The sequence below is a fragment of the Pinus tabuliformis genome, chromosome 4_2 (assembly GCF_031772625.1).
Source record: "Pinus tabuliformis cultivar Carrire ecotype Pingquan chromosome 4_2, CPIR1, whole genome shotgun sequence".
In the NCBI taxonomy this organism is placed as follows: Eukaryota; Viridiplantae; Streptophyta; class Pinopsida; order Pinales; family Pinaceae; genus Pinus; species Pinus tabuliformis.
Window position 1 is genome coordinate 315,409,980 of NC_142304.1, and position 144,179 is coordinate 315,554,158.

Sequence of the window (144,179 nt, forward strand, 5' to 3'; positions counted from 1 at the left end):
AAACTGGAGAAGAAGAAGCGAGTGTACGCCATTTCTAGCATCAAGAACCTTGCTGTCAAGGTTGTGACATAGATAATGGTAGGGAAGGTGATGTAGAAGTTCTGCATGGATGAGGTGCCCATGCCAGTGGCTGCATTAGTAGCATAATGCACAGAAGTGATCTAGTTTAACTTGGCAAACTATCTATGCAGTGAGTTCCTTGGGAACAACCGCGAGGCATAGGAGCAGCGAAAAATTTTGCTATTCATGGCTTCTGTTGTCAATAGTACTAGTGGCATGCGAATTTCTTGAAGATAGCCAGTTCTCGACAATCACGCAGGACCTTTCAGAGGCAGTGAAGTATGCTTCGCTATGGGCAACCAGGGATGCACAAAGGATAAGGGAAAGAAAAATATTCTGGGTTCTCATGGAGATGAATATCAGAATGGGAATTAATTTCAAGCCATGGTTAGCGCCCATGGTGTACAACAGTTTGCAGATCTTTACAGAGTTCAAAGAAGACTTCCACCATGTCTTCATTAGGGCATGGAAGGACCCTACAAATACATGGCATGAGCTACCCTATTTAGCGATCGATGATGTAATTTTCATGGACCTTGAGTCTTGGCTGCCAGAGTGGCGCACTCTAGCTGGCTCCGTGGTGGAAGCAGAGAAGTACGCCGTGTAGTGGAAGAAGGAAGAGGCGAAACTATGGATGGCGCAGCTGGCAGAAAAATGCATGAAGGAGGAAGCAACAACTAAGGCCCAGGCGGGATGCAACTCTCCAAAGTTGGCAGAGGAGAAGTAGAAGGCAGCAAAGGAAGAGTGCAAAGGACATAAGTCACCTTCTCCTGAGTTGGAGGCCAATACAGAACAACATGGCGTAGACCCACAGACAACAATCATCCAGCTAAAATGTCCATAGCCAAGAGAGTAGGTAGGGCCATGAAAGAAGACGAAGGCCTCAAAAACTTCATTCGACCCGATCACCCTCACTGAGGGGGATATACATGATACTGGCGAGACAGTGAGGGACGTCACCGCGAAGGCCATCCAGTAGTTTGAGGAGAAACACCAGATGGCATTGGGGGCTCTCTGGATGCAGGTACATGAGTTGTAGGTGCGCACTCCACAGGTTGGCATTATGTCAACCAGCCTCGAAGTAGGCACATCCACGACTGAGAAAATGCTACGCACCTGAATGACCAACACAATAGTGTTACCAGATGGAGCACTCATTATAGAAAATGTGGCTGATAGGCCTATGGACTATGAGTTGAAAGGGATCGAGTTAAACATGGTTGTGCTCCCTCGGGAGATGCTCTATACTTTATAGGATGGATTCATTGCAGAGCTTCGGGCCAAGGAGAGCTGCACGATACAACCAATGAGTGAGCAGCACATCAAAATTAAGTAGTTGAGCCTACAGCGCGATGAGGTAGTACTGTAAAGCAAGCAGATAGTGGAGGTGGTGGAGGAGGCCTGCCAAATGGTCCCAGAGTTGGCCATCCCAACAGAGGAATCGGTGGAGCTGTGCGTAAGTAAGCTAGTAGTAGGGGTGCGTGATGCAAGAGAGGAAATTGCCAGGGTTCAGTTAGAGCTGAAACTTCAGATAGAAGAACTGTAGTTGAAGGCATACCCTTCAACTCTGCTAGACGTTAAGGAACAATGCATCATTGTGATCACAACAACAATGGCGACGGTTAATAGTGTGGTGAGAGACTACACAAAGTTGTTCAATTAGTCGTTCGAGGTCCTCACCACCTTGCAAGAAGACCCAAACATAGAGTGCCTAGAGACAAGGCATGCGAGTTACAACAGAGATATGATGAAATAAAAGGGACCACGTAGATGGTTACCCTTACACAGAGGCTCACCAGGATGCAAGAGATTAAAGTGCTCAAGGAGCAGGTGGATGCTACTCAACATAAGGAATCAGTTTTGAAGGCGCGCTTACAGTTGTGGATCGATGAGGATTATACCATTACAGCCTCCATTGAATTAAATCTCACGTAATTGCAAGAAACACAGGAGAGGATTCAAGGCAGCAGTTCAACCACAACAGTCACCAAACAACACGTAGAGGAAGTACAACAGGTAGCCACTCAGTGTGTTGCTGAACTTATAACGATCCAATTAGAGTTGGAAGGTCTTCGCACAAAGATCTCCACACTGACAGAGTGACTCGAGGGTAAGTCACGATGTTTGTGTTGGGGGCCTATTGGGCGTGGGATCCCCCAAGGGAAGTTTTGGGGCTTAGAGCCTCGATTTTGGTCAAAAATTGTAATTCCAATGTAATGACTCCACATTTGTGGGCGCAGAGTGTGTAGTTTGTTAAAGAGCCATAGAGTTGTCCACTCTTAATTTTTTTTATTGTAATGTCAGCTGTAGAGATCTACCCATGGTTTGCGGACAATGGGATTGTATAAATAGAGCGAGGATCTAAGTAGTTTGATAGCATAATGAAAATGAAGAACATATGATGTGTGCGAGATAGATCTGAAGTGTAAAGTCTAGTTTTGGGTTGTAGAGTAGGAGAAGGCTCTGCAACTGAGTGGGCAGAGGCCTAATAATCTGTAATTGAGTGCAAAGACTCCTCCAGCTAAGTACGCGGGGCGAATCAAGTCTGTAACAGTTGGAAATATTAATAAAGAGAAGTTTCCTATCATTTCTGTGTATTTATTCCCTGTTTTATGCATCTGTTATCATGGGATTCACTTCTAATACTTATGTGATGCGCAAATGTGTATAATTGTATTGATTAAGTGAATGCAAGATAGAATATATGTTTATGTGAAGTTAAGTAAGACCTATTAAGAAGATAAGCAAGATACGTGGTGTAGTTTGGGGAAATTGTGCGGTTCGCTGCCATAGCAGTGCGAAAGTATCTCAGTCCTTGGTTTGGGATGCGCGAAAGACGATTGTAACAGGTCACGAAGGTACTGAAGGTTTGAATAGTGCATGAAGTGACTTGCACAAAGACAGGAATAGCTGGACTAAACCAACATCAAAGACATCTCAAGGGTGAGGAAACTTGGTTTCAACATCCCCCCATACTGCTTTGGGTGAGACTTCAGTCCGTGCTCTGCAAGGTGATCCCAAAAGGGCCAGTAGTGTAGGGATTTCTTTGGCTAAATAACTCCAAACATGGGGCAGGACCCCATAAGCCAACACATAGGTTACATGATTTGTTGTGTTCTTGCGAGTGTGTCAAACGGTCATTTTGTATGTTTTATTGGTGGATATATTCATTATCTAGACAACTTGCTTATATAAATGGAAAACAAAAACGATTATCTCTTTGTTAGATGGGATTATATCAATAAAAAGATTTTGTATTGAGATTGCTTCGCTGACATGATGACTTGTTGAAATTAGTTTAAAAATTGTTAGTCATACAAATATGTCAAACATGTTTAGAAGTAAATTTATCTTAAACGGGTCAAGTGGTAAGCTCGAATTTGTGGTGGAGAAGAAGTTTTCTTTGTGAGATGCTAGAGTGGGTGGAAGTGCTAATGATGACCAAATTAGACAGAAATTAGTGTTTTTCTTTCTGGCATAAAATATCTATAATTTCTATTAATAAAAATAAAAGTCACACTATATAAACCCATATTGTGTGTATGCAACTAAGATCCAAAAAGAGGATCAATTAAAAGATCAATAAAATGAATGATTACAACTAGAGGTGTCATCATTCAATATGCCTCAAAAGAGCAAAACAAAAAAAAATGTACAAAAGGTTATGGTTGTTTAGAGAAAAGTTTTCTCTTTTCAGTTTCCATTTGTGATTTTTTTTCCAACCATCGGAATTTCGTTCAACAAGAGCCAACATCAAATCTAGTCTCTCATGTGGAGTCTTCTTGTCAGAATCTAAGCTTTCTGATACATGTGCTCTTTTGGAGTCACCAGATACATCCAATGTCATAGTTTTACGGGCCCTTTTCAACCTAATGCGCAATGCTAGTGTTCTATTATACCATGGCGCCCCCTACTTGGAAAAAATTCTACAAGTTTGTTCCACTATTTCAATCTTGTTCTTGGTGGCTTCCTTTAAGGTCTTCTTCTTCATCCTCAAAGGGGATTTTTCCATGTATTGACATTCTTTTGTTCTATTTACTGAATTTTTCTTTTTTTGGGATCCTTCTTTACCTACGGGTAGGAATTCTATAAATGTCCCATATAATAACAAATACAACACCTAAATGTCATATTTTCATAGACTAAAACTTCAGAACAGGAAATTTTTTGATGTTTCAAATTTATGTGAGTGGGAATTCCTTTTCTAAGGTCGATCTCCATACATATTCTGGAATATGTGAATATTCCATTTTTTGCTCTTTCCATATCCACTTTTTTGATATCTTCAAGAAATTTTTGATGCTAGAATAAGAGTTTAAGATTTGGGAGTATAAGTCAAACTTGCATAGTAGATACCACCACAGAGTTTACATCAAACTTAGGAAACCAAGAAGTGAAAGGCACGCCTCTTCCCCAAAACTAGGGTTGTACATTTAAACAATAATCCATGCCCTTATGTGTTTCAAACTGAACTATAATGAATCCTTTAGAGAATAAAAAAAAATTCAAAATCAGGAGTCCAAGTTGTGGCAATCCAATGAATGAGTGCTTTTGGCTTGGACAAAAATCCATTAAATCTGCAGAAGATAAATTTTATTTGTAGAAAAGAGAACAAGGACTTAAACTCTAGAAGCTTTATCTCCATTGAATGATAACTTTCCCTTTGTTCAACTATATTGGCTCAAAATTTTGTGGTTTAACAACAAGGGCATTGGTGTTCCTTTGAGTTGCTTCTTTAAAGGATATAGAATGCCTTTTGGAGGAGTGTTTAGCAGGATCCCCTCTTGACACCTTGGTGGAGTTTGCACTAGGAAACCCTCCATAGAGTTTGGACTTGAGAATAGTGGTAGCATCTTTCCAAATTCTATAATCCTTCAACCTGGAAGAATATTTTAAAACCTTTCCATTAAAATGAAGGCAATAGTAACAGGAAGGAAAGCCCCAAATAGATTCTATGGTTTGTTTTATAAAAAATATAGAGTAATATATTTTAACCATAATAAATTTTGATTCCCCATTGTAGGTTTTAATAAAAAATTCAAAGAGGGGCATCGTGTCGATGCCTGATAGAGGAATAAAAATTTCAAAGTGGGTCATGATTTGGAGAACTGCCACACTAGAACTCATTAGTGAAGACTTTGGGGACAAAGCCTCCTCTAATCTAATAAAAAGTGCATATTGATCTATGGATGGAGTTAGAAGAAAAGGGCCATAGGTCGATGATCACACGTAAAAAAAAATGGTAGTATATAAACTTCTAACCTCCATCGATCTTGAAAGAATTCCATAGAAAAATACATAGAGTATAAATGGTGCAAATATGATACCATAGCGAAAGAATCATGTTGGAATAAAGAAATTCCATAGATGCATGAAAAGGATAGGTTCTCGAAATATATTGTAATAGCATACTCCCGAGAATTCACCCACACCAAAAGGCCTTTTATTGCAACCATAGAGACATGAACAATCCCGACACGATTCCATTTCTTCATAAAATGGGGAGAAACCATGACCTTGAACCCTGTATTAGTGCCATGAGAAAAAAAAACACACATGAGAACTCTAGCCTCCAATTTGTGTATCATCCTTATGTTTTTGACATAAATCAAGGTTGTAATTTCATTATTGCCATTTGCGATTTAGTATTGTTATTTGTATTGTTAGTATTAAGGGAGGGTGTCAGAAATAATTCTTATATTGAAGATATTTTGTTACTTTCGATAGTGTTGTTGAAGATTGTTGAGATATTCTCTCAACCACAATATACTAATTTAGATATAGTTTGGAATTAACTAGAAATTACACCAAATGTTGCAAAGGAAATGTTGTAAGGCATAGATTCAAAAGCATCATGAAATATAAAAGAACATTGAAGATAAAAGTTGCTAAACAAAATGCTTAAAATAAATTTGAGAAGCATCATGATATATAAAAATCATTGAAGATAAAAAATATTAAACAAAATGTTGTTCAACTATTTTAAATCATAAGAAGCAATTTCATGTGAGCTATTAAAGCATTGAATGTGTCCATTATGAGTGGTATATCTCTAAAGTGATAATTCATTCAGTAGTGGAGAAACTCTTGGAGGTCCTTGTGACCCAACTGAAATTTGATAATCCTGACCATACCCAAAACTTTTGGGTAACAAACTATTATTGCAAAAATCACCGCATAAAATTTTGGGTCCTATCTTTTCAGGCATATAGTAACAACTTGAACCACCTAAAATTTGAGAATTATATTATGTTTTATCTAGAGCATAACCATACCAATTTCGACCATACCAAAACTGAGAATCCCGATTTTGGCGACTAGCTAAGGTATCTCCTTCCCAAACATTGTGAAAAGAAATTTCGGGTATACCTAGACCGACACCACAGTTATAAGCCAATGTCTTACATGCAAAATATTTTGGTTGTGTTGGCTCCAACGCTGAGGTCACCCTGAGAAATTCAATCATCTGTGAGAGATCCTTATCATCATGACCACTATTAATTTGACTTGAATCACTGGCCTCAGGTATAATGTTGAAAACGCCAGTAAATGTGCCACTCCTAAAGTAAGTAAATTGTTGACTCTTTGAGAGACTTGTGAATTTATTACCATTTGAAAAGGGAGTAAACAATGTTGAAGGCATAGTACTGGGAGTTAGTGAAGAGGACAAATGAAAAGAAAAAAGTGAAGAAGTATAAAGGGCTTCATCTACGTTCAATGAGTGTTCCGTTTGCTAGGAAAATGGGTAGTTGTCATCAGTAATAGAGCTCAGACAATTTCCCAAAATATGGTTTTCAGGAATGATAGGGAAAATATCTAAATTATTCTGAAAACCTTTTATTTGTTCACTTTTTGGAATCAACTTGTTATTCTCCAGCAAATAACATGTAGGTTGGTAGGAAAAGGATTGTAGGGATTAAAGACCATCGTCAAATAATGAATAGGGGAGAATAAGACATGAATATGGCTATTATTCCTCCTAACATATAGTCAACTATTGTTTCTCTAGACTATCAATGTAAATAAAATCGTCAAACAAAAAGGATGAGAAATCACAATTTTTGGATTGTTTTTATGTATATAATTTGATGAATCAGAAAATGCTAAGTTCACACGAGCACATTTAACAAAGATACAAATAATTAGTTGAAAATCAGTTAACTGTTAATTGTGGGACCTAACCACCTAGTCACAGCTGTCACAGTGGGTGCTAGTCAAATCAGTGGGTAATTATAACCCAATCAACTAAAAAAAGATCCAATGGCATAAATTAGGAAAGGAAGGAAGTTATAATATCTTATCACAATTTTCATATTTTGATAAAGAAGAATAAAATGACACACAGAGGTTAGAGGAAGTCCACTTACAAATCCCCATTATTTTTTGGTAAATTCTCCACCCACAATTGTAAATCCATAGTGCTTGGATAAAAATAATTTAATATAGGGAAGCTCATCCAAAATTGCCACTACACCTCCTTTGTTTTGTCCCAAAGAAAATGCCTTAGCATAGCTCTTAGGTGAATCAAAGGAACTAATATGGATTTCACTATATTGAACTCTTTTGATAGATAGTTTCTAACGAAAGATCCTTTTTGATATCCTATTGGTGAATTACTTCTTATTAAGTCAACAATTCCTTGAATCTTTGGTGAAAGCTGCTCCATAGTCAGAATTGCTGATAGATTTTGGTAGTTCCCTATAATACTAGTGATTCCCCCATTACTATTATCATTGTAGCCCTTATTGTTATTATTGTGCCCCTATTGTCCCCATATTGTTATTAGTGTACCCCATAGAAGCCCACTATTGTTATTTTTGTGCCCTTATATTATTATTGTTATATTTGCTTTGATTATATTGTGACCCCTTAGACTCCTATACATAGAAAGGAGGTTTAGTCATTTGTGTCATCCAAGAATTGTTCATTTGTGTAATGTAAATGAGGTTTCCCCCTCAAATAGGCTAATTTCTAAGGCATTGATGTATCTTTTCTATCTTTTTGTGAGTTGGTTACATAACATTTGGTATAAGAGGTTTGGATTTTAGGGTTTTGCTGCTCCAAACAGGTCATCATGGAATTTTCGCTATAACATATTTTTTGCGACATTTCAGAAGCTAAAAAAAACCATTTGAGCTGAAATCTTGATGATCCTCATGCCTGAATTTCAAATGTTGTCTCACTATATTTTCGAAGATATGATCTAATACATTTAGGGTTTTGAAGGCTCCCAAATTAAATCCCAAATATGTGGCCTTGGGAAAATTGTCATAACTTTCTCTCTAAGTATCAGATTGAAATTTCGTACAAAGTCATAGAAAGAGGACAGATTGTTTTTTTTTTGTGCATCATTTTTAGGTCATAACATTGAAATTGTGACATGTGGAACTTCACAAAAGTCGGTCTACTTAAAAGGTGTATAATGAGGTCATCTTGGGAAATTAGGGATAATTCTTTCTCATAGGATCCAATTTCAATCAGACTAGTGGCATTTGAAAGAGAACTCAAAGGGCTACCCTAGTTCCAAATGTCAGACCTTGGAGACTTGGAATTGAATAGATACATTAGATTTAACATCGAGCTCCTAGAAACCGAAAAAAGGTCTCTAGTTTTTTTTAATTTTGCATAAGTTTGGCTTGAAAAATTAGTTTGAAGGAATTAAAAGGGCATAGTGAAGCATAATTATCATTAATTGATGCCTCGAAGAAAGAAAATGGAAAAACCTAGTAAGAAACCTAAAATCTCTAGCATGACTCATCAAGAAGAGGAAGAAATGCAACATGATATATCATAATTACGAGACCAAGTGAAACAAAATTCACTCTCACAAAAAGTAATAGAAGCTAAGATGGACGATTTAAAGAAAGGCGTGGAAGCTAAGATGGGTGGTGTGGAAGATAAGATGGATGGTTTAAAGAAAGGCATGTAAGCTAAGATGAATGACGTGGAAGCTAAGATGAATGATGTGGAAGCTAAGATGCAAGTCAAAATGGAAGATTTGAAGACATATTTAACAAACTTTCTACAAGAAATGTTTAGTAATGGTAAAAGGTTAGTAAGGAAAACTCACGATGAGAACAAAATAAATGTTAATCATGGTGTCATAGAGTCTAAAATTGGATTGAAGACCCACCATGTTCCAAATATCGATATGAGGAAGTTTGATGGTAATGATACTATAGATGGAGCAATATTTCGATCTCCATAATGTGCAAAACACACAAAAGGTACACATTGCAAATTTATATTTGGAACCAAATAAGTTTTTATGGCATTGATGGATTTTCTCTCCTAAACAACTTGTCACTTGGGCAATCTTTACGGAATAAATGATAACACATTATGAGGATACAAAAAACAATACCTTTTTTAGCCAATTGATAAATCTCAAACAAAAGTGTTCAATGATGGAGCACATTGAGGACTTCCAAAAATTGAATATAAGGGTAAAATGTATTCCAGAGGTAGGATTGATGTGTTCATAGGGACTTTAACGGATAATCCAACATGAGTTTCACCTTTGGGAACTTGATTCATTGGAGAAGGCATCAAGTTTGCAAGAAAAATGGAAAGAAAAATTATGGAAACTAGGAAGCCTACCAGTCACAACTATAAAGATGAAAGTATTGTTTCCCCTAGCCTTCCACAACCTATAAGGTTGACAACACAAAAATTGGAAGAAAAAAGAGAAAATAGGCTTTATTAGAGTTGTGATAGAAAATACACTATATCTCATAAGTGTGTTGAGAAGAAATTATTTTACATAGATTTTGAAGAGGAGGAAGAAAAGGAACAAGAAACATCAAAATAAGAGGATATACACCAGGAAAAAACCCTAGAGAAAGAAGAAATGAATATGACCATATCTTATCATGCATTGGCTGGAATCACCACTCCTCAAATTATCAAGATAGAAGGACATATCAAGAAGAAAAAGATAATAGTGTTTGTTGATTCGGGTAGTACACATAATTTTATTCATTATAAGATAGTGAGGGAAATTAATTGCTTCCTATATCCAGCACCAGAGTGTGAAGTGATTTTTGCAAGTGGAGGAACCATAAATTTGTATGGAAAGTACCATAATATCAAGCTATCCATGGGAGAATATGTATTGAAAAGACCAATGCTTTCCATTCCAATGGGTGGTGCTAGTGTTGAATTAGGAGTCGAATGGATACAATCCTTGGGTACAATATCTTTTAATTTTTAAGAAATTTTCATGAAATTTTGTTCGGAAGGAAAGAAAGATGAATTAAGGGGTATCGTAGGGAAAGTAGGAAAGGTAATAAGCTCTAACGGAATGATAAAACTTCTAAAGAGATAACAACGAGGTGTAATTCCACGATTATGTTTGGTAGAGGTTCCCACATCGAATCGTCTATTTCTCCAGATCTCCAAAAAATCTTGGATAATCATTCCAAGGTATTTGAGGCTCCTAGGCCTACCACCTATTTGTGATCATGATCATGTTATTCTTTTGATTCCAGGAAGTGTTCCTCCAAACATTAAGCCTTACAGATATCCCTATGCCCAAAAGAGGGAAATTGAACGTATGGTTGCATAAATGCTAGAGGCTGGTATAGTTCAACCTAGTCAAAGTTCTTTCTTTGCTCCAGTAGTATTGGTGCACATGAAGGATGGATCATGGCGCATGTGTCTATATTATAGGGAGCTAAACCATCTCAATATTAAAAATATATTTCCCATTCTTGTCATTGATGAATTATTGGATGAATTGCATGGATCAATTTACTTCAACAAGTTGGATATTTGTTCAGGATAATATCAAATCATAATGAAGACTGAAGACATTCCGAAAACAACATTTAGAACTCATGAGGGTCATTATGACTTTTTGGTAAGCAAGGTTTGATGAATTCCATTTTCAAACTCTTCCTTAGAAAAATTGTGTTAGAATGTTTGATAATATACTAATCTACCACAAGTCTTGGAAGGATTGTGTTCAACATGTTGTCAGGGTGCTCAAATTATTGGAGGATAAATAATTATATGCAAAAGGCTCCAAATGTTTCTTTGGAGTACAAGAGGTGGAATATCTAGGTCATATTGTATCTCATGAAGGTGTTAAGGTAGACCCTAGAAAAATTAATTCCATTAAGTAGTGGAAAATCCCCACATCCATAAAGCATCTGCGAGTATTTCTCGGGTTGACAGATCACAAGTTTGTTAAGAATTATGGGAGAATATTAGAACCTCTAACAACATTATTGAAGAAATATGCATTTTCATGGACTCCAAAAGAAAAAAACACCTTTGAGCATCTTAAAGAGGTAATGTGCCAAGCACCATCTTAGCTACATCGAACTTCACAAAAACGTTTATTATGGAATGTGATGCTTCATGAAATGGAACTGGTGTTGTTTTAATGCAAGGAGAAATACCCATTTCTTTCGAAATTCATCCAACCAAAGGAAACTATTCACAAAAAGCTATTTATGAGAAGGAAATGTTGGAAATACTACATGCACTTAATAAAGAGTAGCAAAAATGGGTCACAAAGATGTTGGGTTATGACTTTGAAATCATGTACAAAAAAGGGAAGCAAAATGTTGGTGCAGATGCACTCTCAACAAAGCATTTCTTTCTGCCATTTCCATTATCCAACTAGATTGGATAAACAAAGCAAGGGATGAATGGAAGAATGATGAAGAAGTGTGGGCACTCATTCAAAACTTACAACAAGATCCTAGTACATCTGATACAAATATCGCTTACACCTATGTAATAATTCCCAACACAAACAAAAGATTATTATGGAATTGCACACTTCTCCCCTAGGAGGGAACTCAAGATTTTTAAAAACTTACAATAGGGTTAAGAAGGATTTTTTTGGGATGGACTTAAATCGGACATCCAAATTTTTTTGGTGGAATGTTTGGTTTTACAAAAAAATAAAGTTGAAACAAATAAGACCCCAGGTATATTACAACCTTTATCCATTCCAATCCATCGTTGGGAGGAGGTTTCAATGGATTTTATCACATGTTTAACCAAGTCCGAAGGAAAGAGTGTCATCATGGTGGTAATTGATAGACATACCAAGTATGCATACTTTTGTGTATTATATCATCCATTTAAAGGCAATATAGTTTCTACTACATTTATGGAATAATTCAAAAGCTACATGGAAACCCAAAGACTATTGTAGGTGACAGAGATCCCATTTTCACAGGAAGTTTTTCGAAAAAATTATTTCCTTGCCTTAGTACACAGTTAGCTCATAGCTCATCTTATTATCTTCAATATAATGGGAAAACTAAGATAATAAACAAATGTTTGGAGGGAGATATTTGTTTCTTTGTCTCTGATAAAAATACACAATGGGTCAAATGATTGCCTCTTGCTAAATGGTGGTATCACACTTCCTTCCATACTACAGCAAACATGATTCCATTTATGGCACTTTATGGATATCATCCACCATCCACCACATCATATTTAAGAGAAAAGTCTCAGGTTCAAGCAATCGAAGATCCCATCGAGCATCAACAACAAGTTGTCTAACTCTTAAAGGATAACCTCACTTTGGTGCATAATAGAATGAAACAACAAGAAGATCAACATCGCAATGAAATAAGTTTTGATGTAGGTGATTGGGTATTCCTATGGCTACAACCATATAAAAAAATCTCCCTCAAGCAAGCTAAGAAGAATAATAAATTATCACCAAAGTATTATGGTCCATACAAGGTGTTGCAATAGATTGGTACTATGGCATACAAATTGGAGCTTCTTGTAACTTCCCGACTGCACCCAGTTTTCCATGTTTCATGTTTAAATAATGTTATAGGTGAAAAGATCCCAGTTAAAACAATATTGCCACAACTTGATGAGGAAGGGAAAATCATATTGGAACTTGAAGTAGTCACAGAAACAAGAACTCGACAGCTGTGAAATTGATCAATTTCGGAGTATCTCATTAAGTGGAATAACTTACCCACTAAATATTCCACATGGGAGGATGCGAATTTTATAAAGAAGCATCCATAACTACTCAAGTGTTGAGGACAACACTTTTATGAAGCAGAGGGGCATGTTAGGCCCTTATAATACTAGTGATTGTCCCATTACTATTTTCATTGTATCCCTTAGTTTTATTATTGTTTCCTTATTGTCCCCATATTGGTATTAGTGTGAACCATACAAGCCCTCTTAGACTCCTTTATTATATTGTGACCCCTTAGCCTCCTATATATAGAAAGTAGGTTTAGTCATTTGTATAATCCAAGAATTATTCATTTGTGTAATGTAAGGGAGGTTTCCCCTCGAAGAGGCTGATTTATAAGGTGTTGATATATCTTTTCTATCTTTTTTTGAGTTGGTTTCATAACAGATTTTTTGTGTAAGTTGAATTAATTATTAAGATCACAAATAACAATACGGTAAGCATTGCTCATCCAAGCATGCTCACAATGTCCCCTGCATCAATGCCATATTTATCTGCATCATATCGGATTTCTTTTTCAAAAACTAATTTACACAACTTACATTAGACACATGCATGAATTTATTTTGGCAAGTTCCTTTCTCTTATATTAAACCTAGTGAAGCTTCACCATATTGGTAAGGTACATATTTGATAAATACCTTTCCAAATTCCATTATATTAGATCTAGTGAAGTTTCATCATCTTGGTAAGATTCATATATTTTAAGCCGATTAATCCCATCGAAGTATAAAGCAAGCAATGTAACATAAAGAATGAGAATAAATATTTCTCACCATGTGGAAAGAACATTGTAGAGAAAGAAAACCTGAATGAAACAATATTACATTTTGGTAAGGTAAGTCATTCATATTTTCCATGTAAAAATACTATTTCAAACATAGCTATAACATATTTGATCAACTCTTTCTACACATGGTATATCATGTTGTTTGACTGAATGAGATTCCCAATTTCCATTGCATTTAGAAGCATGTTTTACAATAAGGTTTATTCTACAATGAATTAATCTGTATGGTTTTAAGAACCTTGTATATCACTAGATTATGTTTTGTGAAAGGACATTATTCTTGCGTTATTCAAATTAAAAACTTCATGGAAAATAAAACATAATACAATTAGCACAAATTAAATCTTGAATACCTGGGATTTGCAAATTTTGTCCTAGTGGGATAAATTATTACATATTATAATCCAAAGGTTCAATTTCTCCCAACACTGGTAATATAATATATATATACCATTGAATCTTAATCATATCAAGTGAACAATCACAAACAAGAAATCAAATTACAGTTACATAAAGCTACATAGCTACACATACAATAGAACATTACAAAATTGCTCCTTTGGATGCCCTTGAAACTCTTAGTTACTTTTGTGTTCTAGAATCCATACAAAAACTCTTATGCTTAGGAAAAAGGCACCAGTCGTACACCACATATCTACTTTAAATGGATGTAGGAAAGCTGATGCATTGGAATGTATTTGTATAATAGGGACTACCACAACTAGACCTGATTCGAAATAAGTTTGGGTGAAGTCTACAATTTTCCACTGTTTTGCCACAATTGCAACATCTCCTATCACTGCATCAAACTTCTACATGAGTTCAGCTATGAATAACTTCGCTGAAGTAGTATGCATATATTTTTTTCCAAACTACATGATATCCAAGAGTGTGTAAGACTATTTGTGAGCTAACCCCCAACGAAACACTTATTAGGTTACCAACCAATTAAGGATTCATTAAAATTTAACACATACCAACTTGTAAAGACACCTTATTTACGAGATCATCATAATTGGTTGGAGGATTTCCATTTCCGTAGGGTTTAAATTTGTACTTAATCTTATAAGGAAGTAATTTCAGTGCTGCAATAAACAAATCAACACAAAATATTATCACCATGTCACTACCATTTGCTGCTACAAATTCCTTGAAGATTGTCTTTCTAGGAACACCAATCACAAATTGATTTCCATGCACCCAACCCTATGGAAATGTTTTTCTTTCACCAAGCCATATAATATCAGAGAAGTTTGGCTTTAGATAAGATTCTGTATCATTGATCACAACTGTATTTGATGGAAGGGTAACTGATAAGCCTATTTAATGTGACTAGTAACCAACACCATGAAGCCTGTACTAGCTACATTTATAATATTGAAAGTAGAACCCATCAAGTTCCTTCATTTATCTAACTCTAGAGGACCTATAACACCATTAAAATTAGTTTGTAGTATTGTCTTTCGTAATTGTGCTCCTCCTTCAATGACTTTTAGTGCTGCTAGTTTCAACATGCTTCCACTTGAACTTGATAGAGTCGATCATTTTACAAAATGGATATTTCCTCCTTAGTTAAAGTATCCATTTATAGAATGAGTAATCATCAATATAATGTCATAAACATACAATACAAATGCATTGAAGGAGACATTAATGATAATGGTTGTTTGTAAATTTTCTACCTTTCTCTCAATATATGTTGTTGTATTGAATTTGGAGTATGTGGATGTAGCCTAATTAATCCTTGAAGTGATTTCATGATGTCAACTTCAACTAGACGAAAATACCAAATAGAAGATAGCCAATCCGTGGCTATCTAGACGTAGTTGGTGCTCAACATTCCAATTATCTTATCTTTAGAAATAAGTTTAAGACCAGCATTTGAATATATATGGACTATGAAAAATCGTGTGTCCATTGAAGCAAAATTGGGCAAGACATCAACCATCTCTCTTTGACTAGCTCCAGGAGTCATACATGCCTTATTGGAAATCCTAGCTCCCACAGTTGTCAGAGAATCCCCTAATGTAGAAATTCCATTGCTCCCATCATCATCATCTATATACATAACAACAACTTCTCTCCAACCACAAGAATCCACAAAAGATACAACTATTTCCCTCTCATAAACTTCACTATGGGGCATACGGATTAAATATGGGTATTCATATTGTTATCTCAAAACCAGACCTTGACAGGCTATTGATTAGGTAGACTTCAAGTAACTCTTTCAAACCTACTTTAGGCTGAGGTTTAGCCTCCTCAACCTGAGAGGGCTCTCTCACAAGATTAAAGATTTGGATAATGAATAAGATGGCTAACTCTATGAAACAAAATTAGAAAGTATCCATTGGGCTTATGGAGTCATATATGCTTCAGTAGTGACAGTAAGGTTAGATTTGCATAGAAGTCAAGGCATTCAGAATCCAACATATGTAGAACACACCAAACACATAGAAGGCTAGTACAATTTACGAATATATGAAGGAATTTAGAGCACTGTTAGTAATTTCTAAGTAATCACATATTCATAACACTGTAGATAATAAAAAAAGAAAACACAAGACATTCATCACATTGATTTCTTTATGATTCATGAGAAGCAAAGCCAATACTGTATTACTGAAAACAGAGTCTTTACATAAAGCCAAATATCAGAGCTTTTCTCAATAAATTTCCAACCCAAAGTACATTTCTCTTTCTCCTATATAGAGAATTCTTTACAAAGTTGAGATTCCTCCTCCAGCATGAGGGGAACTCGAATTCTTCTTTGTATGACACCTATTCAAACTTTGACTAACTATTAAATACAACAACTGCTAAATGGAAGTTTTAGAAACCTAAGAAAATTAGGAGTCTAACTCCACATCATGTTGATAATAGCATTTGTTACAATAAAAAAACGTTCTCTGACAAGTGGTTCCCTTCAGTTTAACTTTGATGGGTATTTAAAACTTCTTGCTGGCCCTTAATGTCTTATCTCCTTTACTGCTCCTGCAAAGTAGGAAACTGCCCTTGTTTTCCTGCTTTTGGTTTCCTCAAGGATATTTGAGACCAATAAACCATGATGCTGTTCTTTGATTACACAAAAGTATATTCGAGTACCACGTTATTGATGTGATTTAGACTCTTCCTATATACTCGTATGAAGACAAAACCTCTTCAAAGTTGTTTGGAATGTCGTGGACAATACTAGCGGTGATTAATTGTATGACAAAAACTTAGAGTTCATATATCTATTCCTCCGCTTTTTTACCCTTGCTGGTTGCTTGCACATTGAAAATGATCCTTTTCTGGAATCCCCTTTCAAAAAAGTTTCCCGTTGATTACTCAAAATTTGGTTGACTAAGCTTAATTATGCAGCTACAGCAGTTTCGTAGCGCGCTACGAAACTGCTGTGCATTATGCGTCACCTACAACAGTTTCATAGCATGCTACAAAACTGTTGTGTAATCACAAAACACAATTTTAATATCAAAATATGACTGCCTTGAGCCTCTTTTGTATTGGAATGTCCCTTTCAAATGCCTTGAAGCTATCAAAACTAAGTGGAGATGTATCATTCTTCAAGAAACTGCAACAAGGTAAATCATCAAAATTTGGAATATAACCTTACTTGCTGTGTGATTTCCTTAAGGAAATCTTACCCGCTAGCTTAGCTGCATCTTCAAATCTTCAATTTGTCTCTTCATAACCCTGATCCCAGCTCTCAATTTCGTATTAACTCTTCCGATGAATTTTGCTTCTTTTATTGTGGGAACTGACCATGTGTAGTACTGAGAATGACAGTCGACCACCTCAGGTATTTGAATTGTTTTGTCTTCCCACAGAGCCCCCATTTTGTTGAAATGAGCTTCCTTGATTGCATGTTTTCTTGAGGTTTTCTTTAGTTTAGCAATTTCCAGGTTTGCTAATTTCAATTTCTTTTTTAACTCTTCAACACTATCTTCTTCTTGAGGGATAACTTCCTTACCTTTATCTTTTCCTTCATGAGACTGTGCTATCTCCTCTATTTCACTTGTTTCGAGCAGTGTCTCTTGTACCTGTCTTGAATGCCTCATCACTGGTCTTCTTGGCTTAAAGACAAATTTAGCAACCAGATCATCGAACTTGAGCTTTTTCGAGGCCTTAATCTTTTTGGCCTTGCATTTTCCTGAATTTATCCAATCTGCTTGAACCAAGGGAGATTCTTCAATATCAATAGCTTGGAGTAAGTCATTAAGACTTCCCTTTGAAACCGGGCTTTCCTCAATAACCACCGTCTTGCCTTTTTCCTTAGCTAATTGGATCCTTGTCATTCTTCTCTGCACTACTTCACCTGTTGATGATTCATGTATACCCTCTTTGATCTGAGTTTTCTCTTTCTGGGACTGTTGGGGTGTGTCTTGGATTATCAGTGGTTTGGTAGGTTCCTTTACCTGCTGTTGTTGGGAAAAGTATCTATTGAGAACGCCCCTATCCCACTCTAAGGTGTGACAGTGCCTTAGCAACAAACAAGGAAAGCTACTTGTGTATTCTTCTTTATGAAATGTAAACGAAGAGGAAGGATAAACTAACCTGTGTCTTGCGCTAGTTTGTTGATCCAATTGCTCTCCTCTTCAACCGCTTCCAGCTCCCTGCTTCCTTACTGGCCCAGCTTCACCAAATTCCTGCAAGATCACAAGAGAGAGAAACTACACGAAGATATAGATTTACATTCACAAAAAGATCAGGATCAGATTAAGCTAAACATGCAAATATAACAAAACATCACTGATACACAAGCATGTAGAAGAAACTCAAATAGTTTTATTAATGCAATAAGAAGATCCAGGAGGAGATACAACCAAGTCAGTCCCGATCTAGCATCTACCTCCCAGCAAAGGAATCCCTTCCTCACCTCCAACAAAGCATAAATCACCCAATGCACTAATCTCAATCTCAAACCACCAGCAATTCTTTGCAAAGTACAAAATTCCAGCCTCTGGATCTCTGGGATGAGGGATCCATATATAGATGTAAGCAGAGAGGATGAGTCATCTTGTGTTTTGACTTGTGGCTTCTCTTTGTAAGTTCTTGCTTCCACTTGGAGACTGAGAGCCTCTTACTCATCACTGGTCGAATTCAGTGAGGCAAGTGTCATTGGAGAAGATTCTGGAAGCTTCCATTGTCTCTCCACCTCATTGAATGACTCTGGCACTTGTCATTTCCCGCTCAACGCACCTGGGTAGTGCATTCAAGTGCGTTGCAATGCACCTAGCCAGTGTATTTGGGTGCTTTGCAACGCAGCTAGCTAGTGGAGCATCTGAATTGATCCTGATTTGACTAGTTTTGAGCACTTTCTGGTGGAGAACTTTTGGGAGAAGCTGTCATTGGTTGACCTTGTTCCTCTAGCGGTAGGAACAACACTTTTAGGGACTTTGGATCCCTTGGATTATGGAAATTTCATGCTCAGAGCTGTAAGGCACAAAAATGTCTATAACAGTTGCCCCCTAAAGTATGAGGTCGTTTATCGGGTGAAATGCTTTATTAGGAGGATCTGAAGTTCTTTCAATGCTGGGAGGAGACCTGTAATAAGATACAATACAATACATTATTTTCATACTGTTTTCATGATCTAGCTGAGGCGGGCATTCCCATGCTCAGCTTTATAAATTCATTTTTATGTACATAGGACAGACAATCGTCTGATGGTAGACTGATGATTCTGATGAAGTCATCATCCTTTTGGTAGGATGATAATCTGTGCTGCAATGCTGTACATGTCAATGTCTTTATTTTTCCTGAATATATATCGCAGCCCGGATGGATGAAACTAGATCCGGGGTCTTCAATCTCTTCTCATCTTCACTCGAAGTACAAGTGGATCCATGTGAGAAATGTTTTGAAGTCGAACATGGAAAGACATCACTTGATTACCAGTCAATGATGTAAACTGTTAACAAGCACGAGAGGAATCACCGATAAGGATGATGACCCTCAAGGTACTGCAGTACAATTCATGTGGTGTGAATAAAGGACCTGGCATCGAACACCACGCAAAATCATTCGGTCGAAGGTCATTGATGTATACCTGTCGCCGGAAGTGAGAAACTTGCCATTGAGGCATGCAAGCTTCAAAGTACTCAATGGGGTGTTCCTAGATCAACTTCTTGGATAATGAGCTAATGTCGACAAGAAGCGATCCGTCAAAGGAGGGCCTTGATGAATCCCATATCAATGACACGGAACGGAGCAAATGATTTTGATGGAGGTGAAAACGATATGATGATACATGGTTCAGGGTGGTGGTCATGAAAGAATGAAGTATAATGTAGGGTAGTGGATGGGACACGGGTGACTTCTCTGGATGACTTCTCTTGAACATGTCGGCGACACTTATATGATGGATTGGTAGCATTTACCCCAAATGTGGATGGTATGGCGAGACCATGGTGATGTGACCGGTGAATGAAACAACCCAACCCGACTCAGGGACGGAGTGGAAGGGTCATGTTCAAGAGCGACTTGCTACCAATAAAGATTCTTTGAGTTTCTTCCCAATTTTTCCCCAGTCATTGCTGACCAGTACCTATTTATTTTTGTCAATCTTGAGGAGGATAATATATGCTTGTTCTATAATTTGCCCTTCGGGCAAACCCATCGCTATGTTTTAACGAGCCTAGCGATAGTGAAACTCGTTCTCGTCTAAAGACAAGTTTGTCGCTATTAATGTTTTTAACGAGTCTAACGACAAAGATAACTCGGTCCTTTTCATGTTTAGAGAGTCTGAAAAGGTACGTAAAGTTAAATCTAGAATTCCTTTTTCGTCATCTAATCCCTTAAGTCCGAAAAAGTATAAAACAATACAGAAGGGATGAATTTTCGATAGTTTTAACGAGCCGAACAAAACAAGCGCTCGATCTTTTTGTGCAATAATCCCTCGGGTCCAAAAAGATTAAAATCTAGAGGAGGGATAGCGCTTCCGGTCGCTTTAACGAGCTGGAAGGCCAAAACTCGGCAATCTTTTCATATTTTACGAGTCAGATGAAAAGAGCTTAAAGAAGACTCGTCTTTTGAGGAACGAGTGATAAAATGGGTAGCAGCTTATTCCAGGTAAGGTTTGGAATTTTCCAATCACGACAGTGTCACAAGGATAGCTAGTGAAATCACTCTTTGCAGCTATTCCTCAAAATGGGTAAAAAATCAAATGGAGGTGAATGATCGGCCAAATGAAAAGTGGAGGTGATGGTGCAAACACGACCAAGGATTTAATGGCTGAAAATGCTTCATTCACGGTGGTTATTTACCTGAGGATATTTCATTTTTTAACGAGCTTAAATACGGGTTGAAACATTTTCTCGATCTTATGTTTATTTTTTAACGAGCTTGAACTATGTGCTAAAAATGCTCGATAATCCAGTCATATGATAAGAATGTCTCATATAAAACGGCAACATTTAGATTTTTGCCCCACATCCTTTCTTTATGCAAGTTAGGTGACGACTAATCCTACGAGTTTAAAGGGTTAGCCTACAGGTTTAAAGGGAGGACCTAAAAATTTTAAAAAATAAATAGCCGCCCCTTGCTTGCATTTGAAAAGGTTTGCATGCCCCCAGGTATAAAACAGAGTTTCGAGGTCTCCCTCTATTCGAGCTGACAAAACATTTGTTTTATCAGGAAGGATCACCCTTTATTCGAGCTAATAAAACATTTGTTTTATCAGGAAGGGTACTACCTCTTACAGGCTACCCAAAGATTGTTCTATTTACGGTGTAAACAAAACACTTCTCTGGCGATGTTTACCGAGATAAACAAAGGTGAGTGACAACGAGCGCCAAACACATAACTTTGACAAGAGAATATTGTTCTAGAATAACCCCTCTTCCAATCACGGACGAGGTACAGACTAGTCATATTCTCCCGTAAAAATCTACCCCATACCTAAAGTTTTCCTGCCGAAGCAGACCAGGACGCATGCCCCCTGGGTTCCAGTCATATCCCTCTGAATTACTCACGCTCATCGGGAGGACGGACCATGGGTTGAGACATTTCTTGCATGAAGAGACCATTTAGGGATGGTATATAAAGTTGGCCCACGAGCTTGACCACTCTTCCTTCGTGCGGAAAACAAATTACTCTAAAGAGTGAGGAGACGATGGCTCCCATGCAATAAATATAGTCTCATCCAAGGAGTAGGTTATAATCCAAGGGTCCTTGAACGACCATTACATTCATTTGAACTGTCTTCCCTTTCAATGTTATGGGCACATTGGGGAGAATCCCTAAAGGTCGATTGGTTCCTTTATCAAAGCCTGTCATATTTCTCATTTCAGGCAAAAGTGATGGCGAACCAAGCGCTTTCCAAGCAATAGAGGAAAGGATACTCACAGAAGCCCCCTCATCAATGATGGTACCAGTCATGACCATTCTGTATATTTGAATGATAATTCGGAATGGTATGCTTGCTGGTAAACGGGGTCTGCCTAGCTAGTTCCAGTCGAAGGATACAACTAGGTTGCTTGGAGGTGGGATCGAGTAGATGGCTGGGTATGGCTCTGACGAACTTCCTTCCTGCGATAAAGGAATGGGTGGATTGCCCCCGTGTTCTTCGGAGTCTGTGTTGATGAAGAGAATTTGGACGGTGTCATCCTTATCCTCTTCAGTGACTGTATCATTCAAAGATAAAACCTCTGAGGGCAAGACCGGGTCAACTGCCGCCTCGACCTTTTGACTTTCGTCGGGTATGGATTCAGTTGGTTTATCTTCAATGATAGACGCTTCAGCCGACCACTTGAGCGGGCCAGCTGGATTCTCAACTAGTGACATACTTGGCAAGAGTTTTTTGTATCCAGGAGGAAGTCGCAACGGTGAAACCGGACGATCATCCAAAACTCTTTTAGCCTCGTCTAAGAAGGGACAACAATGGAGGGCATGGTCGCCTTCGCACAGTCTACAGGGAAATCTAGCTTTCGCTTTTTGTCCTGGGGCTTCACTTTCACTAGTTGACAGTGTACTTTCAACATGATCTCCAGAGGTTGATGACACTGGATTGTGCAAACGAGGAGACCAGTCCCTTAGTATCCGGGGGATGCAAGGAAAATCTCTGTGAAAGTGGTCTCCTCTACAAATGACACATGGCGATTTAGGCCTGGTCGGTGCTGTGTGTGGATTTTCATTAGACGACACTTGTTTTCCCTTATTTGTCTTTGGCTCCTTCTTCTTCTTCTCTTTCTTCTTCTTCTCCTTCTTCTCCTTAGGAACTTGGTTTTTAGCTTTACCAGTCCCTTCAAGCGAAGAGGAAGGAAGAGAGGAAGAATTAGAGGAAGTAGAAGGTTGGTGGGAAATTCTGGACTCATCTAACTGCTGATTCGACTGCTCAGGAATAGTTGTGTTCTGAACGACATTGGTTGAGAAGAGCCAAACTGGCAAGCCAATTGTCAGTCCTGGAAGCGACAATGTGGCCATATGGGGCGAACCAACATCTCCCCAAGAGGAGAAGGGACTAGGATTTCCACCAAGGGGAATTCCTTGGTTGGTAGGCTCCATTTTCTCAACCTAAAGATCAACGTAGAAAAAAGGGTATGAATATTCCGTTTAAAATAAATTTTAACACGCTTCGACACAACTTTTTTTTTTCAGTTTTAAAGAGTCGAGAAAAAACAAAAGATGACTCTAGTATCCTTCGATTTTTAATGAGTCTGAAGTGACAAGTGCTCAGATGGACCTTTTCCGTTAAGGAGTCTGAAAAGGAACGAAAGGGACTGCTCTGGAGATCTAGGTAGAGGGTGTGCCAAACCAATCGCAAAACCGCAGAATACTTTTTAAGGTACGGGCGGTCAATCTTCCCGAATGCTTGTAGGTTTTACAGAAATTACCTGCATAAGAATTCTTAAACAAAGAAAATAAACAATGCGAGAGCATAACCCATAAAACACATATGCACAGAGATTTTTCCCTGGATCCTATGGATAAAGGTTTTATACCTATAGGGGTCTCCCAATATATACTCGATGGTACGTGGGAGCACAATCCGTACTGGCACTTATCGTCTCACAGTGGAGGAATCACCCAACCAACAGTGAGGACAACAGTTACCAGGTTTTACGACGCCGGAACACGTCTCTAGCCTAGACCTCTATGTTGTGCGTTAAGATACAAAGCGTTGTTAAGTTCATTCAATTTATTTTAGGTTTCTCTTTTTTAGAAGTTTGCCTTTTCAGATCACCACGAGATGTAGATGTAATTCCTAAATGTATTCTAAAGATGATAAGCAAGCTTTTATTTCTTTTCAACAATGAAAATCCTAGCTACAAGGGGAAAAGAAAGACACAATCTTTTCTCAAAGAGCAAAGAGCACACTGTAAATGCACTTTTCCTAAATCAAGCCATACAAACTGTCAATATGCAAATGCACTTGTGCATGTATTTGTTTTCCTTCAGCCAATCTGGATAAATGATGAATTTATAAACCATTCTTCTATCCATTCTGCCTTCCCACTAGAAAGGGATTAGAGTTAATCCTTTTTTCTTTTAAGGATCCCGAATGAACTTCAGCATTACCATTACTTTCTTAATATTGATGCCTAAAAAGAAAGTTGTTGTACAAATTCGAATTCGATTTCAAGTGAAAAACACAAACAAGATTTTTTTTCGAAATCAAAAAGGTAGAGACGATTACGACACTTTATGATTTTGAAGTAAACACTTGTTTCGATACTAGAAATTCACAAATTCAAACCAAAAGGCAAAAGTAAAAGCACAATCAACTGTCAACAGCAAATAAACTTTCTCCTAAGATCAAAACGACACTTACGACAGATCTAGATCTAAGGGCGACAGTATGATCAGTTTGCTTTTACAATGGGAAACTGTAAATGACATAACAAATACACAAAAACAAATACAGTTTCTTTTATACAACTGAGGCAGAATTAAGGCAAAGAAAAGGGGTTTTCAGATAGGTACACACATTGATAACAGGCTGCAAAAATCAGAGGAAAAACTGGAAAAAGTGAGCAAAGAACCTCAGCTAGGCAGGGCTAGGATGATCAACCCACCTACTACAGAGAGAAACTGAATTGCAGTGCAGGTAGCCCTCTCGGGACCTGCGTTGAAATGCAAAGTCTCTTCACAGCGCCTGCGCTGAAGCAGAAACAAGAATTTTCTTTGGGTTCTGGGTCACGGTTTGCAGTTTAATCTATGGTTTTTGGCCGGATAAAAGCTATCAGTAAGGTACAATCAGAGGGATGATTTAAAGGAGGACTAAGAGCTATCACAAAGGGCAATTAGAGCATTTGTGGATCAATTTTTCAGATCATAAACAGGCCCAGTGAATGGACTAGAGTAGCAGATCTCTACTTTGCATTTGTAAATGGAAAACGCAGTTCGATTCGCCACTCCTGAGTTTATGAGATGAACAACAATAGACACACAAATAAACTAACTAGACACGATCCCCAGCGGAGTCGCTATTTTGTTGTTGGGAAAAGTATCTATTGAGAACACCCCTATCCCACTCTAAGGTGTGACAGTGCCTTAGCAACAAACAAGGAAAACTACTTGTGTATTCTTCTTTATGAAATGTAATCGAAGAGGAAGGATAAACTAACCTGTGTCTTGCGCTAGTTTGTTGATCCAATCGCTCTCCTCTTCAATCGCTTCCAGATCCCTGCTTCCTTACTGGCCCAGCTTCACCAAATTCCTGCAAGATCACAAGAGAGAGAAACTACACGAAGATATAGATTTACATTCATAAAAAGCTCAGGATCAGATTAAGCTAAACATGAAAATATAACAAAACATCACTGATACACAAGCATGTAGAAGAAACTCAAATAGTTTTATTAATGCAATAAGAAGATCCAGGAAGAGATACAACCAAGTCAGTCCCAATCCAGCATCTACCTCCCAGCAAAGGAATCCCTTCCTCACCTCCAACAAAGCATAAATCACCCAATGCACTAATCTCAATCTCAAACCAACAACAATTCTCTGCAAAGTACAAAATTCCAGCCTCTGGATCTCTGGGATGAGTGATCCATATATAGATGTAAGCAGAGAGGATGAGTCAGCTTATGTTTTGACTTGTGGCTTCTCTCTATCAGTTCTTGCTTCCACTTGGAGACTGAGAGCCTCTTACTCATCACTGGTCGAATTCAGTGAGGCAAGTGTCATTGGAGAAGATTCTGGAAGCTTCCATTGTCTCTCCACCTCGTTGAATGACTCTGCCACTTGTCATTTACCACTCAACGCACCTGGGTAGTGCATTCAAGTGCATTGCAACGCACCTAGCCAGTGTATTTGGGTGCTTTGCAACGCGGCCAACTAGTGGAGCATCTGAATTGATCCTGATTTGACTAGTTTTGAGCAGTTTCTGGTGGAGAACTTCTGGGAGAAGCTGTCATTGGTTGACCTTGTTCCTCTAGGCGTAGGAACAACACTTTTAGGGACTTTGGATCCCTTGGATTATGGAAATTTCATGCTTAGAGCTGTAAGGCACAAAAATGTGTATAACACCTCCTTCCTAGCCTTCAATTTTACAAACCTCCTGGATCTTGTTTCTGCATGATGGCTAGTTGTTTTTGGAGAGTCTTTTGTAGCTTGAGGACTGAGACTAGTCTCATTATTGAAACCCGACATAAACATGAATGTGGGCCAGTCCCTACCTACTTTCGGGAGCTCGTGCAACATGATTAATTTAACTAAGCCGTGATGAAATGGTGAGGTCTCGTAGGCTTCCTTATTTCGCTGAACCTTGTCACACATTTTGCCTAGGCTACAAAACAAATAGAAAGGTAAATCCAGAGATATCTTTCCTGTGAAATGCAGCAGAAGCTTGAAGTGATATGAATACACTTTATGATACCTCCCCTCGCACGTAAAGTACCTCTGTATGTAGGTAAGTAAGTTGGCATATGCGTCCTTGACAAAATTCCTGGGCACAGACTTATTTAAATATGAATCAATAAACGTCGTCTTCAGAAATTCTTTGCATGGGGTCATATCAAATTTGAAATTTTTAAACCATATTTCTTCTCCCCTTGAGATTTTAGTAACTGTAGATATGGACTCTGGAGTGACTGGCAATTCAAGCACCCCAACTTTTGAATTCATTCCTGTGAAATTCAAGGCAAACTCCTTGGTGATTTGCATATGGCCTCCTTGAAGCTTTTCGCAGAAATTCCAACAACCAACCTGCTTGAATGCACGTTCAACTTCTCTGTTCTTTAAGATAATGTCTAAAAGTTCAGGTTTGCTCCTCAAGCACCTGCCTGACCTATGCTCCTTTATTTTTGTATCCCTCTCCATGGGATTCCAACAGGGTGACAATTTGAAAGACTGGAACTGTTTCAATTTTCGATCGCTGCCTCTCTTGAGAGCTGCCTCGATTGAAAGCTGGCTCGCTTGAAAGTTGTCTCGTCTGATTTCCAAGAAATTCAAATTGGATGTTTGACAATTTATTCCTTACGCATGAATCCCACTACAAATTATGATTGTGAATGTTTGGCTTTTCTTGAAACATGAAATCTGAGCGTACCAAGCTACCTAACGACTCTAATGATGAAGATAAGCGGTTGGACATGATAGGCGAAGTGTATAAAATGACAATTCTGTTGGCATTATGATACAGGTGTTGTCCTTGATGGCAACTCACTCAGAGGTTGATACAGGTGATGGAAACTCAATCAGAGGACAGATCTTAGTACAGTAGGTCAAGAAAGATATATACGCAGGTTCATTGTGACAAAGCAGCGTATACACGCGGGTTGGACGTGCCGAAGTCGCGTATGCATATACACGAACTTTCACGCAAGGAAAAGCGAGTACATGTCGGAAAGCTTACTTTTGGTCCATGATAGTTAGTCCTCGGTATTTGAGCCTATGGTTTTGGACCATGGTATCTCGACAAGTGTGTTGATCCCAAGTATTGGGTTCTTGGTATTGTTTCTACATTGTTTTGGACCATGGTATTGAGAAAAGCATAAACCTATATAAGGAGAAGATCATTAGGCCAAAGGATAAGGTGTGCAGGTGATGAATATCTGATGAAGTGTGAGATCCAAATGCTGATTATGGGTTGGTGATGCCTTTCTTGATCTGAACCAAGGTTGCACTCATGTGGAGGATGATGAATGACGGAACGAAATCTCAAGGCTTGGAATGACTATCTTTATATGGTTTGAGTATGGATAGACTAGATATATTGACGCATTTTTATTGTATGAATGTTATGTTCTGGGTATGTTTTGATGTCTGAAATAGCTGCAAAGTTATAAGTTAGAATTTGCAGATTTGTACGCGTGTTGTATTTGGTAAAAGCGCGTATACACACAGGTTGGGTTCGTCCGAGTAGCATGTACAGTATGAAGTATGATATTTGAATATGGAGTTGGATCTGGTTGTTATTGCAGAGTTATGTTGTCTGGTGACTGTGTTGTGGACAAGGTTTCAGTAATGGGTGATTCAGAGATTGAAGATGTAGGTTGTATTGCAATGATGATTGTTTTACGGATCCAGTATGAAAATGTATGAAACGTGGTCCCGGGAAGATCGTAGAGTTCAGTAGGTCGGCGCCTACGTACTGGTAAACATATCAGCTAGTACAAGAGCCAGGGGGTTGTAGCTCTCTTCCAGGAACAACTGGAAAACGAGTGAAGGTTGGAGCCTTCTGTAGGCTGGCGCCTACGTACTAGTAAATGGATCGGCTAGTACAAGAGCTAAGAGGGTTGTAGCCCTCTGCAGGTTGCAGCATGTGTGCTGGTAAAGGACTGCACCAGTACATTGTAAAAGAAGTTTCTTATTAAAGGAAGATAGAAACAAATTGCAGCAGGTGGTTTTCACCCACATTGGGTTTCCACCTTATATCATGGTGTTCATGTGTGTGGCTTATGTGTGATGATTATGTTTACTGTTATTATGGTTAATAATGTTCTGATGCATTCACTGAAGATAAACCAACTGAATCATAAGATTACTGTATGTACGCTAGTTCCATTTAACACAGTCGTGTATATACGCGGATATCCTGAACTGAAGCCGCGTATATGAATCTTAAAATGGAAATGAAAAGGTTTTATTGATTTGATAATACTGATTTCCCCCCCCCCCCCCCCCCTCTCAGTATTATTTCCAACAATTGGTATCAGAGCAGGTCCTTCGGTAGAGGCTTGATCGCTTGAAGGAGATCCGTAGAACAATGGGAAAGAAAGCGCGTCAAAAGAAGAAGACAGCTCAAAGGAACAATGACAACCTGCTATTGAGTGGAAGCAAGAATTCAGATCCTGAATCACCTCAGATTGAAGATGGACAAGCAAATGAAGCATCAGATAAAATCATAGATCAACAAGATCTACCTAGCAAACGAGAGAGTGCCCTCAAAGAAGAAATTATCAGCTTAAAGGCTCAGTTGGAATGTGCCTCCAGAATATGACAAATGCTGAATGAAGAGCAAGAAAATGAGATTCTCAAACTAAGGCAACAAATGGAAGAAGGAAGAAAGTCTGAAGAAACTTTGACGAAGAAATGTCTGGAAAAGGAAGAACAACATCAAGTTGAGGTAAATATCTTGAAAGGTAAATTAGAAGAAAAGGATAAACTATTGCGATTTCAAGATAGTACTAAGATTTTGGATGATATTCTTAGTAGTCAACGATCTCCTGCTATCAAAACTGGCCTTGGTTTTTATGAATCTGTTGAAGATGAATCTAGCTCACAAGGAAAGGCAAGGAACTCTAATGAAAAATCTAAAATAATCAACAAGGATCAACAGCCAAGGAAATAAATTCTTCAAAGGAAATCTTGTACTCCTCCGATGAATAATATTGAGTGTTATGTATGTCATAATCTTGGACATGTTGCAGCCAGATGCAGAAGTAGAATGGTCCAAGACCATCAAACAAAAAGATCATCACGTTCCAGGTACTTTAAGGGATATTGTTTTGCTTGCAATATGTTTGGTCACAAAGCTACTGATTGCTACAGAAGGAATATAAAACATGTAAGATGTTATGTATGCAACAAGCTGAGACACATAGTGAAAGAATGCAGGAGAAGATTGTGGGCACCAAACCAAAAAAAGAAAACATCATCACAGTTGAAAATATGGAAGAAAAAGGAAGTACAGCCAGAAAGCTGTGGCATAACAGAGTATACAGACATGACCGATTCAGAGGAAGCTGGAAGTGTGGAACATCAGTGTTCCAAATCGCATACGCGGGTTTCATGAAGACAAGTCGCGTATATACGCGAGTTATATGCTGCACAGTCGCGTATATGATGTTCTGAAGAAAAGCAGCAGTACAGAATTCTGATATGGTTCAGTCACTATTTTGATGATGGCATGGCACAGGTTCAGGGGGAGCATATACTTCAAATAATGCATTGTTGGCATTATGGTTATAAGTCCTTGGTGATAATGCTTATTCACATATCTTGCTTGACCAAAAGAATGGATTGCAGGTTACAGACCTTGCATGTGCTCAGGGGGAGCATGGACGGATTGGTACATCTTGGCATGTACAAAGGTGGAGCTCAACCGGAGATTCCAGCAGGTACTCAGGGGGAGTATGGGCAGCAGATGGAGATCAAGAAGAGAATATCTTGGTCCGCCCTTTGCCCTTGATGTCAAAGGGGGAGAGTGACTTGGTGTGGTGGTTGCCATCAAGTCCAAAGGGGGAGATTGTTGGCATTATGATACAGGTGTTGTCCTTGATGGCAACTCACTCATAGGTTGATAGAGGTGATGGCAACTCAATCAAAGGACAGATCTTAGTACAGCAGGTCAAGAAAGATATGTACGCAGGTTCATTGTGACAAAGCAGCGTATACACGCGGGTTGGACGTGCCGAAGTCGCGTATGCGTATACACGCACTTTCACGCAAGGAAAAGCGAGTGCATGTTGGAAAGCTTACTTTTGGTCCATGATAGTTAGTCCTCAGTATTTGAACCTATGGTTTTGGACCATGGTATCTCGACAAGTGTGTTGATCCCAAGTATTGGGCTCTTGGTATTGTTTCTACATGGTTTTGGACCATGGTATTGAGAAAAGCATAAACCTATATAAGGAGAAGATCATTAGGCCAAAGGGTAAGGTGTGCAAGTGATGAATATCTGATGAAGTGTGAGATCCAGATGCTGATTATGGGTTGGTGATGCCTTGCTTGATCTGAACCAAGGTTGCACTCATGTGGAGGATGATGAACGATGGAACGGGATCTCAAGGCTTGGAATGATTATCTTTATATGGTTTGAGTATGGATAGACTAGATCTATTGACGCATGTTTATTGTATGAATGTTATGTTCTGGGTATGTTTTGATGTCTGAAATAGCTGCAAAGTTATAAGTTAGAATTTGCAGATCTGTACGCGGGTTGTATTTGGTAAAAGCGCGTATACACGCAGGTTGGGTTCGTCCGAGTAGCGTATACAGTATGAAGTATGATATTTGAATATGGAGTTGGATCTGGTTGTTATTGCAGAGTTATGTTGTCTGGTGACTGTGTTGTGGACAGGGTTTCAGTATTGGGTGATTCAGAGATTGATGATGCAGGTTGTATTGCAATGATGATTGTTTTATGGATCCAGTATGAAAATGTATGAAACGTGGTCCCGGGAAGATCGTAGAGTTCAGTAGGTCGGCGCCTACGTACTGGTAAACATATCAGCTAGTACAAGAGCCAGGGGGTTGTAGCTCCCTTCCAGGAACAGCTGGAAAATGAGTGAAGGTTGGAGCCTTCTGTAGGCTGGCGCCTACGTACTAGTAAATGGATCGGCTAGTACAAGAGCTAAGAGGGTTGTAGCCCTCTGCAGGTTGTAGCCTGCATGCTGGTAAAGGACTGCACTAGTACATTGTAAAAGAAGTTTCTTATTAAAGAAAGATAGAAACAAATTGCAACAGGTGGTTTTCACCCACATTGGGTTTCCACCTTACATCATGGTGTTCATGTGTGTGGCTTATGTGTGATGATCTGTTCTGTTATACTGCTTATGTTTACTGCTATTATGGTTAATAATGTTATGATGCATTCACTGAAGATAAACCAACTGAATCATAAGATTACTGTATTTACGCTAGTTCCATTTAACACAGTCGTGTATATACGCGGATATCCTGAACTAAAGCCGCGTATATGAATCTTAAAATGGAAATGAAAAGGTTTTATTGATTTGATAATACTGATTCACCCCCCCCCCTCTCAGTATTATTTCCAACAAATTGATGATGTAAACATAACGTATCTTGATATATATGACAGCTGAGCAAGATTTGCTACGGATCCGCACTTGTCCCCGATTTCATAGCACAACCAATGTAAAATCTAGGTTTCGCACTACGAAAACACCTAGAATTGTTTCCGCGCTACGAAAACACCTAAACTACTTTGTAACACATAAGAAACTTAAAAAAAGCTTGATACAATGAATCTATGCAGGTTGTTGGACCAGTGATGAATGAGAATGGATTATTGACCTTTATTTAACCATACCACCAAGATTCTAAAGACCTAGACACTACATTGAACATGGAAAAACTAAGCTTGGGCTAACACCTAACCTTAACAATCAAACTGATGTGAAAAATTTAGTAATCGCTTCTTAAGTGATAACACATATGATGTGAGATTTGGATCTGTCGCTGCAAAGGACAAAAGTGGTATTTGAAGTTCATTTTCTATATGAGATACAATATCAACAAGAGCAAAGAATTTTGGTCCTACTATTGCCACCACATCTTTTTCCATTAATGCCATAGCTGCATGAAAATCAATCATCACATTAAAGACATTAGAAACTATATTTTTCATGTACTAATTAAGAATACATTAAATTCTATTTGAAATCTCTAAACTAGAACATTTTTTAAAAGTTTTCCATGTTAAGTTAATTAGATCCATTGACATAGTAAAGGTTAGCTTCAACAACTGCATAGCTTGCTTGGGAAAATGTACAATGATTTATGTAGTAAAATATAGTAGATGGAATAGTTCTTCACGAAGTACTCATACCCAAGATGCATTAAATAAGTTGTCTCTCCACTTGTGAGGACACTTTTTGCAATCAAAATTTCCACTAGTGTCTCCACATTAATTTTTGTATCCTCGGGAAAAGAAAGACAATAGAGAAAAAAATATTCAATTCATCGGACAAAACATTATAAATATACCTTAGAGCCGTTGTTCAAAGATGCATCCAAATTTATACTCTCATAGAAGAAGAAAGTAGTACATGTAATGAGACTGGTGATAAATTCGTTGAAGTGTCACACCTTCACGAATTACCTGTATTTGAGCAAGAGTCCAAGATAGAAGTAGAGATGGACCACAAAATTATAAATTTTCCCTTCTCAGTAAACCCTGGTCACCAAGGTTTTTCGGGTACGAATCTATGACCGAGTGAAAATTCGACCTCACTGAACCATTCAGATTCATTTTCATCAGATATCAAAAATTCATGCAGTGAAAAAATGGGTTAAGTCAAAGTCATCCAAATCTCTTTTGCAGAAATATTTGGATACAAATTTATGAAAGAGAGAAAATTTTATATTTTGTTTCATCGAATATCAAAGACTCATGCGCAAAAGATCATGTAGTAAAAAACCAAGTTAACTCAGAGTCATGCAAATCTTTTTCAGAAACATAAGAGTTATCAATTGTGTTCACGCATTCATCCATCGGATTTCTCAGAGTCTGAAACAGATCAGGGGCTAGACGCACCAAATCACAAGTGCCTCATGGCCTTCGCAACTGTAACTAGGGATCAGAGGGAAGGAGATGGCCAACCCAAGAAAGAATTCGATGTCGAAGGGAAATAAAACAACTAAATATGATGAAGGGTAGCCCAAGCAGAATTCGGTTGACAGTTAATTATGGTATCTAACCACCCAGTTGCAACTTTCACGGTGGGAACCAATCAAATCAATGGGTAATCATAACCCAATTGCCTAACAAAAGATCCAATGGTACAAATTAGGACATGAAGGGAGCTAGCGAGTTCTTTTCAAAGGGGAATGCCTTACGACATAATTAGATCTAGTTTCAAATATATAAATGTGTCATATTTGTGATTGAAATGAATGTAATAGTTTCATTATATGGGTATTGTGACTTAAATATAAAAACTATCATTCTCTTTAATTTTAATGCTAAATTTATTATTTTTGACAATTATATTTTTAATATAATTTTTTTATAACTTTTTAGTAGAGAAGTTATTATTTCTTTTTCTCATTTAAAAAGAAATTCAAACATTATTATACCTATCATAGACATGGTATTACACATTTAATTTTTTTTATAACTATCTGTTATTTGCGCTTGACCAAAAAATATTACAAGTTGTTCATAATTTAACATTACAAATTAAATATTATTATATTTATATTATTATATTTTATTTATTTTAAACTTCATTAATTACACTCTTATTGTGTGACCATTACATATTTAAAATTGGATTTTTCACCTAGACTTCCTACATACTGATCAATTCTGCAAAGGGGGAAGTTTCCCTTCCTCATTGTACACATGGTCAACTATTCATTCGTTGGTTTTGGAATCCTACTAACAACAAAAAGTAACACAACCAACTCTCTATTACACATATTCCAAAATATTACAAAAAAAAATCCTAACTATGTAAATTCAACATATATTTTAATAGTACTTAAATCCTAAAAGAAAAATCCACTAGTTACCAACTCGATTTACGAGAGGAAAATTCCAACAAGTGGAGAATGTGAAAAAGACAAGTTTCCAACTCAATTTTGATTTTCCATCAAGATTTGGTCTGTCATGTGGCAATGGTTGGTATTACTGTATGTGGAGACTCGGAAATGGAGCACACTACTATAAAACTTGTCTTCAACTTCCAATTCATAGGGAGTATGAACATTTCAATATGAAAAAGAAGTTTCCATGGCATGGAATTGAGGTAACATGGCATGTAAACACCAACGAATATCAAAGTTGCGAAGTTTGTTAGAATAGTAATGAGAGATGTGGTTACGACATGCAGAAATTGATAACATTTCTTTGGTTTTGTACCGATGTCATTACATACCCATACATGTTCGGTGACCATGGTGATTTCATTCATATAATTTTTTCATTACTAATTATTCACTCAATTTAACTCAGTTGAGTGCAGATTCAAGCAATATGTTAGAAACAAAAGGATGTGAAGTAACTTCTCTCCATTAGATTCTAGAACCTTCTAGATTGTAGGTTTAGGGAATATTTTCAAAATCCTACAATAACTTCACTACTTTCCATTAAATTTTAAAATATTATTTAAAATTCATTATATTTTAGAATATTTTCAAAATATTTTAAACTGATTTAGTTTCTTCCTATTAAATTTGGAAATATTCACAAAATATCTTGAATCAATCCCTAATCTATCAATTTGTAAAAATATATTTAATACTCTATTTTACCTATAACAACCTCTTCCCACGTCTACCCATGTAAGCGGCCAACCGAGGTAAACATCTGAGGATAAATTACTATGATATGATTCGACATCCTAAGTCACCTTAAGGAAGTGGAACTGATATAAACACACCATACATACCTTTCACATCAACAATAGGACTCCCAGGAACCATCCAAACATCACAATTAACTAGCCCCTCAGTCCCACTGCATTTTTCGACCAATAAACCCTAGGAATCTCCCATGTTATGGGCATGATAGCATATAGAAGGCTCTGAACACTCACACAACATCATATGCCAGTGTCCAAGGACTATTTTTATGAGTGCTGTGCCAGCTTCCAAGGATTTGAGCCACTTTTTCAAGCCCAAAGCTCAGGTCACTGTCCAAAACTCAATGAGACTTTTAGAATCCACGATTTACATAATAACAAGTCTTATGACTCAAAAACTGACTCGAGGACAAGGTCTATCCATCCCTAACTAGGACTGACATTTTTTCAAACACTTGGCATCAATGCAATCTACATGAAATGAATACAAGATAGAGCATAAATGACTGATAACTCATATGCGACTTGAAAAGAAGGATCACCAACCTCTTCCCTTAACTATTTTGACACCAATTAGGCCTTGCATCCATTATCCTTCCTGTTACAAGTAAATACATCAAATAACCATGACAATAACTAGACATATAATCATGCTTATAACGAACATTAAACCATGAGAATAACAATGAGATAACAATCAATAAAGACACATATTAATAAGTACAAAATTAAGAGAATGTAGATTGTACTAAGCATAAGGAAATCTGACCAGGTTCAAGGCATCCATGTACCACCTGATTGTAGACATGGATGAAAGAAATATTTCTTTTAGCCGGTCACCGCCGTGCCATATTCGAAGAATGAATGTGGAATTTCATGGATAAAAAACTATAGAAACAACTAAGGGAATCTAGATGTTAAACCACCTCGAACCTAACCAAACTATGATCTCACCAAAACTGGCACTAAGATTACAAAATCAACTTGAGATAGGAATTCCTATGAACACCATCACTATCCTTGAGGAATTTTTCATCTCCTTGTCTCGAAGGTTTACCGCAATCCACATTGGATCGCTAGGCCCTAAATCGGGACACCAGTCTCTCAGGCTTTACCAAAATCTGCACAGGATCACTAGGCCCTAAACTGACACTCCACCATCAGGCTTTACGGTATATCCTGCCAAAACTTGTCAAGGGATTCCTGGGCCTTTAGGGTTTTCCTTAGACCACCTTCGCCCCGGATTCTGAAACCATCTGACAATTCCAAGCTCAAAAATGAGAAAGCAATCCCATCACACCATGGCTATCCAAAAAAAGGAAAGGTGAGGCTAAAACCACTAACATAACTCAGTAAAACCATGCCATGAAAGTAAGAGAACCATACACCAACATGCAAATCCATGCATGTCAAAACCAACTACGAAATAACACATGAAATATCTTTCCTCCAAGTATTCCTGCTAAAACTGCTTGATCCTGCTCCTCCTTTCCTGAACCTTATTTTGCTTCCTTTCCTTTTTCTTGCTTTTCCTTCCTTGCTCCAATGCTAGAATGCTCCAAGAAATCTTTGTGTCCATGATTGAGAAAGAGAGAGAGAGTAATGAGAGAAATTCAAAACTGAACATATAAAAGGTACCAACTAATCCTCAGAAGCTTTTTTTATCAATTAGGCCTCTATTTTCTTCATTTTCCATCATTTTCCTTCATTTTCCTCCTCACATGCAACCTGTGACCTTTCTCCTTTATTTTCTCCCAGTTTCCATTATTTTCATAAATAAATGTGCCAAAAATGCCATTTTTCTTTTTTAATGCCTTAGACATTACCTTTGTCAATTTACTTTAGCCATAAACACATCCACTAATGGCCACTAGGATATCTTTGCCCAACATTTAGCTAGGAATAAGTGTCCCTTAACATAGTCTTATTTTTCCTTTATTAACTCTTATTACATCCATATACATATGTATAGAAACCCAAACATCAACAAAACATATGCCAAACATATACCAAGCATCAAACCAAAACTACTTTGCCTCCACTGGAAAACAAAGTAGGATACACATCCCGCATTCAATCCACCATCTCCCATGTAGCTTCTATGGGCCCAATATGCTTCTGCTACACTTTCAATTGCTCTATGTATTTGTTCCAGATCATGAGATGCTTCCCCTAAAATATGAACTAAGGCTCTGACTGGAATTCTTTTCTTGCTCGACCTGCAATACAGTCCAATCAATAACATGATCAACATCCTTGATATACCACTTAAGCAATGAAACATGGAAAAAATCATGGACTTTCACTGTTGGAGGTGGTGAAAGTCAATATTCCACTCATCCAATCCTCTCAAGGATCTCAAAAGGCCTGCAATATCGTGGTGCCAACTTGGCACATGACCCAATCCTCAAAGATCTTTTCTTGTTCTTGATGTGAAAATACACATGCTCCCAAACCTAAAACTCCTTGAATTCCATGTGCTCGTCCACATAAGTCTTACATATACCTTGTTCCACCTTCATATTCTTCTTTATAGCCTACATTTCTTGTTCGATGTCTTCCAACATATCTGGTCCAATAAGTACAATGTTCACTAGATCCCTCAAGGTGATGGGAGTATTACAACTTTGCCTATATAGTGCCTCAAAAGGACTCATCCTAAATGACTCCTCATAACCATTGTTGTATGTGAAATCAACTAATGGAAGATAATCCTCCCATAATCTTTTATAGTGCGTCACGCACATCGTCAGCATATTCTCCATGATCCTGTTGACCCTCTTTGTCTTCCCATCTGTCTGGTAATGGTAAGATTTACTGAAGGAAAACCCTGTAGCCAAATGTGCAAATAGATCGTTCCAAAAATTGGAAGTGAACTTTGCATCCCAGTCTAACACAATCTTCTTCAGGACACATTGTAATATCTCTATCTCCCTTATAAAAACGTGTGCCACCTCACTAGCTAAATATGTAGTCTTCAATAGAATGAAGTGAGCTACCTTTCTCAACCTGTCAACCATGACCATAATAGAGTAATGTTGTCTACTATCCTCGAAAGACCTGTAATGAAATCCATGGAGATGACCTCCATTTCCATTCTGGAATTGGAATAGGCTATAACAGTCCACTTGCATACTTACACTTTGACTTCACCTGCTAAGAATCCAAGCACCTAGCAAAGAACTCTTCCACTTCCTTCTTCAAATTTAGCCAATAATAGAATTTATTCACCGTCTTCAACGTCTTGTGATATCTTGCGTGACTCGAGTATGGATTGATGTGAAAATCCCTTAATACAAGCTTCTTGAGGTCATTGCAATCCAGCACATGGATCCTGTCCCTAAATCTCACCAAACCATATTCCTTGAGACGATAGTCTGCATCCTTATCTCTTGCACTTGTACCTGTACTTTAACTTATAATTGTACCTATACCTACACCTGTACATGTACCTATACCCACACCTATACCTATACCTGTACTCTGCCATAACCTGTGCATAATCTCCATATACTTGCCATCCCATTGTCTTGCCTGCAATATCCTATCCCGTAACTTTGTCCCATAAGAGCTCATAGTTGCTATGTGTTTTACCTGTACCTTCCTACTAAGAGCATCTACAATTGAGTTCTCCTTTCCTTTAATATATCTAATATTGAAGTTGAACTCACTAAGGGTGGCCAACCATCTAGCTTTCTTAGCATTTATAGTCAGCTGGTCAAACAAGTATCTCAACCTATTGTGATCGCTCATAAATACAAACTTCCTTCAAGGAAGATAGTTTCTCCACATCTTCAATTCATGTATGATCATTGCCAACTCAAGATCGTGTCTCTGATAGTTCTGCTCATGCTAATTCAACTTCCATTACTCATGGCTCTAGCTACCAACTCCCAATACCCATACCAAACTAGGTATGGGCATTATGAGTTGGCTCCTCAACTTCCTTACCTTTTTCATTAGAGATATGTAATACAAATAATACAAACCTTTTATAGTGATTGCGCTTTGCCTGCATATCTATCACCATCCTAACTGATGTGGCTTTCTTCTTTCCATGTAAGAATCTTGGTTCCCCATTGTCATCCAAGCACTTAATGGCTTTGTCGAAGCATTCAACTTTGGTCCTATGATGGTACAACCAATCCATACCCAAAATCATACTATATGAACCCAATGGTAGTACATTCAAATGTGCTGCTGTAGGCATACCATTTAACTCAAATGCATAAGCTCTTACCTAATGGTGAACTTTCTTCTTTGTACCCATAGCCAATGGTACCAACCAAGATTTTTCATGCACTTATTTTCTCAAACCACACTTATCCACCAGGTTAGGATTAAAATAACTATAATTAGACCCAGGATCAATCAAAATACAAACAACTTGATCACAAATCTTACCATCCATCTCAATTATATATGCATAATGATCCACCTGCCTATTATCCATAACTACATAGGTTTGAAGAATCCTATGACTAACATCACCAATGGTATGCATCTCCTCAGCAGTTCTGGGGTATACCACCTTGATACTAAGCATAATCCCTCTTATGATGATCCTTGCCAGATATCCAACACTTAAATAGTGCTCTACCATTTCCTCTAGTCTGCTGCTCTCCATGTCCCTTCTTAGTTGTATTGAAATTCTTGTAAGTGACTACATTTTATCTCTCACTTTCATCATTACGTATTCCTTGCTTTAGTGGCCATTTTCCTTTCACTTTCTCATTTTCTTTCAAGTCGTGCTTATCCTCAACTTTCCAATTCGACTGATCATAATGATGCTTCAAATTTCAGATGGCCTTCTCCAATGATCTAGGCTCATCAAACTCGATATGGCCTCTGTATGCTACTAGAAGTCCACTAATTAGCCTTGGCATTATCCTCCTTGAGGTAAGGCACATATATCAATAGATCCAAGAACCTGCTAGTATACTCATCATCTGTCATGGAACTCATCTGCAACTCATAAAACGTCTTATCTATGTCATCATAGTACCTCTTTGACAAATACTTCTTTTTGAAGAGCCTTTTAAACTCATTCCAAGTGAATTCATCTTCCTAAATACCTTTAATATTCTTCACATCTTCCCACCAAATGTTTTCTTTACCTATGTGACTGAAAGTGGCTATCCTTGGTTTCACGTTTTATGAATAATCATGGAATCTGAAGAACTTCCTGATACTAATAAACCATGCCTCTACATCCTATGATTTCTTCATCTCTCCATCAAATGTAGGTGGCTTTTCTTTCCTAAACTCAATAGACAATCATCCCTTGTCACTCCTCCTATAAGGATCATGATGATGATGATCATAATGTCTGTCAGAACTAGAACTAGAATAATACATTTTCCTATCACCCCTCCTATCTGAAGTATATAAGGACTTTCCATCTTTGATTGTATCCTCTCCATATATCATGTACTCACCATAAGACCTATTTCCAAATTCCCCATTAGTTATGTCTTCTGACTCATGGTTGATCTGAATTGGCCTCTATCACTGCAATTCTAACAAACTTGAAAGTATCACAATATTTACCTCTCCTTGTTTCTCCTATGCCCATATGATTTTGTCATTGTCTACCTTGGAACTCATTATTTATGCCTTCAAGATTCTTAGTGTCTCTGCCAAATTAGAAGGGTGCCCAACACGATGTTGCTCATCTGATCCATGATCCTTTCCCAATTCCCTTTAGCCATAAACACATCAAGTGATGCCCACTAGGATATATTTTCCAAATATTCAACATCGAATAAGTGTCCCTTAACTGTCATCTTATTTTTCATTTATTAACTTTTATTACATGAAATTTTAACAAGGGGTTGTTACATTACCAGTATAATCTTGAATCAATTTATGTATATTATATGTTTCCCCATAAAAACATTTGATCCTTTGCGGGTATTGAAGATACATAAGATTGAAACAGGTCATTGCTTAAAATAGTTAAATAAATTTTCTTCCTATTTTGTATCTCTAATTTAACAAGAAGGTGAATTTAAATTTTCTTTCCATTAATATAAATTAATGGGGGTTGAAATACTGATATCAATATGTAATTTCCACGAGGTTACTTCCATATAAGAGTTATGGTAAAAACTATAGCAGTAGAAATAGTATTCTCAATGTATGATGCTTACAAGAAGAGCAAGCTACCTCGTCAAACATGACACAAAAATGGACATGACATAGCTAATATAGCCCTTCCCTCCTCTACGCCCAAAACTTGTGTACTTAGGTTCATCGAAAAATATTCCTCAATTGAAATTGGAGGCTAGCTTTGTACACTAGACTAGCTTTAGTAAGTACAGGTCTTCAAATTTTGTCTAATTTCTTGTAGATACCCTATGTGTGATTGCGTGAATTGGGAATAAAATTAGATAGAAGAAGCACTTAAATCCTTTCCCTATTTATTTTATATGAATTTCGTTTTGGCTCTTTCACAATCTTCAATATGGTCTTTGGAGTGGTGTTGTAGATGACTCTTCTTTCACAAAAGAGGTGAATCATACATTACATCTCACAACAATTATAATGTTGTTTTATATTTTAATAAACTAGGTAGACACCTTTAAATTGCATATGTATTTCTTTTAATCTTCATTCATGTGTGCACTTTTTTCACATGCATGTTTTGTGCATTATTATATATGTCGATTGTGGTTGTAATATTTTCATGTTTGAATGGACTCAATGATGTGAATGGGAAAAATATTTTCATATTTAAAGTGATATTTACATATTTTGGTTTTACACTAAAAGTACTTGGTGTCTAGTGGATATTTGAGATAAATTTGATAATTGTTATTATACCTACCGTAGCCATAGTATTATGCATTCCATTTTTTATTTGACTCCCTATTATTTTTCTTTGGTCGAAAGAATATTACAAGTTGTCTATAGTTTAGTATTACAAATAAATTTTATCATTTTTAAAAATTATTTAATTTATTTATTTTAACTTTGACTGGCTACAAAATTATTGTGTAACCATTACATATTTACAATTAGATTTTGAACTGGCGCTTCCTCTGGACTGATTGGCTTTGCAGAGGGGAAAGTTTCCCTTCCTCCCTGTGCATATGGTGGATTCTTCAATTATAGATGTTGGAATCCTACTAACAACAAAAAGTACGACAATGAACTTTTTGTTATCCATAGAATTCAAAAATATTCCAACAGATTGATAACTATATAAATTCAACATATTTTTTAATATTAATTTCCTAAAAGAAAAAGCTGCAAGCTACTAACTTGATTTATTGGAGGAAAAGGCCAACAATTGGAGGCTGCACAAAAGCCACAAGTTACCAACTGAATTTTTGGGAGGAAAAGGCCAACAAGTGGAGGATGTTGCAGGGAAAAATGCTTGCGTAACAACATTCACTAATTTAATAATTTATCTCTTTTTTTATAAGTAAAATTGATAAGTCGTGTAAATTTCACCGGCCCCTACAATAATTCTCTTCCATAATAATACTTTTGATTTTGAGGATGTGATTCTTACTCATTGTAAATCATGAATCATATTGAAGAGCCAACAAATAGTTGGCATCATCATTGCAAACGCCGAAAGTGTAGCCTTTTCGATCTATTCTTGTCCAAGTCATTTGGTTCTCTATATTTTCCTCCATAGCCTAGGAATATTGATCTTAGTGCATAATTTTGTTGTATATTGAGTTTCATTTTAGGTTTGGGGGCATAAATTTGAATGGTTGGTGAAATTGATTGAAGGTATCACTCTATTCACAATCAATGGGAAAAGAAGTCTGATACTTCTAAGGCACTATTATTTCTTCTTCTACTTTTGCTGGTTACATTTATCTGTATTTGGGAGCATTAAAAAAATCAAATTATTCTAGCAATGAGGTTTGCTTCATATTGTTATCCAATTTTATCCTTTGATGCAATAAATATTTTTTTGTTTTTACAATCTCTTGTGGCATGGATTATGCTAGGATAATTTGTAATTGGAAGAGGTCTTGGGAAGAACGTAAGAACATACTATTTTTTTTCTTTTATGGAAATGGTATACTCTGGAACAAAGATAATGGTCATAGAATTCTAAAATAGATAGATAATGATAATTTCTTATTTAGTTGAATTATTTTATGTAACATTAATTGATATTCGTAGATAGTTAAATGCCACATCTTCGTAGTCAATAAGAAAATTTCTTATTTGATGTATGTGTCACATTTCAACTATCCAAATATCTATCTCTGGCTAAAGATGTATATTAGTGGCCACTCTCTCTTACTACCTTTTAATACAATGTGATTTTAAATTAGCGAATCTATATCAAAAACAAAAGAGGTTTGTTTGTGCACACTAATCATTTGCAAAGGTGCTTGAAATTTATCCAAGATCTGCACAGGCACGTAATTATATTGCGTCAAACTCAACTAGCTTTTCTTCAGCCAAACTAAAGTTTTCCTGGTTGGTCTCCTAAAATTTAGGGTCTAGTTTTGTGATGTAGATATGAGTAGGGATGCACCATAATGCTTTACTTTCTATAGGATTCACATGTTCTCTATAGATAGTCCCAATATACATGTTTCCTCCTTTTCGCAATCCCACTCACCTCAGCTCCAGCTTTAACAACAGAGCATCTAGAAATGATGAATAGCCTAGGGAATCTTCCATAATTTGTATTTTGTATATGATATCACGGTTAAGATGAATACATGTTTGAGATTATTGACAATGCTATATCAACTATCAACAACAAGTGAATGATCGTCTACATGTTCACCATTGACTATTGCATCTCTTCTTTTCTATCGTTCGATGAATAAAACAAATATAAATATCAAAATAACTTTTTTGTTTTTGATGTTGTATATTTTTCTTCATGTCATGTCATTGATCATAATGTTGTACATTTGTTACATGAATAATACACCCTAGGGTATGGGTTGAGCACCCCAACAAAGCAAAGGGCATACACCAACAAGAAACAAACAAACAAGAAACCTTAATACTTAAAATAATGAAGTAGGAAGAAGAAGTATTACCCGGAGGTGCTACATTTGAGGTCATTCCCATAGGGTCCAAACCCTATGCTTCTTCGAATGATTCAAAACCTAAAACTCATTCAAGAAAAGCACATATACGAATAGTAGTTGAAAGTATGTTCATGATATAAATGTTAGATCATATAAGAATATATGTATAAAACATGAAATCATAGATTAGTTAGATTAAAACATGAATTAAAGCATTAAGATCATAACATCAAGAACCTTACATGGATTATTTATTGATTACCATAAAATAATGTGGAAGAATATAACCTAATTCGGCCACTGCTCCAAGAAAAACCTTCCTTCGGATTCATCCACCCCAAGCCTCAACAATCCTCTTTCAAACACATAGACATGGATGGCATATAAAGGAGATGGATACCACAGTGAGGAAATAGGGATTTCCTATAGTAGGGAGTGCAAGAGGTGCAAGTATAAGTTAGACTCGATCAGGGAAAAGTTCGATATAATATCAATATCCTATCTTTCTTTGTTCCTTCCACATGAGGTGTATTTATATGACCTCAAAACAATTTTTTCAGTTGGGAATTAGTTAGGTCACAGGCTCCTGTAGGTAGGCTTCTAGTGAAACCCGTAAACCATGCCCAAAAAATATGGATTTTATATTTGTTTCATATTTGAAATCCTATACGTCGGTTGGGTATAGTTGAACCCACATGTGCACGTGTTTTTTGCAGGGCAAAGTCACGTATGGAAATTAAAATAATATTTTTCATATTTGGACCAAGTATGAAGGGAAAGGGCTTCCGAAGGCCATGAATCAAAGCATAAATTATACAAAGGTGGTAAAGGATGCTATAATAGATTACCCCTAATATATGAGGTTAGAAGGGGTACATGATGACCGAAATTCATTAAGTGTATAGAAAGAATCGTGTGACCATTTGGGAGGAGATCACCAGATTCCGGCCTGCCAAACTAGTGGAAGAGATCAGAAAGAAAGCTCATGTCTGAGGTGGGCATTACCATGGTTAGAGATAGTAAATCATGTTTGCATATCAAGTCTAGATTGGATCCAATATGTATACAAGTACAAAGGAAATTTAGAAATACATAGTGGACCATATGATCATAGCTGCAAAACGACATATCAAGGCTATGTCATAACATTGCATATAGAAGAACTCATCAATGATGCGGAAGTAGATATCTGATAACTAAAGTAACATAATCAATCTTCAAAAGTACCAAGTCAAAAAATAGAATAATGGTAATACATGCAACTAGGGTACCAACATACAAGATGATGTTGTGATGAACTGCAACATATAAGGTGGATGATGTCACTGGGAGTAAATTGGAGGGACTAGCATGTGAACCATAAAACATTGATGCAACCTGAGGTCTTCACTGACCGCCATGCTACATTTCTACACTATGGGAATAAAGGAGTTGAAGTTGACCATGTGAGAAATCGTTTGATTACCTGTCATTGATGTATAACACGATACAACTCATCGATAATGATGATGAGAGTCAAGATACCCCAGTAAAATCTAACAAGTGTGAATAAATGAGATCAAGTCAAACACTTGAGAGAATGTATCAATCAGGAGACATTGATGTATTCTCGTTGACAATAGCAAAGGAGTCTACTACTGATGACTGCAAACCCTAAGGTACTGATAAAATGACTCAAGGTCTTATTCCCAGAGCAATAAGTCAAAGTTGATGAGAAAATATTTGCTAGAAGGAAGGCATCAAGGCATCCTACATCAATCCAGTGCAGGTGTAACCCGCTTGCCAATAATGTGGAAGGAATCAGACAAAGAAAGATGAAGTAACCAAACTAAAGCATGTTTCTGGCATACACAAGATGTGGCTAGCACACGATAGAATCCCTATGAACAAATGAATAATGAAAGCTCACACAAAGGGGAGGAATCCACAAATACTTTCAAATGGAAACCTGGGTACTACACGAATCCCAATGTGTGATAATGTAAGTTGACATCGAACACAACTGAAACTATTCAGTCAAAGACCCAGAATATTGATCAACGTTGAGCACAAGATCACCTATCAATGATGGAAATAGGGCAACGATGTAGCTATAGGCCTATTCTCATAGCAATGTGTCAAAGTCTATAAGAGAGGACTCGCTCACAAGAAGTCAATGAAGACATTCTCGAACCAGCATGAACAAAGGACCAAATAGTTGATGTGATACTGAACATAACTCTGATAGATTAGGTATGGTTGACTAAATATGAGTCAAGAGATACTATAGAAATTTCGACTTAGGTTTACTTCCCTTGAGCAAAAGTACAACACAACTCTGACTTTATGGAAGCATATGATAACTTTGTATAAGATTTTCATGCAGGGGGCATACACAAACTCTCTGTATAATTGAAATAGATAACCAACCGGAGGAGTACTGACTCAATAACTAGGTTATGGCTCTCCTAAGTCAAATTAAAGCCCATCCCAATGGAGTAAATACTTGCTTTGAGTGACTTTTTCAAGGGAGACTTGGCTGACTCTTGTTGCCATCAAATATGGAAGTAAAGTCTCGTTCCTGTTCTTTATTGGAATACATATATATATATATATATATATATATATATATTGTATCCTTTTCATATTTGAAAAGCCTGAAAAAAGAATAAAATAATGCCTATGGTAGAATGGAAACAACGAGTTTCGAAATACATATGCGCTATTTTCTGGGAGGGGAACATTCCTATCCTCAATGCAAGGTGAAGAAACTGGTCAATGACACTCAAAGGAATGTTCTTTCCATGGGATAAAGCTGTCAAGATGTAGAATCTAAGTGATTGCAAGGTTGATTTTGCAAAAAGTGTTGAAGTGAAGTCGAATTAACACCAAAAGGTACAAATAATCAACATGCAATGCAACATTACAACTCAATGTGTGGAAGCCACTAGGGTATAGTTCCAGAAGGATGATGAAGAAGAAGGAGAATGAAGCTTCATCGCAAAACGTCATGGTGGGAATAAAGACATCTCTCGAGCTTACACAATCTTAGCAGCATGGGCAACATATGTCAGCGAGGATCTAACTATGAAGGCCATGTAAAGGAAGGCTCTACCATCATGTCATGATTTTATAATTTGGCAAGTAAAAATGGTTTTAAGAATCATAACAAAATGGGGTCGACCCTAAGGAAACATATCGCAATATGGAGGCCAGAATTCATAATGCAATGGAAAAGTGATCTTCTGTAACGTATATGCCATTGATGAAAAATGGTACCTACCATGATGGGTCAATGATCATTGAATCAAAGCAGTAGAAAAAATCTCAAAGTCTTCAATTTAACCTGAAAGAAAACCTATCCCAACACTTCAAAGCCAAAAGGTCACAAATTTTATAAAATTATTAAAAATAAGAGATAAGCTTTGTAAATGTGGCTTTTAAAAACTTTTTCAACTTACAAGTTATAAATAGACAGTTTGGCCCAATAAACCTCATTTGTGTTTTAAACAATTGAGAGAAGGAGCTCTGGAGCAAAGACCAACAACCACAATCAAACTTATTTCTTGGCCTAAATAGCTACCAAACATCTAGGTATTCCTAAAATTTGATATTTTAATGAATTTATGTACATTTCAAACAATTGTTCAAGATGGTCATCTCTAGAACAAGATGATGGTTGAATTGGTTCTCAAGTTGGATTTCCGACAAGAGCATTCGTATCCCTACTATCATTAGGTCAATTTTCAAGTGGAAGCCATGAATAAATCCATGAAATTTATCCCGCAAATGACAATTAATAAGGCTCAATCCAATTGGAATAGCATGTTATATCCTTCCTTTTAGGCATACCAGATGTTAGTTAAGACCGCTATGAGTTTCACTCCTTTTCAACTAGTTTATGGTTTGGAATTGATCTTCCCTATGGAATGTGAAATTCCTTCACTTACATTTGTTGTAGAATGTCTTCCAGACACTTCTAGTCTTAAATAATTCCTGGTTCATTTGGAACATATTGATGAGTAGTGTCCAGATGCTGAAACAATTAACAAAGATCATAAAAGAGAGTGAAAGTCTAATATGATAAGGATGTATGTCCTAGGATTTTCTTTGAAGGTGACCTTGTCCTGCTCTATGAAAAAGACAAAGATGCATTACGGGAAGGTAAGTTTAAACCCATGTGGTACAGTCCTTTTATCATTAAAAAGCTCTTAAAATAGGAGCTTACGAATTGGTTGATTTTAATGGAAATGAGTTGTCGAAGCCCAAAAATGGCTCTATCTTAAAAATTATTATGCCTACGTTTCTACCTATCATTTTCTTTGTTGTAGATATTGTACATATTTGTGCATATCTGTCTATATGTTTCATAGTGATATCGATATTTTTCATCTGCTTTGGCAGGTATCAATGGATGATTTGGAATATCTAGGGTTCGTCGATGGTGCTAATCGACATACCGAGAATTTGGCTTTCGTGGCATGGGTGATTTACTATCCATCCGGTCGGTTGTTGGTTAAGAGAGGCATATGTATCAGCACTACTTCAAATAATGTTTTCGAACATACTATTGTGGTTAACCTATTATCAGAAGCAATATCTCTTGATATTTATTTGTTAGTAGTATACTTGGATTCTCAACTGCTAGTTTCTCAGTTAAACAACATCTATCGAGTGAGAGATCCTTCTTTATATCACCAATTTCTGAGAGTTTGTTTATTACAAATATCATTTAATTTTATCACATCTATTCATATTACACGATCAGAAACTCATTTACTCATTCCTTATCTAAGAAAGTAATAGATTGGCATATTAATCATTCATCACATAAAAAATAAAATATAATTGAACATCATCTATATATGATCATCACATCATGAAACCATCTGTATATAGATAAAAGTTTTATGTTCAAAATGTTATACAAAATCAAGACAAAATGTCCTACAAATTTAGGGCTTAGGCCCAACCATGCCTATCAAAATTAGAATATCTCTAATATATATATATATGGGTCTAGGCACGGATGTGCATCTTGGAAGAAGATTATGGCATTAGCCACGCATCAAAAGAGTCACACCCAATCTCATGGTACTCCTACTCTGCGCCTGTGCATAGCCACTGCTAGATCCTCTATTGCTGCCATAGGTACCTGGTGAGTCAACCTCTCCAAGTTCCACTGTACAGTGTGGAGGAATCTCTCATTATCAGCTATGACAATTTCCACCTCTTCCACGATGGCTATGCCTGGGTAGGCCCTCATGTCTTACTAGTCCGACATGTATATCATGTTCAAATAATTTTGTAGGAATCTTTGTCTCATCAAAAAGAATTTCTATTCATAATTTTTGAAATACAAAAAATTCAAATAACTTTAAAAACTTAAAAATATTCTTACCTATTGCACCCCATGTAGAATTTGGTGTAAGCACTATATTTGGATCCCCTCTAAAGTGCATACCTACATAGGGGTAGTCCTCGATGGAAATGACTTGTTGTTCCCACCAAAGGAAAAGCTCGTAATCAAAAGTTGTTCTAGGGACCTCACCACCCGCTCTTCTCTTCATCAAATCAGGATATCTAACTATACGTGGATCCCTTGGGTTGTTGATGGTAGAGAGAAATTTGGGTCAAACCCCTGGTATCCTCTCAAAGAAGAAAGTGCAAAGGATGGTACCATGCTCAAAATGTTTAGTGTTACTCCTTTTTATAGAAGTTAGTTTCTTTTTCGGATTGATCAAGAGGGTTCTACACCAATCAAAGACTATGGTGAGGCAATCAACTGTTATGCTCATTGTAACACATGATGGTTGATGTAATGAATCTGAACCTACTACCCTCATAATAGTAAAAAGGAAAATTCTTAGGGGTACACTCTCCAGATTATTTATTGGGACCTATGTCCCTGCCTTCTAATTATTCCCGTGGAAATATATGCAAATATAATAATCTACGTTGAGGCTCCCTCAGACCTGCCCTTATAGGCTAACTAGCTCTCCTCTTCGGGAAAGTCTAGTGATGAATTATATATCTTCTACTTCAATTTGCACGGGAATTTTATCAATCATAAAAGCATCATCTTCTAGATCACAGTAATGCACAAGCATCTCCAACAACCTTCTGTTGGGTTTCATATTAGGTATTTCGAAAAATTTCAATAATCCACACCCTCTAATTACATTAAGTGATAGTGGATGATTCATTACTTCATTTTCTACTGCACTATTTTCTCTTTCTTTCCTGTGCCTAGCATTGGACATCAAAGGAAAAAAGATGATAAAAGCTAGGGCTTGCTGGCCTGTGCGTCAGGTTCCCAACGTACAATAGAGCGTCTAGATAATTAGGAGGAAGAGGTGAAGAAGGAGTCATAGGTGACTCAGGAATCTCTTCAACCTCAACTTCATCTTCCAATAGGAAAAGGACCCTAGAAAGGACATGAGTATCCATATCCAAATCATGACTTGCACTCGGTCTACCATTCAAGAATATAGCATGATGCGGAGGATGAATCTCTGATGTGTTCACTACTACTAATTTAAAATCACCAGCAAAATTTCTCCTATGCCTTCTAGAAGAAGGCTAGATAATCATAGGTGAGAGCACACAAAGCCTCTTGTACTGACAAACTAGTCAATTGGCCACTTTTAATTATTATGAGAACTTGTAAAGAATCAAGAAATTATAAATCTATGGAAATATAGGAGAAAACAACACTCACTAAAATGTCCCTAAAGATACAACCAATCAATCTACTTTCAGGTATTTTTGCTCAGGGTGATTAGGACTGGACACAAAAATACAAGAAAGTGATAAAAGGACCTTCCAAATATAGTTTGGGATAATGACGACCCAAGTCAACCAACAAAGGTAACAGAAACAATTATTTTGACCTCCAATTAAAAGTGTTTTCCAGGGAAAGCACCCACTCTTTACAATGGCACCCTCCAAAAGTACTAACATGAGTCATACAACATCTGCCTTAGGTACCAAGGGTATTCCCCCCTGTAGTCACCTATGTGGTCCATAGGAAAAGAAACTAAGGTCACCAGTTCATATCGATAGCCGAGGGTAACAGTCTTTGGTCGGGATCCAACAAGTGAAACAGGGGGTATCTCTATTTCCTGCCTTCACTTGCACTTGTGATTAACTCCGAGAAGAGAGGAGAATTCCCAATCAACTTCACAACACTATGTTTCACAATTTTAATCAACTTCTACGTTTAAATTTAGAGTGGCCTTGGAGAGTTAACTCTCCACTCAACTATTCTGAGGCGCCAATATGACCTAGACTAGTTGATGTTACTAAGACAAATAAAAAAAATCTAGTTCATTTTAAATAAAGTGCTTGATTTTAATGGATTTTTTGACGTTAGGGGTAAAATTGAAGTGCAACTTTCTGATGTTATGGACGCAAAAGAAATCAATAGGAAACATGTTTACATGCACATGCAATTTTTTTCTTTCTTTCAATGAAAAGAGATTTCTACAAGGTTCTACGAACAAACTATGAAATAAAAAATTTCTTTTTCTTTTTCAAAAAACATGCTCACACACTCAAAATCTACAAAAATACTAAAAATACTTACAATGCAACTATCCTAATGCAAGTTATATTCTTAATGCAATATTCAAAAGACTACTCTAAAAACAAGCAAATGTGTTTATCAAAATGATCAAGAGGCCAAACTTGACAAAAGGAAGAACAAATTCAATCACAAACTCTTCCCCAAATCAAGAGAATTCAACCTAATGAAAAGACTTCCCACTTTCTCAAGATGATAAAGACACCAAAAATCTACAAAAAGACTAAAAATACTCACAATGCAACTATCCTAATGCAAGCTATATTCTTAATGCAAGATTCGAAAGAATACTCTAAAAACAAGCAAATGTGTTTATCAAAACAATGAAGAGGCCAAACTTGACAAAAGGAAGAACAAATTCAATCACAAACTCTTCCCTAAATAAAGAGAATTCAACCTAATGAAAAGACTTCAAACTTGCTCAAAATGATAAAGACATTAAAAACAAAACCAAAAAGGAAAGACAAAGGCAACAAAACAATTATTTTATATTTATCTTTTTAAGGGCAAAAAGAGTTTTTGAGAAAACAAAAAATAATAAACGCTTCAAGATCAAATTCAAACATAAGGAACCTCTAACTTCAAAAGCCACAAAGATCATAAGCATGATAAGATGTAAAATTACAAGAGGCTACAAACTCAAATAAAATTATCTGTAGAGTAGCATAGAAACTCCAACAAACAAGAAATAATTCAAGAAGACCAAGAAAAACTTTCCAATATTGCAAGAAAAACTTTCTCAAAAAATGAAGAAAAAACCAAGAACACCAACTTTTAGGAAAACAAGGAAAAGCAATGAAAAGGTTGGGTTATAAACAAATTGAAAGCAATTATTTGTTCCAAAAACATAGAACATCCAAGAACTTCCCTGATAAGCCTTGAACCCAAACACAAAAACCAACACCTTACCAAAAAGCAAACCCTAGATTGACTAGGTATTTTCACAAAGAGAGATAGGAAACTAAAAATCTACCATAAACAGGTCTTTCCAAGGCAATCAATGACTAAAAATAAGTAAGAGACATTAGGTAAAACCCTTTATTTGACTCAACATTTGAAAAATTCAAATAAAACCACGCGTGCACGATCGTAGAATGATAGACCTGTGTGTATATGTGACTGTTCTCGAGGAAACACACGTATATGCGTGTTTATTTTGGACAAACATGCTTATATATGCTATTGCGTAAACTAGAAATAACTTATATAAAAGTCAGTAAGGAAAAATATTTTTTTTTTTTTCTGATCTAGAAGATTAGACTTTTTGCCTATGTTGCAGACAAGTTAAATATACTGGAAAGACAAGAAACCAAACAAGAAGGCCTAGATCAATCAAGAAACAACCCAAACTAGGAAATTCTAGAAGTATTCCCCGGCGCTAGGGTATGGGTTGAGCACCCCAATAGAGGAGAGGGAATACACTAACAAGAAAGAAACAAACAAGGAGCCTTAATACTTAAACTACTGAAGTAGGAAGAATAAGTATTATTTGCAGGTCCTACGTTTGAGGTCGTACCCGTAGGGTCCAAACCCTCTGCTTCCTCCAATGCTTTAAAACTTGCAACTCTTTCAAGAAAATAACATATACCAGCAGTAGTTGAAAGCATGTTCATGGTGTAAATATTAGAACATATAAGAATATAAGTATAAAACATGAAGGCATACATCAGTTAGATTAAAACATGAATTAAGGCATTAAGATCATAACACTGAGAACAATACATGGCTTCTTTATTGATGAACACAAAAGAATGTGGAAGAATACAACCTGATTTGTCCATGGCTCCAAGCAAAACCTTCCTCTAGATCCGTCTAGCCCAAGCCTCAACAATCCTTTTTCAAATGCATACACATGTATACCATATAAATGAGATGGACTCCTATAGCTGGGAGTGTAGGAGGCATTGGGATAAATAAGAATTGATCAACGACAAGTTGGATATAATATCAATATCTTATCTTTCTTTTTTTCTTAGGCCTTCCGCACGAGATGTACTTATATGACCCGAAAAAAGTTTTTTAAGTTGGGAAATAGGTAGGCCACATGCTCCTATAGGTAGGCTTTTGGTGTAACCCGTAAACCCCACCCAAAAAATAGGGATTCATACTTTTTCATATTTTAAATCATATGTTGGAATTATGACATAGGTTTGGCACTATGACACAGGTTTTGTCCTTGACGGCAACTCACTCAGATGGCAGATAATAGTTCAGGCTCTCAGAATGAAAGAAAAAGAGATATACGTAGTTTCCTCTTAACTAAGGCGCGTATACATGTGGGATCATTTATAAAAAGGCACGTATGTGTATACACTCACTTTCATGCACATAAAATCACATACATGTGGGAAAACGCATTTTATAGTCCATGGTATTTGGTCCTTGGTATTTGGACCTATGGTTGTGGACCATGGTATTGCATCTGAAGTGTTGAACCCAGGTATTGGGTCCCAAGTTTTGGTTCTAAGTGGTTTTGGACTGTGGTATTATGTAAGGCCAAAGACTATAAAAGGGGAAGGAGATCATTAGGCAAAGGCATTGACTCAAGCATTGAATATCTTATGAAGAACTAGATCTGGAACACTGGTCATTGGGTTATGGTGCATAGCTGGATCTGAATCAAGGAGGAACCTAGGCGCAAGGATAAGGATAAGTTCTATTGTTGGGTCAAGATCCTAAGGCTTGAATAATAGTATCTTTGGGTGATTTTGATATGTTATATTTGGCCCATGAATTGATCTATAAATCTGATAATTTGAGTATAACTGATGTCTGAATAAGTGAAAAGGATAAATTATCTTTTATAGATCTGTACGCAGGTTCAGCAAAGAAAAAGTACATATAGACGTTGATTCAGTATTTCAAAATAATGTATACGCAGGTTGTACACATTGAAGTAGCGTATGTCTCTTGAAATATGTTTTAGCTACTTCTGTTTACTGCTGCAGTGTTCTGGGTTCAGAATTGGTGTCTGGTTATTGTTATTTTTTTCTGGGTACAACATTCAGAGAAGTGACCATTTGATTCAGTTTTGTTTGGTGCAAAGGAGGTTGGTTTATGTAAATATACTTGATGTTTGATTAATTGATCCAGTCTGAAAATTTATGAAACGTTGTCCCTGAAAGAAAAGAGAAGGTTGTAGCCTTCTGTAGGTCACCACCTACGTACTAGTACCTCAGCTAGTAAAAGAGCTAAGGGGGTTGTAGCTCCCTTCCTCGAGAAGTTGGAGAATGAGAGAAGGTTGTAGCCTTCTACAGGTAGTAGCATGCGTACAGGTATAAGACTGCACCAGTAGAGAATCATTGTAAAAATAAGTTTCTAATTAAAGGAAGATGGAGAAGAATTGCAGCAAGTGGTTTTCACCCACATTGGGTTTCCACCTTATATCTTGTGTTCTTATGTGTGACTGCCTGTTCGGGTTTACTGTTCCTGGTTCTTGTTTATATGGTTTGATGCATAGATTAATGAACAACATTTGAAGAATAATTTAAATTACAAGTCTGCTGGTTATACACTAGTTTCCTTAACTACAGTTGCATACATAAGCGGTTTTTACTAACTGAAGTAGCGTATGCAAAACTGATTGTGAAATGAAACATAATTGACCTGATAATACTAATTCACCCCCCCTCTCAATATTATTTCCAACAATTGTTGTCAGAGCAGGTCCTTCAGAAGAAGCTTGATCGCTTGAAGGAAGATCTATCATCATGAGTAACTATGAAAAGGAGGCATCTATCAGGCCACCAATCTTTGATGGAAGCAACTTCGTCTATTGGAAGGTAAGAATCACAGCCTATCTTGAATCTCTTGGTACAGAAGTTTGGGATATCGTGGAAACAGGATACACATTTCCATCAAAAAATCCTACAGATACGGCTGGTAAGAAGCAGTATGAAACAAATGCAAAGGTTGTCAATACTCTATTAGGGAGTTTATCTCAATCAGAATTTGTCAAGGTTATGCAACTCAAAACCGAAAAGGAATTATGGAACAAGATCGTTTTGAGCTATGAAGGAGATGATCAGGTAAAACGTGCAAAACTACAAACTCTTAGAACTCAATATGAAAATCTCAGAATGCACAATGATGAAAGTGTGGCTAATCATTTCTTACGTATAGATGAGATTGTTAATTGTATGAAAAACTTGGGTGAAGAGATAAAATAAGTTACTTTGGTTGAAAAGGTTCTAAGATCTTTGTCTTCTAAGCTTGAACCAAAAGTTTCGGCCATAGAAGAAAAGCATAATATTCAAAGCATTGCCATGCCAAAACTGTACAAAATCCTAACTGCTTTCAAAATGAGAAAAGGGGGACCATCATACATGAGAGAATCTGCATTCAAAGACTTAGGAAAAGGAGAGTACAATGAGTCAGGACATATGTCTGAAGGAGACGAAGAATAAAACTTTGTCAAGAACCTTCAACGGGGTTCTGGAAGATTCAGAGGTAAGCTACCTTTTAAATGCTTTGCTTGTGGAAGAGTCGGTCACTATGCAGCCAAGTGTCCTCATAAAGATAAGCTTGAAAAAGGTAAGGAAGCAATTAGATGGAACAAAAAACAGAATGTAAGTAAGAAGAGCTATTATACACATGAATACAGTGATGGATTTTCAAATAGTGATGAAGATGAACAAGGTAATGATTATAGACTTTTGATGGCTTTTGAAGATGATGATTTCTTGGATGCTATAGATGAAGAAGGTCTTTATGAAGAAATTTCTAAACTTAAAATTTGTTTAGAAGAAAATAATATGATTATAGATACTCTGAGATTCCAACTTGTTGAATGGGAAAAACATAATGAAAAGTTAGAATGTGAAATTGTGGGACTTAGAAAAGATATTAAGAAAACAAAAGCTCTTAATCTTAGATTTGCTAAAGGATGTGAAAATTTAGATGAGATTATCAAAGTGCAGTGTTCTCCTCTAATCAAGATAGCTCTTGGGTATACTAAAGAAGCATCTCAAGCACAGAAGCCATCTACCTCCAAAAGTTATCTTGAAGCATCAAGGAGAACTGAACGGGTGGACAATTGACAGTAAAGGCACAATGCAGATCACCAGGTAAATCAGGAAAAATTTACTTCAAGAATGAACAGTGATAACCAAGTAAATCGAGGGAAATCTACTTCAAGGATGAACAAAAGCTACAACCAACCACAGGTAAATCATTCTCCATTTGCCTCAAGAATGGATGTCAATGGAAACTACAATCATTTCGTCAATAGGTTTGATAATCGCATTCTTCAATGGCTAATGTTTCTCCTGTCATAACTTTGTACACAAAGCGGCTCAATGTGTTGCCTACGAGATCATCATGACTAGAGAAGCTCAAAAACAAAGGAGTATGACTGGGATCATGAAAAGGAACTACAATAAATTTTCTGCTCTTGAAAATGAAATAGAATTTTCTATTTGTAACAACTTTGGTCATGAAGATTCTGAATGCGGGAGTAGGTTTCGGCAAACAACTCAGAAGGAGCAAGCTTCATTGAGTCCCAAAACATGGAGAAAGAAAGAACCACAACTAGAAAGATGTGTTATGGCCTTATATGCAGAAGGGCAGGAAAATCAGTGGTACATCGATAATGGATGCTCGAAACATATGACAGGTGATAAAGAAAAACTTCAGTCATATAGTGCCTTAGAAAAGGAAAAGAGGGTCTCATTTGGAAATGACACCCCTGTATTCATAAAAGGTAAAGGTTCTGTCCTTTTGAAAGAAAAGGTCAAAGCTGGAAACGTTATGTATGTTGATGGCTTAAAACATAATCTATTGAGTGTCAGTCAAATGTTTGATCGAGGAAATGAGGTAATATTTCAATCAAATGGATGTATTATTTGTGAGCTTGATACATGAGAAACAATGATCAAAGGCATAAGAACTCCAAATAATTTATACATACTCAAGGGAGGACAACAACAATGCTATCTAAGCAAGAATGATGAACACTGGCTATGGCACAGAAGATTGGGGCATCTAAGCTTCTCTCAGATAAGGAAAGCATGCAAATATCAGGCGGTTTGTGATCTCCCTGACATCAGAATTCCAGACAATACAATATGTAAATCATGTCAGTTTAATAAGAAAACTAGAACTAATTTCCCTGAGAAGGAAGGATCAGCTAGTAGGCCACTTGAATTTGTCCATACTGATGTATGTGGTCCATCTAGGAAAAGGTCACCTCAAGGAGAAGAATACTTCATATTGTTCATTGACGACTTTTCCAGGATGTGTTGGATAGGACTTCTGAAGCATAAAGACGAAGCTTTCGAAAATTTCAAAGCATTCAAAGCCTTGGTTGAAAACGAATCAGATCATAGAATCAAATGCCTCAGGTCTGATCGAGGAGGGGAATTTACCTCGGATGAATTTTTCGATTTTTGTGAAGAACATGGAATAAGAAGGGAATTCTCTACTGCAAGGACTCCTCAACAAAATGGAGTAGTAGAAAGGATGAACAGAATGGTTCAACAAATGGCTCGTGCTATGCTTGATGAGTTTGGAACTCCCACAACCTTCTAGGGTGAAGCTGCATTTGCTGCCATTACTGTTGTCAAGAAGACAAATGTCTAGGCAAACAACACTCAGACTCCTCATGAACTTTGGTATGGTAAGAATCCTACGGCAAAATACTTCAAAAATTTTGGAAGCAAATGTTACATCAAAAGGGCTAATGAAAATCTTGGCAGGTTTGAACCTAGAGCAGCTGAAGGCATTCTCCTTGGTTACTCTCCCCACAATAAAGGATATAAGTGTTACAATAAAAGACTTGGAAAAATTGTTGAAAGTATTGATGTAGTGGTTGATGAAGAAGGAAATATTCCTAGGCAGGTAAAATCCGAAGATTTCGAAGATGATGACGACTATCCCTCAACATCAAATCAGACTTATGATGAAGAAGAAACCTATGAGGCACCAAAAGAACATATAAGGGTAGAAGAAAAGACTCCATCCAGGTACGTTCAGAAGAATCATCTAGAAACTCAAATTTTGGGGCAGAAAGAGGTAGGTGTACAAACAAGAAGAACTATTTCGGAAGCTTCAAGCTATCTAGCATTGCTCTCCTCCACTGAACCATGGAATGTAAGTGAAGCATGCAAAGATGAAAGTTGGGTCAAGGCCATGAATGAAGAACTTGAGTAGATTGAAAAGAATGTCACTTGGGAGTTGGTTCCTAGACCAAATGATAAGAATGTCATAGGGACAAAATGGATATTCAAAAATAAGTTGAACGAAACTGGAGATGTTATTAGAAACAAGGCCTGACTTGTTTGTAAAGGGTATGCTCAACAAAAAGGTATAGAATTTGAAGAAACTTTTGCACCAGTTGCTAGAATTGAAGCCATAAGAATCTTCCTTGCTCTTTTGAGATTTTAGAAGTTCAAAGTATTCCAAATGGATGTGAAATCTGCCTTTTTAAATGGAGACTTGGAAGAAGAAGTGTATATTGAGCAACTAGATGGATTCAAACTTGGAAATGATCCAAAACTTGTATGCAGACTTAAGAAGGCACTCTATGGTCTTAAACAGGCTCCAAGAGCTTGGTATCATCCTTTGGACAAATACCTCCATCAACAAGGTTTTTCAAAAGGATGAGCAAATAAAAATCTATATGTAAAAATTGATAATGATAAATTGCTAATACTTGTCGTGTATGTTGTGATATCATCTTTGGTAGTAATGAAGAAACCGTGAGTCAAAACTTTGCTTTTCTAATGAAAAAAGAATTCGAAATGTCCTTACTTGGTGAGCTAACATGTTTTCTTGGTTTACAATTCGAACAAAATAAGATGGTATCTTTTTATCACAAACCAAGTACCTCAAGGAGATTTTGAAGAAATATGGCATGGACGATTCGAAACTAGTATGTACCCCTATGGTAACAGGATGTAGCCTCAGTGCAAATGATGATTCAGCAGCAGTACATCAACCAGCTTATAGATCCATGATTGGTAGTCTTCCCTATCTGACAGGTACCCGACCAGACATCATGCATGCAGTGGGAATAGTTGGAAGATTCCAGGCAAATCTGAAAGAAGCACACCTTTAGGCGATTAATTTTTTTTTCAAATATCTTCAAGGGACACAAAACTATGGTTTATGGAATCCTAGAGATACAGATCTCAGACTTCATGCATATACAAATGCAGATTGGGCAAGAATCGTGGATGAAAGAAAAGCACTAGTGGTGGTGCATTCTTTATGGGTTCCAGATTAGTATCTTGGTTAAGCAAGAAGTAAAGTTCAATTGCTTTATCTACAGCTGAAGCAGAATATGTGGTTGTTGCATCTTGCTGCACACAACTCCTTTGGATGATGCAAATTTTGCAAGATTTTCAAATAACTTATAATCCACCTATCTCCATTTTATGTGATAATAAAAGTGCAATCATGATTTCAAAAAATCTGGTCGTGCATTCAAAGACCAAGCACATACCTATCAATTATCATTTTATCTGAGAACAAGTGCTTGAACAAAAGGTCAAATTGGAGTATGTTCCCTCCAAGGAACATGTTGCTGATATACTCACCAAACCACTACCGAAGGAGACATTTGAATACCTCAGACACAAGTTGGGAGTAGTTGATGCATCATCTTGCTGTTGAAACTTGTCTGTTTCAGAGAAAAGTGTTTGTATGCGAGTTTAATGAGGAGAATCCGAGTACATACGCCGGTTTATATGGATACAATAGCGTATATGTTGGTTTGAAGACAAATAGTGGGCCATGATCAAGATGAAAAGAGTCTGATATGGGTTTGACAGAGACCATCTGGCATAGGTTCAGGGGGACCATATATTCTTCTAATAATGTATTGTTGGCATTATCTTAGAAGATCTTGGTTCAATTTCACAGTTTCTTTCGTTTCAGGTGGAACAGGTGCAGAGGGAGAGCATGGCTGCTGGTTTGAATGATGATTGACAGATGCTGCTAATGATAGTTGTTGATAAATATCATATTCTTGTTGTAGATATTTCGTCTCTATGTCATGTATTTATTTTCTTATCAAGATCATATAACGACCTATTTTGGTTTCCCCACTATGCCTGGCATGGATGATGTAATGTTCTTGTTTTATCATGTGTAAATTATTGGTGTATCCCCACTTGGTTGGGTGGATAAGTCAATATTGGTATATCCCCACTTGGTTGGGATATGCATGTATATATGAGTCTTTGTTGATAGGAAGGTCATTTATAATGTATAGAGTCATGATATTTTTTTGTAGAACATCTATTTGTAGACCTTGCCTGAAGTTAGCGGGAGCATGGATAGCACAGGAAAGCAGAGATTTCAGCATGTATTTAGGGGGAGTAGAACCCTTTGCCCTTGATGCCAAAGGGGGAGAATGACTTTGAGTGACTTGGGGTTTCCATCAAGTCCAAAGGGGGAGCTTGTTGGCATTATGACATAGGTTCGGCACTATGACACAAGTTTTGTCCTTAATGGCAACTCACTCAGATGGCAGGTCATAGTTCAGGCTCTCAAAATGAAAGAAAAAGAGATATATGTAGTCTCCTCTTAACCAAGTCGCGTATACACGCGGGATCATTGATTAAAAGATGCATATGTGTATACACGCAATTTCATGCACGGAAAAGCACATACATGTGGGAAAACTCTTTTTTTAGTCCATGGTATTTGGTCCTTAGTATTTCGACCTATGCTTGTGGACCATGGTATTGCATTCGAAGTGTTGAACCCAGGTATTGGGTCCCAAGTTTTGGTTCTAAGTGGTTTTGGACCGTGGTATTGTGTAAGGCCTAAGACTATAAAAGGGGAAGGAGATCAGTAGGCAAAGGCATTGACTCAAGCATTGAATATCTTATGAAGAACTAGATGTGGAATACTGGTCATTGGGTTATGGTGCATAGCTGGATCTGAATCAAGGAGGGACCTAGGCACAAGGAGAACGATAAGTTATATTGATGGGTCAAGATCCTAAGGCTTGAATAACAGTATCTTTGTGTGATTTTGATCTGTTCTATTTGGGGCATGACTTGATCTATAAATCTAATAATCTGGGTATAACTGATGTTTGAATAAGTGAAAAGGATAAATTATCTTTTATAGATCTGTACGCAGGTTCAGTGAAGCAAAGGCGCGTATACACGTTGGTTCGGTATTTCAAAATAGCGTATACATAGGTTGGCCTTAATTTAGCAGCTTATGTACGCATGTTGTACACATTGAAGTAGCGTACGTCTCTTGAAATATGTTTAAGCTACTTCTGTTTATTGTTGCAGTGTTCAGGGTTCAGCATTCAGAGAAGTGACTATTTGATTCAGTTTTATTTGGTGCAAAGGAGGTTGGTTGATGCAGATATACTTGATGTTTGATTGATGGATCCAGTCTGAAAATTTATGAAACGTGGTCCTTGAAATAAAAGAGAAGGTTGTATCCTTCTGTAGGTCAGCACCTACGTACTAGTACCTTAGCTAGTACAAGAGCTAAGGGGGTTGTAGCTCCCTTCCAGGAGAAGCTGAAGAATGAGAGAAGGTTGTACCCTTCTGCAGGTAGTAGCCTGCATATTGGTATAAAACTGCACCAGTACAGAATCATTGTAAAAATAAGTTTCTAATTAAAGGAAGATGGAGATGAATTGCAGCGGGTGGTTTTCACCCACATTGGGTTTCCACCTTATATCTTGTGTTCTTATGTGTGACTTCCTATTCTATTTTACTGTTCCTTGTTACTGTTTATATGGTTTGATGCACAGATTAACGAACAACATCTGAAGAATAATTTAAATTACAAGTCTGCTGGTTATATGCTAGTTTCTTTAACTACAATTGCGTACATACGCGGTTTTTACTAACTGAATTAGTGTATGCAAATCTGATTGTGAAATGAAAAATATTTGACCTGATAATACTGATTCACCCCCCCTCCTCTCAGTATTATTTCCAACATCATATACACGGGTTAGGTATAGCTAAACCCACGTGTTCACACATTTTTTGCAGGGAAAAGTCGTGTATGGAATTTAAAATAATATTTTTTAATATTTAGACCAAATCTGAAACGAAAGGTTGGTCCCAAGTTGATGACTCAGAGCATAAAGTATACGAAGGTGGTAAATGCTATTATAACAACATGTTAGAACCAATTTAATATAACATAATACTAAACATTCTCCTTAATGAGGTCGAGGATTCCATGGTAGAAAGGATGCTTAACTAATCTCCATAGAAATTTCTGTCACCATTTGACTACATTAAGTTGTAATTTTTGTAAATGTATAGATTGTAGGAAGAACCTTTTCCATGTTAAGTATGGAAAGGTATTGGTCATCCCAACTCCATTTTTCTCTTCAAAATAAATCAATTATATTTAAAATAGGATGTGATTTGAGAAAAAAAAAAAAGTTGTGTTCCATATCCATTGCCTTCATTGCCACAAATACAATTGCATGCATCTCTATATCAGTGAAGTAAAAGTCCCAATGAACATTGTAGGAGACAAATGTCCGTGCAAAATAAGTTCCCTGGAATTCCATCTCATTCAATTTCTCCATATCATCTTGAATGGAACAATGCCAAAGCAATCAAGTTACATAGCTTCATTACAACAAATATGGTAGGGTGTTCACCAAAAAACACCATTTTAACACAACATGTTCACTTTCATATCATTTTTATTTTCAAGGATTTAATTGATCAACTTATAACGTGTCAGCAATGCTGATTCCAATTTAGCTACATTTAAGCTAAATGACAAGTACTAACTACTACATAACACTTGTTACAACAACTAAATCCTATAAAAAAAACTTCATAATTCATTAGACAATGCAACAAACTTCTAACAAAACTTGTAGAAATGAATTTGATTATGTTAATCACATCTTTTTGATATTCAAAAGTATGTTATTCAAATGAAACTACACTTCAAAATATAACATCAATTTTATAAAATATTTTATTTATTAATTTCTACATCTCAAAGATGAGTAGATTCGTGAGTTGCGTAGATGTACATGAGCATAAATTGTGTATACCATGAGAAGGTACATATAAATATGCAAACAAATGGAGTGGTTAAACACCTGATCTTTGCGTGCTTGTCTATTTTTAAATGCAAACATAATCAACGTGCTTTGGAAATCATTATAAGATTTTAAACTATTTATATACCAATATTTTGGATTATTTCATCATCATTTAGCGTTGGTATATTATTTAATTATTCTTTGTAATTTTTTAAATAAAATTATTAAGAATTATATGTATGTTGGTTTAGTGGGATATTATATATATATATATTTATTTTTATTAAATTTGAAAAAGTTTTAGAAAATTGCTGGAATGTTTTCGAGATGTTTTAGCGTCAAATTGTATACTTATATTATTATTACTATTCAATTGTCATTTATGTTTATTTAACTATGGTGTTTCCAATAACAATATTATAACAAAAAAATGTTTGATGTTAAGGGCAAAAAAATATTTCATATAGTTGATCTTCGTAGTTATTATTTTTTTTAGTTTTTATGTTTTATAAGGTTTTATATATTATATATGGGTTATGTTTTTTATTTAAGTACAATGATTATAAAAATTTTGACGTTAAAAATGGCCTCTTCAGAAATATTACAAAATAACAATTCAAATAATAAAGCAAGATTGATTTATCTCATCAAATTTTGGAAGGAAAAAGGAAAAACTACTTTTTCAACTCGTATTTTCAACTTATCTCACCATAAGTCTACTCAAATTTCGAGTGGGATCACTCGCTAGATACAGAATTTAATTCGTTATCCAAGGAGTACCCATGTTGTGTACTTTTGATGGACCCCACTACACAAAAAATGACAAATATAAGGAAAAACATGATCGCAATTTTGAACGGGGGCACTCATTGGATGAATAATTTAGTTTCTCATCCAAGGAGAACCCATGTTTCATACTTATGATGCACTCCGCTACATGAAAAATGAGAAATTCATGAAAAAGCGTGATTGCAATTATGCTTTTCATGTATTTCTCATTTTTTGTGTAGTGAGACCATCAAAAGTATGCAACATAGGTAATCCATGGATGAAGAATTAAATTTTGCATCTAAAGTGTGCTCCCACTTGAAAATTCAATAAAACTATGGCGAGATAAGTTGAAAAAACGAGTTGAAAAAGTAAGTTTTTAAATTTTTTTATGATTTTTTACCTTTTTACATTTTTGTTCCAAAAATGGTGAATCATCCCCCATGATTGACATCATGATCTTGAATCCTACTAGTTCTTCTAAAATTGATTTTGGTTGGATTTATTTATTTATTTTTTATGCCCATTTTTCACCTCAAAATTTCTCTCCATCATCCAAAACTCATACATCTTCAGAACAACAATTATTCATTTAAGTCCATCGATTCCACCTTCCCAACCTCAAATGTCTTTTTCTCTTTTGTTGGAAAATGGATTCACATTATATCAATAGATAAATGTATATAGAATATAGGCTAGCGATCTTTGGGGTCTTCTCCCATCAGCCATTGAAGTTTTCTACTCTTGACAAGGGAAACCAGAGAAACTTGCACGTAAAATGCAGTTCAAAACAATTACATAGCATGGGAAAGTCGAAAAGCTAAAGTTTTAGGCTATGGTGGAACAAGGCCACAAATTGAAAAAAATCAAAGAAGTAGCCACAATGCCAAAACACACTATGCTAATGAGAACCAAAGGTACCTTAATCAACTTTGTGAGGACCTATAGAGATGTTAGCTTGATGGAATTGTGCTCGACCATCTGGGAGGCTTGGTTATGACCTCTTCTTTCGAATGTTCCTCAATGATGTAGCACATGTGTGGACTGGGGTAAGGAGAGGAGAGTGAGGAAGCCATCACCTGATATGATACTAATGGAAACGTTTCTTCTATATGTCTGCGAGCAGGTGAGGAAGGTGGAGGGAGATGTTGATAGCATGGGAAAGGAGGTAGATGTCGAGGGAGAAAGAGAGAAGGGGGAGGGAATGTTGAGAGTGAAATCTATGTCTATATCACTAGAAAGGTGGTGAAGGAAAGGGGTGGAATGACCATTGAAGTTTGAAAACTCAACAATCTAAAAAGTAGCTTAGGATTTATACTTTTCCTATTACTAGATCTGGGCTTCAAGAAGGTTACAAAGTGCTTACATCATGATCTACCCATGGAATACCTCATGTGCTTCGAGTTTAGAGACTTAGCATCGAATATGAGTTGGAATGGAATTATAATTATAAATAGTGCCCATTCTACATTCTTGATAGGGGTGTTTGGCAGTCACCCTCTTCCCCTACCACAAATTGCTTTACAACCTCTTCCCCATTCATAGCTCATCATGGAGCATATGGGTTCAAAGGGCTGGGCTAGTGGCATCGAGCAATGGATGTTGGAACTAAACACTGAGCAGCTAGGGAAGAGAGATGAGGCGGTCAAGAAGGGAGCTGGAGGAAAATACTAAATGGTCAACATGGTGTGGGAAGGGGAGTAAATAGGCCTTGAGGGGTGAGCAGACAAGAAACTAAGGCAAGCATGTGAAGGCACTGCTCAAGGACAAACTTGATGATTTTAATGAGCATCATTAACTAGATATGATGTTGGTGTAGGAGCATGATGCTTGAAGGCAAAGATTTAGAATTTTATTCCAAAAATACAAAAAAGAGTTTACAAGCAAAGGAGTGGGATCCTTTAGCTGTCACTTCACAAAGCTTTCTAGATAGGATTTGAGATAGAATTCAGGGATTTGAATTATCCTGTAATTAATTCAAGTATTTAGGCTTAGTTGAGATTCTTGAGGAGAATATCATGCAGATTAGATATTATCTAGGATTAGGCAGAATCGATCCATTGATTTAGTATTTGATTGTTATATGTATAGGTACTTATGTAAGTTTTGAATTAGTAGAATGGGATTTTAGTTGAGGAGGATTGGAATGTAAAATTTGGAATCTCTCTATATCTTCGCGAATACTATGCATGAATGGTCAAATCCCGGAGGTTTTAATTCCCTTCGAAATATTTCTGAGTTTTGTTGATTTCCAGTTTGAGCCCTTTAGAATTATATTTTATATAATCTTATGTTCTCGAATCTAAATCTTCACTCACTGTGCATTGAAATAACATGGATGTATTCTAAATCACAAAATATAATTTAGAGACAGACTAAACTTAGCAGAAGTGCTACTCTTTGCGGAATGAGGAAACCCTGAAAAACTCATGAGAAGCCTAGGAGAAGATTTGAATTGTCCGATTGATAGATCTAATAGATCTAATGGTCATCACATGCCAAAAAGTGCAGACGTTAATCATAATAGAAGAGAGGTATTCGTAGGTGTAAGTAGTATCTTGCGCGGTCTCAAAGTGGTAAATGTTATTTTGCAAATTCACGTGATTAACTTGAGTGGTTGAAACGTAGCATGAGAAAACAACTTTTCTCGCGTGCTCTCGACTTGTTATCCATTGTGAAATATTTCATGCCAGATTACGCGATAGTCATTGGATCAAGCGGGATTGATCGATGGTGGATATCGACCAAGCTAGTTGGTGAGTGAGTGACATGGTAGCTATTCGATTAGACTGGTCAAATCTGAAGGCGATCACGTTGGAAGATGCTGGTGAGTTAATTTAAATTTCGAACGCGATAAGGTTATGCACTGGGGTTTTAATTCTTTTTGGTTCCAGGGTAAATTTGAAGGTTCTCCATATACCTGGCAAATTAAATAGTTCTGCTATTTTAGCAGAATAACTAAAATTGGAAGTTGATGACTGATACTCCAAAATAAAACTGAGAAGAAGTTCCACTAAAACTTGAAGGAATAGTTTCTCATTTTGAATGATTATCCTTAACACCTGCAACCAGCCAACCATTAGTGGTATCAGTGTAGCCTATTGACACTGAGCAAGATCTCAAAGATCATAAAAAGAAATCCAACATGGCTTTCAGAGTTGGAGGAAGACGTGGTGGTGGTGAAAGAAGAGGAAGACAAGTTGTAAATGCTAAAGTGTTGGAAGCTATGCAACAGATGCAAGCTAGATTAGAAGCAGTGGAAATGGGAAATCAAGGAGATGCAGGTGATGTGGATTTCAGTGAGCTTGAATTTGAAGCCATAGAAGAAGAGAAACCTACAGAAGTTACTCCTGAAATGAGATTCTTTAAGTCAGTGTTGGGATCCACATCTAACATCTAAACCCAGACTTAAGGTTTTAGTTTATAGTGGAGGTTTAAACCTTGAGGAGTTGATAGACTCAATTAATGACATGGATAAATCCTTCGATTATGAAGAAATGGAAGAAGGAAAGAGAGTGAAATTTGTTGTCACAAAATTGAAAGGACATGAAACACTTTGGTGGGATGGAGTGAGGGAAAAAACAAGGAGACTTGGTAAGCAGCCAATTAAAAATTGGAACAGGATGGTCCAAAGTTGAGAGGTAAGATTTTTTCAACTGATTATCAACTTTCAATATTTAGAAAAATGTAGAATCTTAGACATAGGTCTTTGACAGTGAAAGAATACACACATGAATTTTACAAAGTGAGCGTAAGAGCTAGACAAATTCAAGATACATATGAGAAGGTTGCAAGATATACAAATGGTCTTAGAATGGATATCTAAGATGAGATAAGTGTGATGTTCCCGAAAATAGTAGAAGAGGCTTATCATATGGTATTGAAGGCTGAAGAAAAACTCATGAGGAAGAAATCTGCGAGAAGTAGAGGTAGTTTCCGAGGAAGAGGAAGTCAAGGTTGTAGAGGAAGACCTACAACACTTAGAGATGGAGCTAGTAGTAGCTCGAATCAGCATACACCCTTAGAAGGTGATGCAGGTGGCAGAAGGAGCTTTTCTAGAGGAAGAGGAAGTAGAGGTAGAGGAAGAGAAATTAGATGTTATAGATGTAACAAGCTAGGACACAGAGCTTATGAGTGCCAAGAAAAACTTAGGGACAAATCAGAGAAATGTAGTTGTTGCTAAGAATGAAGAGGAAGCAACAAATGTGCCAGAAGAAGAAAAGGTACCAAAGAAAGGGGACTCTTTAGTAGCTAACAAAATTTTGTTAAAGCCAGCAAAGGAAGTTGTTGAACCAACCCAGAGAAAGACTTTGTTCAGGACTATGTGCAAGGTTCAAGGAAAATGATGTCAAATGATAATTGATAGGGGCAACACCAATAATTTGGTCTTTATAGAAGTGGTGAAAAAGTTGAAATTAAAGACAAAGAAAAATCCAACACCTTACAAGGTGTCATGGCTTCAAAAAGGACATCAGTTGTTAGTTAATGAACAATGTGAAGTGGAGTTGCAATTGGGTAGATACAAAGAAAAATTTTTGTGTGATGTGATGCCTATGGATGTGTGTCACATATTACTGGGAAGACCGTGGCAGTATGCAAAGAAGCTATGCATGATGGGAAAAAGAAGACATATAAATTCGGTAAAGATGGTATTAATCATGCATTGTTGCCTATGGAAGAAGAGGATGCATCAAGAAAATCTGATCCAAAGGCTCTATTGCTGAGTGGAAAAGAATACTTGTATCAGATTGAAGAGGATGATGTAAATTTTGCATTAATTTGCAAACCCAACGTAATAACTACTTCTACTAAAATTTCTGATTTGCCAACATAAATTCAAGAGATGCTGGAAAATTATTGTGATATCATTATAGATGATTTAGCTAATGAGTTACCACCCATTAGAAAAATCAGTCATCATATAGATTTGATTCTAGGGGAAAATCTGCCAAATAAATCATCTTATAGGATGACTCCAAAAGAAAATGGAGAAATCAGAAAACAGGTTTAGGAATTGTTAGATAAAGGACTGATTAGAGAGAGCTTGAGTCCTTGTGCAGTGCCAATAGTGTTGATTCCAAAGAAAGATGGAGGCTAGAGAATGTGCAGTGATTCAAGAGAAATCAACATAATAACAATTAGGTACATATTTCCTTTACCTAGAATTGAACATTTGATGGACTATTTAAGTGGAGCAAGATATTTTACAAAGCTGGATTTAAAAAATGAGTATCGTCAAATAAGGATTAGAGAAGGAGATGAATGGAAAATTGCTTTTAAAACAAATGAAGGACTGTATGAATGGATGGTAATGCCTTTTGGGTTATCAAATGCTCCTAGTACATTTATGAGGCTTATGAATTAAGTGTTGAAAGAATTTATTGGTAAAGTTGTAATAGTATATGTGGATGATATATTAGTTTACTGCAGATCTAAAGAGGAACATATGGGACATCTAAATTATGTATTACAGATGTTGCAACAAGAAAAGTTACTACTAAATTTAAAGAAATGTTCATTCATGAAGGAAGAGTTGGTATAGTTGGGCTTTGTTGTTTTTGTTGATAGATTAAAGATGGATTGAGAGAAGATAAAGGCAATCATAGAGTGGCCTTCACCGGAAAGTGTTTTTGAGGTGAGAAGTTTTCATGGTCTTGCTAATTTTTATAGAAAATTCATAAGGAATTTTAGTGAGATCAATGCTTCTATTATTGACACTATATACAAGAATAAACAACCATTTAAATGGATTGTTGACATGTAGAAAATAACTTCCAGCTGTTGAAAAGGAAGATCACTAAAAAGCCTACTTTAATTTTGCCTGATTTTAATAAACCTTTACAAGTGACATGTGATGCGAGTGGAGAAGTTATTGGCACTGTTTTAAGTCAGGAAGACAAACCTATAGCTTATTTCAATGAAAAAATTAATGAATCGAAGAAGAAATATCCTTCTTATGGTAAGGAATTTTATCTAATTGTGCAGTCATTGAAAACGTGCAGATATTACTTGATGTCTAAGGAGTTTATACTTTATGCAGACAATCATGCATTACAGTACATTATGCAACAACCAAACCTTAGTCAGAAACATGTAAAATGGGTAGACTATCTTCAAAGATTTAATTTTGTATTAAAACATATAAATGGCCAATCATATAAAGTAGTAGATGCCTTAAGCAGAAAAAGTATTTTAGTTCAAGAAAGTGAAATTCAAGTGTTGGATTTTGATTTTCTTAAAGAATTATATGACGAAGATTTAGATTTTAAAAATGCCTTTGAAGCTTGTAAAAATCCCATTTTGTTAGATACAAATAAGTCTCTGTATTTTTTCTTGCAAGAAGGATTGTTGTTTAAAAGAAATCAACTATCCATACTAAATTTGTCTATGAGAGAAAATTTAATCAAGGAGAAACATCGTGGAGGACTTGGAGGACATTTTGGTGCAGACAAGAATTATGAACAGTTGAATCGGTTTTATTTATGGCTGAAGATAAGATCAGAAGTGGACAAGTATGTGAAAAATTGTAAAGATTGTCAGTATGCAAAGGGAAGGTGCCAAAACACAGGTTTGTATGTTCCAATACCTATTCCAAATATACATTGGGATATGTTAAGTATGGATTTTGTTTTGGGTTTACCAAAAACTCAAAGAGGAAATGATTCAATTTATGTTGTGGTTGATAAAATTTCTAAAATGGTACATTTTATTCCATGTTATAAAACCAGTGACGCTACTCACATTGCTAATCTATTTTTAAGAAGATTGTAAGGTTGCATGGGTTACCTAAGAGCATTGTTTCAAACAGAGACACCAAATTTGTTGGTCATCTCTAGAGGACCTTGTGGAAGAAACTTGGTGCTAAATTGAGTTTCAGTTTAGCTTATCATCCTCAAACTGATGGACAGATTGAAGTTGTAAACAGAAGCTTGGGTAATCTTTTGAGAAGTTTTGCAGGTGAACATCCAAAACAATGGGATCAAATTTTGGCACAGGCTGAATATTCTTATAATGATTCGCCTAAAAAGAGTACAGGACATATTCCATTCCATATAGTTTATGGAATGCACCCAAGAGGAGTGTCTGAATTAAGAGACTTGGGAAAAGCTGAAATGAGAAGTTCTAAAGGAGAAGATTTTTCTTCAGAGATTTAAGAAATACATGAATAGGTAAAACAATAGTTACAGGATAGCAACATAAAGTATAAGAGCAGATTAGATTTGAAGAAGAGAGAAGTTAATTTTGAGGTTGGAGATTTCGTTTCGGCACACCTAAGGAAGAAAAGATTTCCAAAAAGGGAGTATAACAAGTTAAAATTTAAGAAAATTGGACCATGTAGAGTCTTGAGGAAATTTTATGCAAATGCATATGAAATTGAATTACCCCCTCACATTAGAATATCTCCAATTTTCAATGTTGCTGATTTATACAGGTATGAAAATAGAAATGCAGATGATACAACAGAAGATAAAGAAGAAAAAGAGGTTGATTGGATAAAATAGTTACCTACAACAAAGGCATTGTAGCCAGAAAATATTTTAGATAAGGGATTGTTTAAAAATACAAGAGGATAGGAGCATTTTTAGTATTTGATCAAGTGGAAGGATCAACCCACTGTTGATGCTACTTGGATGACATAGGCCATTCTACAAAAGTTGGGAAATTCTGTAGAAGAGCTCATGGACAGGAGCCCATGAATAATTTTGTCCTCAGGGGTATGATGCAGGAGTATGAGGCTTGAAGACAAACAATTTGAATTTATTCAAAAATACAAAAAAAAGTTTACAAGCAAAGGAGTGGGATCCTCTAGTTGTCACTTTACAAAGCTTTCTAGATAGGATTTGAGCTAGAATTCAGGGATTTGAATTATCTTGTAATTAATTCAAGTATTTAGGCTTAGTTGAGATTATCAAGGAGAATATCATGCAGATTAGATATTATCTAGGATTAGACAGATTCGATCCATTGATTTAGGATCTGATTGTTATATGTACAGGTACTTATGTAAGTTTTGAATTAGTATAATGGGATTTTAGCTGAGGAGGATTGGAATGTAAAATTTGGAATCTCTCTGTATCTTCGTGAATACTATGCATAAATGGTCAGATACTGAAGGTTTTAATTTCCTTCGAAATATTTCTGAGTTTTGTTGCTTTCCAGATTGAGCCCTTTAGAATTAGATTTTATATAATCTTGTGTTCTCGAATCTAAATCTTCACTCATTGTGCATTGAAATAAATGCGATGTATTCTAATTTACAGAATATAATTTAGAGACAAACTAAACTTGGCAGAAGTGCTAGTCTTGGCAAAATGAGGAAACCATGAAAAATTCATGAGAAACCCACGAGAAGATCTAAATTGTCTGATCGACATATCTAATAGATCTACTGGTCATCGCATGCCAACAAGCACAGATGTTAATCCGAATAGAAGAGCAGTCTTCATAGGTGTAAGTAGTATCTTGTGTGGTCTCAAAGTGGTAAATGGTATTTTGCAAATTCATGCGATTAACCTAATTGGTTGAGACGTCAAGAAAACCATTTTTCTTGCACACTCTTGACTTGTTATGCATCATGCAATATTTCATGGGAGATTACATGATAGCCGTTGGATCAAGCAGAATTGATCGACGGTGGAAATCGGCCAAGCTTGTTGGCAAGCAAGTGATGTGATAGCCATTTGATTAGATGGGTCATATTTGATAGTGATCATGTCAGAAGATGTAGGTGAGTTAATTTAAATTTTAGACGTGATAAGGTTATGCACTAGGGTTTTAATTCCTTTTGGTTCTGGGGTAAATTTGAAGGTTTGCCATATACCGAGTAAATTGAATAGCTCTACTATTTTAACAGAATAACTAAAATTGGAGGTTGATGACAAATAATCCAAAGGAAAACCGAGAAGAAGTTCCACCTGAACTTGAAGCAATAGTTTCTTGTTTTGAACTATTATCGTTAACACCTACAACCGGACCACCAATTGTGGAGGGAATGATGGTCGCCATATAAAGGGTATCGTCATTCCTCCATGGCGCAAGTGGCATGGATGGTACTGATACCTAAATTCAAAACCTATTGTTAAACATCTTTAAAACAATCAATAAAAAAATATTTTCGCATCTATATATATATATAAACATAATTACAAATTAAAAATAATTACAACTTACATTTCTTAAAACAAAACTATATAGAATCTCGCCTAACATTTTTTAATTAAATATAAATATATGAATTTTCATTTTTTTTTTTAACATGAATGTTGTTTAAATCTATATTTTAGTTATTTGAAGAAGGCGTCCCATCTTCGTCGCTCCCTTTCAAAAACTAGAAAAATATATATTCTAAATATTAAATTAAATTCAACCTAACAATAATATATATAAAATTATTGGTTGCATCTCTTGTGAGCTTGTTAGCATGGTCTTGATAATAACTTTATTTCATACTTATGTTAATTATAATTTATAATTTATAATATCTATCTATATATAATTATAATTCGTTATGTTTAAATATTTTCTATATTTTATGTCTATATAGTTAAGAAATTTTTTGATAGGAATTTGTATAGATATTTTAATAACTATTAGTTATATGCTAATAATTTTAACTTAACTAACAAAAGAAAAATAATTACTTAACTAATAAAAGAAAAATAATTATTTTAATAATGAAATTAACCTATGATAATATGTTTAATAATTTATAGTTAAAATAATTAAACAGTTAAATAAACAATTAAATAAATTTGAAATTTAGAATATTAAAGATTTATTCTTACTCTATAATACTTAAATTAATTAATTTATATATATATATATATATAATTAAAATTAAAATAAATATAGAATAGTTAATACTTTTATGTAAAGTCATTTAATAATAGTATAACTAATTATTGATTTAATAATTATTTAAATCCATAACTTTAACTTTTCTTAATTTTTAATTTTTATTAAATATAGTTTTGCCCCCCTTTTTCTTGGGTCTGGTTCAACTTGCCATTTCCTAGTTAAATATAGTTGTTGGTTAGTTAATATAGCCGTTGCTTGGTCAAAAATTATAGTCGTTGGATGCTCTTCTCTGACTATTTAACATGCAATCTAGATCTGATTCTTCAACTTGTCTTGACGATGAATCACAATGGTTGGTTCGAAACGCATCGACAAATGAAATATAATGTGATTTACGCTGTGAAATATCTCTCACAAACTTGATATGGATCATAGTAGTCTCAATTCAACAAATAAAAAATAATTTAAATAATTATTTCTTAATTAAATATTAAATTAAATATTGTGTTGTTTATATATATATATATATATATATATATATATATATATATATATATATATATATAACTAATATCACAAACATATATTTATTATAGGCATTAAAACATTTATCTCATAATATATTTGACATTATCAAAAAAAAAAAAAACTCGTAAAATATATCTAAATTAGAACTTTATTATAAATCAATAATAATTACAAAAGGAATTAATATACAAGTTTAACACGTGAACACACACACACACATATATACTTTTTATGTTAGAGATAGATCTTTAATTTCCTATGAAATTTTTTGCAATATCATGATTTATCAATATCATATAGCTAATAAATTAAAAAAATGTATTATAAATATAAAATTAACATAATAATAAATTATAAATATAAATATTGGTATGTAAAATAAATACAAAGTTATAGATTGAGCATGGTCTAGATCATATTTGTGAGGACCACGAACTGCAGAATGCGCGGATGGGTGAGTTGTGGCCACGGTGGAAGGTCACAGAAGTCACTTGGAAGAATATGTTATGAAGTTTGGACGAGTTATGTTTATATCTATTTGGGCGGTCCAAAGTGACTCGACGGATGGGCGGGCTGACGGGAGGACATGGAGCATATGGGCGGCCGACCATGGAGATGGCTGGGCCGACGGATGAATTGTGAGTAAAGCCGATGGACGTGTGGGATGGACGAGTTGGCTGGACACTTGGATGTTTTGGCGAACAAGTTTATATATGGATGGCAGATTGTGGAGAGAAGTCATTCATTCGAACTTGGACGCATATCTCTTAGATGAGCCAAGGAGAAGAGCGAAGAAATGCGATGGCGAGTTGTATGTGTCGAAGTTCAAATGGAGGTTCCGATCGTGCAGACCGTGCCCGAGTAGGTCGTCAGTGACACGATTGTGTAGAGCGCACCCGAGTAGGGCATCGGCGACCCGGTCATCCAGAGTGCGCCTGAGTAGGGTGTCTGTGACACGGTCGTGCAGCACGCGCCAAGGTTGGGTGACATAGACAAAGAGGGTGGGCACACGAGTTGGGCAGGTGACACGACGAGCCGAAAGAAGGTTGAACTGGAGGTCGTGAATGGGAGTTTTGTAGGGGGTACTACGTGCAGCCCATCGAACGAAGGGAGGTCGAAATCATGAATTGGAGCCCGGGTGAGAGGTGACACGGGTGTGTGTACACCCATCGAACAAAGGCACGATTGGGCTGAACAATAATGTCGAGTGGGGTAGCACGGTGAGGGTGTTTGTTTAACGAACGAAGGGCGAGGCGGGTGAAAAAGTGTGACGGGTTGTGAACAAAGGGGACCAATGTGCGAACGTACCGGGTAGGTGTGCACAGTGACACAGGTGGGCGACCAAGTTGGGAAAACAACATGATGAGCTGAACGAATGCATTTAGGGGTGAACGAAGAGTTGGGCAGAATGTGCAGTGATCGTTCAGGTAAGCGGACGAGCTAGGTAACCGAGTTTGTTGAAGTTGGTAATTTGGCTAAGTGTAAATTTGGGGTTTCCTCCAAGATTTAGTTTATGTTGTAAAAATTGAAGATTATATATATTGATATACAGGTAGGCTCATATTGCAGAGATTTTCCGCTCCCTTTATACTATTGTGCATTTACATGTGTTGATGATGTTTTGATGAATTTTCATCGTTTTCATCATATATAAAGGATAAACTAATACTTGGTAATGAAAAATAAACTAAGTACGAATGTTAGGCGTAGTCCACGATCATAAGTACTGGTGAAAAGAAAGTGGTCGGTGGTGCCACACCTCACTATAGTGCAGTTGGAAGAGTACTGTCAGTGTAGGGGTGTGACAATATTCCTTTATACACCAATAAGTAACACCATATGAATTATAAAACTATCCTATGTTAATAATATATATTATTTCATAATTGGTTATTTTTAATTATGGCACAATGTTCAATAAATCAGTATGAAAAATAATAATAATTTTTTAATTATTAAAAAACATCAACTAATTTAAATCATATTTTTAATTAAACTTAATATTTATGGTTGATATAAAAATAATTTTTTATATACATTTTATTGTACACCAGACAATACAAATTTACTACCAAAATTGAAGTTTATATTAAATATTAACTTATGGAAATTATATATATATATATCTATATCTATATATATATATATATATATATATATATATAGATTTGATGATACCATAAAATTTATTACAATATGATAAGCTAATATCACGATTTATCAATATTATGTAACTAATAAATTATATATATATATATATATATATATATATATATATATATGATAACATCTTTAATCAACATAGTCAAGATTATATTCTTTTATCCACCCATAAGTAACATCATATAAATTATAAAACTAACATCTGTTGTTAAAAATATATATTGTTTTATAATCAATTATCTTTAAATATGGGGTGATTTTCAGTAAATCACTATAAAAATTAATGATTATTTTTTAATTATTAAAGAATTTCAACTAATTTAAATGATATTTTTAATTAAATATTATATTTAATGTTTATTGTTGATCAAATAAAATTATATATATTTTATTGTACACGAGATGATACAAATATAAATTGACGACAAAAATTAAGGTTTATATTAAATATGGATTTAGAAGAGGGAAATAACATATTAGTTTATTGGGCATATAACTCTGAATTTTGTCATGCATTGAGATCCCATAGAAGATAACCCTTATAGCCAAAAGAACTTAGTCATTGATAGAAATAAAAACAATCTCTTTTTAAATGAATTAAAAACTAATTTTCTTCATTTATCTAGAATAGACAACATAGAAGACCTCCCTCATAATTTTACAACAACCCTTTCATATTCTATTAACATGTTCTCAATTGAAGTTTCAAGTAATAAAAGAAATAAAAAAAACCAACGCACGGTATGAAAAATATTGTAAAAGTGCGAGGAGAGAAATTAAGGAAGTTGTTGATCACTCTCTTAAAATTGGCAAGATAAAAATATACAATGCCCTAACTAAAATTAAAAAAGGCAGTATATTCGTAAGAGACAAGAGAATCTCTGACACCTGCCTAACGTAGCTCCTAAGAAATTATGGAGGCAGATTCTAACTAGGAAAACTAAAGATAATAACAAAATTGATTTACATGACTGAATTCCTATGTTAAAAAGCTTTATGAATCTCCATTGTCGTGGATAACTTTGAAACCCTGCACACAACAAAAGAAGTTTTCTCATTAGAAGATATTGATTTTGGGGTTCAACACTAGAAAATGGCAAAGCTAAGGACATTGAAGGTTACGAGGCAGAAATCTTAAAAATTGGAGGTCCTGTCTTCATTCCCCAAATCCACAAGATTTTCAATCAGGTTGTCAAGCAAGGGTTCCCTAAACCATGGACTCACAACCTCATTATCGATATTTTTAAAGGTGGGGATGCAAATAACCCCTCTAATTATTAGTCTATCAACATCAACCCTCTATTAGCCAAGTTATATGGTACTATTTTGGAAAAGAAGTTGAGCATATGGCTTCAAAGTGAAGGTAAGAGGGCTAAAGGCCAAGTGGGTTTTAGAAGGCAGCACTCAATAACAGACCCCCTCATTATGCTTAGGATCATTGTGGAGGAAAGTCGCAATGATAAATCTAATCTCTTTTATTGCTTTGTGGACTTTAGAAAGGCTTTCGATACGGTTCCTAGAAACAACCTGTGGGATAGATTAGAAGAGCTAAAGGTTCCTTTTGGGTTGAGAGTTGCTGCTATAAGTTTATCTAAGAATGTAATTTCCAAGTTAAAGAGTAATGAGGGGTGGTCGAAAGATATTAAGTGTAATATCGGAGTTAAACAAGGTTTCCCCCTCTCCCCCACCCTATTTGGAATTTACATCGATAAGTTAGAAGGTTGTTTAGAGGAAGCAGGTTGTCCTGGCACAATCTTAGCTGTGATTGTCATCATCCTTCTTCTCTATGCTAACAATATTGTTCTTCTTGCAAGCTACCCATCTAATATTGATAAGCAACTTAGACTTCTTAAGGATTTCTACTCTACGATGGGTATGACTGGTAACATTGACAAAACAAAAGTTATGATTATCGAATCCAAGAAGGATACTTATACTAATTTTATGTGTGACAATAGTACCTTGGAGGAAGTGTCTTCTTACAAGTACCTAGGAATTGATATTCATCACAAGCTCAACTAGAACTATATCATTGAGAAAAGGATTAATGGGGGGTGGAAAGCTTATTTTCGTCTTGAAAATAATTGTAAAACGACAAACCTCTTAATGTGTGATAGAAATAAGTTCCTCTTTGAAACTTTAGTCACTCATGTTATCTTATATGGATGTTAGGTTTAGGGTTGTAGCATCTGTAGAGAATCCTGGAGAAATATTGAGAAAATCCAGAAGCGTTTTATAATGTATAACCTCAAAATTAAAAGCAATACACCCTATCCTATTCTCCTTATAGAAGTGGGTCTTTCCCCTCTCAAGAGCCTAGCTATGACTAGGCTTCTATTATACAAGCACAAACTCAATTAATATATTCCAACAAGTCCTCAATCTTGTTAGGATAAACTTGAATTCATAAAAGAGTCAATTTTGTAAGGTACAAAGTGGTGGTTCCAATCATATTATCCATTGTAATGTGCATGATTTGAGAAAAATGGCTAACTTGGCCAGGCTAATTTGTTGAAAACTTCACTAAACTTCACTGCTTTTAAGTCAAGGCATGGTTGTGTTTAAGAAATAATATAAGAATAGATCTATTGTGAGCGTAATTTCTGCCAATTGGTGATTTTGGGGGTAAGTCAACATGTTCATGGTTTGTGCGTTGTTGTTACTATGTATTTATCACTTTTATGGTTATATTTTCTCTCATTGTCTTTATTTCCAACAAATGTTCCTAAATTAGGTAATAGCACTCTCATATAGAATTATTATAGCAATTCTCATCTTTGAACGAAATTTGATCTCTTCTTACAAATTTCAAAGGTTGCTGTTGAACGCTATGTGAAAAACTTTTCTAAAATCAATTATATAGTGAAAGAGAATGGTTTAGCTATTGAAGAACTCCTTCACAGTGATTCTAACCATAACAAAATGGTCCATTACTAAATGACGGCCACTAAATATAGATTATTGTTTAACTCTTTATGCATGTATTTTGAGCTATATGATCATATTTTAATTTGGTATAGATTAGAAAATATGGGGATAAACATCATGTTTTAAAATTAGATGGATTAATTTTATCCTCACTTTAAATATAGGAAAAATGAGGTTGTGAGATCAAAGTTTAGGGAATCCTTGCTTGATTACTAAATTGAAGAGATTGAATGTGTGAGCGATCTATATAATTTCATGGATATTATATTGGAAAGTTTGTTGTAACATATCTGATAATTAACTAAAATACCTACTATAAAGGCTAAATTTAATTAGTTTATATATCAATTAATTATGATTTTCTTATGCATGAACTAGATAAAATGTAGAAAATAGAAAACAACAAAATACAATCACATACGAACCATAATGAACACAAATATATGCTCTATAAAACACATTATAGGAGAAAACCCAACTAGAAGGTGAGGCTACTTTTATCTATCTTTTCTGGAATGGAAATAATATACGTATAAAGGAGAAGGAAGCCTATATGGATTCCATTAAGGCCTATGGATTCATAGGCCAATATAGAACACTAAATTCCTATGTTATGTTTTATATCTCTCTCCTATTTACAGTTGCTTCGCTCTACTGTGAAATAATACACAATTGAATAGATGGAATTCCATCACCTCCTAGTGCCCTAGCTATAGGATAATTTAATAGGAAATTGGGGCTTTGGTTCAACACCTGCAACTCTTAACTAGAGTTAGAAATTTAAATCCTCTCAATTCTTCTTCAAATTCCCCATGTGGATATCCTTGCATGCATGAGTAATGGGATTTTACTTAGAATCAAATCATGTCGTGGTGTGCAATATCAGTCACCTACAAGAGGAGGTGAAATAAACATGGGAAAAGGAGAAGAGGCTAGATGAAGGAAGTAGTACATAATAGTATTATCAACACAACATAGTATAGAGAGTGTACAAATATGAGGACAAGTTTTAACAGCAAAATATGAAAGGAGAATTTGCATATCTGTTCTCGAAGATAGGAGGGAGATGTTTAAATATGTAAGGCTTAATTGGTACCAATTTACCCAAAGCATAGGCACCTATAGCGCTTAAAATTTAATGACTAATGTACCACATTGAATAAACAAAGAGAGATTAATCTCTCGAAAAAATGGTTTCCACTCACAACAACGAGAGTTAAATTTACCATCAATTTTGTACTGAAACATAAAAATTAATAAAGGAAGTGGAACGGTAAGCACTAGGAATAAGATTAAGGTCTAAGGATTGGAATTCCATTAAACATTTCCATATTAGCAATAAGTCAAATCACATATGCATTGAGAGAATTACAAAATTGGAAAGCGAATTGAAGATTATGTTGTATATGTTTATAAAAATACCTAGAGAATAACAGTACAAGCATTTCAACCTGTAATACGATTTTAAATAAAATAGTGAAGATGTGTAAATCTCTTCAACACAATTACATAAACCATAAACTTAATGCCACAAAATAGTATAATTTGAACAACCACGAAATATCATAATTGATAATTGTGTCATCTGGTGAATGCGAAATGAACATTGAAAGGAGAAAATCCAACTCAGATTCTCAGTAGTTACTTAAAACAAACATAGTATTAAAAAAAACAAGCCACATTTCTCCATCTAAATAATAAACTAGTTTCCACTAGTAACAGTAGCGCACAATACTAATAGTGGGCATAAGAGATGAGGTAAATTGAGCTCAAGATCTGAATAAAGAATTCATATTAACCACAAAATTGAAATTAGTTGCATAGTTCCAAAATGATCAATGATACAATAATTTACACTTATAACCCTCGCATGCAACACTATCAGTGAGCATATGAGTAGGAGAGAACCACTCCAAAACCGGGAGCATAATACTAAACAATAACTTAAAATATGTTCTGTACATGGATAATATATAAACAACAAATATGTTGGGTGATAAGGCTGTCTCTACACCCTTAGACACACAAAACACTTAAACTGGAAAAAGAATCGATGATTCTAGGACTTGAAACATCAAGCATAGTCCGAGAAAAGTGTGGAAACCCCTCCATATACCTAGTGGTGGTAGAGACACTTAGGACAGGAAGTAGTGTCAAAGTTACTGACCTATAAGTGAAAATACCTATGTTAAGGTCCATCAAATGCCTAGGTGGATGTGGGTTTTGCTTTGAGAGTAAAGTCGAGAGCTTACCTGCGAAGAGGAAAAAAACGAGTAAGTGGAAAATTAACAATGTGGGAAAAATTGGCAATTGCATATAAACTTGACTGGTAATGCAAACAATATAGACATATGGGTAGGACATGGGAAGAAGAAAAACACCTTACTTGTAGAATGGTTTTCGAATGAGGGTCCCCAACGTTGACACCAACTTGAGCTTACAAAATAAAAGCATACCATAAGTTAGGGGTACCATGGAGCAGCTTGGAGAATGAAGGTGGATAAAATGTTAATCTAATGGGTGGTAGGGAATTTACTTGAGAGTAAGGTTATCTATCTAGAGCTCTCCATACCGATTTTTACCAACAATTGTAGCCAACTGTTGACACCTAATCCTTGTGATTGGGTAAATATATGTAAATAAATAAAACAGAAATGCCAACAGTCATCGGGAGATGAACTGAACAGTCTCTCCCTCATGTATATAACAGACCTACCTGATTGAATGAATAATACGAATCAATTTTCTGCCTAATGGAGTTACTGCCTGGCCTGACATGGTATCAGAGCCAGCTCCTTTTTTAGCCTTTATGTCTTTGTAACTCCTGGTCTACTCCACTGCTCCCCATATAATTCAGTAACTGATTACCTACATTCTGCATGCCATCCCTGCACTCTCTGTACCTGCGCTCTTTGTCTGAGATTCATCTAACATGGGAATGTTTGCACTGTCCTGACCTGGTTTGTAAAACAGTTGAATGCTGGTCATCCTAACCTGGTTTGAACGCTGGACGTATCGTATGTTTGAACGCTGGACGCTTCTAGTATCAGTTTCAAATAATTGAACGCTGGACGTTTCATATGTTTGAACGCTGGACGTCGTCTATCAGTTTCATTTGTTTGAAAGTTGGATGCTCTGTTGCTTGATTTCTTGCTGGACGCTTTGTATGTAGCTGGGGCCAAGTCTGTTCTATCATTGCTCGACACACCATGATGGGCACCCTAAAGGGTTCAACCTTGAAATGCAGCTGCTCTTTCCAATATTTCGTATGCATACACGGTTTTATAAATTGATGGATTGTTTATACTCTAATTTAACTACAATTGTGAACCTGCATTTGAATGTGGTGTGTGTCAGAACTAGAATATGGCGAGAAGGCTTCTAGTTATGTTCGAAGGTGACGACAGGACGTTTAAGCATCTGTTGTTGCGTCAAGTTATCGCCATACCAAAGATATCTCTCGCCCAGCTTTGCAAATTGAATGAATAAGAGGGGCTCACTCGTTAACGAACGCGAGAGTTCATTTTCCTCTGCTTTCCTTGCATAACCAAGAGTTTGCTTCTCACACAAACGGTCAATTTCTTCTTCTTTCATTGCAATATGAACTTGATTGCGATATAGGTTTTTATAACTGATAAACCAAAAGTGGAGTGAAGCTGCAAGTTGCTGGTCTGACTGTTCAAATAGTTGAACGCTGGTCATAGTATATTCCTTTCAAATAATTGAACGCTAGCCTAATATCCTTTCAAATAGTTGAAAGCATACATTTGAACGATGACAACAAATTTGTAGCAGAATATTTGGTGTAGGCAGAACGTCCATGATGCGTTGAGCCCTTTTAAAAGAGGCCGTATGGTATGAAGAATTGGCTTTGTATATTGCGTATGCATTGAATGTTTTTTATTGGTAGCCATGTACATTTTGAAAGTCATTTTCTCTCTGTGTATTGAAGTTGTGATGGCAGTGATTCAATGGGTACATGAAAACCTTATGTTAGAAGTTTTAATGGACGATAATACCCTTTGAGAATGCCCTTTTGAGTACATTTTTACTGTATATTGGCAGAAGTATTCTTTTCTATCAGCAAAAGTTTTTTTTACAGAATGCATTCAATCATACCCATGGTAGGAATAGTTATCACTGGCAAGGAGAACTATCCTGAATGGTACCGGATGTTAAAACACACCCTCATCTCCAATGAGTTGTGGAAAGGAGTGTGCGCCGGAGAAGGAGACAATGACCCAGTACAACCTACCTCAGACAAAGAGCTCGTCATTTGGGAAAACAAGAACAGCAAAGCTTATGCATTAATCATTGCATCTGTAAATGAAGAGGTGAGTCGCCATATTTCTTCTTATTCAACTGCCTTTGAAGCTTTAAAAACGCTGAAAGAACTCTATGACTCATATTCTGCACTTGAATTGATTCAACTCATGATTTAACTCTTCACTCTTGAACTGCAAAATAATGATCCTCTTGCTCTTGCATCTGAAGTAATGTCTATAATGCATGATATAAAATCCACTAAGGTTGAATTGGATATTCCTTTTATTGCTTTTCTCAAGGAACTTTATCCTACTTACTCCAATTATCTTGAGTCATTGCAAGCAAATGGAAATCTCAAAGATATAACCTTTGACTCTCTTGTGAAAAATTTTGTTGAAAGAGAGAAAGCTTTTGGAAAAAAGACAGCCCCTGAATCTTCTGAAGGGACTGTGTGCCTTGCTCATAAAGAACAACATCATGCTCAAGATTCTACAAGACGAAGAGGTGGATGAAGAGGAAGAGGAAGATATTTCAGAGGCAGGGGGGACAGACATTCTCAAGGAGAAAAGGCAGATTTGGACTGCATTCGCTGCAAAAGAAATGGATCACATGATTCCTCTACATGCAAACTACCATGGGAGAAAATTGAGCAGAAAAGAAACCAACAGAAAGGTAAAACTGATGATACAGAAAATGGTAAAGCACCTGAATCCGCTCACTATGTTGTGGCACAATGTAACATTGGAGTAAATGAATATTTGTTTAATGCTTCACTTGCTTCGTGGAAAAATGATTGGTTGCTTGATTCAGGAGCAACCTGCCACATGACTCATAGCAAATATTTTTTTGAATATTTCACTAACAATGTTGATGGAGCAGTATACTTTGCAGATCAATAAAAAATGAAGCCATCAGGTCTTGGCACAATCAGGCTTAAATTGCCTGGTCTTCCAGACTTTGTTCTGGATCATGTTCTATATCTCCCACAGCTCAACAAAACTTGTTGTCCTTGGTCCACATCCGCCAGCAAGGTCATTCCATTCATATTTTTGATTGCAATTTTGAGGTAAGAAAAGCATCTTACCACTCACTTGTCATGAGGGGAATAGAAGAAGAAAGGCTTCTCAAACTGCAAGGAACATCTACTCATGCAAAACATTTCTCATATAATTCTCATCATGAGGAAGGTACACTTCCATCAAGTTTATTATGGCATGCTAGATTTGGACATTTGAACTATGACAATCCTCGCTTATTGAAGAAAAATGGTGTTGCAAATAGTCTTTTCATGATTCACATTCAAGAGCACATAGGAAACTTGAACTCATTCATTCAAATTTATGTGGGCCAATGCTTTTTCCTTCTACAAATGGAAATAAATATATCATGACGTTTATTGATGACTACACCAGAATGTGCTGGGTTTATTTATTGAAGAACAAATCCGATGCTTTTCAAACATTCAAGAATTTTCATAAATGGATTGAAAATGATGCACAATCTCATATTGGTTCTATTCGCAGTGATAATGGAAAATAATACACATCAAATGAATTTGAAAACTATCTTCGCTAACATGGAATCAAACATCAAACAATTGTGCCTTATAATCCCCAACAGAATGGTGTAGATGAAAGAATGAATAGAGCAATCTTGAATATGGTACGATCCATGATTTTCTTCAAAAATGTAAAGATAATGTTTTGGGCTGATGTTGTTCTATGTGCTATATATATAAAGAATAGATGTCCATCTAATGCTATAAGAAGCAAGACTCCTTATGAATTGTGGTATGGACATGTTCCTTCGGTAAAACATCTCAGGGTCTTTGGTTCCACCTGTAATGCTTTGGTACCAAAGGTACATAGAAACAAACTTGGTGCTGGAAGTCGTAAGTGTATCTTCCTAGGGTATTCAAACACCTCCAAAGCATACCGCCTTTATGATGAAGTAAATAAAAAGTTTGTTGTATCTATAGATGTAATTTTTCTTGAATCATCCAAAAGTGACAATGTTGTTGAGCGGCAACTTGATCGCTTGGATAGATTCGCAAAAGCAAAATCATTTCAAGAATTTGATAATTAGATTCCACGTCTTGAAGGGGGGATTCCTATACTAGATCAACATGTGGAATATTCTTTTGAAGAACACTCTCCCCCGCATGAAACTCCAACAACGGATGATGCTTTAAGTGATGTAATTGATAGAATTGGGAGACTCAATCAACAGAGCAGCCTGGAGCATCTCAGAAAGGTCCCCAAAAGTGGCTAACAAAGACACTTGAAAGTGTTCATCCTGATGAAATTGGAAAAACAGGAACCAGAAATTCAAACCGACAAAATTGAGGTGATGTAGATGACTCTAATTCACCTGTTGATATGGATGTTTCTTATGATTTTGAGTTGAAATTATCTATAGATTTTGAACCAACTTCCTTCAAAGAAGCTGCTTCTCATGATGAATGGAAAGAAGCGATGCAAAAGGAGTATGATTCCCTCATAAAGAACAACACTTGGAAGATGGTTGATCCTCCATTTGGAACCAAACCAATTGGATGCAAGTGGGTTTACAAGAACAAGTATAAAGTTGATGGCTCACTTGACAAGCACAAATCTAGGCTTGTTGTAAAAGTTTTTTTACAAAAGGAAGGGGTCGATTATGAGGAGACTTTTGCCCCCACAACAAAATGGGCCACCATCCGGACACTCTTTGCACTAGCAGCTCAGAACAGTTGGAAAGTCCATCAAATGGATGTAAAAACTGCTTTCTTGAATGGAGATCTAAAAGAGAATGTTTTTATGTCCCAGCCTGAAGGATTTGTTGTGAAAGGACATGAACATAAAGTATGCAAACTTGTGAAGTCCTTGTATGGCCTCAAACAAGCACCGCGAGCCTGGTATGAAAAACTAACTGAGCATCTTCTGAAACTCAATTTCAATCATTTTGATCTTGATGATGCAACTTTATTTTTCAAGAAAGTTGGCAAAACAATTGTATATCTTGTGGTATATGTAGATGACATTTTAATGATAGGGAACAATGAAAGCTACATTGCATCCATAAAGAAGGAATTGGGAAAAAGTTTTGAAATGACTGATTTAGGCTATGTTCATTACTATCTTGGCATTGAAGTAACCCAACATCCAAAGTCCATATTTCTTTCTCAAAAGAAATACATTAGAGATTTTTTGAACATGTTTGGCATGACAGAGTGCAATCCTCTTACTACTCCAATGGAACAAAACTTGAAGCTCACATACATTGAAGGAAAGGAACTTGAGGATGCAACAAAGTATAGATAGCTTGTAGGAAGTCTCAGCTACCTAACTACCACTAGACCAGACATTTCATTTGCTGTTGGAATCCTCTCCAGGTTTATGCAAAAGCCTTGTGAGGGACATTGGTCTGCTGCAAAAAGAGTTCTAAAGTACTTGAAGGGAACTCAAGACTTTGGAATCAAGTACACACAGGTGGATGACTTTAGCTTGATTGGATACTATGATTCAGACTTCGATGGAGACAAAGAAACTGGGGTATCTACTTTAGGATATGCTATCAGTCTTGGATCAGGAGTTGTCTCCTTGAGATCACGCAAACAATCAGTTCCAACAGATTCCACAACAGAAGCAGAATATGTGGCAGGAGATGAAGCAAAAAAAGAAATTGTTTGGCTCAAGAAAATTTTTGAAGATTTGTAGGTAAAACAAGTACAATCAAGTCCACTCATGATTGACAACACCTCTGCAATAAAGTTTGCCAAGAACCCAAAGTTCCATGATTGAACAAAGCACATCAATACTAAATATCATCTGATTTGACATCACGTTGAGGCCAAAACAATCCATCTCCGTCATTGTTCCACAAATGAGCAAATTGCAGACATCTTCACCAAAGCACTTGGAAGATTAAATCTTAAACAATTTAGAACGATGCTTGGACTCACCAACATCCCTTCAGATTAAGGGGGGGGAATGTTGACACCTAATCCTTGTGATTGGGTAAATATATGTAAATAAATAAAAGAGAAATGTGAACAGTCATCGGGAGATGAACTGAACTGTCTCTCCTCATGTATATAACAGACCTAACTGATTGAATGAATAATACGAATCAATTTTCTGCCTAATGGAGTAACTTCCTGGCCTGACACCAACCCTGTTCAAAAACCCTCACGTTTGACCCTATTTTAGAAATATGTAGAAACTTGTGTGGAATTAGACCGGACAATAGTAACCTAACTATAAACTAGGTGTGGAGAAATGATGAAGTGAAGAACTACCAAGAGGTAATTACCTGCTAAGTGGGATTATCCATTGCAATGGGGTTTGTAATATTTTGAGTGCAGGGGAAAATTCTGAAGAGAAACCCCAACACAGAATGACCTGGGCCAAGCAACAAGGTGTCAACTGAACAGGGTACCAAATGTAGATGGCTATTAACTAGAAGAGGATTTGGTGGTGGCCGCACCAAAGGAAAACTACTCCATAGTTGAATACCAAGCTCGAAATGTCGAATAAAAATAGAAATCGAGAGTAAGGGACAGAGGGTAAGAAAGATTAGGGTTCTAGAGAGGATTTTGAGACATGGATTGATTAAGGAGTAATTTGGAGATTTGGTTTCTTTTCACCTCGAGTCCAGAGAAATTTCACATGACCAGGCACTCCAACCATGTGGTCATCTCTAATGTGTAAGGTCGATATTGGAAGTAACACCATAATTTAAAGAATTATAACCACTTTCCAGTCTCAAGGAAAACGGGTAGAGTGGCTTAGTTAATGAAACATAAAGGGGCCCAGAACCATAAAACATCGCTCAATCTAGGAAGTTATTAAATGGATTCATGTAGGAGGAAAATCATATAGGTGTGATTCAATACATTGCATCTATTTAGGGTAGCTATGTCATGTTAAAATAATCGCCATTACATCTTAAGAATATAAACTCACCTCATTCCCTATGTGTATGATCATAAAATTTATAAAGGGTTATAACATGTAAACAAATATCAGAAAAATGAATTCTACACTACTTATATAGTGTTACGTGCAGTCATCTGTAAAATAATTTCGAGTGAGAAGAGGGATGTGACAAGTGGCATCAGAGCTTAGTTACAACATTGGGCCTAAGATGAAAGGTAACACCATAGTTATAAAGTAAAAAGTAATAGAAGTAAATGTAATATATTCATGGTAATTGGTTTGTTCTCATAGGGTGTTGAATTTAAGTAGACCGCAGTGGAAGCATGGAGCATTTTCCCCTAGCTATCATCGGGGGGATGATTTATATGTGGAACTAGCGGAAGGAAGTACCCCAATACCAACTCAATTTGTGGAGATTTGAGAAATTTGCATCGCGAGCTAGCACAACTTTAGAGTAGTAATGAGTGGTTAATAAAAGATATTGAGGAAGAAGAAAATTTGATGAGATAATGGACCGAGAAATCTATCCACAAGAGTATAGGGTTGCAATTATTAAAGAGGAAAAAGAGGGACTAAATTTGAAAAATATGAAAGTGGAGAAGAATTAGGTCGTGATTCTCCAAAAGCATGTAAAGTGAAAAAGTAGATGGAACTACAGAGGAAGTTTAGGAAGATTAAACCCCCTACCTTTGGTGGGGAAATAGAGGAGGATTCAAAGGTGTCATTGCTAAACATGATTAAGTATTTCCAAGTGTATGAATACAAAAGTAATATTAAGGCACACTAGCTATTTATTAGCTGCAGGGAGAAGCTACCCTCTAGTGGGAAGATTTAAAAATTGTGCAGCTTCTCGAAGAGAAAACAATCTCTTAGGAGGAATTCCAAAAAACGTTGAAATCACGGTATCTCAATGAGCACTACTACGATGATCTGGCTAAGGAATTTCATGAATTTGGGGCTAATTTTACCAACTTATTACAATATGTTCCATATCTTAAAGAAGAAAAGGCCAAAGTGCAACACTTCCTAAATTGTTTACCCGCCTCATACAAGGAGATAATGGAGTTTGATAACCCAAAATATATGGATGAAATGGTGAGGAAGGCCAGATTATTCTATCAGAAGTTCAGGAATAGAAGTGAAAAGGGTAAGTCGTGCAAAAATAATGAGAGGAACAAGATAAGTGGGAGCGGAAAAAGAAATAAACCTTTCTACATCAATAATTTTTGGAACGATCATTAGAGGAAGAATGTTGGTAAGGGAAATGTACTTCCGCTCACATAGTCCTACACTGGTCCAAAAATCACCAACACGAACAACAAAAAGAACATAAGTGTAAAGGATAGGGAACTGTTGAGATGTTAGGGCTATGGGAAGCCACATTTTCTAAGGGATTTTCCACGTAATCCTAGGTATCTCAAGAACATTCAGGCCATCCAGGAGGCAACCACCATGAATGACATTGCCGAGAGTATACCTAGAATCAACACAACTTATGAATGTAGGCAAGCATAACATCATTCTGTTATCGTTGAGATCGAAGGTATTATCCTAAACCAAATTGTGTTTCTATTAACTTATCCCAGGGCTAGTTTAAGTTACATCATCCGCCAAATGGTGGAAAAATGTAATCTGACATATGAAAAATTTAAGAATGCATGGTTGGTCCACTACGTAACTAGAACCAAAAGAAAAGTAACCAGTGAAATAAAACAATGTAACCTTAATCTAAATGGTTATGTTACAACAACATATTTAAACATTCTTTCCTTAGGATCTTATGATATGTTGATAGATATGGATTGGATAACGCAACAGTTATAAATTTCCTAGAGAAAACAGTTAATTGTGTTTATCAAAATGAACACATGAGGCTAATTAGAGGGAAGCCAAAACTAGTATCAGTTTAGAAATCTCATCAAGAAAAGAATCTCGTTGTACATGGTACATGTGGAGAATAGTAATTTGTTAAGTAAAAAGGAAAATTTAAATAAGATACCAGTCATCATGGAATTTCAGGGTGTATTACTAGAAGAAATTATAGGATTACCTACACATAGAGATGTAGATTTTACCATAGATGTAGTACCAGGTGCCATTCCAGTGTCAAGATCATTGTATTGAATGAGCACACTCGAAATGTTAGAAATGAAAATGCAATTATAGGACATTTGACTAAGGGCTATATTAGGCCCATTGTTTCACTGTGGGGTTGACCTGTACTTTTTGTAAACAAAAAAAATGGGACATTTAGGATGTGCATTGATTACTGTCAGCTAAATAAGATGACAATAAAAAACAAATATCTTTTCCTCGAACTGATGATTTGCTTGATGAGGTGATGGAGGCAACGATTTTCTTAAAAATTGATTTAAGAACAGGCTACCATAAACTACGCATTAAAGATGAAGATATATAAAAAACAACCTTTAGAACTAGGTATGGCCATTACAAGTTTGTGGTGCTACCTTTTCACCTCACGAGTGCACCAACAACTTTCATGTGCCTGATGAACAATGCACATCATCCTTACCTTGAAAAGTTTGTGTTAGTATTCATCGATGACATCTTAGTGTATTCAAGGAATGAGGAGCACGAAAAGCATCTCAAGCTTGTATTACAAATTCTAAGAGATTATAAACTATATGCAAAACTCAGTAAATGTGAGTTTTTAAAGAAATAATATAGTACTTGGGGCATATTATTTCCAAGGAAGGTTTATCAGTGGATCCAAAAAAAATTGAGGCTATCATGAATTGGCCCATACCAAAGGACGTATTCATAGTTCACTCATTTGTGGGGATTGTTTGATATTATTGAAGATTCATAGAAGCCTTCTCAAGACTAGCATATCGTGTCACCTCTTTGCAGAAAAAGGGGTTGAAATTTGAATGGACAACCAAATGACAAGAAAGATTTGATAAGTTGAAAAGATTATTAACCAGAACTCCTATATTAAAAATCACAGATCCAAGTAAAGAGTTCATTGTATGTACCAGTGCATGTTTGGAAGGCCTTTGGGGGTATTGATTTAGGATAATGTTGTAATATATTACAGGTCTAGGAAGTTGAAAGCACACAAGCATAATTATGCATTATATGACTTAGAATTAGAAGCAGTGGCACATGCGCTTAAAAGGTAGAGGCACTATTTACTTGGGAAGATATTTGTATTGGTAATGAGGACCTCATTTTGAAGTACTTTTTCAGCTAACGAGTTCTGAATGTGAGGCAAGCAAGACATTTGGAATTTCTCAGTGATTTTGATTTTGAAATAGGACACATAAAAGGGAAGGAAAACAAACTAGGAGATGTTGTAAGAAGGGATTCCCATGTGGTGATTAAGACATCCACTAGTAGTTTAAACATTGAATTTATGGAGCAAGTGAAGAGTTCCACAAAGAAAGATTCTCAATATGTGGAAATGAGAAAAAAAGTAAAAAAAATAGAAAATTTAGTATATGCAAAAAATTTGGAAGAATTATTCACATATTAGAATCGTTTGTATAATCCTAATGTGGGTAGACCGAAACAAATGATCTTGGACGAGTATCATTGTAGACCATACAAAGCCATCTTGGGTACTAGAAAATGATCACAACCTTAAGGAAAAAAAAAATTGGCTGAGGATGAAGAGGGATGTGGCCGAATATCTAGCAAGGTGCATATAATGTCAATAGGTAAAGGTGGAGAATCAACATCCAGTGGGATTGTTGAACCATCTACGCATACCTAAAATGAAATGGGAGACAATTCCAATGATCTTTATGACCGTATTACCAAGGATAAATTGACAGCATGACTCGATCATAGTGGTAGTGGATTTTTTGAATAAAGAAACCCATTTTGTACTAGTGCAATCTACATATGGGACCACCGATATAGCTAATATTTTTATGAGAGATATCTTTCACTTACATTGAATACCCAAGGTAATAATGTCAGGCAAAGATTCTAAGTTTACCTCCAAGTTTTCGAAATCACTATTTGGAGGTATGGGAACTCAACTAAATTTTAGTACAACATATCACCTGCAGACGGATGGGAAAACAGAAATAACCAATCATATTTTGTAGGATATGCTACGAATGAGTGTTATGAATCAGCCTACCAAGTCGGAGGAATTTATTCATTTAGGAGAATTTGCATATAATAATAGTTACCCGATTCTATTAAAAATGAGCCCCTTTGAAGCCTTGTATGGTTGAAAATGAAATACACCCCTGAGCTGGAGTCAACAATAAGACAAGTTAATAATGGGGCCAAATGTGTGTAGCTAATGGAGTAGGTGGTCCAAAATATTAGACAGAACATCAAAATAGCACAGGACTGGTAGAAAAGTTATGCAAACCAAAGAAGAATGCACAAAGAGTTCAACATTGGAGAACATGTATATTTGCAAGTAAAACCCAGGAAGAGTACTTAAGCATAGGGGCTTAGGCAAGGTTGGCACCACGGTTATGTGGACCATTTGAGATCTTGGATAGAGTTTGGCCCAGTGGCTTACCAACTAACTTTACGTAGCCATGTTAGAGTTCATAATGCATTTCATGCATCCTTATTTAAAAAATGTGTATGTGACAACCTCCACGTGATTGGTTGGAATTGTTTATAGGTGGAACACACAATATTTCTTGTGTGATCCACTTCACAACTTGGATCGAAAGGAAACTATGCTATAGAATCAAGTCATCGCTCAGGGTAAGGTGCAATGGGTGCTCTTTATACATGAGGAAGCAACTTGGTAATGAGATGAAGGAAGCGTACCCAACACTATTTCAGCGAAAGGAAAGATATGTTAAACACCGAGGATGGTGTTATTTTCGAGAGGGGAAGATGTAGGATCCTCGTTATTGTAGAAACAAATTATTTTTATATGTAATTATTATTAGTATGTTTGACAAATGAACTTTGATGAGATGATCATTAAGAACAGTTTATGTAATCAAATAAATAAATTTTGGAATAAAGCTAGAAAATGTGGAGATAAAAATACTGGAGCAAAATATGCTTGCTCAAATATGAAGCAAATCAGATATGAATTAGAATTCCTAAATGTGTGTATATATATATACTTGGTGGGAGATAAATACCAAGAAAAGCATCGCAGGGGATAAAAGTAGGATTTTTAGGAAAAAGCAAAAGGAAATCCTAGGCTAAATAATAGATCCTCGAAGGGAGGATATATATATATATACTTGGTGGGAGATAAATACCAAGAAAAGCATCGCAGGGGATAAAAGTAGGATTTTTAGGAAAAAGCAAAAGGAAATCCTAGGCTAAAGGGGTAATAGATCCCTCGAAGGGAGGATGTTGATAAGGAAAAGTCTGTGGGAAGAACATTTAAAAAAAAAATTATTTGGAAATAGTGGAGGTTACTAATTTCAGGCAAGGACATCATAGATTGGGGAAATTTGAGGTTGATTCATGGTTGAGTGGATTAGTGTTTCTGTTACACAATTTCGAGAGAAAACCTACTGGTTTGAGGTCCATATTACTGTCGTTACTCTAAATCATTGATTGGTATGAGTTAAACATTGGTATTAATAGATGATTTTAATTATTCTACATCTAGAAGAAAAATTTATGTGCAAATAGTAAGGATCGTAAATATAATTTTGAGTTTACTAGGAAAATAATGTGTATGTTATTAATAATTATGATGTTTTTCTATGATGAGAATTATCTAAGTACAATTTATTGAATTGTTATAAGCGTTGTATTTTTTTCGATTCAGTGGTAAAAATGGATGAGTATTTTTTGTTAATATCTAGCTGTGATTGAAAATGCATGTGCAACTATATAAAGAATATTTATTTTTGTTCTATTTAATTAGCTGTTATAACCAAAGTTTTAGGGAAGGTTTAGATCTCTCAATAATGGAGAAAGTGTGAACTATAAAGGAGAATCTAAGGATATGTAAGTTAATATTGTTAAGGATCCAAAACCTTAATCACTTGAGGTTACTAGCAACTGTGATGGAAAAGTTATAATATATCTGCATTCATCTAAAATCCAAAATCTATTGAGAATTAAACTCTTGAATTAAGACTCATTTGCATCGGATGTGATGTGCAACATCAGTCATGTACATAAGAAGGTGAAATAAACATTGGAAAAGGAAAAGAGTCTACATGAGGTAAGTAGTACGTAATAGTGTTATAACCAGGGCATAGTAAATTGAGTGTACAAACACCTAGAGAAGCATTTAGAAAGAAAATCCAAAAGGAAATCGTGCATGTCTCTTCTTGAAGATAGGAGGGTACTATTTAAATCAGTAAGGCTTAAATGGTACCAATTTACCTGAAGCATAGGAAGCTGTAGTGCTTAAAATTTAGTGACTAATGTATCACAATGAATAAATAAAGAGATATTAATCTATAGAAAAAGAAGTTTCCACTTGCAGCAGTGGGAGTATTAAACTTACTGTTGTTGGGAAAAGTATCCAATTCGGAATGCCCCTATCCCACTCTAAGAGGTGATAGTGCCTTAGCAACAAACAAGGAAAACTATCTGAGTATTCTTCTTTATGATATGTAAATACAGTAAGAAGGATGTAACTAACCAGTGTCTTCCGCTAGTTTGTCGATCCAATCACTCTCTCTTTTGTTCGTTTCCCGCTTCCTGCTCTTTCACTGGTCCAGCTTCACCCAGTTCCTGCAAGATCACAAGAGAGAAAAACTACACAAAAGACATAGATTCACATTCATAACTTGTTTAGGATCAGATGTAAACTAAATATGCAAATATAACAAAACATCATTGAAATACAAGCATATAGGAAAAACTCAAGTAGCTTTATTAATATGATAACAAGGTTCAAGAGGAGATACAACCAAATGAGTCCCGATCCAGCATCTACCTCCTAGCAAAAGAATCCCTTCCTCTTCTCCAACAAAGCATAAATCACCCAATGTACTAATCTCAATCTCAAACCAACAACAATTCTCTGCAAAATACCAAATTCCAGCCTCCTGAACCTCTGGGTGAGAGATCCATATATAGATGTAAGCAGAGAGGACGAGTCAGCTTAAGTTCTGACTTGTGGCTTCTCTTTTTCAGTTCTTGCTTCCACTTGGAGGTTGAGAACCTCTTACTCATCACTAGTCGAATTCATTGAGGCAAGTGTCAACGAGGAAGATTCCGGAAGCTTCCAGGGTCTTTCCACCTCGTTGAATGAGCTTTCCATTTGTCACTTCCCGCTCAGCACACCCTGGTAGTGCTTCTACCTGCGTTGTAGTGCACCTAGCCAGTGTAATCTCTGCATTTCAGCGCAGACAGCTAGTGGAGCCTCTGAATTGATCCTGAATTGATTGTTTCTGAGTGGTTTTTGGTGGAGAACTTCTGGGAGAAGCTGTCATTGGTTGACCTTGTTCCTTTAGGGGTAGGAACAACTCATTTAGGGACTTTGGATCCCTTGGATTGTGGACATTTCATGCTCAATATTGTAAGGAAAAAAAATTTCTATAACAGTTGCCCCCTAAAGTATGAGGCCGTTTATCGGGTGAAATGATTTATTAGGAGGATCCGAAGTTTTTCCAATGCTGGGAGGAGACCTGTAATAAGATACAATACAATACATTATTTTTCATACTGCTTTCATGATCTAGCTGAGGCGGGCATTCCCATGCTCAGCTTTATAAATTCATTTTTCTGTACATAGAACAGACAATCGTCTGATGGTAGACTGATGATTTTGATGAAATCATCATCCTTTTGGTAGGATGATTATCTGCTGCAATGCTGTACATGTCAATGTCTTTATTTTTTCCTGAATATATATCGCAGCCCGAATGGATGAAACTAGATCCGGGGTCTTCAATCTCGTTATATATTCACTCTAAGTACAAGTCGATCCATGTGAGAAATGTTCTGAAGTCGAACATGGAAAGACATCGCTTGATTACCAGTCAATGATGTAAACTGTTAACAAGCGCGAGAGGAATCACCGATAATGATAATGACCCTCAAGGTACTACATTACAATTCACGTGGTGTGAATAAAGGACTTGGCGTCGAACACTACGCAAAATATTTCGGTCGAAGGTCATTGATGTATACCTGTCGCCGGAAGTGAGAAACTTGCCATTGAGGCATGCAAGCTTCAAAGTATTGAAGGGTGTGTTCCTAGATCAACTTCTTGGATAATGAGCTGATGTCGACAAGGAGTGATCCGTCAAAGGAGGGCCTTAATGTATCCCACATCAGTGACACAGAACGGAGCAAGTGATTTTGATGGAGGTGAAAATGATCTGATGATATATGGTTCAGGGTGGCGGTCACGAAAGGATGGAGGATAATGTATGGTAGTGGATGGGACACGGTTGACTTCTCTGGATGACTTCTCTTGAACATATCGGCGAAACTTGTGTGATGGATTGGTAGCATTTACCCCAAAGATGGATGGTATGGCGAGACCATGGTGATGTGACCGGTGAATGAAACAACCCAACCCGACTCAGGCACGGAGTGGAAGTGTCATGTTCAAGAGCGACTTGCTACCAATAAAAGTTCTTTGAGTTTCTTCCCAATTTTTCCCCAGTCATTTCTGACCAGTACCTCTTTAGTTTTGTTAAGCTTGAGGAGGATAACATATGCTTGTTCAATAATTTTCCCTTCGGGCAAACCCATCGCTATGTTTTAACGAGCCTAGCGATAGTGAAACTCGTTCTCGTCTAAAGACAAGTTTTTCGCTATTAATGCTTTTTAACGAGTCTAACGACAAAGATAACTCGGTCCTTTTCATTTTTAGAGAGTCTGAAAAGGTACGTAAAGATAACTCCAAAGTTCCTTTTTCGTCATCTAATCCCTTAAGTCCGAAAAAGTATAAAACAATACAGAAGGGATGAGTTTTCGATAGTTTTAACGAGCCGAACAAAACAAGCGCTCGATCTTTTTGTGCAATAATCCCTCAGGTCCAAAAAGATTAAAATCTAGAGGAGGGATAGCACTTCCGATCGCTTTAACGAGCTAGAAGGCCAAAACTTGGCAATATTTTCATATTTTACGAGTCAGATGAAAAGAGCTTAAAGAAGACTCGTCTTTTTAGGAACGAGTGATAAAACGGGTTAGCAGCTGATTCCAGGTAAGGGTTGGAATTTTCCAATCATGGTAGTGTCACAAGGATGGCTAGTGAAATCACTCTTCGCAGCTGTTCCTCAAAATGGGTAAACAATCAAATGGAGGTGAATGATCGGCCAATGGAAAAGTGGAGGTGACGGTGCAAACACGACCAAGGCTTTAATGGCTGATAAATTTACATTCATGGTGGATATTTACCAGGTAGTTCATTTTTTAACGAGCTTAAACGCGGATTGAAACATTTGCTCAATCTTATGTTTATTTTTTAACGAGCATGAACTATGCGCTAAAATTTCTCGATCTTGCGTTTATTTTTTAACGAGCATGAACTTTGTGCCAAAACTGCTCGATTAATCCAGTCATATAATAAGAATGTCTCATTGCAAAACCAGGCAATCTTTCGAGCATTGCCCCACATCCTTTCTTTATGCAAGTTAGGAAACGACTAATCCTACGAGTTTAAAGGGTTAGAGGTCCTAAAAATTTAAAAAATAAATAGTCGCCCCTTGCTTGCACTCCAAAAGGTTTGCATGCCCCCAGGTATAAAATATGGTTTCAAGGTTACCCCTCAATTTTCAGACAAAACATTTGTTTTATCGGGAAAGGCCTACCTCTTTCAGGTTACCCAAAGATTGTTCTATTTACAACGTAAACAAAACACTTCTTCGGCGATGTTTCTCGAAAAAAACAAAGGTGAGTGACGATGCCCGCCAACTCACATAACTTTGACAAAAGAATCTTTTTCTAGAATAACCCCTCTTCCCCATGGATGGGGTACAAACTAGTCATATTCTCCCGCGGAAACCTACCTTATACCCAAAGTTTTCCTGCCGAAGCAGACCAGGACACATGCCCCCTGGGTTCCAGTCATATCCTTCCAGATTAGTCGCGCTCATCGAGAGGACGGACCATGGGTTGAGACATTTCTTGAATGAAGAGACCATTTAGGGATGGTATATGACTATTTGCGATGCGTGATCTGGGAAATGAAAGCTGGTCCACGAGCTTGACCACTCTTCCTTCGTGCGGAAAAAACATTACTCTAAAGAGTGAGGAGACGATGGCTCCCATGCAATATATATAGTCTCGTCCAAGGAGTAGGTTATAATCCAAGGGTCCTTGAACGACCATCACGTTCATCTGAACGGTCTTCCCTCCCAATGTTATGGGCACATTGGGGAGGATCCCTAATGGTCGACTGGTTCCTTTATCAAAGCCTGTCAGATTTCTCATTTCAGGCAAAAGCGCTGGCAAACCAAGCGCTTTCCAAGCAGTAGAGGAAAGGATACTCACAGATGCCCCCTCATCAATGATGGTGCTAGCCATGACCATTCTGTATATTTGGACGATAATTCTGAATGGTATGCTTGCTGGCAAACGGGGTCTGCCTAGTTGGTTCCAGTCAAAGGACACAACTAGGTTGCTTGGTGGTGGGACCGAGTAAACGGCTGGGTATCGCTCTGACGAACTTCCTTCCTGCGATAAAGGAATGGGGGGAGTGACCCCGTGCTCGTCGGAGTCTTTATTGATGAAGAGAATTTGGATGGTGTCATCTTTATCCTCTTCAGTGACTGTATCATTCGAAGACAAAACCTCCGAAGGCAAGACCGGGTCAACTGCCGCCTCGACCTTTTGGCTTTCGTCGGGTATGGATTCAGCTGGCTCATCTTCAATGACCGGTGCTTCAGCTGACCACTTGAGCGGGCCAGCTGGATTTTCAACTAACGAAGGACTCGGTAAGAGTTTTTTATATCTAGGAGGGAGTCGTAACGGTGAAACCGGACGATCATCCAAAACTCTTTTCGCTTCGTCTAAGAAGGGACAACGGTGGATGGCGTGGTTGCCTTCGCACAGTCTACATGGGGATCTAGCTCTCCCTTTTTGTCCCAGGACTTCACTTTCGCTAGTTGACGGTATGCATTCAACATGGCTATCAGAGGTTGATGCCACCGGATTGTGCAAACGGGGGGACCAGTCCCTTAGAATACGAGGGATGCAGGGACAATCTCTGTGGAAGTGGTCTCCCTTGCATATGACGCATGGCGATTTAGGCCTAGTCAGTTCTGTGTGTGGATTTTTGTCAGACGACACTTGTTTGCCCCCAATCGCTTTTGGCTCTTTCTTCTTCTTCTTCCTTCTTCTTTTCCTTCTTCTCCTTAGGAACTTGGTTTTTTGCTTTACCAGTTCCGTCAAGCGAAGAGGAAGGAGGAGAGGAAGAATTAGAGGAAGTAGAAGGCTGGTGGGCAACTCTGGATTGGTCTAACTGTTGATTCGACTGTTCAGGAATAGTGGTGTTCTGAACGACATTGGTTGAGAAGAGCCAGACCGGCAAGCCAATTGTCAGTCCTGGAAACGACAATGTGGCCATATGGGGCACACCAACATCTCCCTAAGAGGAGAACGGACTAGGATTTCCACCAAGGGGAATTACTTGGTTGGTGGGCTCCATTTTCTCAACCTAAAGATCAACTTAGGAAAAAGGGGTGATTGCTCCGTTTAAAATAAATTTTAACGACGCTTTAGACACAACTTGCTTTTTCAATTTTAAAGAGTCGAGAAAAAGCTAAAGATGACTCTAGTCTCCTTCGATGTTTTAACGAGCCCGAAGTGACAAATGCTCCGATGGACTTTTTCTGTTATAGAGTCTGAAAAAGGCTAAAAGGAACTGCTCTGGAGTTCTAGGTAGAGGGTGTGCCAAACTTTTCGCAAAACCGCAGAATACTTTTTAGGTTACGGGCGGTCAATCTTCCCGAATGTTGTGTTCAGTGCATTGCGATCAGTAGGGCGGCCGACACGGTTTCCTAAGGATAAAGGTTTTATGCCTATAAGGGTCTCCCAATATATACTCGACGGTACGTGGGAGCACAATCCATACTGGCGCTATCGTCTCTCAGGAGGAATCACCCAACCATCAGCGAGATCGACAGTCACCAGGTTTTATGACGCAGGAACACGTCTCTAGCCTAGACCTCTATGTTGTGCATTAAGTTACAAAGCGTTGTTAAGTTCATTCAATTTATTTTAGGTTGATATTTCTTAGAAGTTTGCCTTTTTGGATCACCACGAGATGTATGATACAGTTCCTAAATGCAGTCTAAAGATGATAAGCAAGCTTTTATATCTTTTCAACAATGAAAATCCTAGCTAGAAGGGGAAAAGAAAGACACCATCTTTTCTCAAAGAGCACAGAGCACACTGTAAATGCGCTTTTCCTAAATCAAAGCATGCAAAATATCAAAATGCAAATGCACATATGCATGTATTTGTTTTCGCTTTCTTAATATTGATGGCTAAAAAGAAAGCTGTTGTACAAATTTGAATTCGATTTCAAGTGAAAACATAAACAAGTTCCTTTTTCAAAATCAAAAAGACGATTACGACACTTTATGATTTACTTTTTTCGACACTAGAAATGCATAAATTCAAACCAAAAGACAAAAGTAAAAGCTAAATCAACTGTGAACAACAAACAAACTCACTCCTAAGATCAAAACGACACTTATGACAGGTCTAGATCTAAGGGCGACAATATGACTAGTTTACTTTTGTAATGGGAAACTGAAAATGATGTAACAAATACACAAAGAACAAATACAGTTTCTTTATACAACTGAGGTGGAATTGAGGAAAAGAAAAGGGGTTTCAGATAGGTACACTGACTGATAACAGGCTGCAAAAAACAAAGATGAAACTGAACAAAAGGAAGCAGGGAACCATAGTTGCACAAGGCAAAGATTGATCAGCGCACTCCCAACACAGAGGATTTGACATTTAGCACAGGTAGCCTTCACGGGACCTGCGTTGAAATGCAGAACCTCTTCACAGAGTCTGCGCTGAAGCAGAAATGGGAGTTGTTTCTGGGTTCTGGGTTACGGTTTGTAGTTTGATCTACAGTTTTTGGCCGGATAAAAGCTATCAATTAGGTACAATTAGGAGGATGATTTATAGGAGGACTAAGATCTATCACAAAGGGATGTTAGAGCACTTGTGGATCAACTTCTCAGATCATAAACATGCCCAGTGAGTGGACTAGAGTAGCTGATCTCTACTTTGCATTTGTAAATAGCAAATACAGTTAGATTCAACACTCTTGAGTTTATGAAATGAATAGCAATAGAAACACAAATAAACTAAGAAGATACTTTCCCCAGTGGAGTCGCCAATTTGTTGTTGGGAAAAGTTTCCAATTCGGAATGCCCCTATCCCACTCTAACAGGTGATAGTGCCTTAGCAACAAACAAGGAAAACTATCTGAGTATTCTTCTTTATGAGATGTAAATAGAGTAAGAAGGATGTAACTAACCGGTGTCTTCCGCTAGGTTTTCGATCCAATCACTCTCTCTTTTGTTCGCTTCCCGCTTCCTGCTCTTTCACTGGTCCAACTTCACCCAGTTCCTGCAAGATCACAAGAGAGAAAAACTACAGAAAAGACATAGATTCACATTCATAACTAGTTTAGGATCAGATGTAAACTAAATATGCAAATATAACAAAACATCATTGAAATACAAGCATATAGGAGAAACTCAAGTAGCTTTATTAATATGATAACAACGTTCAAGAGGAGATACAACCAAATGAGTCCCGATCCAGCATCTACCTCCTAGCAAAAGAATCCCTTCCTCTCCTCCAACAAAGCAGAAATCACCCAATGTACTAATCTCAATCTCAAACCAACAAAAATTCTCTGCAAAATACCAAATTCCAGCCTCCTGAACCTCTGGGTGAGAGATCCATATATAGATGTAAGTAGAGAGGATGAGTAAGCTTATGTTTTGACTTGTGGCTTCTCTTTTTCAGTTCTTGCTTCCACTTGGAGGTTGAGAACCTCTTACTCATCACTAGTCAAATTCATTGAGGCAAGTGTCATTGAGGAAGATTCTGGAAGCTTCCAAGGTCTTTCCACCTCGTTGAATGAGCTTGCCATTTGTCACTTCCTGCTCAGCACACCCTGGTAGTGATTCTACCTGCATTGCAGTGCACCTAGCCAGTGTAATCTCTGCATTTCAGCGCATACAGCTAGTGGAGCCTCTGAATTGATCCTGAATTGACTGTTTCTGAGTGGTTTTTGGTGGAGAACTTCTGGGAGAAGCTGTAATTGGTTGACCTTCTTCCTTTAGGGGTAGGAACAACTCATTTAGGGACTTTGGATCCCTTGGATTATGGACATTTCATGCTCAATGCTGTAAGGCACAAAAATGTCTATAACACTTACCATCAATTTTGTATTGAAACATAGAAATTTATAAAGGAAGTGGAGCAATAAACACTAGGGATAAGATTAAGGGCTAAGGACTAGCATTCAACTAAACATTAACATATTAACAGTAAGTTAAATCACATATGCAGCTAGAGAATTACAAAACTCGAAGTAGAATTGAATATTATGTTGTAGTCATCTATAAACATACACATAGAATAATAGTAGAAGCATTTCGACAAGTAATATGATTTTAAATAAGCTAGTGAAGAGGCATAAATATTTTTAACACAATTAGATAAACCATAAACTTATTGCCACGACATAGTATAATTTGAACAACCATGAAATATCACCATTAATTACTGTGGCCTGTGGTGAATGCAAAATAAATAGTGAAAGGGGAAATTGAACTCAGATTCTCAGTAGTTACTTATATCAACGAGAGTATTAAAAAAAAACAAGCCACATTTATCTATATAAATAATAAACCAATTTCCACTGGTAACTGTCGAGCATAATACTAATAGTGAGCATAAGAACTGAAGTAAACTAAGTTCAAGCTTTGAATAAAACATTCATATTAACGAAAAAATTTAAACTAGGTGCACAATTCTTCAATTATGAATGATACAATAATTTCCACTTATAACCATGGCATGCAACTATAACAACAAGCATATGAGCAGGAGAGAAGCACTCCAAAACTAGGAGAGTAATACCAAAAAACAACTTAAAATATGTTATATATATAGATAATATATAAACAATAAAGATGTTGGTTTCTAAGGCCAACTCTATGGCCTTATACACACAAAACACTTAAATCGAAAAAAGAATTGGTGATTCCAGAACTTGAAACATTAAAACAAGTTTGAGAAAGGTGTGGAAACCCTTCCATCTACCGAGTGGTGGTAGAGACATCAAGAAAAGGAAACAGGGTTAAATTCATCGACCTGTAAGTGAGAAGACCCATGTTAATTACCATCGAACACTAAGGTGATGTGGGTTTTCCTTCCAGAGGCAGGCCGAGAGCTTACCAGCGAAGAGGAAAAAATAAACCCCAGTAACTGGAAAATTAGCAAAGTGGGAAAAAATCCAAATTTCATATAAACTTAACCAGTAATGCAAAAGATATAGACATATGTTTAGAGGGCGTCCAAACTTGGTGCCAACCCGATCTTACAAAATAAAACCATTCCATAAGTTAGGGGTACCAAGGAGCAGCTTGGAGAACAAAGGTGGATAAAATGTTAATCCAATGGGTGGTAGGGAATTTACCTAAGAGTGAGGTTCACTATCTGGAGTTTTGCATACCACTTTTCGCCAACCAATGTAGCCAACCCATTTTTACAACCCTCGTCGACCTTGTTTCAGAAATATGTAGAAACCTTTATGGAATTAGACAGGAAAATAGTAGAAAAACTTAAACTAGGTGTGGAAAAATGATGAAGTGAATAAGTGCCAAGAGTTAGTTTCTTGGGAAGTGGGATTATCCATTGGGGTGGTGTTCACAATATTTTGACTGCAAGAGCAAATTTTGTAGAGAAATCTCAACACAAAACAACCCAGGCCAAGCAACAAGGTGCCAACTGAATGAGGTACGATATGTAGAGGACCATTCTGTGGAAGAGGACTTGGTGGTGGCTTAACGAGGGGCCACCTAGCTCCATGGAAAAATAGGAAGCTCGAGAGGTCGAACATCAATAGAAATTGAGAGTAGGTGAGAGAGGGTAGGAAAGCTTAGGGATCTTGGATAAGATTTTGATCCATCGATTGATCAAAGAGTAATTTGGAGCGTTGGCATATTTTCACCTTGAAACCAGAGATATTTCATGTGACCAGGTAGTCCAAGCACATGGCTATCTCCAATGTGTAAGGTCGGGATTAGCGTAACATCATAATTGAAACAACTATAACCATTATCCAGTCTCAAGGAAAATGTGAAGAGTGGTTTAGTAAATGAAACATAAAGGGGCCTAGAACCATAAAACATCACTCAATCTAAGAAGTTATTAAATGGATTCATGTGGGAGGCAAATCGTATAGGTGGAATTCAGTACAATGCATCTAGGTAGGGTATCTATATCATGTTAAAAATATCACCATTACACATAAAGAATATAAAATCACCTCATTCCCTATGTGTCTGATCATAAAATTTATAAATGGTTATAACATGTAAACAAATGTAAGAAAACAAAATTTTGACACTAGTTATATAGTACATTGGTGCAATCCACTATAGAATACCTTTGAATGGGAAGAGGGATGTCACAGTTTTGTCTTCTAGAATGAGGTCTATATTTGAAATATTCCTTAACGTTTTCATATTTTTGTTTGATTGAATATGGAAAAATTATCGTTATTATAATTTACCTTAAATCAACTTTCCCCACTGCTTCGCTTCTATCGAATAAGTTGGACCTTCATTGGTGAATTATATGTTTTTTCCTTATTTCACTATTAAGTGTGCTTCCTTGTATTTCTTTTGTTTTATACCAAAAGTAATGAGGTTTGAGGTTCTTTTGTTACACTCATAAGGATTCCTTATTATAAGACTAATATTATCAACATAAAGAATAAATATGATGAATATACGAAGAGTCAAGCTAGTACAACCAAGATCTTCCAACTAACATATCAATGTATATGCCAAAGAATGTATAATATGGGGACTATGACCCTTATTAATAATGCTTTCACATGGCGTTACCATAACATCTCTAAAATTGGAAGGAAACTTTATCTCAATTAACTTATATGAAATGTTGGTCATTAACATAGTGTCAAAAGCTATTCTAAAATAATTAAAACAAGGAAGGATGTTTACATTATTATTAAGGTACTCATCCAAAATAATCATTATTATGTAACAATTAAATGATAACATTTAAGATTATATTAGCTTAAAATAACTACTGAGTCAAAAAATATCAAATGTTGTAAAGATAGAAATAAAATCTTAAAGTGGAGCAATGTAAGATTAGTAGGTGTGATTTATAAATTGAGTCAACATAAATACAAAGGGCTGATTTGAATAGATGCCCACCATATAATTTTAATAAATGAATGATACATCCGTGATCTCCTTAATACTTAGATTTTATTGCTATTTTTTTTAATTAACCTACTTAATATGACATAATGAAAAAATAAAAAATAGAGATATTATGAAAATTTTTCTTATTCTTAAAAAAAAATGGAGATCTCGATTGGGATGTGGGCCATCAGTTGGGAGCGCAAGAGTGTAATAATGAAGGGTACCTGGGCACTTAATATCGTCATCCCCCACATGCTAGAGGGAGGGGTTGCGGTGACCTTTGGCATGATTTCATGCTCGAGAGGTGGCAAAGGTGGTGGGACTGGAGGTAAGGCAGCGTATAATGGATGGAGGGGCATTTTGATGTGCAGTCTTAGCGTGATAGCTTGCGAAGAAAGGTGGTGGCTCAGAGTTGTTGGTGATCATAAGAAGACAAAGAACCAGTGTTTTCCTTGAACAATTGTAAACTTCGTGTATGTTATTCGGCTCCACATCAAACATTTAATTATGGTCTTGCTGGGGTTTAACTGAGATGCAAGGGGTTCTCTTTGCGGGATAGGAAATTGTTGGCGGCAATGGGGCAGGACACTTCTCAGCATGGCCTGGTTCTACATCTTTACCTTATGTCAAATAGGTGAAAACCATGATAGTTGGGGGGGAAATTGCCTGCTGTTAGGATGCGAAGCTTCACACACTATCAACAAGGAGGGGGAGAGGCTTGTCTATTGCAGGGTAATGAAGGCAAGGAAATGGAGCATAGATGGGGGCAAGGGAAGGTAGATGGTAGGCAGCCTAAGATGCAGTCGTACCAGAGAATTGCATAGTAAGCACTGGGCTGCTTAGAACTCATGCTAGTGTGAGGGTAGGACCAAATATTGTGGGTGGAGACCCATTTGGAAGGAACCAAGAGCTATGAACTGTAAGGGTGAGGCAAAGCGATAAAGGTACCTGATCCATACCGAGTATGTAATAGAATCGAAGGGGGGACTACGAGCTTGGCATGGGCATGGGATTATAGACCTGCCTACAACCGAGAGAAATGGAGAGGGGGAAAGGGTGCTTCAAGGGGTTGGATCCAAGGCCCTTCCCATTGGGGGTTGTAGACTCTGACCCACTCAAACTGACTATGGGGTGAACTGGCAGACAAGAGGAGCAAGGCAAGAAGTACCCTACTACAAGTAATAAGGAATGGGTGAGGTGGTGTATAATTTCAATTATGTGTTTAAAACTAACTTACTACGGATGTCAACATGTTATGGGTTGTGCTGCGTGAGGTCGTGCACGTGGTAGGAGAGTCCCGACACCCAGGAAAGATAAGGGGCCGAGCACATCAGATCCATGCAAGGGCATAAAATTAGTAGAACATCTCATAACAGAGGCGGTAGAAGCTTACCAAGAGGGGATGGATGTGGGCATATCAAAGCTAGTTGAAGAATGGGAAGAGGATGTGAAACAAGGATGTGAGACAGAGGAGGAGATGGACAACTAGAGGACCTTAGTCCCAGATTTGAGAAACACCCGCAGAAGAATCACTCAGTTCAAGAAAAAATTTGTACTTGTATTAGCTAATGAAGATTTTATTAGGAAAGGCTATGGAGAAGATCTTAGTGGGGATGGCGGTGACACTACAAGGATTGCCTAACTACAAGAAGGATATGGAGAAAATCCTCTTTCAGCTGCATAAGTAGGATATTTGGCTGGACAGAATTCATTGCCATATCCCTTCCATGCTCGAGTTGTATGGTACGCCTGGATCATCTTCCCAAAACCCGGGACCTGTTGCATCCATCTCAGAGCAAAATAGGGATTAGAACAACACCCATGCATAATCTTGCCTTATGCGGATAGCTTTTAATTTTCTTGTTACAATTATCATAGTGTTGGGTCATGAAGTAGAAAATATCTAGGCTGGCCGGAAAGGCTAAGACAATATTGTTTTTGGATGGCTTATACTGCAGACTGGTGGCCAACATAATCAGTTTCCCTCCAGGGCATGTTGAGGCCACTCGGTTTATCTATGTGGTGTAAACTTGTTTATATTTAATAGAAAGTGGAACGGTCCTGCCAATCTTAACAACAACAAAAAAAATTGGAGGAAATTTTTTGTTTCAAATTTCATAAAAATTTATAATTTAACTATCAATTGCATCCTAAGTAAATTTATACTCTTCTGTAATGAGATAGAAAAGTCTTAACTAACACTAAATCTTAAACCTTATGTAACAATGATGGCTTCATGTTTAAACTCTGTAACCGACACACATCATTGATGGCAGTACCAAACATTCTTGGCTGAATTGAAGCTTTCTCTCCTCATCATACCTCTTTTGTAAATTTTTCCTATCAACAGGTCACCATCGTATTATCTTTCCTCATCCCACAGTCTCATATTAAGACATAAATCTCATATCCTACAATCACTTGAAATATTCCATTGTTATTTGTGGATGGATGTGCTACCACTCCCCACCCTATCCCCCAAAATAATAAATACTCATCTGAAGTACGGTCATAGGAAACCAATGTTTCCAACCCTAAATGCCCTTTAATACACTGTCCTTAACACCATGCCCATATATCCATCCCCTTCTCGTCCATGTGTATCTGGTACTCTCGTACTTACCCACCACTACAACAAAATTCCTCGAACACAATTAATGCAACATGTATGTGGTGGTAAGAGGCCCAAATAGCTTCATTTAATGCCACCTTCCCACCATATTTCAAATTATATTTCAAACTCTTCCACTGGAGCAAGAATCACCATATTTTAGAGTTGAAAACTTGCGTGGGAATTTTTAAAAATTGAAATGAAATTTCCAAGGAAGGAAGAATGGAGAAACCAATATGTTGTCATGAAAATGGGGTTGAATATCCCACTTACGTCTTCTTGTACACACGTACCCAAAAGAGACAGTTAATTTTCTAGTTTCAATCTCCACTTTTTTGTGAGTTGCACTTGTATTCATCTTACGTAAGTGCAACGAGTTGAATATTAGAGTGGGGTCGACTCTGGAAAGCAATGGTGTGGGCTGGATTGACTTGAGGAATGTCAAAGTGGGATCAACTGGAATATTGTGGATCACGTTCTAGTCTCCCTATGACGAGAGCAAAGATTCGTTTGAGTTGGTGCGAGTTATGGTCTCCCTAATCATGGAAACTTTGGTCATTCTAGTGGATTGCCTCTGCTTCTACTGCAATTGCCTTTTTCTTTTCCTTTGTAGTTTACGGATATGGGTAGGAAATGGAGTCTTTTACTGGATAAAATGAGTTAATTAGTGTTTTTCCTACATGCTTTCAGTTTCTTGTTCAAAGAAAGATGCAAGGTCCAACTAAAAGTAAAACAAGCTAAATAAGAAGAGGGAATTTAGTAGGTCTTATGTATGTCTTCTACGGGGCAAAGAGTAACAAAGAATATGGAACCATTAATACTAGAAGTTCATAAACCACAAAAACGAATATGGAACCATTGACTACCTAGATGGCCATGTCTTTGGATTTTATTATCCCATTTGAACTTTTCTAGTGCTAAATTTACAACAAAATTATTTGATAATATTTTTTTCTATCCTTCTTTTCAACTTGAAATTCTTTGGGTTTTAGTGTCATTTATGACTAAAATGAATGATAGCAAAATTTTGTGAGGTGGGTCAATTGTTCCTCTTTGAAAAAATGAAACTAATCACTCTGGAATTCTCAATCAATCTTCGGACTTTCATTTTTCCTTCTGACTGCCTAACATTTTTAAAGCTTAAGAGATTTCATTTGAGGCAAATATCTTTATTTTTGCAGTTTTAGATACCTTATAACCTTCTTTCTATAATTTGTCTTTGCCAAATTCCCTATTATTGAAAATTTAACAGTGACATGTTGTTATCTGCTAAATACTTTGAAGACTTCTACTAAAAATCTCAAGTATTGGTATTTTATAAGAATTACATCATTGACAGTGACCTTCCTATAGCTACCTTGGAGATCAAGGCACTTCAAAATAATCGTTCTTTGTGAGTTCACTACCAATGTAACTTCTCTCACAGTTCTTAGTCATTTCTACGACCCGGAAGAACTCCCATAGAAAGTACTATTGAGGTAAATACTTATGCGGCCTTTATGGCCTTTATACTAAGGTAAATACTCACTTGAAATTTTCTCTTTATTATGGAGGAGATTGACGACAGAAAACTTAGGTGGAAAACTTGATCCTTCCCTTAAACAACGTCAAAGTGGTGTATGTAAAGGTTTCAAGATTTAAAGAGCAGGAAATTGCTCTATTGGGTTTCCTTCTCAGAAGTGCTCTCTCTCCGAAAAATTACACAGGTTTCCTTCTCAGGAGTGCTCTCTCTTTGCAATTAATTATACTTAGTCTACCCATATCCCCTCAATATATCCATAAGGAAATATTTTTAAAATGACTTCTAAGCTTGAACATATTTTATAGAAAAACATAATAGAAAAATATGGTAGCCATTGCAAGGAATGCTTCTTTAGATGGAAAATATGTCTTCCAGTGATAAATGATGTTTTATTTTGGTCAAGCTTCATTGAAACATTTAACAAAAATGTTCAAGGATTGAATTACTCTTAGAGAAAAAAGTTGTAAAATTTTGCATAATTATTAAATCTACACAGTGCTTTTATTATAATCTGACGTGGTTTTACCAATTGTTCTGGTTGCTCAGGTTGGTAAACACCAAGTGTAATACTGATTCTTTAATACAATTAAGCGAGAGTTATTATCAACATATAAAATGATGTTAGATTAATGTTTCTTTGGATGTGCTTCTCTAAACAATTTTAATATTTACACCATTGAAAATGCATTGCATTATTTGATTTTGAAGTACTAACCACTGTTCCCATATGAAATGGAATCACTAGTAGCCTTGTGAAATTATTTTAGTGGTTTTGAATAGACAATGCAATTATATTAATATTTTTTTAATTTGTTGCTATTATTGATAGTAAGGAATTGGTTAGATAGAGTTAATAATAAATTTATTGAGAAAAATGTCAATGTTTTAATGTATTATTATTTTAAATTTAAATAATTAGTGTTATTGTAAATATTTTTATATTTCTTATTGGACTACATATGGAGTATTATTATATATTTGAGGAAACAAAAAATTAATGAAACCTCTCTTATAAAAAATTATAGTGTTTTTTTAATTTTTAATAAGAAAGAGAGGTTCAATCCATTTTTGCTAACTAGTTGTCATATGGGTGAAAAAAATCCACACGAAACAATGCTTAAATATCCATGAATAGGGTGAAAAAAGTCCACAAGAAATAATGCTTAAATATCCAAGAATTTAAGAGATTGTTAAAGATAGAGTAAGAGATAAGATCAGAATGCTAAAAACAAATTGCTAAGTAATTGTAAAATTATTTTAGCACTCCCGTTGTTATAATTAATTGTAAAAAATTGATTACTTAAAAGGCTACGATGAAATTAATCAATAAATATTAGTGTTCTAATACATTATTATTATCAATATAAATAATTAATGTGAATCGTAAACCTATATAGACATTTTTATCAACACATTACTCTATATCGGTGATATTATTATGCATTTTTGGTAAGAGAGGACTTTAAAAAATCATTCTTTTATGAATGGTTTTTAATTTGTAGTGTTCTTAATTTCTAGTGGGAAAGGAAGACTCCATTGATTTTTGCCAAAAAGGCATCATTTGGGTGAAAATATTTCAAAGGGAAAAATTTCTTAAAGATCCATGAATTTCTTTTTTGTAATATATCCTTAATAAGTGATTATATACAATTATGAAAATAAGAGAATATTGAAGAGTTGAGGAAATATTTTTTATTATGTTTATGGGAAAAGAATATGCTAACACCACTATGTAAAAAAACCCTTCTCTTAATTATTTTAGGGTATTTAGCTATGATATGTTGTATTTGTTCCAAATGAGAATAAGAGTAAGCCATATAAGAAAGTTGAAAATTGTATCCTTATTGAATTTAAAAAATGTTATAGATGTTGGATCTCAAAAACTAAGATGGTTATGTATAGTTGAGATGTGGTATTTAGAGAAGCCGAGGATGATTTAAAACAAAAATTCCTACTAAGGGACAAAGAAATTGAAAGACAAAGTTTGAATTGAATGATGATGAATCAAACTCTACAGAAGAATAAGATTCGGAAGAATGAAATACACAAACTCTGACACTAGGAAGATCTATTCAAGAAAGAAAGCAGCTAGAAAGATATACTCCACCTCTTTTCTATTCAAATTTCTCTTTCTTTATCACTAATAGTGATCCTATAAGTTTTAGAGAGACAATGGATTCACATGATAGAAAACTATGGAAAAAGGTCAAGGTTGAAGAAATGACAGCCTTGGACAAGACTGAAGCTTAGGATTTAATGGAGTTGCTAGTTGGTAGCAAATCCAATAGAAACAAAAGGGTGTTTGAAAGGAATTTGAATGCATAGGGAGAGTGGACAAATACAAAGCTTGAATGGTAGCAAAGAGTTATTCTCAGGTAAAAGAAATTGATTTTAGTGATATTTTTCTCTCAAGTTGCCATGTTAATTTTTATTACATTTCTTTTATTTTTTGTTGTTGCTTTTCATCTTGAAGTAGAAAAAATGGACATGAATAGAACATTTGTAAGTGAGGATTCAGAACAATAAATCTACATGAAGTGGCTAGAAGAATATTTTGTCAAAGGAAAGAAAGAACTAGTATGCTAAATGAAAAACTCCCTTTATAGGGTAAAACTATATATATATATATATATATATATATATATATATATATATATATATATATATATATATATATATATATATATATATATATATATATATATATATATATATATATATATATACATATATATATTATTTTTATTTCTTATTTTTATTGTAAATAGGAACAACATGGCTCATTTGTGACTAACTAGAAATAAATAGATATGAATATTGAACCTCATTTAAAGGTGTTTTTATAATTTTTCTAGCATCATTATTGTGTACAAATAACAAATTTTTCATGTATCTTTTAGAACATGAATATTAGAATAGTCCTCAATAGAGCACACACTTTATATAAAATACATGTATGTTTTAGAACATGAATATTAGCATAGTCTTCAATAGAGCACACACACTTTATATAAAATATGACACACATACACAATAGACTGACAATTACCAAAAAACTCAAACTATAATATCCCCATCCCTTTAACTCCAATTATCACATTTGAAATTGTATGTGTATTTTTTCTTATTGTAAATGACCATGATTCTTTCTTTTATTGCATTCTTGTTAGTAGCTTTGTGATGTACTTCATGCAGTTCCCTCACAAGATAATGAGAAGGAGTCGTTAACAGACACTTACTTTTTCCTTTATTGTTTAAAATTTTAAGGTTTCAAGGTTTTCTATGGACACCACATAAAAAAATGTCATAAATGAAAAAGTTGTAACTCATATACTAAAAACTTTTGTATTTTAAACTGTACTTCTTCTAATAGGAATCATTTCTCAACTTTCTTCGAGGAATATTTGAAAATGCCCAAATGACAAACTAAAAAAAAAAAAGAGACACAATTTTATGTTACTTTTTTATTTTTAAATCTCAACAGATTATTTTAATAAAGGATATCATTTACAAACGAGTTTTACAAACCCCAACATCCATGAAAATGAGCTTATCCATAGAGATAACAAGTGCTATCTTTATATCTATTTTTTCATAAATATTTATAATTATTTAAATTTAAGTCACTTACATTATTTATATTTATTATAATAAATTGATATACATTATTATGTTAGTAGACATGTTTATTTTAGAATATGATTTTCAAAATTTTAATTTAAATATGAATAATTATTAAGTAGATGGTAAAAATTTAACCTCTCCAAAATATGATAGAATCTTCATAAATTAAAGATTGATATTTATCTTGAAAGTGGTTATACCATTTTTGTTTTTCTAATTAATTAACTAATTAATTAAAAAATAAAGGTCTTACCATGGTAATGGTCCATAATATTGTAACAAAAACTATTTATAAATTAAGATTCTCCATAGTAAATTGGTGTTCAATCTCCATGGTTAATAATCTTGTTACTTATTTTTTTAAATATATTATTCATATATTAATTATTTTAAAAATAAAAATAATAACATTGAAAGAAGTTAATTTTTATGTTTTTTCCTTCAAATTTTTTCATATGAAATGTGCTTTGAGGTAGTGTTTGATGCCTATCAATATTTATTATCAATTTAATTTATATGGCCATTCTAATTTATACATAAGCATATGCCCCATTATCATTCAATAATTACTATATATTATTCACTTAAATCAAGCAGATTATAATTGTAATCAAGATATAACTTATTTTTTTATAAGATATAACTTAAATATATTATACAAGTATTTTAATAAAGAGTATTTTATAGTAACAAACAAATTGTAGTTTAAATTGTAATTTAAATTTATTAAGATTAAGATGGAATATTATTATAAAGTATATAACATCATGAATTCATAAGTTCTATATAAATTGAAATAATTATTTATTTATTTATATTAAATTTAAAGTTATTTTTAATAATAAAAATAATATTTAATTTTAAAGTTATGATTGTGTGTGAAATAAGAGATTTTATCCACATAATAATTTGGTTAAAAACAAAGAGTTTACAAATGTATGCATACTCTACTCCATATAGAATTGAATGATAACCTTTTATGAGAAATGTTTAATAATAATGACGTGATTGGGTCGAGAGGCACTTTGCAACCCAATATGGTAGAGATGTTGTAATGTAATGTTTAACATTTTGACTAAGTCAAATTACATAAAAATAAAAATAAATAAAATAAAAAACATTAATGTAATGTAATGTAATGCAAACATTTAACTCGGTCAAAATAAGATTATAAAGAAATAACAAAATAAAAATAAACCTATAAAAATAAAATAAAAATGGCCCATGACATTGAGAACCCATGATATTCCTGTGGAATATATCCTATTTAAAGGGGAAAATTAAACTAGCCTAGATCCATCTTGATCCAGACTTATGCATGAACACAACAAAATACAAAAACACCCATATACACATAGATGCACGAGAAATAAAATTTCATTTAATTAATATCAAAGAACTGAAATATGCTTACATACAAAAATAAAAATAAACTAACTTGGGCGATGGTAGCTTATCTATCAGAAGAGATGTGGTGGCTACATGGCTCAGAACTGTGTTATAATGAGGCTCAAAGGCATATTTATTATTGAGAAACACTGGAAAACCCTAAAAATCCAAAACCCTAACTCTAGGAGATGAAGCACCAAAACTATGATCCCCATTTGGGAAAATTGGTACATCAACCTCCTGGGGTCGTAAGTTTGGCATACAATCTTCATTTGGCTTTCATAATGCCTCATTTCGAAGATCTTGAAGAGGATGCCAACATATTTATTAATTGGTTTTTGATTTTTTTTACCTCTCTATTTTCTATAAAAAAAGAAGAAGTGTTTTAGTCCCTCAAAACGGCTCCATAATTTTAGGAGTCAAAAAACTGTAAAAAACAGTAACTTGTGATACAGTTAAGGAAGCTCAAAAGAATCATTGGTTGGTGTCCAAGTGGAATAGGTGGGTGGCCACCAATATCCATCTGGATCAGTCCTCCCCCGTTAAGGAGTAATGGTACCCATTGCGTTGAGTGCCTCCATGAGATGGGAAAACTTCTACTGAACTTGGTCCTTGGTAAGCCACTTGCCTTGGTGGAGGAGTTGACAAGCTTTGACAACCCAATAAGTTGGACCTTCTACTGGCAATTGTTCTTGATCTGCATGTCCATGATTCAATAATTTGTGGCATGTTCCATGCAGTTTGGGTTAAACTCTATTGGTGTGAGTTGTTTTGCAATATCCGATGTGTCCAATAATGGTGGAAAATATGTTTGAAGGTGTTCCACATTGAGCATTGGGTGTAGGCCAAGGAATGGTGGAATTTTGAGCTCAAAATCATTTTCCCCTACAGGGTTAGTGTTGGTGTAAGGCTCATATTAGAGTGGACGAAGGTTGAAGTGGGGCCTAATGAGGCACTCCTTCTATAAATGTAACCAAACTTTGTCACCCACCTGGAACTTATGTGGCACATCATGTTGATCATGATGCTGCCTATACTTATCATTGGCTCTATGTAATATGTCATGGACATACTTCCAGATGTGCTGAATGCACTCAGTGAAGTTGTTAGCCCTGTCAGCTTCAGACTTCACATGATTCGAATCTTCCTTAGGAGCTACAAATGGTGTGGCAACATTAATGGGACATACTGGCTAGAATCCCAACCTCACTTGAGAGGGGTTGTGGCCAGTTGACCTATGGAGATCTCTGTTGTAACTATGCTAGACATAGGGGAGACTTTCATCCCACATGGATGCTTCGAGTTGTACATACGCAAAATGTGTACGATCATATTGTTGACGACCTTTGTTTGGCCATTAGTTTGGGGGTGGAAAGGGGTGGACTTAGTGAGCTTGGCATCCAACATCGACCAGAGACTTGACTAAAATGTACTTTTGAACCTGTTGTCACGATATGAGATAATAGATTATGGGATACCAAAATGTACCCACACTCGTTCAAAGAATAGCTTAGCAGTGGCTTCTGCTATGATACTCTTCTTGCAGGCCGCAAGCATGACCATCTTAGAGAATTTGTCGATGGACACGAAAGCATAGTCATTGTCATGCTTAGTAGAAGGAAGGCCTGACATGTAATCCATGGAGATGGATTCCCAAGGTTGCCTAGGAGTAGGTAGAGGAGTATATAGGCCTTTTGTTTTGATGGTCGATTTGGAAATGGTGTAGGCAGTGCAAGATTTTGATGTACTTCCCAACATCCTATCGAAGGTTTGGCCAATAAAAATACTTTTGTAGCACTGCCACTATTTTCTCTACCCCAAAATGTCCAGCGAACCGAATATATTGTGCCTCCCAAGTCATCTTTGCACACTTGTTTCAAAGAACACATATGTTTCCCAGGCGGAATAACAATGCATCCTAGAGGTGAAAACTTGGAAATTTCTTACCTTCCAGGAGTGTCTGGCATGTGTTGTTGAATTCTGGATCGCTCTTGTAAAGATGTAGCCACCCCGCAGTCTTGTGCCCACAAGAGTTGAGCACAATGTTCAGCGCCATGACCATTGGTTGGCTGAGGCATTCTGTAAGATTGGTGGTGTTTCCCTTCTTATACCTAATGTTCAAATAGAAATGTTGTAGGTATGTGGGCCATTTTTTATGCTAATCGTTCTGCAACTTTGCTTGTGTTTGTATGAACTATAGGGGTTAGTTGTTTGTGTGGATGACCATTTCCTTCCCCAAAATGTAAGGCTTCCATTGTCAGCTAACCTATACAATGGAATACATCTCTTTGTCATAGGTGGGATACATACATATGAACAACTTCAACCTATATATTTACATAGCTTCCATATATGTGCATATCTTTTGTATGTATGCAACTTTCGTATATACGCATATATGGAAATTGGGAATATACGAAAGATATGATATGCATATCTTCTATATGTGTGCAACTTCCTTATATAAACATATAAAGAAGTTTCATACATATGGAAGATATACGCATATACATAAGATATGCATATATATGAAAATTTCACATATATGAAAGTTTTTCATACATAGAGGTCATTATATATGCATATTATGGTACTTGCGTACTACTTATGTATACGCACAACTTCTGTGTATGTGCATATATGGAAATTTCACATATATGGAAGATATGCGCATATACGGAAGATATGAAAATATACAAAAGTTGTGCATATACTAGAGATATGTGCATATACAGAAGTTGTGCAAAACTTCTTCCTCTATATATGCGCAAGTTTTGAATATCTATATGTCTTCCATATATCAAAAAATTCTATATATGTATTTCTTCCATATATGCACTTCTTCTTTATAGGTGCATATACAAAAGATATGCAGATATACAAAAACTGTGTATATATGGAAGATATACACATATACGAAAGATATGTGATACAAAAGATGTACATATATAAAAGCTCTGCAACTTCTCTATATGCATATCATTTGTATATGCACAACTTCTGTATATGTGCATATCTTTCGTGTATGTGTGACTTCCTTATATGCACATATATGTGCACAACTTCAACTTCCATATATACATAACTTCTGTATATGTACATACCTTTTATATGGAAGTTGTGTATATGTAGAAGATATGAGTATATACGGATGTTGCACATATACAGAAATTGTGCATATATGGAGGTTGTCATATATGCATATTATGGAAGTTACATACTACTTATGTATGCGTGCAACTTCTGTATATGTACATATATGAAAGTGGGCATATATAAAAACTGCTCATATACACAAGATATGCACATATACATAATATATGCACATATACAAAAGATATGCACATATACAAAATATATGCGCATATATAGAAGTTGTTCAAAGCTTCAACCTTTATATATGCGCAAGTTTTGTATATGTGTATGTCTATAATAGTATATGCGCATATACAAAAGTTATACATATACAGACAATATGCGAATATATGGAAGCTATGCAAAACTTCAACCTCTGTATATCCGCATATTTTGTATATGTGTATGTCTTCCATATATGCACTTCTTCCATATGTGCATATATTTCAGATAGGTGCATATACAAAGGATATGTGCATATACAAAGATTGTGCATATATGGAAGATATGTGATACAAAATATGCACATATATGAAAGTTTTGTCTCTTCTGTATATGTGCAACTTCCATATATACACATATCTTCCATATATCCATATGCATGTGCACAAATTCAACTTCCGTAGATATACAACTTCCGTATATGTGTATATCTTTTGTATGTGCACAACTTCCATATATATGCATATACAAAAGTTGCACATATGGAGGTTGTCGTATATGCATATTATAGAAGTTTTGCATTGTTTCTGTATATGCACAGCTTCTGTATATGTGCATATAAAAAAGGTATGTGTATCTATAGAAGATATGTGAATATATGGAAGTTTTACATATATGAAAGATATACACATATACGAATGTTGTGCGGAACTTCAGTCTCTGTATATGCACATGTCTTCCATATATATACAACTTTTGTATATGTGCATGTCTTATGTATATGTGCTTCTTCCGTATATTAGTGAGATTAAAATGTTGTGAAAAAAATATGAAGAAGGAAAATCTTCAAGGAAAAGAGAGCATAATGGCTTTGAAATTTTGATATCAAAATTCCAAGAAAATCTGGTCAAGATAAAGGCCAAGAACCCTTTGAGTCTGCTTGGAAAAAATGGTGTAAATGAAAATATGGATATGATTCAAAGAAATTTCCTTTTGATCCTTTGAATACAGAAAATTATCCTAATTGGAGCAAAGAAAACCAAGATGTTTCCTGAATGATTAATCTAAATTGAAAATCAAAGGATGAGGTTCTTATGATTATTCAAAAATTTAATTCATGGGCTTTGACTCATAAATTCCAATACAAAAAACATGTCTCCTAAATGTATTGATTAGGGACTTAACCTCGGTCATTGAAGACTCAACAGGAAAAGTATAAGAGGAGGATTGAGGGTTAGTTGGAGACACACCAAGATTGATCAGCAAGTTCAAATTTCTAGAGCTTTGCTGAGAGAATTTGAACAAGTGATCTGAGTGGCAACGAGGGGCAGTGAGTGCATAGCAGAGATGGAGAGATAGTGCCGGAGGGCCAGCGCAGTGATTGAGGAGTCTACGTAGAGCTAGCAGGAGCCACGCAAAGGGCCAAAGAGACTGTGTAGAGGCTAGCAAGGCCTGTGTGGGTGATGCATAAGGCCGGAGAGCCAGCGCAGAGTATCATAGGTGATGCAGGAGCACCCGAATGAAGAGGCGACAACTGGGAGTTGTTTCTTGTTGTTTCTATTTCTTCATTTTATTTTGACAAGTAGAGAGAAAAACATTTCAAATTTCTGTCTTATTTAGTTTCATTTTGTGTTATTTTAAATGAAGGTTGAATCAGCCATTGTTAGGTTTTGAATTAGACAAGATAGGATCAGATAGGAATTAGTTAGAATAAATTGTCTCATAACTGAGAAATATTTCCTCGAACTATAAAAGGAACTGCCACTAATGTATTAAAAAGAAAACAAGAATGTAGAGTGGGAGGTTAGCTGAATTGAGAAGGATTGTAAGCCTACAGGCAGAATGTAAGAGAGGCCATTGGTGTTAGGTTGGAGAAAAGTTAAAGAGGTGATGCTCAAGGACTGTTGGATCCAACATATCAATGACATAGATTGAATCGAAGGAGTTGAAATTGGCAAATGGAATAATCCCGACCTCGTCCGAACGCTAATTGAGATCAAGCGAGTGAGCAAGGACTGTTGGATCTGTGGGAAGATCAATGGCTGAGATTGAATTGGAGGTAAGAATAAGGGGCTAAGGAAGAGCCGTTAGAAGAGCAGTAGATGAATGGTTAAGGGAAAAGATTAGAAACTTAACTGCACATTTGGCAGTGTTGGAAGCAGGGAGGCGTAGAGAGCTAGAAGATGGGGATGATAGTGAGGAGGAAAACGTGGCCATAACAGATGGGTTAGATGATGAAGGACCATAAATTAAGTTATTGAAGTCAGTTTTGTTGGCTAGCAGCAAGCCAAAGCCAGAGCTCTCTAATTATGATGGCAGTTCATCCACAGAGGCACTGTTGGACTGGATAAGTGAATTAGATAAATATTTTGAGTATGAAGAAATTAGTGAAGATAAGAGGGTCAGGTTTGTTGTGACCAAATTGAAGGGACATGCAGCATTATGGTGGGATAGTGTATAGGAAGAAAGGAGGAGATTAAACAAACCCTTGATTAAAAATGGGACAGGATGGTTGCAAAAATGAAGAGCAAGTTTCGCCTAAAGATGATAAAATTTCCCTTTACAGACAGGTACATAATCTAAAAAAGAGAATGATGAATGTGAAGGAATATACTAAAGAATTTTATAAAATTAACCTGAGAGTTGGTTATGTTGAAGATACCGCTGAGAAGAAATTGACATTTGTAAATGGTCTACGGATGGAGATCCTAGATGAAATTAGAATTCTTTCCCCTAAAACCATAGAAGAATCTTATCAGAGTTCTTTGAAGGTAGACGAAAAGATTGCTAGGAAACAAAATTCCATGAGAGGACGTGGTTCTGGTAGAGGTCGAGGAGAAACCTTTGGCAAAGGTAAGACTGCTAGCAGCAATGAAGAGGGTAGCAGTTTGAAGACTTTGAGACAGAGTGAAAGGGAAGGTAACACCAGATGAGGAAGGCCATACTAGCGAGGAAGAGGTAATGGCAGAGGCAGAGGAAATGCCTATCAGTGTTACAAGTGTCACATGTGCGGACACAGGTCCTTTGAATGTACTGAAAATGAACAAACTGGGTAGAGGGGATCATATATTGCTCAACTTGATGAAGTAGAGACACCACCACAGGAAGTGGAAAATATGCCAGAAACAGAGGAAGCCTTGGTGTTGAACAAGGTGTTATTAAAACCAGCGAAGGAAGTAACTGATCAGACATAGAGGAAAGTATTGTTCCAGACTGTATGTAAGTCAGACAAAAAATGTTGTAAATTGATTATTAACAACGAGAGCACTAATTATTTGGTAGCTACGGAGATGGTGGAGAAACTAGGTTTGAAGAGAGTAAAGCACCCAACTCCATACAGGGTGTCATGGCTACAGAAGGGGCACCAATTATTAGTTGATGAACAATGCGAGGTAGATTTTCAGATAGGCAAGTACAAGGATAAAGTGACTTGCGACATAATTCTGATGGATGTGTGCCATATTCTGCTGGGCAGACCATGGCAGTATGATATAAAGGTAGTCCATGATGGAGTGGAAAATTACTACATATTTGTCAAAAATGGGATAAAGCATACCTTCATACCTATGAAAGAAGCCAAGGAAGGAGAGGAGATGGTAGAAATAATTCGAACGAAAGCATTACTGCTAGAAGGAAAGTATTTTCTGCGACAGATTGAAGAGAGTCAAATGGGTTATGCAGTTGTGATGTCAGTGGGATAGCCTATTTTAGGGAGAAACTAAATGAAAGTAGGAAAAAACACATGTCCTATGACAAGGAATTCTATGCAATGGTTCAAGCACTAAAGCATTGGAGACATTATTTGTTGGCCAACGAATTTGTCTTATTTTCAGACAATTCTGCATTGCAGTATATTATGCAATAGCATAAGCTGAACCATAAACATGCGAAGTGGGTGGAGTACTTGTAAAGTTTTACATTTGTGTTGAAACATATCAGTGGTCAAGCCAACAAAGTGGCAGATGCGTTAAGCACGAGGAATCTAATCCTGTAGGAAAGTACCATACAAGTGTTAGGATTTGAACATCTTAAGGACTTGTATGAGGCAGATGCAGATTTTAACGAAGCTTATGAACCTTGCCAAAATCCATTGTTGAGATATAATAGTTCATGGCTAGACTATAACAAGCAGGCTGGATTGTTGTTCAAAGGAGGGCAGTTGTGTATTCTGGAATGTTCTATGGTATTGAACTTAATCAAGGAAAAGCATAGTGGAGGTTTAGACCAACATTTTGGCATAGACAAGACCTTGGATTAGTTGAGCCACTTTTACTATTGGCCAAAGATCTACAAAGATGTACAAAGGTTTGTAACTAGATTCAAAATGTGTCATCTTGCAAAGGGACACATCCAAAACACAGGGTTGTATACACCCTTACCCATTCCGAACATATTGTGGGACTCAGTCAGTTTAGACATTGTCTTAGGTCTGCCAAAGACATAATGGGCATTTGATTCCATCATGGTGGTGGTGGATCATTTCTATAAAATGGCACATTTCATTCCATGTAGGAAAACAAGTGATGCCATAGATGTAGACCATTTGTTCTTTACCAAGATAGTCAGATTACAAGGCTTGCCAAAGTCTATTGTTTCAGATCGAGACGTTAAATTTATAGGACATTTTTGGTGAACCTTATGGAAGAAATTGGACACCAAACTAAACTTCAACTCAACTTATTATCCATAGACTGATGTCCAAACCAAAGTGGTGAACCAGAGTCTGGGAAATTTAATGAGGAGTTTGGTTGGAGAAAATTCTCAACAGTGGGATCATGTGCTTGCACAAGCAGAGTTTTCTTATAACAATTTTCCCAACCAGAGTATAGGTAGTAGTCCTTTCCAGATCCTATACAGAATGCACCCACGTGGAGTACATGAGCTATGGGATTTGGGACAGTTGGAGCATAGGAGTGTTGATTGTGAAGACTTCTTAAAGGAAATCAATGATCTTCATGAACATGTGAAATTAAAATTACAGAACAACAGCCAACGATACAAGCAGAAGGCTGATTTGAAGAGGCAGGAGGTGCAATTCGACGTAGGAGACCTAGTATTAGCACACCTACGCAAAGTGTGGTTTCCTAAAGGCGAGTACAACAAGTTGAAATGGAAAAATATTGGGCCTTGTAGGATTCTTTGGACATTTTCTGGAAATGCTTACGAATTGCAGTTACCCCCGGGTATTGGAATTTCACCCATTTTCAATGTAGCAGCCCTGTACCCCTACATTGCGACAGAAGACAAAGAAAATTCGGAAATATGAACACGTGACACCCAGAAAGAGAGTGATATGTGGATTAAACAAATTCCCCCAGCAAATCCTATAGAAATTGAATAGATCCTAGATAACCAGGTGGCTAGATAGACTCAACGGAAGGAATATTTGCAGTACCTAGTCAAGTGGAAGGGTCATCCTATTGAAGCTAGTTCTTGGTCAGATGCTGGCTAGATTCAGAGTGTCAGGTACTCTATTGAAGAGCTCATGGACAAGAGCCATGAATTTTATTTACCCCGGGAGCCTGATGTAGGAGCACCCAAATGAAGAGGCAACAACTGGGAGTTGTTTCTTGTTATTTCTATTTCTTCGTTTTATTTTGACAAGTAGAGAGAAAAACATTTCAAACTTCTGTCTTATTTAGTTTCATTTTGTGTTATTTTAAATGAAGGCTGAATCAAACATTGTTAGTTTCTGAATTAGACAAGATAGGATTAGATAGAAATTAGTTAGAAGAAACTGTCTCATAACTGAGAAACAGTTCCTCAAACTGTAAAAGGAACTGCCACTGATGTATTAAAAAGGAAACAAGAATGTAGAGTGGGAGGTTAGCCAAATTGAGAAGGATTGTAAGCCTACGAGCAGAATGTAAGAGAGGCCACTGGTGTTAGGCGAGCAGACCATAGAGAGAGACAGAGTCTCAAAATATTTCCTTTGTTTATTTGTTATGTGCAAAGTCCAATTCAGAATCTGTGTAGCTGTGTTTCGAATGATGGAAGGCTGAATTTAATATGAATCATAGCTTATATATATATATATATATATATATATATATATATATATATATATATATATATATATGTCCTCGGGCAAACGCTGATTGCGATCAAGCGATTGAGCGAGGACTGTTGGATCTGTGGGAAGATCAACAGCTAAGATTGAATTGGTAGGACTGGATCAGCGAAGGTAATAACCTTGACCTTGGGTAATCGCAGATTGCGATCAAGCGATTGAGCGAGGACCATTGGATCTGTCGGAAAGATCGGTGGTGGAGATTTAAATAGGTAGATTTTGATTGGCAAATGCTGACACAATCATCGGTGTGATTGCATCACAACATTTAATCACATCGCAAACTTTGAAAGGAGTATATTAGCAGAGGAGAATGGACACAGGAAAAACGCGGACCCGATGATATTTCTAGGCCCTGGTACATAAAATTTGAGATCCGGCCTAAGTGATCAGAGCGAGATTTTCTTTGTATTCCCGTATTTTCCAAAATTTCTGATATAACAAAGGGAGTGGGTTTTTAGTGTAAAAAGCGCACCTGTAGAGTCCCGATAGTGTAATCGTATATCGGGGAAGTGGAAGGAGTGGGTACTGTGACCCGCAGAGGGGCCGATACCCAATTTCAATAAAGTGAAGCCCTCGAAAATTGTGCCTAGCCTATGGATTAAGTGAGGAACTTGTGTGTTACGCGTGTTTTGTGCGTAAATCCTTTATAAAGGTTTTACAACCATTATCGCACTGATTTGAAGGATTTATATAATAAATCCAACAAACCAAGGTTAAAAGAGGAGCAGTTAGATGTATGCGGGCTTGAGGGCTTGAAGGGTTATAGTGGGGCTGCAGAGCTCCGATAGGAAGAATCGGTGAAGGGAAAAGGCTGGGTTACTGTTCCAAAACCCTCCACAGAGACTGTTTAAAGGGGTCGTAATCAATAAGGTTGAAATATTAGTGCATGCTGTAAATTGGAAACATCAATAGGGCTGACATATGGGGTTTCAGAGCTACGCAGAGGCTAGGAGGGCTGAGACAAAGCCTCAAAGAAGCGCTGGAAGGATTTTCATGGAGCAGAATTGCTGAATATCTACTTCTAGCGAGAGGAATACTGCCATATAGATATCTCTATTGGGTTAGCCAGTTTGGCACCCTATTTTTACTCAAGAAAGATACTTAATAATAAAACTCTCAAAACTGTTGCATTGGTTTTCCCAAGTTGGGTTTTTCCAGGGACGATTGTCCAAAAATAACGATGTCCCTTATGTGTTTGTCTGTTAGTTCAATTGGTGATTTGTACATGAGTTGAGATTGTAATTGTGTTTATTTCTAGTATTTATATGGTTAAATAACTTGTTAAAGGAATAAACAAGTAGGTGAAATAAACTAGATAATGCAGGAATAATTTCTAATAGGTTAGATCTACAAATTTTAACATGGTATCAGAGGGTTGCATATCACAGGATAACCGAAGGCACCAGCTAAAATCAAAAAATTTGCAGCAGAAACAACTGCCCTGAGAGACAAATATGTTCCTAAGCAGGAGGAGGCAAACAAGGAGTGGCACAGAGGGTCTGCATCATCATGTCGATCCAAATAAAGGGTCAATGCAGAGGCAAAGAGAGGAAGAAGGGGCTCACGAAGAGCCATGTCATATTACTCAGCCAGTCAGTCTTGACACAGTTGGCCAGAAGAGCGATTGAACCTTGTTGGGATTGTGCAGAGCTGAGAGGCTCAGTCTCTTCTGTTGCTGGGTCTAGGGAGTTGTGGGTAGATTTTCGATTGGGAAGCTTGTGGGGTTTTGTTGTCTTTGAAGAAGAACGGTACCTAACAGGACAGAACTAAGGTAAAGGGAGTCAGTACCTTAGGAAATTTCTAGCGAAGAAATCAAGATCTGAGTTGTATTTGCAAAGAGGACCCGAGAGGAGCGAACCGATAGTTGGCGAGAAGTTTTCTAGTAGGGAAATCAAGACTCAAAAGGAGTTTAGGAGAGACTTCTAGGAGTGAGGTCGAGACTCAAACAAAGCCTAGAAGAGGAGCAGATGCGGCAATGAACGGGCTGACAGATCAAGACAGGTTGGACGGGGCCTCCAACTTTGTCATGTGGAAGGCCAGGATCCTGTTTGTTCTTGATAGACATCGCATTAAGAGGCTTCTGACTCCAAGGTAGCTTCAGATAAGGTGGAGAAAGAAGTCGAGATGGATGCTGACTGTGCCATGAGTGCTCATGTACCTCTAGAGAAGAGGTGGGGTGACATTGAGATGTAGCTAGGAGGACTACAGAAGATGAGGGATAGGATCCTTGAGGTACCTAAAATCTTGGATCATACTCAGCTACGAGAGCCCTGAGAGACAGTAACAATATGACGGATGTCAATAGAAGCAAGATGTGGATGGAACAAAAAGGGAGTGCTAGAGTGTAATGGTCTCTGCCAGCACAGTGAGGCTTGCAGTAGTGCGAGAGGCACAAAGGTGGTGGCAGTAGTGAAAAAAGGCATAGAGGTGGTTGCAACAGTGCAGAAAGGAACATAGGTGGTTGCAACAGTGCGAGAGGCACATAGGTGTTACAGCAGCGCATAGGCAGCAAAGGGAGCACAGGATAGTAGGAGATGTAGCTTCAGCATCAGGGGGGTTCTAGCTTGACAAGGATGTCAGTAATTGGTTAGATTAGTTACTTACTTCCAAGTAAATGATTTGAATTGCAGCAATTGGCAATGGTAGTGCTATGAGTAACATGATGAAACATGATGAGAGAGAACTGCACATTATAGATGCAGTGTTGGGAGGAAGGACCAGTAGCAACAAGGATGTAGAGGGAGCTACAGTACAGATGTAGGAGTGGTAGTGGAAGATCCATGGGAAGTAGTATAGGAGGCAGTAGTGTAGAGGATGTTGGGCAACAGGCCAAGCATCATCATAGGAACCGATGCGAGATGATCAGGGTGATGTTCAGTGGTGGAGCATTACTAGAACACATTCATCGCTAAGAGGGAGTGTTGATTTGAGGTGGCATAGGATGTTATCTAGCCATGAAAATTAGTGGGGAGCATAAAGAGCATGAGTTCTCCAAGACCCAGAAATGGTTTGGGGAAATCCATACGGTTAGAGAGATATTAAAATAATTGATATTTTTAAAAGTGTACGTAAGTCTCAACTTAGGAAAATTAAAATATTAATTGGTATTAATATAAAACTAGGTGAGAATGTTCTAAATGACATGGATCAAGCAAAATATAATCTTATTTGTTGATTAGGGACTTAATCTCAGCCGTTGAAGACTCAACAAGAAAATTAGAAGAGGAGGATTGATGGTTAGTTAGAGACACACCAAGATTGATTAGTCAATTCGATTTCCTAGAGTGGGGTTTGTTGAGAAAACTCGAACAAGTGATTTGAGTTGTAGAGAGGGGTAGTGAGTGCATAACAGAGAGGCAAATATAGTTCCAGAGGGCCAGCACAGTGATTGAGGAGGCTACGCCGAGCTAGCCGGATCCATGTAAAGATCTAGAGAGATTACGCAAAGGCTAGCAGGGTCTGTGTGGGTGATGCAGAAGACCAGAGAGCCAGCCTAGAGCAGCATAGGGATGATGTAGGGGGTTTTAGAGCTATGCAAAGGCTAGGAGGGCTGAGGTGGAGCCTCAAAGAAGCGTTGGAAGGATTTTCGTGGAGCAGACTTGCTAAATATCTTCTTCTGAAGAGAGGTATTACTGCCAGATAGATATTTCTATTGGTTGAGCTAGTTTGGCACCGTAGTTGTACTCAAGAAAGTTGATTAATAATAAAACCCTCAGCACTGCTACACCAATCTTCCCAAGTTGGGTTTTTTCGGGGACGATTGTCGAAAAATAACGATGTCCCTTGTGTGTTTGTCTATTATTTTAGTTCATGATGTATAGATGAGTTGAGACTGAATTTGTGTTTATTTTCAATCTTTATATGGTTAAATAACTTGTTAAAGGAATAAGAAAGTAGGTGAAATAAAGCAGATAATGCTGAAGGAATTTCTAACGGGTTAGACTTAGAAATTTCAACAGTATGGTCACTATTTCTTTCCAATGGAAAATAAGGCTATCATCCATTTAAAAATATCAGTTATAGTATTGCTTAAATATATCACCGAAGCTACTGGAACCCCATTGTAATGTTCATAAAAAACCATTAAGGTGTAAAGTTGATACTACATTACAAACAATGTACATAATTATATTTTTATAGCATACATGCATTAAAATGAGGTTGAATGAATTAATCTTATTTAGGATAAATATGTACTCACCCCATACTTATTTGTACTAAATGTTGAATCCATTGAGACAATATTATTGTGACAGTATTTGAGCATCATTGAAAACATCCATTTTTTTTGTATGCATATGATAAAATGGATGTTTTCAACAAAATCTTGTTTCTGGTAGAAGAAAAAACTCTCAGGGTGTTCCTTATACCAACATTCTACATATTTTGGATCAATTTTATCTTTAATATACTCTAGCCTTACGGTGTCATTATAAATTCTTAATATATCTTACCTTATCATGTATGTATCTCAAAATATCCCTGTGTATAACTCACCAGATCCAACCTTCAGATCATAGATGAACTTGTCCCATATCATTCAAACATTAAAACATATTTGAATGAAATTTTGGACACTAGATTGCATACCCTTTTTAAATGTGATCCATAACTGAATCTAAGAGGCCTACCAATACCATCTTTTCCATGAAAAACAACATTGGATTTATCAATATGCCTACATGTAGTATATATTATTACATCATCATCTAGTATAAGTTGAAGTTGTCGCACAATGAGGTGACTTTGGAAACTAAGTTTAATACTTTCATGTCAATTGTAGTTTCTCTTTTGATCTGAAGATGCACTCATAATTATTTTTTTGGACTCCGGACCATATGCACACTAATAACTATATGTAAAAAATTTACAGCAAATTAGATATAACATTTATGCATATTGGAAAAATTATACATATATTATAAAAATATATAAATACTCACATGGCATGCTCCACGTACGTTGAAAAATAGGTTTGTTTGATATCCTCTACTTTTTTACTTCAATGAGACTTAAGAAGAAATTGAGTGGGTGCACATTCATTCAATTGATCTCTACTCAAGTCAACAATATGGAATAGCTGTAATTGGGTCCCCATCAACCTTTCTCCATGTTAAGTATTCTGCTAAAAATAGTATCATATCCTCTGGTTCTTAAAATTCCAATTCGTTAATCCTCTCCTACTTAGTCATTCTTCAAACACCTATACAAATTGTATTGAAAACAACTTTGTTTGAGTAAATATTATGGTATTGATTAATGCATATCACTAATCATGGAAGTCTCTTTTTTAGATAAATATTTTATACTTTTTAGTTAAACCGCTGTGTAGGTAGTGCCACCATGTTGGTGTTAGGGGGTGACTTGTGATGAGTCATTCAGGTGGAAGGGGTTGAAGAGCACTGCCTAACACTACCTGACACTGACGTATGAGATGGTGTGCCCTTCGAAGAGGGATCAAAGGGAGATACATAACACCTCTCCCAAAGCGGGGAAGTTTTGTAAGGCTTTGTGAGGGCAGACTTTGTGTATGTGTAGGCTTTATAAATGCACATAGATATGCAAGCACATATATAGAAGTTGATTTTTCTATATTCAATCTCATTTATTTATACGTGTGACTTTTGTATGTGTATGCTTTCATATCAACATGCATATAAATACATTGCACATATATGGAATATGACTTTCGTATATGCGCAACTTCTATATATGCGCATAGATATGAAAGTTGGCATATATGGAAGTCTCAAGTTTCAGCTCTCCACAATTTAGAGTCTAAATTTTCATCTATATTATTCATCATTTTTAGTGGTTGTTACTTAAAATTATTCATCATATATACTTATCTTCATATTATATGTAAATTCATTGATTTCAACCTAATTTTTATAACCATTATAAAGTTTTAATGAAATCTTATAGATATAAATGATGCTTTGCATGCAAATATTCTAATATTGTTCTCCTTTCAATTTTGCTTCATAATTATTAACTAACATTACCTAATTTTCATACTTATGTGTGTATAAGAAAATAAAAATTGGAACTAAAAGACATTAAGGATAATTTAAAGAAATAAATATATGAAATACAATGAGGGATATATGTATGAGAAGAAAAATATTTATTGAGAAATTGAGAGGAAGATAATTTCCTTGGAAGAGGAAATGAAAAAAACATATAGGTAAAGAAGTGATAATTGGAGTTAAAGTGATGGGATATTATACTTTAAGGTTTTTGGTAAGTGTCAGTTTGTTATGTGTGTGTGCTATATTTTATATAAAGTGTGTGCTCTATTGAAAACTTTTCTAATATTAAAATTTCTCTTAAATTGTCATAATTCAAATCTAGATGGAGTAGAGTATGCAGATCTTTCTAAAATCTATTTTTTTAACCAAATTGTTATATGGATAAAATCTCTTATTTCACAAAGAACCATAGCTTTAAAATTAAATTATTATTTTTATTATTAATTTTTTTTTAATTTAATAAAAAAATGAAAAAATGATTTCAATTTAAATAGCATTTATGAATTCATAACACTATATACTTTATAATAATATTCCATCTTAATCTTAATAAAAGAAAATAACAACCTAAATCACAAATTTATTTATTACTATAATTCATGGGATATTAAAATAATTTTATAATATATTTTAAGTTATATCTTATAAAAAATTAAGCTATAGCTTAATTACAGTTATATCCTCCTGATTTAAGTGACTAATATATTGTAATTTTTGGATGATAAAGGGACATATGATTATGTATAAACGAGAATGACCATATAGATTAAATTGTTAATAAATGTTGATAGACATCAAACACTTACCTTAAAATACATTTCATATAGAAAATTTTGAAAGAAAACACATAAAAATTAACTTCTTTTATTATTATTATTATTATTAAAATAATTAATATATGAATAATATATTTAAAAAAATATGTAATAAGATTATTAACCATGGAAATTCAACACCACCTTACCATGGAGAATCTTAATTTATAAATAGATTTTGTTATAATATTATGGACCATTTCCATGGTATGACCCCTTTTTTTAAATTAATTAATTTAATTAAAAAAAAAAGAAAGGAATAACTACTTTCAAGATAAATCTCAAACTTTGATTTATGAATATTCTAACATATTTTTGTAGATGTTAAATCTTTACCATCTACTTAATAATTATTGATATTTATATCAAAATTTTGAAAACTATATTCCAAAATAAACATGTCTATTAACATAATAATGTATATCAATTTATTATAATAAACATAAATAATGCAAGTGACTTGAATTTAAATAATTATAAATATTTATGAAAAAATAAATATAAATATATCACTTTCCATCTCTTTGGATAAGCCAATTTTTATGGATATTGGGGTTTGTAAAACTCATTTTAAATGATATTTGTATATATTTTATTAAAAGAGTGTGTTGAGAAAATAAAAAAGTAATGTAAAATTGGGTTTTTGTTTTTAGTTTGTCATTTGGGCCTTTCAAAGATTTTTCTAAGAATGTTGAGAAATGATTCCTATTAGAAGAAGTAAAGATTAAAATACAAAACTCTTTATTATATGAGTTATACCATTTTCATTTATGACAATTCTTTATGTGGTGGCCATAGAAAACCTTAAAACCTGGAAATTTTAAACAATAAAACAAAATTTAAGTGTCTATTAAGGACTCTTTCTCACTATATTGTGAGATCACTACGTGAAGGACATCATCAAGCTACCAACAAGCATGTAATGAAAGAAAGAATTATGGGCATTTACATCATCTACATATTATAATCATGGACATTTATGTGAAGAACTTTAGGAAAATTCCAAAGAATATCACAGGTATAGATTATATGCAACTCATTTAGAGTGTATTACTCATATAAGAAAAGATGCACTTACAATTTTAAATGTGAATTAAGGGGATGAGGATATTATAGTTTGAGGTTTTTGGTAAGTGTCAGTTTGTTGTGTGTGTGTTATATTTTATATGAAGTGTGTGCTCTATTGAAGATTATTTTAATATTCATGCTCTAAAAGGTACAAACAACTTTGCTTTCAATACACAATAATGATGCTACAACAATTTTAAAAACACCTTTAAATAAGGCTCAATATTCATATCTATTTATTTCTTATTAGTCACAAACGAGAAATTATATACTTTTAACCTACAAAAGGTGTTTTTCATCTAGCATATTAGTTCTTTCTTTCCTTTGACAAAAAAATCTTCTAGCTACTTCATGTACATTTATTATTTGAAATCCTTATGTAGGAATGTTGTATTCATGTCCATTTTTTCTACTTCAAGACCAAAAGAAGCAACAAAAAATAAAAAATAAATCTAATAAAAATTAAGATGGCAACATGACAAACAAATATCACCAAAATCAATTTCTTTTACATGAGAATAACTCTTTGCTACTAATCAAGATTTGTATTTCTTTGATATCCCCTATGCATTCAAATTACTTTTAAACACCCTTTTGTTGCTACTAGATTTGCTACCAAATAGCAAATCCATTAGATCCTAAGCTCCATTCTTGTCCAAGGCTATCATTTCTTCAACCATGACCTTTTTCCATAATTTTCTATCATGTGAATCCATTGTCTCTGTAAAAATTATAGGATCATTATCAATGATAAAGAAAGAGAAATTTGAATAGAAATGAGGTGGAGTATGTCTTTCTAGCTGCCTTCTTTCTTGAAGAGATCTTCATAGTATCAGATTTTGTGGATTTTATTCTTCCGATTCTTATTCTTATGTAGAGTTTTATTCATCATCATTCAATTCAAATTTTGTCTTTCTAGTTCTTTGTCCCTTAGTAGGAATTTTTGTTTGAAATCATCTTTGACTTCTCTAAATACCACATCTCAACTATACATAACCTTCTTCGTTTTTGGGTTCCAGAGCCTATAACATTTTTTAAATTCAATAAAGATACAATTTTCAACTTCCTGATATGGTTTACTTATATTCTTTTTGGAAATAGGTATAAAGCATCATAGCTAAATACCCTAAAATGATTAAGAGAAGTTTTTTTTTTAAACATTGTGCTAGAATTTTCTTATCCCATAAACATCATGAAATATATTTCCTCAACCCTTCAATATGCTCTTATTTTCATAATTGTATTTAATCACTTATTAAGGATATATTACAAAAAAGCAATTCATGAATATTTAAGATTTTTTTTCCTTTGGAATATTTTCTCCCACATGAGGCCTCTTTGGCAAAAATCAATGGATCTTATCTTTCCCACTAGAAATCAACAACACTACAAATTAAAAACCCCTCCTAAAGGAGAAACTTTATTAAATCCTCTCTTGCCTCAAATGCATAATAATACCCTCGACATAGATTAATGGGAGCTAGCTATTCTACTGGGATGATAAAAATGTCTATATATGTTTACAATTCACACTAATTATTTATATTGAAAACAATAATGCATTAGAACAATAATATTTATTGATTAATTTGATCTTAACCTTTAAGTAATCATTATTTTTACAATTAATTATGATAATGGGAATGTTAAAATAATTTTACAATTATTTAGAAATTTGTTTTTAGCATTATGATCTTATCTCCTGCTCTACCTTTGACTATGAGATTCATGGATATTTAAACATTATTTCTTGTAGATTTTTTTCACCCATATAACAACTAGTTAACAAAAATGAATTGAACCTCTTTTGCTTATTAAAAATTAAAGAAACACTATGATTTTTTATAAGAAAATGATTTCATTAAATTTTTGTTACCCCAAATACATAATAATATTTCATATAGTAAAATAACATTTCTAAAAATATTTAGGGAAATTTACAAATAATACTAACTAAAGATAATAATACGTTAAACCATTCACATTTTTCTCATTAAATTTATCATTAACTCTACCTAACTAATTATTTACTATCAATAATAACAACCAACTAAAAAATATTAATGTAATTGCATTTTCTATCCAAAAAGACTAAATAATTTCACTGGGCTATTAGTGATTCCATTGCCCATTAGAACAGTAGTTAGTTCTTCAAAATCAACGAATGCAATGCATTTTCAATGGTATAAATATGAAGCTTTTTTAGAGAGGCACGTCGAAAGAAAGAACATTAATCCAATAGCATTTTATATGTTGACAATAACTCCCGTTTCATTGTGTGAAACCATTAATATAATTTCTTTGATTTTATGAAATAACTAATATAATTTCTTTGATTTTATGAAATAACTAATATATGTTTGTATGAATTAAATTGATTAATTTGATTTTAGTTTGTAAGTAATTATTTTTTTACCATTAATTATAATACTGCTAAAATAATTTTATAATTATTTAATAATTTGTTTTTTTATTTCTTATTTTACTTTTAACTATGATATTTATGGATATTTAAACATTATTTTTTTGGATTTTTTTTACCCATATGACAATTAGTTAGCAAAAACGAATTGAATTTTTTTTTTAATTAAAAATTAAAAAACACACTATAAATTTTTATAAAAGAATAATTTTATTAGATTTTTGTTACCTCAAATACATAATAATATTCCATATGTAGTAAAAGAAATTTCTAAAAATATTTATAAAAATTTACAGATAATACTAACTATTTAAATTAAAAATAATAATACATTAAAACATTCAAATTTTTCTTACTAAATTTATTATTAACTTTACGTAACCCATTATTTACTATCAATAATAACACCAAATTAAAAGAATATTAATGTAATTGTATTCTCTATCCAAAACTGCAAATAATTTCATTGACTATTAGTGGTTCCATTGACTATTAGAACAGTAGTAAAATATAATAAAATTTGTTTTTCTTTGGCATAAAGCAATTGGATCAGAAACTTAAGAAAACTCGGTAAATTGAATAAATTAATGTTACACTTTGGTTTTTCCAAACCTGAGGTACCAGAACAATTGGTAAAACCACGTTTGATAATAATTCGACTCTGAAATATGCGGAAGAGTTTGAAATAAGCGTTTGAAATATGGTGGGAAGGTGGCAGTAAATGCAGGTATTGGGGCCCCCTACCACCATGTACATATTTCATTAATTGTGTTGGAGGAGCTATGTCGTAGTGGTGTGTAAGTGGTGGGCAAGCAAGAGATGGATGTATGGGCATGGAATAGAGTGTATTAACGGATCTATAGGGTTGGAAATATTAGTTACCATGTTGGTAGTCTAATTGTCACTGTTTTGTATGTTTGTAGTTTTACTATTAGTGGTTTAATAGTATCAATAACTAACATGATTTCTTGAAAAGAGAGACTCAGTTCATCACTATAAGAGATTTCTACGAAAACAAATATTATTTAAAACATGATGTAAAGTAATGAGAAGAGATGTGTAAGAAAATAAATATTATTTGGAACATGTTGTAAAGTAATTAGAAGTAAAAAAATGTGTCTTATATTTTTTAAAAATATTTATGGTTAAAATTTTTATTTGGTTTTATATATATTTTATTTAGCATTCAAAAATACAATTTCAACCATGAAAAATAACACATTATATTTTGCACTCTAAAAATGTTTGCACCTGAAGAAATTTGATTCTTCTCGCCTCATGTGAGATACATACTTAAGATGGATTGATGCTCATTTTTTTCAATTCTAAATTTTTAATATCTCTTTTATTTAATTATCAAACAGACAAGGTTATGTTTACGAATTAAATTAAAAAACCACTGAATTTAAGTGTTTGAAAAAAAGAAAGAAATTATTTTAACATCCATGAGGTTAAAGATAGCCTATGGAATAGATTGCTTCTTCATCTCCTTGATGTTTTGGGCTCTTTTTCTGTGAAGCTTCAAAATAAATGCTCCTAGCTTGATGTTAATATTTTCAACTATTATTATTAAAGTTGTCTATCAGAGACTTTAGTTGGTAATCTTGAAAAAGGTGAAATTGTTGACACTTGAGAGACCTAGGCTTAGCTCCCTTTACAATTTTTTTTTATCTAATAACCCATGCTACGAGAAAAAACAAGTCACAATAAGACAACTATTAAATTCCTCTCAATAAAAAAAAAATATATTACTAAAATCTTCTGAAGCTTTGCAGCAAAGCCTGCTCTTTCATCAAAGATCATTCCTTCTCGGCTCCAGGTAATGGAAAAATGATCAACCTCTGGACAGATAAACTTTTGAATAATGAGCCACTCGGAGACTGCCGTTCACTCCAAAAGCTGCGCAGATGGATGAATGAGGTTGGAATGCGAACTCTGTGGGATATTTCAGCTTGGCAGAACTCTCACTGGGCTAGCTGGAATCTTCAATCTCCCCTACAACTATTTATGGAGCACGAGATTCTGATTTCCAAGCTCCACAACATGACTCCATTGCTAGCTTGAGAAAGGGACAGAAGAGGATGGGGCATGCAGACTGGTGGATACACTGTTGCTCAAGGTTATGACAAGCTATCTGAGCACCCCCATGTGGCCACAAACACTGATCCTTGGAAAGGGATATGGCATTATCACACCTTGCCTAAAATAGACTTCTTCAACTGGATGCTATGTCACTCCAAAATCTTGACAGATGAGAATCTCCAAAAACGTGGTTTTCGTGGTCCTTCAAGGTGTAACCTTTGTAAGGTAAACCAACAAAGCATAATTGATCTGATGCTTGAATGCACCTTTACTCTGCAGATTTGGACAGAATTGTTGGGAACCCTTAGTTCCAACATCTTGTTTCCTTCCTCGATCCCCGATATTTTTACTAAATGGTTGCAAAGGTATCCTAGGTCTCCCCCAAAAAAGAAAATTATCAAAGCTGCTTGGACTGCTCTCCCTAAAGTAATCTATTGGCAGGTTTGGCTTGAGAGAAATAAAAGCGATTTTAGAAGCTATGAACAGGAGGCCAAGTTTGTGGTAGTTAAGATTAAAAGCTAGCCTAAACAGAGTCTGAGAGATATTAAAGATGACTTAAATTTCAGCCAACAAGATTTAATTTGGGGCTCCTCTCTCGAACTCTAGTTCCAAAATAGTGCAAATTGTATCTCCCTCCCCGAAGATTCGAAAATAAGACTTTCAACAAATGACTTCAAGGATTGTGCCACAAATTAGCAGAGATTCTCCCTCTTTTTGATGGGGAAGCGAAGGCCAATCCTGGAAGAGCTGGTGCTGTAGGCGTCATTTTGAATCCCGATGGCATAAGGATACACAGTTTCGCATAGGGCCTGGGCATAGCTTCTAGCATTCAAGCTGAGGCCTTGGTTCTTTTGCAAGGACTTAAGATTATGAAAATGGTGAACATCAGGGAAGCAAATGTAATTGGGTCTCCATGGTAATAATTAACATTATGGTGACTCATTCTAAGCCAATGGATCTAAAGCTGGCAAGGCTGATTTTCAGAGTAACATATCTTAGAGACTCTTTCCGGAAGATGAATTTCTATCATGTGTTGAGAGCTAATAACAAGGAAGCAGACATCGAAGCCAACAATGCAACGCTCCTTACAGTTGGAGCCTTACTCAGACGAGGACAGGAGTCATGGGAACCAATTCCTTAATTTAAATAGCTGTCATGTTTTACTGCCTTTTGTTAAATCAGTTTGTATGTATCCATAAAGTTGGGAAAATCTCTGAAATAGATTACATAGTAGCAGGCAAAAAGAGATGTGAGCTAAGCATAAATGCCATGGCCTTGCATGATTGTGCAGAACTTGTGGAATTACACTCACCTTTTGTAATCCGCTTTTTGACATTAAGACCAAGTATCTAATATATCCTCTATCTATTTCTCAATATATATATATAAATATAATTTCAAAACTCGAGGCAGAATTTGAACAAAACTCATCGTAAAATCAACCATAAAGTAATTTAACTTTACAAAATGAATTAGAATTTTAAAATTATTCATAGTTTTACCAATTGAATGAATGCATCAAAAGTAGAGAGAGGCTAAAAGAAAAACCAAGGTGAATCCAATAAATATAAAACGAGCGGGACAAGAATAAGCGGTGTTTGTCGGCCAAATAAATTTATATTTCAACATCATCATGAGTGTCGGAACTTGTTTTAGTTCCATGGGGAAAGCTTTGTTGGAGGCCCGGTTAAGGAGGACCAAGAAATTGGTGTCAGATTTGAACTCCTATGACCACAGTACACCACGCCATCTAATAAAGTAATTAAACCCACCTTCACATGTGGGATTGAATTATTTATTGTTGCGTTTAGTTAGGCTTGTCTATGCCTCTCTCGTTGGAATATATATATATATATATATATATATATATATATATATATATATATATTTATATTTGTATTTGGTGATTATAATTTTTTATAATATAAGATATATTTTTAATGTATAAATAAATTTAAAGCTTTATACCATTTTTAAAGAATAAATAAAATATAATTATAATGTTATATTTTTCCGGTAAATTTTCAAACATCACATAAAATTCTAATGGATTAAGTTAAGATTATTGGATATGATGATGACATGCAATATATAATTGAAAATTATAAAAAAAAAAATTGGCAAACTAAAAATATGGTAAAACATTTATTTCAATATTCCATAAAAGTTCTATTGGATTAGGTTAAAATTATTTGACATGATGATGAGATGCGGTATGACACATTTTGAAACCATATTTAATAAATAAATAAGAATTATTTTGCAACCATATTTAACAAATAAATAAGAATTATTTTATATGCTGACGAGGTATGATATGGCAAAGTTTCGTTCCCATATTTAGCGAAGGGGAGAAATAAACACGAAGAATATTTGATGCAGGAGCATCCAGTTTAGTAATTTCACTGTATTTTAGTAGACATAGGGGGTCTTGTGTTTTCAAGTTGGTTTCCTGACTATTAAATTAATGAAATTATTAAGGTTTCTAAGTAAGTTTATAAGAGATATTAAGAATATGAATTAATTAGATATCATAAGGAATATTGTAAATGTTCTCGAATGTTGGAGAACATGAGAGATTTAGGCTAGTTAAGATTCCATAGGGATTGAGAGATTTGGAAATCAATTGTAAATCTTAGATAAGGAATTGGTTTCATGATTTGTGGAACTAGAGAGGATCTTCGGATTAGTTGAGTCAAAAGTGGATTTAGAGGATATTCAAGATTTAGTTCAAAAGATTAAAGATCTGAACCGAAATGGGTTACAGAGCCTTTTGTATAAATGTAAGCCTAAAAGGCATAGAGAGAGTTAGTTAGTTAGTGAGTTAGAGTGAGAATCAAAGTTCATAGATTAGATAGTGTTTGACTGTAAGCCTATGGGAAGGAAAGGAAAAAGGTCACTGATTAGAAAATCAAGCTAGAGAGAGAGTTTCATTATGTAAATAATTGTTTATAAAGACAGAGAATTTGATTCCCAAGTTGTGTGGTGTGGATTGATTAATGGTATTATAAATTGTGTGTGAATTAGAGTAATTCTACATTATATATGTATGCAGGTGGAATTAAAGCAGAACACAGAGGTGGAGAATGAAGGATAGTGGTCTGATCGTTTGAATTTGATTGAAGGATGAAAGTTGAAGTTCAGATGTGATAATGTTTAAATAATACGCAGAACAAATCTTAGAAAGGAGTCAAGTAAAAGAACAATCAAAGATCGAAATTAGTGAAAGGAATAATAAATCCTTGCTTCAACCTGGTTTTGTGGTTGAAGTCTTCGATGCAATGTGTGGATTTCCTAGAGCAAAGTCATTGAAAAGTCAAGTCACACACGAAAGATCAACAACGTAGAAAGAACTAAACACAAAGAATGAGAACCGTCAGATCAGAAAAATCTACGGATGATATTGACGGAAGATGAATGGCGGAGATTAAAACCATGTGTTAGCAAAAGGATGGAGCGGTCTTCGCAAGTGGTCAATGGTATCTCGTGTGCCCTAAAAGCTGTAAATGATATTCTATGATTTCATGCGATTAACTTGAGGGGTTGACACGTAGCATGAGAAAACCACTTTTCTCGCGCGTTCCCAATGTAATATTGGTCGTGCATGTAATCGCGTAATATGGCGAGATCACCGTTGGATTGAGGTAGGAGAAATGAACAGTGGAGATTGGCCAGTTTAGTTGGCATGAGTTATTGCGTGACAACCGCTGGATTGAGGAATGAGATTAACGTTGAAGATTTAATGCGCTAAGGAGAGCATCGATATATGTGCAAAGGTTTGTGTAATGGAGGAAAGGTAAGGTTTAAGTGTGGTTTATGAAATTTTTCTATTATATGAGAATTATAATAGAAATAAGCGAGATTAATGTATTATGGTTTAAGTTGAGTTATAACCAATGTCTAAAGTCCATGGTATGGTTAATATGTGTGGTTAATAAGAATTAACCAAAGATTATAAAGGATTTATAAGGTTTCGCTCAAAGTTTTATAAAGGTCCAGGCTTTGGATAGCTAAATCAAACGTTTCCGCATAAGAGTTTACTGAAGGAGCATTAAACCTTGACTTGTGAAGGTTTCACTAAGTATGGAATTATAAAATTCCAGGAACATAGTGTGACATGTAGTTTTATTTGCATAATGTGGGTAGATGCGGCTTTTGTTGTGTCATTTTTTGGTATCGGAGTTGAACAAGGAAATTCTACGTGAAAAATTATTTGAGAAAACTTAGAACAAGTTACGTTTTGGAGGTATGTATACAAGCAAGAGGAGATCAAATTTTAAATCTGACAAACAGTAGGCACACAGAGATAAAGTGTAGCATAATTTGTAGATGTAAAGAAATATAGAACAATCCACTCAAAGTGTAGATGAATGGTAGAACAAGATCATGCAGAGATCTTGAAGGTGAGATGATATGTTTTTGTTTTAATTTGGTTTGAAGATTGTGGTTGCAGAATTCAGGTTGTATACAAAAGAAGGTATCTTAGCAAAAGAAAATAAGCAGTAATGAAGGAAGCTGGTAAGAATTTCTGAGTGAAAGAAGAGCTGGCCAAAACCTAGTATTTCATTTGTGATTGAAATACAAGAGGACAACTGTGTTCTTAAAAGGTGCAGATGACTTGAAGCCTAGAAGGAGTAGAGAGAAGTGCTCAAAGAGGTTCGAGAGAATAGAGAACCAAGTGCTTGCCAAAAGACCAAGTGCATAGGAGAGCTTGGTGAGGTAAGTGACAACATGGCGGCTTTGCTGTTACAAAGGCTTTAGTACAGCTCATAGTAAGTGAGTGAGGAACTCATGAAGATATAGTAAAAAATGACTATTGATAGTCATAATAAAGGTTCTAAGGAAGACCACAGCAGAAGCAAAGTGAAGGAGGATGTCAAGGCAAATGGCCTACAGAGACAAATAAGTGAAGGAGAATATGAGAGGGAGACGGTTGAGATTGCAGTTCATCTTGAGATATTGATGAAGATGTTGCATATAAATAAAGAAGACCAGAAGCATGGTTATGTGATAAGGAAGAAAGTAAAGTGATAGAGGCTACAAGAGAAGAGAAATCAACAGGTGAATATGTAGTTAACAGAAGACCTGATGAAGCTTATACATGTAATGAATGTTCAGTTGAATTTTGAAGAACTCAGAGAAGCTGAGTTGAGAATGGAAGTTTCCATTTGTGATGTAGAATAGGGTGAAGTTCTAGGTGAAGATTAAGACTAGAGATCCGTGAAAGATCTTATGAACCATTGTGCGAATTTAAGACAGCAAGAAGTTTACTTTGATGAGGACGGAATTATTGGTTATTTTCTTAACTGTTGGACAATTTCGGATAAGCAAGAGGATGTAAAACCTTGTATATTTGAATCTAGTAATTTTGATGTGATTACAGGTTTTGCAGAATATGAGCATTCTTTTGAAGTTGTTAAAAGTATGGAAGAGTATCCTTTAGAAGATAAATACTCTGAAGTAAATAAGGATGGAGAATGTCTCTTGAATGAGAAAAGCAATGAATTATTGCAGTAAAAATAATTTAGTAGTACATTGATGTTTGAAGTTGTTACAACATAGGAACAATTTCTTGTGAAACAGGGAGATGAGATTCAGTCTGAAGAACTGATATGTGAAGTAATAGTGGAGATGGTTGAACCTTGTAATTTTCAAACTAATAATTTGTGCATAAATGCAGGAATTATAAGTGATGATGAAGTACTTATGAAGTGTCAAAGATAATTTGAATAGCTAGAATATTTGCTGGAAAACTCAGAGTATGACAATGTGATTATAGACGAAGCAGTTCACTACAGTGGACAAGAGCATAAGGACATCATTGAAGCAAATAGTATGGAAGAGAAACTTGCTGACAGTTTCGAGAGTCCTTTGGAGAATTCTTTAAAGAGGTGGAATCATCATACTAATGTGTTGATAGAGGAGAAAAAGTCAGAGCAACATACTGAAATATTGGCAAAGGAAGAAGAGGTAATGTGGCCATATATATTTTTTTGATAATTGTTTTATGATTACAAGATTTGATGAAAATGAGAGAGACATGTTTCAAGTTAAAGATTTAGTTTTAGAACTGAAGAAGACTGGAAGATTCCAAGTCAGACATGCTGATTAGGAAAAGCAAAAGCATGAAGATATCGTGCTTGAAGAAATTAAATTCATTGTTAGAATCAGTCAAGGATGTGAAGGATAATTACTGAGGGTTGTCAAAGAAGAGGAAGGAAAATATGTTGGAATCGATGAATAGCATAATGATGTATTTGAGAGGAATCAAGTACAAGGGGAATTGGAAGACAATTTATTTTTTGAAAGTAAATTTACAGATATTGAACAGAGGTTGTTTGGAAAGTCACAAGAGGGTAACGATGAAAGGGCAGTAGTAAGAATCAGACAACTTCAAAGAGAAGGTAATGAACAACAATTTGAAGATGAGTGGACAGAGTACAACAACAAATGGCAGAGTATGTACTAGCCTAAGGATGTGCTGGCGATAGAGATTGAAGAATTATGCCAATTAATGATGAAGCAGTCAAATGGAGGAGATTGATAGCAACATGAAGAATGGTTGATCGGAATTTGAAACTGATTGACTAGGAGAGGAAGATGAAATAGAAGACAACAAACATACAACAACAACAAAGGAACAGAGCATTCAGACAACTGCAAACTAAATTTTGGGACCCTTGAGGTTTTATATTAACATAT

At 35.7% G+C, this 144,179-nt stretch overlaps 1 pseudogene; it reads right to left on the minus strand.

Annotated features, from left to right (window-relative positions):
* Nucleotides 1-7,436: 7,436 nt before the first annotated feature.
* On the minus strand, nucleotides 7,437-83,021 carry LOC149169240 (glutamate receptor 3.3-like; annotated as a pseudogene).
* Between the last annotated feature and the right edge of the window lie 61,158 nt (nucleotides 83,022-144,179).